We start from the raw sequence: 144,179 nt of genomic DNA, 5'->3' as shown, positions 1-144,179 counted from the left end.
CCCCTCCACAGCCACAGGTGTATAAAATCAAGCACCAGGCATGCCGACTGTTTCTACAAACACTTGTGAAAGAATGGGTCGCTCTCAGGAGCTCAGTGAATTCCAGCGTGGTACTGTGATAGGATGCCATCTGTGCAACAAGTCCAGTCGTGAAACTTCCTCACTCCTAAATATTCCACAGTCAACTGTCAGTGGTTTTATAACAAAGTGGAAGTGATTGGGAACAACAGCAACTCAGCCACTCAGCCAAGTGGTAGGCTACGTAAACTGACAGAGCAGGGTCAGCGGATGCTGAGGCACATAGTGCGCAGAGGTCGCCAACTTTCTGCATCGTCAATCACTACAGACCTCCAGACTTCATGAGGCCTTCAGATTAGCTCAAGAACAGTGCGTAGAGAGCTTCATGGAATGGGTTTCCATGGTAGAGCAGCTGCATCCAAGCCATACATCACCAAGTGCAATGCACAGCGTCGGATGCAGTGGTGTAAAGCACACCGCCACTGGACTCTCTGGACGAATCTCTGGAGAGAGTTCGGTGTGAATGAACTTGACTGGCCTGCACAGAGTCCTGACCTCAACCCGATAGAACACCTTTGGGATGAATTAGAGCGGAGACTGAGGGCCAGGCCTTCTCGTCCAACATCAGTGTGTGACCTCACAAATGCGCTTCTGGAAGAATGGTCACAAATTCCCATTAACACACTCCTGAACCTTGTGGACAGCCTCCCCAGAGGAGCTGAAGCTGTTACAGCTGCAAAGGGTGGACCGACGTCATATTAAACCCTATGAATTAAGAATGGGATGTCACTTAAGTTCATATGCGAGTCAAGGCAGGTGAGTAGTTTTGCCGATATAGTGTATGTTCCATAATACCAACGCCTGTCAACATATGTTGATATTATATAGAGTCGGGTCCAAAAATCCAAGCTCACTTTCCAAGAATAGTAAGATAAACATTAAAATTGATGAAATTAATGAACATATAAGAAAAACATATATAAGCATACATACCTGTGTGACATGTGTAGTATATACAATACATGTTATTGTAACATATACAATAACATATAAATATCAAATATATATATATATATCATATATGGTTGCACTATGTCCTACAATATATAAAATTTCATCAGACATATAAACAGCAGTAATCATGTTTCACTGTGTCTCAGTCTGAAACAATTACTGCCAAGGCAACGTGTGGTGTAATAATGCATTCATCTCTGCAGCACTTACATGTTACAATGGACCACTGACCTAAAGCCTCAGTGTGGCATCAGCATTGTCTTTACAAGAACACTTCCTGTTCCTTTGTCCTCACATTGATTTTCATACCTGCTGCGCAGTACAGCAGACACAGTCACACACATGCTGCACTGAAAATGTCAGTGAGTCCAGTTTATATAATCATACGTAATTCTAATTCTATAATTATAATATATCATTTATAGATTATTGATTTGATTTATTTGTGTAAAAATGTGTGATGTGCTAATATCCAGATATGTTTGTTTTCACGTGTCAGAACCTAATGGAAGGTTTGTGAAATGAATTGAATCCATGTCATGTACATGTGGAATTCATTCTGTGTTAGGGTCTTATAATAGAGTTAATCTGTTGTTATTGGTGAGGAAGTGTAGAAAATCTACAACTACAATATAATATGACTCTACTCCCTGTAAGATCCTTGTGACATGGAGGATCCAGGGAAAACACGGGCAAACGGCATCTCCGTCAAGTCTCGACATCACTGCAACAGCATCTGTACCTGTGTGTAAAATGGCAGCACGCCTGGGTTTACACCTGCAAACTTTGCAATTATTTGTTAGCATCACTGTACAAGCTCAATATCTTTTTGACCCTAGTTTGAGCCCATACTAATAGTCCAGCAGAACTGGAAATATTTTTGATGATGTGAGCATTTTGAGAGGGAAATGTCAAAACCAAAGGTCCTGCGGCCCCTCACCCTCACCTTCATCTGTGTCAAGACTGAACCCTTTAAGGTCCAGCCCAAAGCGAGGGCCAAAATGGTCTCATTCTGCAAATTGTTCTTACTCCCGAGGTCAAAGACTCTAATTGGTCTTCACAAAGATAAATAAGAGCACACACACAAACCCTTTTTTTTTTATAGTGCTCCTTCTATTGGAAAATATTACCTGACTTCCTGACTGGATTAGGTTTAGGTTAAAGTACAACATGCAGAGTTGGCATCAAAACATATTGAATATAAGCATGGAAAAGCTTTTTGGCCTTGGCACAGGTATGCACTCTAGTGAGTGCCATCTAGTTTTATAATGTGATTTTATGATTCAATATCATTAACTATTATCAGAAGATTGCAGCACTAGGTCTATAAAATGTGATTGTATCACATGTTTCAAAGCTCATTGTAAAAAGTGTTTTTCTTATCTTCAAACAGCAGCACGCTTAATCTTAAAGATTTCAGGAGGGAAATTTCCATCCTGGAATACTGGAGCATTACAGCTGCTTCATTAGTCCTGGGTCAGGCGAGTGAGTCCAGGATTGTTGAGGAGGAATAATTTATACCTGCATGCACCCATTGTCCTTCATGCTCCACATTTGAATGGTATGGACATTAAAATTAACCCAAAAGATAAAAGCTGATACAACCATGTGAAAAAGAACTCCACCAGCACACCACAGACTTTTAACTCAGCTTTTTTAGCCACAGTGATTTGGCGAGTCTCCTGGTTTCACAGTCCAAAGGGCTCAGGATAATGATTTGTAATCACAGCATCTTTTGTCAGGGTCATGCCTCTAATAAAAGTCCAAATGTCTTCAACAACATTCTGAATATATGATATTTTGAATATTTCAACAGATACAGCATCTAAGGTAAAGAGTCTGTTGTCACACTTATTCCTGCATATTCATCATTTTGTAAGAAATGTGATATATGACATATATGTCCCTGTATCAAGAGTGATGTTGCCATATATGTTACCTGTAAGAGGATATATTATTATCACATATAAACATCCTCTGGATAAATTAAGATATATTGTAAGTTTCTAACACATATGAAATACCCATAGTAAAACTTGTATGTGTAAATATATTCAAAATATCTATATGATGAATTTTTATATTCTATAAGACGTTGCAACCATATATGTCAATGTTATATATTTAATGTATGTATGCAAGTTTATTAATAGAACATACATATAATAATTACATATGCTTAAACATGTTTTTCTTATTAATTTCTTATTCCTTTTAAACATGTCTATCTTTGCCTCTGGGAAAGTGGTCTCAGACTTTCAGACCCTTCTGTATTTAATATCGACATATAATGAAAGGCTTTGGGATGGATATATATTCCTGTAACATATGTCAACAATATAACATATATACAGAAATGTACATTTTTGTAATGGCTAGACATATAAGTTAATTGAATTGCATTGAAAATGAATTTATGAAAATTGTTCAAATTTCTAATATGTTTCATGTCATTTGTACATATATTTTTATTTTATATGTTCATATAGTTTATATATTGAAATTCAATGTATGTACATATATTACATTTACATAACGAGACTTGTCTACAGACAAGTCTGCAGCCATGCTAGCATCTCTGTGAGGCTGTGCATAGGCACGGTGGTGCTTTGAGGTCGATGCCAATGCTACCATGCTAACATGCTCACAGTGACAATGCTAATATGTTAACGCTGAAGTTTACCATGTTGTTAGGTAGGTTAGCATGTTAGAAAAGATTAGCATTTTTCAGAATGTCTAGATTTCAACTGTATTTAAAGCAATAGTATAAACCACACCAAAGGCTTCTGCAGCGATGAAATAGAATTACTGTCATATTATTAATATTAATCTTTTTTGAGTCAACCCACACCTTCTAGAACAGGGGTCGGCAACCCGCGGCTCCGGAGCCGCATGTGGCTCTTTCATCCCTCTGCTGCGGCTCCCTGTGGCTTTAGAAAATAAATAATGAGTATTTAATTTAAATTTATTTTATTATAGTTTGTTAGTTTTTTAAATGTAATTCTAAATTTGAAGATTATGGTGATCTTGTAACATTAAAATAAAACGTGTTTAATTTTTTGTCGCTCAGAATATGCGTCACAACCGCCGATGTGTGAAACCCGCCGGCACGCGATTTATTGAGATTTTCGACCCCCGGTAATTTCGTTTTCTCTGTAGCAGTTCATTGATTTCATAAATGTAACACACTTTTTTTATACATAGCATAAAGGTAAAAACAATATATATAGTGTTATCTTCATTTTAGATGTCAAAAGGGTTTTGTGGCTCCCGGTGTTTTCTTTTCTGTGGGAAACGGGTCCAAATGGCTCTTTGAGTGTTTAAGGTTGCCGACCCCTGTTCTAGAACAACCCATTGTTTATTTCCTTCAGCAAATGTCCTCCAACACTGGTTTGAGTGTGAGTTGAGGGCTTGGAGAGGAACAAATGAATAAACATCAACTGTTCACCATGTGTCACCTTCTGATGGGCCCCTGGACGTCTGAAAGCACCACTGACCCTGAGCAGAGACAGGCACACACTACTGTTATCTTTTGGTTTGGGTTAAGAGTTATCTTTATCCTTTTTCAGTGACTAATTCTGTAACAACTAGAAGAAAAGGTGTCAGATCAGAAAAAGTGAAGAGCTTGGTCCGCATTGTGAGAAACATGCCGAGGGTTAGGTCTCTGTTAGATATCTGTCCAATCAGGTTGAAGGTGGAGCCAGGAGATGATTAGCTTAGCTTAGCATAAAGACTGGAAACAGTTAGCCTGGCGCTCTCTGAAGGTGACCACATCCATCTGTTAGACAGCATTTTTTGTACCTTTGGTCAGAGTGTTATGAAGAAATAATACAACTGTGGATTCATAAGCAATAAAACACACCCCTGCTCAATCAAATATGCTCAGGAGTTTTGCTGCCACAGTTTTATTTTTGACATTACCACACTAGCTAGCTGACTGTGTGACTTTCTTTCTTTCTTTCTTTCTTTCTTTTTTTTTTTTTTAATCGTACCACTATCACATTACCTTTCAACATTTACAGTGTAATTCCCATTACATGGTTTTGTAGGTCCATAGTTTCTGAGGAAGCTTCCTGCAAACAGCTTATGCTAGTATGAGGTCATTATTTATTAATGTGTAAATTCTTTGTATTTGGTCAAATGTGTTCTTGGCTGTACACAATTTTGTATATTGAGCAGTGTGTTCAACTGACAAAAAGACTCTCCAGCTTGTGCTGGCTAATGAAAGTGTACCAGCTGAACACAATGTCTCTGTTTCCCCCGTAATTACAACCAAATTGCACAGTTCTAACTTTACCAATAGTCTAACTTTAAAGCTCCCCAAGAGAAATTAAATTGGAATACTGGGAACACGGGAGAGGCTCTGCCCTGACTTTATGTTCACTGGTTACTGGATTATGAATCAAACAATATAAAAGGAGGATTATGTCACTCTGATTATATCTGATTACACAATTACTTCACTGTGTTGTGATGCCTGACACAGGAAGCAACTGACAGCACAAAGAGTCGGTATCTGCACCATGATTTGAAACAAAGCCCAGTGGTTACATTCACAGGTTACATTTTGCTCCTGTGGTTGGAACGACACTTAACCGTCGTGTTTGTTCTTTACTTTTATTATTGATTTTCCTCAGCTCATGTGAACCTGTGAACTTTGTAGAAAGCTCTGACGGTTTACTCTGTCCTCAATCATGACAAGGCTGGTAACATTAGTCACAGAAGCAGAAGTGCTCACATACCAGTTTAACTGTACACCGAAGCAGTCTGTGGTCCTTTTGGTATAAACGCTTCTGCAGTTTAAGGTGGATCAGCAAAGATATAAAGCCAAGAGGAGGAGAAATACTAGAGAGACTTTGAAGACACTTGGAGGCCTGACTATGAGTTGAGTGACCTGTCGACTTCAGTAAGTGACATTTTAACTGCTCAATATTTACACTTTCTCTGCATCTGTTGAATTGAGGTGTTTTGGTTTTAAACATTATGAATTATTAACTTAATTATTAGTTATTAGAAATTGCAGTGGGTTCCACAAGAACTTGAGGTCCGGAGAAAAAAATCTGCCACTGATATTTATTATCAGCCCGTTGTCATTAATCTTTGATTGCATCTAATATCGTTGTAAGCAGGATATCAGATCTAATATAAGTAAATAGTTCTGCTGACTGCCAACATTGTCTCCAACCGGTGGTTGTTGCTATTTATTGCCCATGATGGGTTTAAAGTCTATGTCATAAAAACACCTTTCATGTGTCAAGCCTTGGTCATTGAGTGTCCAGTGTACAGAAATATTTGTCTTGTACTTTATTTTGATGGATTGCTTTTTTTTCCCATATTGCTTAGTAAAATCTTGGCTCATCTGTGGTTCCCCTGAACTTCCCCAGCAATTCCCCCTAAACTGTAGGATATCTGTATAGTGTCTCCCAACTTTTCATCTACCAAATCAAAACCATTCTGTATGTTTGAGTGAATCTCTCACCCTCCTTCAGAAGAGATAACAGTACACAATGGAGCATTGATTGTTGTTAAAGGTCCCATATTTTACACTTTTCCTGTGTTTTATTTGAACTGTTGATATCCATGATAAGATATATTTGTGGTTTCTTAAGAACCAAAAACCATCTCAATGTAGTTTTATATCTCCTTTCCCAGGCTTCTCTCTGGAGCTCTAGTAACAACAGGTTGGTGAGCCAATCAGAGGAGAGGATCTGAGCCTCTCTTCTGATTGGCGGACAGTTTGAGCCAAAATCTGAGTCATTAAATAAAAATATAGCAGATTTCAGGTAAACACTCAGAGAAACCAAATCCTCAAAGGTTAGATAGTGGGTTTGGGGCATGGCTGAGAGCAGTGACTGCCTTGTTGTGACATCACAAAGTTCCAGAAGTCCTGACGGCTGGTTTTAAGACTCAGTTTCTGAATACAGGCTGTGTGCATTTCTCTGTGGACTGAGGCTTTGATACTTTCACAGTATTAATATAGAACCCAGACCTGATTTATAATCAAAAAACACATGGACATCTACCTTTAGACTATGATGCTCATCATACGGTAATGTAAATCAAATGTATTTACGTTTTACATTAGCCTTTAATATATTTGCCCATGAACTTTATCTTGAAGGTCATCTGCTCTATAGGCCAGTACAATCAGAAAAGACACATTGCAGATGCATAGTATGAAACTATGTATTCACAATCAACTGTGATGGCTAAATTCCATTTAGCTGCTTCAGTTTCAGGGTCCTGCTATTTTTCAGATTGGCTCACCACCACATTTTACAGTTTTTACAGACTTAGTGGGACACTTGGACAGAACCAAGACATTGCTAGTGTTATTAGCAATTAATTGCCTGTGCTTTTCCTACTATTACAAGTCAAAATGTCTGCTGAAAAAAAAGGTCCAGTTAAACAAGAAAATGCACAGAAATTCAATTTTTTATTCAGACATCACTGCCTCATGAAGCTACAAACATTTAGAAACTGCAGGAAACATTTATACCATACATTTATACATTTATTGAACTGACTTATTTATCTCAACTGATGCTGTGTATCTGCTAGATCTGGAGCAACATGTGACCTGTCCAGTGACAATTCATTGAAGACTTTTGACCAGTGCTTTGCAAATTGCTATGGTATAGCCTCCTTCCACTAGTACCAGTACCAGTGGAATTTAAGAAGGGAGAAAGCTGTTGTTGAACACATTCAGGCCTGGACAAATGTCTTAATTAAAGAGCTTAAGTGTCGTTTTGATGCCACTGAATGGAACTTGTTATTAGTGATTAGACCTTTACTAATGCTGAACTCATAACCTTCACAATCACCATCAATCTGCATTTCTGTGTTAACACTATCTTATCTTAAGCTCAGTTTATACTTATATGTACTTATGACAGCTTCGTGTCCTTAGGCTACACCATAGCTGAAGTGCCTGGATAGCTACATTTCTGATAGTACCACTGCAACACAGAACTGTAAACCAAAACCTACCTGGATGTCTTAGGCAGGACTCCCATTGCATCAGGTGTAAATCTAGCATTAGTCCTTTAAATTCAAATTTGGGTCGGTTACTCTTACAGTTACTTGTTTCCACAGCAGTAAGTGACTAACAATTACCTGTAATGTGGTTTAGTGATTTAACCTGACTGCTCATAGTTTAGAGCTGAGAGAACCAGTGCAGATGAAGGAAAGTGAAAGTAGGCTACACATCAGAGTGCATGTAAGAAGTGGTAAGATAAAAGGTGCACTTCCTGTGTCTTATATCTTAATTAAAAAAATGTTCTGTATCATTTCACTCTCAGTAAAAATCTAATTTAAATAGCCAAAGTTTTTATTTCAACCAGATTTCAACCACATTTTTTACAGATGTGGTCATGGCCAAGCTCCAATAACCCTGAGTTCTAAATTTCCCATAATGCAACTCAAAAGCATGAATTCATTAGACTTCCTCTTCTTTGTCATGACCATGGCCATGACTTTCAACTCCATGTCCCAATTTGTAAAGTAGGTTTTCTGTTAAAAACTTGTAATCACCAAGCCCAAGCTCAGATAACCCCATTGATATTATCAGGGTTGTTTTCTTCCAGAAACTGATAGCAGTGATACAACTGTTTACACACGTGGTGTAGTACTTACCCTCTATGACAAACAGAGGTGGACAAAGTACACAGCTGCATTACTCCATAAGTATAGATCCTCCTGGGCAAATATTACCACAATACAAGTGAAAGTTGTTCAGTCAAATTTTTGCTTGAGTAGAGAAGTAGAGTAGAAGTAGAGTAAGTTCAATGCATTGTTGTTTGATCCACATTACATTTAAAGAACCTAATAACTCTGAAACAGCCAACTTCATGCACTGACTGACTGTAGAACCTGGAGAATAAAAGGCTTGTTTATCTGGAATTGAACAAGTGTGACATACCTCAACACGCTCTCTCAAGTTGGTCAGTGACTTTTTTAGGCAGTGATGAAGTTTGCTTGTTTCAAACATTTGAAATGAAAGGAATCTTTATTTACTTCTTAAACTTCAAACATGGACTTAAGATAAGGCCGTGGTCTTTGGTGAAGAATCCTCTGCCTCATCTTTATCTAACCTAGCCGTCATTAGGACACTGCCAAGTTTAAACCGAGCTGTTCAAAAAATGACAACATGACTGACAGTGGAGGTGTTGGCTGTGATCGGTTTGTCTGAATGAGAAAACTCATTCCACAGACTAAAAACTCAGCTTCATAGTTCTTCATAGAAATGTAGCAGAGTCAATGTTTCTTACATTGTATCAGTTTTTTCCCCTTTAAATCTGTTTCTTGTTGGACTACAATACCCAGATGCCCCAATTTCATGAAGTTGGAAAGATGGTGTATGTTTTCCTCAGTCTTATGGAAACACTGTTTCCTAGAAATGACACTGATGTAGTTTTTCAATGAATGAAACTTCACATTTATAATTATAAATATAATTAATATAATATAATATAAAGTCACCAGGAGGTGGTTGGGTTGGGCTGATAGACTGAGGTTCACATCCATAGTCCCGTTTGTGGTTAAAAGAGACAGTCCTGTAAAAAACGAGCAGGTTATTGTGATCCGTTGTTAGGTTTTATTGTTCAGTGACATCAAATTGTTGTAGTAATGATGACAGGAGCAAAGGGAAAAGTGCGGTGACGTAGTTTATAGAGCGACAAAGTCCACGTCAGGAGGAGGTTGGGGTGGATGGATGAATATGACCCAGGAGAGCATGTGAAAGTAGCAGCTTATGTTGTTTCTATTACCCATGACCATTCGTTGTCATTATTGTAACCATGACAACAAAGATTGTTTAATGTTGAGAAAGTACTTAATTAAAATCACCATCATTTACTAAACCTAACCAAGCCATGATGTTATTATAGTAACCGTGCCATTGAAGGTAGGTATGCCACTCTCAGTACAGTCCATGTCTTTATTATTGTATTATTGTAGCCATGGCAACCAAGGTCCTGCTGCCGTTCAGGAGACACTATGGGTCGCATCAGAGAATTGAAAAAAACAAGCTTTCTGGTTGTTTTGGAGGATTGTTTGGGCCAAAATTAGGGAAACATTGTGGTTTGTGATGTGTTTGACATCAGTGTTACCCTGTTCTGTTTTAAACCAGACCACAATCTTTCTCTAATCTCAACTAAGACCTGTGAGCATGAGTTTAATAACGTTGTAGTCACTGCAAGTGGATATCGTTCTGCAAGACTGCATATTTGGGTCCAAAACAAATATGTTGTCGGAGAACATCTTACTGATATATTCACTATCAACACATTTCCAACTTGCAAGATACTTGCAACATATTCTCATTACATTGATAAAAATGAATCCAGGCATAATTACTTTTTCCATTTGCTGTTGCAGTTTAGTTGTATACAAATGTAATTTTTAGGTGACAGGGTTGAAATAGGACAAATGATTTGTACAGTGTTGCAACATCAGGTAAATCGCTCCAACCTACTTTTCCCTGACTTCACATCCCCTCTATCTGTCCCACCTCATCCTGCTCACACCAGCGGGACAGTCCAGGACACTCTGTGCGCTTCAAGATATGAGTTGTTCTTGTTCTCTGGAATTTGCAGGTTTTTGAAGAAAAAAACAGACCACGCAATAATGATCCCGTCAGTTCTCCTTTCCCTATAAGTTGTAACAAAAGAGTTAGTAAGACTGGCTACCAACCGAAATGTACTTGCTGACCACGCTGTCCTACTTTTTTGCTGTGATTCACTATGACAGTGCAGTCCCTCCTGTCTGATAAGGAAGTGATAGCGCACACATGCACAGGAAGAATCATATTTGATGATCCACAAAAGCATACATTTTATTGCTGTACAGTTAAATACAGAGTATTTGATTTTTGTTTGTGTATGCTTTCATGAGTTACACATGATTTGAAATGTGTCCATCATTTATTTGTGCAAATAGACATATAGAGCTGAGTTGGGTGGTAATGCAGGTACTGGTCAAAATGCACCTAGAGGGAACAGCTGGACATGTCTGCTTGATGTGGAAGGGTAATCATAAGATAACTGTTATAAAACAAGGGATTACTTATTGACTATTCAAGTATGATGTAAGTCATTAATGAGTCATTACAAGATGTCATCATCATTTTCATTTCCAGCCAGAATTGAGCAAGTGTCTAATGTTAGAGATGTTGGAGTCCAGCGTTTCTCTGACATTACATTGATGTGCAGTGGCTGGTGGGCTGTTCCTCAGTAACTGCTCACAAAGTTTGTTACCCGACAACTGTTGGATTAATTACCATGAGATTTAGTACAGATATCAATGATCTCCAGAGAATGAATCCTTTAAACTTGGTGATCACGGTTTGATTTTGCCCAATATTTTAGTGTACATAAAAAATGACATTCCCACTGTCAGAAGCTGTACTCTATGTTTATTGCAAATTAGACAATGTTATGCTAGCATAATGCTAGCATGATAAAAAGTGACTGTAACATGGTAAAAATGCTAAACATGAGCTGCTAGCATGGCTGTAGACTGTTAGTCTTATCTTGATATGAATATCAAACAACACATTTATATTGTTTGTATCTGTAAAACATTTGCTTTTTAAATATTTAATACTTTTACTGGCACTTTATCAAACTACATTACAGTTAAATTACAGGTAAGGAAACTATGAGCCACAGTTTGATCAAGGTAGAACAAATTAATGTCAAACGTCTGATTCCCCAGCGTTGAAGGCTGAACTGGCTTCTACACAGTCAGGAAATACTACCCAGAGAATGCTGTAGTTGAGAACAGGGGCTCTTTAAAATGTAACCTGAAACCCCTCCAACTGATGTCATTGGTTCGTGATATGCTAACTCTTAGCTACTGAAGTAATGCTAATTTACAACTGTAGATAGTCCACTACTGTGCTGAATATGAAAACACACGGTGTAATTAAATAATTTGATAATTAGATTATTTTCTTGAAATACAGTGGATCAAGTATGCTCTGTTTAATTACCTGAATTATTTTGATTACAGATAATTGTGAAATGTATATGATAATATTTGTGGACTGTTGTACGTGCATGATTATGTTTGTATTGCATTGCACTTATTAATATTTTGTCCCTAAACTCTTTCCATCATGCACACACACGTGCCCACGGACACAGTGTTCTTTCTTTCAGGCTCTTTTTATTGGAAATAAATGCACTCAGAGTGGAAAGTCCTTTGGTGTAAATGACAACAGATCATTGTTCCAGGATTAATCAGATATCAATCACTAAACTGTGGTTTATCTCTCAGCACGGTGTGAAAGAACAAAGACTGGTCCGAGCTCCTAATCACAGATCACACCGATTTATTATAGTAATTTATATGAGATAGGAATTTTACTCAGGCATTACGGTGCCAGTGAGTGTGATTACATTGAAACACAGACTTTCAGTTAGAAATTCACAAATAAACACACATATAATAAAGTATATGCACATTCACAATTATGCCCCTTCACTGTCAGGTGAAAGCATCTGTAAATGTCCTTTGACAAGGACGTACAATATATATCATGCTTCTGTGTTTACATACATGCACATACATACACACACTATTCCCATGAACCTGGCCTGAACTGTGCCTGATCTTCGGCAAACAGCACGGTGGGGGGTGGGGGTGGGGGGTGGCAGGCATCACCTCCACTTAATTCTGAGTAGACGCTTCGATAAGGTCGTTCACACACTTTTCCTGTAATGTTTGCATTCCAGCTGAATGCACTCATACCAGTGGGTAACAATCCCACCCACACCCCACCCCTCACACACACCACTAAACACACACGCACACAAACACACACACACCTCAGACAACAGTTTCTGGTTGGTGTTGCTTTAAATTCAAAGGAAGACTTGTTAGCTCTGTCTTCTGGCCCCTTTGTGAGAGGGAGTACATTAAAGGTCAGTTGTGTTTTAAGATGACTCACAAATTTGAACTTGTATGGTGTTTAACTTTCAGGTATCTGATTATCAGAGTGCCAGGGTGTCTTATCACACACTGGATAAATACATTTTGGAAATTCAGCTCTTGCATTCAGCAACTTTTCCCACAAACAATCTCAGTTCCTGCAGCACACAAACTATTTTTAGTCTTGAAGTGCGCTGTAGAGCGCTGTGGCCGACCCTTAACACTGTTTCCCCTCCTGAAAAGTTACTTGATTTCCACTTCATAACACCGACCTGTCCTGTGCTGTCCTGTCCTGTCTGTCCTGTCCACATCCTCCCTTTCCTGCCCACCGGTACAATATCTTTCAAACGCTCTCCGGGGGCGGAAAGCCTCCACTGAAAGTTGCAGGTTACAGATATCAGTGAGAACAATGGTCAAGGATAAGCCAGGCGTCCAGAAGTTGGGTGAAACAGGGACTTCATCATAATTGCTGTTAATAATTACAGTTGTGATAAGCACCAGAGGTGGCATTTATTGATGGCAAAACTGCCTGAGGTCCCAGTTGATCCCCAGAAGCTGGAGGAGCTGGAAGAGAGACTGGACGCTTTGGATTTGGGACAGATTAGAACACAGTCAGGTATGTGGGAGAAGCTGCTGTACATGCGGATCTGAAGGTTACTGGAAACAGATGAATGGGGTTTTTTTTTTAAGCTTTTGAGAGTGAAATCTTTGCACATCGGAGGATCTTCATAGGCAGCAGGACCTCCGGAGGCGCTGACGTATTTTCAGCTCCAGATGAAGGAAGTGAATATTTCCTTGAGTGATTCACATCTTAAAAATGAAGGTTGATCTTTTGAAAGTCAGTGAGCTGAGACATTTCAGTGTTAACATTCAAAACACACCTCTCTGGTGTTAATCTGTGTCTCGAGCTCAAATGAAGCCTGACAATTCTCGCCCCCAGGACAGTGCAGGTCCTGACCTGGCTCCTGTGTCCTGCCTGTATTTTAAGGGTCTGGACCTTTGTTGTTTGCTGTTAATGCTGTTTGATAAGTAATGTTCAAAGGCAGGGCAGGATCCTCTTCCTAACCTAATGTGATTAATGGATCTCAGAGCCACATAGAGAGGAAGCAGCGGTCCTCCAGGCAGCAGAGGCAAAATGATGCGAGCGGGAGCTAAGCAGTATGTGGTGGCCAGGCCGCTGTACTCGGAGGAGTCCTTCGCTGAGAAGCATGAGAAGGTCTACAGGCAACACAAGACCATGCTGAACCACGTCAAGGACTACTTCACGTAAGGAGCATGCATGATTGTGTTTCTGGTGTGGTTTTACATTACCTGAGCCTCTTCTTGTTATTTGAAGACAGTGGTTCCCAAACATTTTCACATCAAAGAACTGACACAAATTAGACCACAGACCCCCATCTGAAAAGATTTTTGTTTTTAGATATTTTTTACAGAAGGTGTTTGAAACCCATGACCAAGATAGTCACCCATCCTCTCATTGTGTTATAGTGAAAATAAATGATTCCCCTTTTTGCTGGGGACCCCCAGGAACACCCTCATGGACCCCTGGAGGTCCCCACACCCCACTTTGAGAACCACTGTCTTAAGGTGCACCTCTAAAACTGTAGTAGTAAAGTACAACACAGACATAAGCTTAAGTTTGTTCACGTACAAACTTGCAAGTTTAAGTATCATAACCTGCCTTTCATTTAACTTTGGGCTCAGTTATAATGGTTAAAGTCAGTTTGTAAAGTAAAGGTCAACTTTGGTTGTTGCTTCATTTTACATCAGAAAATAATAAATAAAGTCACTGCTTTATATGGCACGATAAACATGTCATTTGTATTTGTAGTAATTAAAAAACCAAAAAGTTTAATGCATTGTTGATCATTTGTAACCACTTTATTTTTGACGTTTTGGTCATCAGACTTTACGGAGGTAAATGAGGTGAGTTCAAGTGGTCGTCACTGTTTCCTGGAATTTTCTGGTTCTTCTTTCAGCCTGACTTTTTGATCTGATGCCACTTAGCAACTTTCTAGTGGATTTTCTTAGAAGTTGATTCTTGTGAGAAGTTGTTGATCAAGGTCCTGCAGGTTTAAATATTCCTAAATAATTCTTGTTTAACAGAGATACACAAGAATTATTTTGTCATTTTTCTCTCCCCTGTCAGATGAAGCTTTATTTTAGACCAGTTTTTCTGTTTTGATGGCCTTGGTGGATTCAGTCATCTTAAGTAAACTGCTAATCTGCTTGATATGCTTTAAGTGTGAGTCACTCCCGCTTATCTTTTAACAATCATACAGGAAAAGGCTAATGGAGGACAAAGTATTCAGACCCATTACTTGCGTTAAAGTCTTAATATAGCAATGTAAAAAAAAAAAACTTTAGTAAAAGAACAGAAGTATCAAGCTGAAGTTTCAAAAGTAAAAGCACTTTAAAAATGGACCATATTATTGTTCGATATATTTCTGGGTTACCATTGTCATTACTGATGTATTAATTAGTATTTTAAGGTAGGTCATCAAGGTGGGGTAATTTCACCGACCTCATATACTGCTGACAAGTATGAATTGTAATGTAATGAAATATTCGGAGTACACCTACCTCAAAACTGTACTTAACCTCAGTGCCTTCCTACAAAAACTAACCCAATGAGTCTTAAAACAATTACCATCTTTTTACACTGACAAAGGCTTCAATTGGTTTTGTTTCTAAGTCACCAAATGATGCAGCCTGGAGCTTCAGAGCCACTGACTGATCCATCTGCTGCTTGACTTTATGTGTGTGTCATTGTAGATGTGATGCCAAGCGAGCCAAGAACGCAGCTCTCTCTCTTCTGCCAGTCATCGGCTGGTTGAAGATCTACCAGGTCAAAGAGTGGCTGCTCAGTGACATCGTGTCTGGCGTCAGCACTGGACTGGTCGCTGTTCTGCAAGGTAAATAGCAACAGAGGTATCTGGTTGAAAGGTGAAGATCTGATTCCTGCTTTAAATCACTGTGGCTCGATAGAGTCTGACATGATAATCAGTCTGACACAACCTGGATGGATGACGTGAGGTTAAACAAGGTTCATCTTACTCCAAGGTCAAGAATGAACTTTCAAAAGCTCAACAAACTCAAATGTTTGAAGTTGCAGAGGTTAAATTCTACATCTTCTACATCATTCCTACATCATTCAATTTTCTTTCAAATAAGCTCTTGTTGCTTGGCTTCAAAAATCCACTTGCCTTTCATGGCTTTCATAGAGTCAAGATATTTTAAAGAAATTTTGCTTTTTAATTATACATTTTTTTCTTGTTTTTTCTGTTTCAGGTCTGGCCTACTGTCTGCTGGCCTCACTACCACCCTGGTATGGACTCTTCTCTGCCTTCTTCCCTGTCATCATCTACTTCTTCCTGGGCACTTCCAGGCACATCTCTGTGGGTAAGACAGACATTTGTGTCTGTGTCAATCTCCGTCCAAAACTGCTCACTAAAAGCTACACCTGTAAGCTGCTATTCTCTCTCTCTCTCTCTCTCTCTCTCTCTCTCTCTCTCTCCCTCTGCAGGTCCGTTCCCAGTCTTGTGTCTGATGATCGGCTCTGTGGTCACCAGGCTGGTCCCAGACGAGGGTCCACCTGTCAACATCACAGGGTTCGAAGGCCTGACGAGAGACGAGCAGAGAGTGCTGGTGGCTTCATCTGTGACCTTCCTCGCTGGCATCATGCAGGTTAAACACCTTAACACAACCACGTAACTTGTGATGACACAGTTAAACAGTAAAGCCTCCTACAACAGGGGACCAAGCTTCAAAACCTTGACAGGAAGCACCTACCCTGTCAAGGTTGCACCTGCTTAAAGGTCCCATATTTCATATTTTCCTGTGTTTTATTTGAAGTGTTGATCTCCATCAGAAGATATATTTGTCAGGCTTCTCTCTGGCACTCTAGTAACAACAGGTCAGTCAGCCAATCAGAAGAGAGGGTCTGAGTCTCTCCTCTGATTGGCTGACTGTTTTCTGAATGATCAAATAAAAATATAGCAGATTTCAACACTCAGAGAAACCAAACCCTGCAAGGTTGGATGGTGGGTCCAGGTGGGCGGGGCTTGGGGCATGGCTGTGAGCAGTGACTGTTTTGTTGTGACATCACAAAGTTCCAGAAGTCCTGACGGCTGGTTTTAAGGCTCAGTTTCTGAATACAGGCTGTGTGCATTTCTCTGTGGACTGAGGCTTTGATACTTTCACAGCATTAATATAGAACCTAGACCTGCTTTATAATCACAAACACATGGACATCTGCCTTTATACAATATGGGACCTTTAAGTTTCCTTGAAAAAAGACACAAGAAATTTGGGGTTTTTTTGCCCTTTCATAACCCCTTGATTTGTGTGCTCTAGCTTTAAAAGCGACACAATAAGTTTAACTTCCAAAGACACTGGTGTCATTTGAGTTTGCGGATGTGATGACGTCCATCTCTTCAAAGGTCAAAATGCCTTTAAACTTTATAAAGATGCTTTTCTGACATTTGACAGAGAATCCTTGCTTGATTTCACCTGATTAAAAAGAATAGTTTTATAATTTGGGAAATATTCTTGTTTGCTTTCTTACCACAACTCATGTGGATAGTTAGCTTAGCTTAGCTTAGCTTATCTTAGCATAAAGACTGAAACCTAGCAGCTGATGACATCTGATGTCTGTTTCTCTTCCAGCTGGCGATGGGTGTTCTGCAGGTTGGCTTTGTTGTCATGTACCTGTCAGACACTCTGGTGTCCGGCTTCACCACAGCAGCTGCCATCCACATCCTGGTGTCCCAGCTCAAGTTTGTGTTGGGGCTGCAAGTCCCTGGCATCAGCGGACCCCTCTCCATCATCTATGTAAGTACAGAGCAGCTTTAAGGTTTCTACCCGTTTATCATAATCGAGGAGTGTGTGTCATTTTGTCTGTTGGACCTTTTCATCTTTTCAGACCCTGGAGATCATCTTTAACAAGATCACCTCCACCAACGTCTGCGATGTGGTGATCTCCTTGGTCATCATGGTGGTGGTGTTCATCGTGAAGGAGCTAAATGACAGATTCAAATCCAAGCTGCCAGTGCCCATCCCTATAGAGGTTATCATGGTGAGCAACATCAAGCAACACGATCCTTATGACTGTTTCCATAGCCTGAGGCGCTGAAGGCTCATAAGGGTATCATTAATTTTGGTTGTGACTTTTTTATGACTGTACTGATCAGGAGTGTCGTCCATAACAATCACTAATCCATCAGTGATGACAGTGATTGGTATTTTCAGCTGTCATGAAGTGATTTTGTATCATTTCTTCTGCAGACCGTTATTGCATGTGGAGTTTCATATGCGTTCGACTTCAAGACGAAATATGGCATTGAAGTTGTTGGTCATATTCCAAAAGGGTAAGAGATTTTACACATTAGCTAAAGTCTTGAAAAGAGGAATATCCCGTACGCTGCTTTTGCTCAGCATCACAATTTATTGGTCAACCTAATGTTTTGGTCTCTCTGGACCTAATATCTAGGCATGACAATCATGATCTCAACTAGATAATGCTCAATCTATCACATTAGCTAAAGCCAAGAAATTTTATGCCACGACATAGCAATACTTCACTTGTAACGTTGTCTGTGATTGTCAAAATTTCAAGAGAGAAATTACAGCTGGGAAACTGAGATGAGTGGGATCGAGATGAATGTCAGATTTTCATAGGAAACATCATTAGTGAGTATTTGGTTTAGCTGCAGCCAACATGACTGACAGTTAATTAATTCTGTACTTCAGTATATTGCTTCAGAAAGGATTGGCAGTATTTTCATGAGCAGTTGTTTCTGGTCTTAAAGGGCCTGTTCACTTAAATCGAGAAAAATGAGTCTTTGTCTTTGTCCCAATCATAGCTATTTACCAGTGGAGTGATTGGGAATTTTTTTTTTTTTTTAACACATAGTGTTATATACGCAGCTTGTTTCCACTGCCCCTCAGAGGCCAGAAAAAATTAATAAATGTAGATTTTATTACTGTCATTCTCATCTTCCTAGTTCTGTACTACTTTTATTTGAAATGCCAAATTAATTAATGTCTCACAAACACTCTTAGAAAAACAGCTATATCATTTTTTGGAGTCAATGTTAACTACTGGAGCAGTGAAAATACAGATTTGTTTGTTAGGCCCAGTCACTATCTGTCAGAGCAGAGTAATTCATGAACCAGGCCACTTGCAGTATAAAAATAATGAGGGTGTAAAATAACAATTGATCTGTTTGTCTGTGAGGCTACGTCCATCAGTGTTGATACAACACTTGTAAATCGTTTTGAACAGCTGAGTGTTATCAGCTGAGCAAGTGAATGGACAGAGACATAGTCAACGAAAACCGGCAAATCCAAAAACAAGTGTCAGTGCAAAAATAACGATTTTCTCTTTCTGCCATGTATGATCACCGAGGTAAACAACAGCCACAATGAAGTGCCTTGTTTGTGGTTTTATTGTTCAAAGTAAAGGTCAACTTAAACATTTTATGCTTAATATTAGAGAAATACTGTGTCTTAGCCTAACAGTACTGACTTGTACAATTTCAGGTACGAGCCTCCGATGGCTCCAAACCTGCACGTCTTCCAGGATACAGCAGTGGAAGCGTTCCCTATGGCTATAGTGGGTTTTGCTGTGGCCTTCTCGGTTGCAAAAGTCTATTCTGTGAAACACGATTACACCATAGATGGAAATCAGGTATGTAACGATGCTAAAATTTACAACACTAAGACAGAAGTCTCAGGTGATATTGATAAGAAGACACGCTTTCTCTCTGACTTGGATGTAGGAGCTGATAGCCTTCGGAGTTAGCAACATCTTTGGAGCTTCCTTCAAGTCTTTTGCTGCGAGTACAGCTCTCTCCAGGAGCGCGGTGCAGGAAAGCACCGGGGGCAAGACTCAGGTAAACCAACATGTCTGACCTAAGTGTAACCCTAACCCCCAACAAGTTGTCATCACATCTGAGGCAAGATCTAGTTTCAGTTTGAGCCCAGTTTGAAGAGAGTTAGGGCTAACTCGAGCGCAAGACATAAAGCAATAACAACAGTACTTAGTCAAGTAGGTACTTTGTATTATTTGCTTTCTTGCCGATCAGGTCAAATGAGAAGATTGATACCCCCCCTCATATCTGTAGGGTAAAATATGTAAGTTTAGTTAGAGCCAGTAGCTGCTTAGTTAAGCTTAGCTTAGCATAAAGGCTGGAAACAGCTGGCCTCAGTCGTTCTTGATTTGACACTTTGATTTTTGTATGAACTAAACAAATGAGATATAATGTGTTAATTAGCTTAAGAGGTACTGACAAGTGTAATTTGACACCTTAGGACCGAGCCAAGCTAGCTGTTCAAACTATCCCTTTAAATACAATGCCGAGTATACAGAGTAATCAGTAATAACATTCCAGCAATATAGTATAATATTACAAAATAACTTTCTGCTGCATGGGATGTACTTTTAGTTTGATACTTCAAGTGCTTTTTGCTGATAAAAATTTTATATAAGTAAGGTTTTAAAAGTAGGATTTTTACCTGTAATTAAATATTATTAAATAGAGGTATTACTTTTACTTTACATTACGTTTTCTTAACAAGTGTAAGAAGTTCAATCTAATCCATACATGTGAAGCAACAAATGAGTGCATAAATTGTGAGGACGAAAGAAAATGCGGGTGTTAAAATCCCTTAAACCATTAGTATTAAGCAAACATCAGTATTATAAACTATATGTGGCATCATGGGAATTATCCTCATCTTTGCAGTTTAATATAATATCCTCCTCTGTCCTTTTCAGATAGCAGGTTTACTGTCAGCTTTCATAGTGATGGTCGTCACCTTGGCCATTGGATTCCTACTAGAGCCACTCCCAAAGGTAAAACTCAGAAATACCTCATTCTCTCCCAACGTACAAATGAAATATTCAGAGCCTGGACTGCCTGAAAACTGACCCGTGACCCTTTATTTTAACAGTCTGTGTTGGGTGCTGTGGTCATTGTCAACCTGAAGGGCATGCTGATGCAGTTCAGAGATATTCCATACCTGTGGAGGAGAGACAAACCAGACTGTGTAAGTTAATACACTATCTGAGAACAGTTTTAGGAGCCTGAAATCTCTGCATTGGAAGATGAATCATTTCTTTAAAAATGTCAGTATGCCATTAAAAACACTTCTGTTTCTCCCCTTTGTCCATGTCCAGGTTGTGTGGCTAGGCACGTGCATTGCAGCCATCTTACTGGGGCTGGATCTTGGCTTGGCCGTCGGCCTCGGTGTGGAGCTTCTCAGTGTTGTCCTCAGGGCTCAGTTGTAAGTATCTGGCCAGTGCAGTATTTTCTTTTGTCTTAGCTCGTACATTTCTTCCAAGCCTTGGCAGTGTGCAGCTTTTTTCTGCTGCTTCCTGAACAGTGTAAGTCCCTGGTACTGCATATATTAGCAATGCTAGCAGCATAACTCTAAGCCTGGCAGTGTTGGTCAGTCCACCACTTTGGTCCAAACTGAAATATCTGAACAGCCTCTGGATAGATTGGCATGAAATTTGATATTTGATGAATATTTTCATGACCTCCACAGGATAAACTGCAATAATTATGGTCATCCCTTAGCTTTCCATGTCAAATGTCGAATACTTTGGTTTATGAACAAATACCTTATACCTTCAACTGTACTTCATATTTAGTGCTAATTGGCAAATGCTAGTGCTAATTAGCAGATGTTAGCATCCTACCATACTAATGCATGTTAGCTTTGTTAGCATGCAGATGTTAGCATTTAGCATTTCAGATAAAATACCTCATTAATCCCTTGGGGAGGTACAGCCTGACAGTAGCGAGCATGGCTGTAGGCTCTTCGTCGTGTTATTTGTGCCAGATTTGAAAAACATCGGAGCAGCAGTTGAAGTTTTTGTGTCTTTCAGCCCTCGCTGTAGTGTCCTGGTCAACATCAAGGGAACCGATATTTACAAAGACAGAAAGGACTATCTTGATGTAAGTTGGATTGTGTTTTATCATGTTTTCTGTAAATTCTCTTAAAGTTTTGTGCAGAGTCAACCAACATGATATAACATGTTATATTAGTGAGCATTAGGGCTGCTAAGATTTTTGGAACTAAGCTAAGCTAAGCTAGCCACCTGCTTGCTGCAGCTACATGTTTCCTGAGCAGATCTGAGAGTCACATCTTCTCATCTAACTCTTTGCCTTCAAGCAAACTTTCTCCCAAAAATGTTTAACTATTCCTTTAAAGCCTTTGTTGTATTGTATTGTGTTATTTATCAAAGGCCCTGAGGATTTCCGTTTGCTCCTGACAACATCAGAGTTTGTTTGATTTAACCATTATTTCATAAAATGGGCGGCATAGTGGTGCAGTGGTTAGTACTGTCACCTCACAGCAAGACGGCTGTGGGTTCAAACCCCACCTTTCTGTGTGGAGTTTGCATGTCCTCCCTGTGTCTGAGTGGGGTCCCTCTGGGCACTCTGGCTTCCTCCCACAGTCCAAAGACATGCACATTAGGTTAACTTGAGTCCAAATTGCCCGTAGGTGTGAATGTGAGTGTGAATGGTTGTTCTCTATATATCAGCCCTGTGGTAGACTGGCGACCTGTACCCCGCCCTCGCCCAGTGTCAGCCGGGATTGCCCCCCCCCCCCCCCCCCCCCCCCCCCCGTGACCCTGTACAGATAAGCGGTAAAGATAATGAATGAATGGATTATTTCATTAATTTGCAATGTTGTAAGAATGTCTGAAAAGCCGTGAAAGTTTAATTTCACCTGCTGTACAGAAAACCTGTTCAAATTATCTTTATAGTTCCCATAAAGTAGATCTTGTGTTTTTATAGTTTCTTATGGGAAGCAGAGAGGTGATAGGAATCACCTGTTTTGGTCCACCTTCTCTGTTTCATGTTTCATGTCTTACTTTAAAGAGATTTGTTGTATTTCACTATGATTTTGGAAATAATTTGGGTATAATTGACTCTCCCCAGATATATGAGCCAGAGGGAGTGAAGATCTTCAGGATACCGTCACCAATCTTCTTTGCCAACATTGAGTTCTTTAGGACCAAGCTGGTGGAAGCTGTAAGTCTTGCATGGCTGTAACAGACTGTGTTGCTTTTTTTATTATTATTATTTAAATCACATACTTATAGAAAAATATAAATTCTTATCCAACACAGAATCTCAATCAGTAGATATTATAAAAATAACAGATACACTTTATAAGGTCATGTTGTAAATAGATAGATCAGAAAATATAACTTATCTTATCTTTGACCTAATTCAATGATTTCTAAACTTGTGATTTACTTCACTCAGGTTGGATTTAACCCACTGAGAGTGCTGAGAAAGAGAAACAAAGCACTACGGATGATCCGGAAACTTCTGAAGAAAGGTGACCTGCAGTGGACTTCAGTAAGTGATGACTCTGACCTCCTTCTCTGTCAACAACAGTGGACATTTTCCCTCTGGCAAAACTTTCACACTACCATACAAATCTCAGTTGTTCCATTTTGTACACTGTTATTAACTCTTCCTGTTGTCATCTGTTAACTCTATTCAGGTCAGCATTGTAGAAACATTTGTTCCCAACAATCCATATCCAACATCAATATCATAAGAATACCATGATTGAAAACCAATAAATTCTGTGTAAAAATTACATTTTGGAATACACTGATGTTGAGCCTCACAGTAAAAGTCTGATGGCATGTGCTCAGCAGATGGTACAAGGTGCAAGTAATTGTGTTACATGTCGTGACCCGGCCTGTGATGTGTTGAGAACATGAGGGTTTGTTGTGTTTGGTTTACAATATGTTTACAACTTGTCAATCAAGATTTAGAACAGGCAGGCTATAATTGTGTCTTTTGAAGTATGAAAGGTGAGGCAATACCCTATAAACAAATTATATATGCAGTCAGTCATTCAAAGTACAATTATACACACCAAACACCACAATAAGTACATGTAAACATTTGAAGTGCTACAGATCCACTTGCACTGCAAAACTTGTTGCTCCCACACTTGGCCGAGGGAGGTTGTAGACAAATGAAGACAGTGTAGACACGTCTACCAGTAGTCCTGAGTGTTGAGACAAGGACATGATCCTTCACCAGCTTCATTACAGTCATAAGCCAGATTTTATTCAAATGCAGATCAGATTTTAACCAAATTCACAGACAGAATGCAAAAGAAAAAATTAATGTTCATTCACTGTTGCAAATATCAGGAGTTTGTGGCGCAATTTCTCCACCCAGGTGCCAATGAACCATTTCAGAAGAAGAGGAAAAAACAAGAGGATTTAATTAAAAGAACGCCACTCAAACACAAACAAAAATAGTGTAGGAAACATGATGGAAATTTCTAATTGTTTAATGTATTAATCTGAGAGATGTTACAGTCTCCATATCACTAAATACAGTTGTGACCTTTTTGTCATTGTTTTTGCTGCTATTTGAAGGAGCAGAAACTTCAGTAGACATTTTAAGGAGCTATTTGTTTTGCTAAGCTACATAGCCAGCATTAGCATTAACAACTGTTTAATTACCAGTCTTGAAGAGACATTAGTTCAGCATCAAACTCCATTCCTTCAGTCACCAAGAGCTGTCTCCAGCATTGGAACGCAACCCTTTTATTTTGCTTTTATTTCTGTCATTTTTTTCAACGGAAGTTAGCATGCGAACCAGCCAACTCCGGCCATGTCGGCCCATCTCGTCACTTTCTGACACAGAGTCACTATAGCGTGCTCTTGTATTGTAAACACAATGGTGGCTGAAGCTCTTGGCAAAACTGGTGAGTAAACAGCTGTTAATGCTAACTGGCTATGTAGGAAAAGCAAAACTTACATTCTTCAGTCTGTCTCCAGTGCACCTTGCTGCATTTTTCTTTGTTAAAGAAGAAACTTTTCTCAGACAGGTATTTCTAAAAATTTTACACAAGGTTTAGATTTTTTATTTAATGTTACCTACACTGATTTCTGGCTGAATTGGTAGTTTGTGCCTGAAATATCAGAAATGTTGTTTAAAATTGATGCATACCTGCTCTCTGACTTTGTGGCTATGTAAAGATGTAGTTTTGAGAAACATAATATCTATATAATATATATAATATATAATATCTCCCATTGCAGAAAGGTTTCTTGAATACCTCTTGTGGACCAATCAAGGAATCAGAGGACGAAAGCAACATGGAGGACCTGGACCTGCCAACTGACTTCAAGGACCTTCCTGTCCGCATCGACTGGAACGCCGAGCTTCCAGCCAACATAATTGTCCCGAGAGTGGACGTCCACAGCCTGATCCTGGACTTTGCTGCTGTCTCCTTCCTGGACATCTCTGCTCTGAAGGGACTCAAAACAGTGAGTTGCTAAGTAACAGCATCAAAGATGGCAATTATCCCACTGAGGCTGCTTTTCTTTAATTATCTTGTACTTTTTTTGCAGTCACTGAAAGAGCTGATCCGGGTTGAAGTTGAGGTCTACATTGTGGCTTGTGATCGTAAGTATGAAACTACAGAATTTAAGTCCAGACTAAGACAAATTCATCACTATCTGAAAGGTATCACTGAAAGTCATTTTTTTCACTGTCACTTACTAGACTCCACAAAATTTGTAGCCCCAAATCCTTTCTGACCCATTGTTCCACATGTTCGTGTAATTAAAGGTCCCATATTTTATAGTTTTTCCTGTGTTTCATTTGAAGTTTTGATCCATAAGAAGATAAATTTGTGGTTTTAAGAGCCAAAAACCATCTCAATGTAGTTTTACATCTCCTCTCTCAGGCTTCTCTCTGGAACTCCGGTAACAACAGGTCAGTCAGCCAATCAGAAGAGAGGCTCTGAGTCTCTCTTCTGATTGGCTGACTGTTTTCTGAGTGATCTAATAAAAATACAGCAGATTTCAGGTCAACACCAAATCCTGCAAGGTTGGATGTTGGGTCCAGGTGGGCGGGGCTTGGGGCATGGCTGTGAGCGGTGACTGTTTTGTTGTGACATCACAAAGTTCCAGAAGTCCTGACGGCTGGTTTTAAGGCTCAGTGTCTGAATACAGGCTGTGTGCATTTCTCTGTGGACTGAGGCTTTGATACTTTCACAGTATTAATATAGAACCTAGACCTGCTTTATAATCAATAAACGCATGGACATCTACCTTCACTGTGGCATTTCCTAAATAATATGTATTTTTGGGCAGGATACATGTTTTAAATACCTACAATATGCATCTTTACTTAATTTTGTGGTTATAGTTGGTGTCAAAAATAATGTTTAGCTCCCCTTTAGTTCCGACTTGACAGAAATGCTAAGAATATGGTGGGGCTGACGGGCTTTACAATAGATGCCTACTTAGATGCAATCTGTATATACAAATAAACAACATGCTGACATGCATTGTAGAACCCCAGTCCTTAGTGTCAATAATTGCTCTGTGTCCGAATCCCTTATAGACCTCTCATTTGAGTTCTTTGACTAACTGGTTCTCCTCACTCGCAGCTTACATCCTGGAGAAACTGCATCACTGTTGCTTTTTTGACGATGAAGTTCAGCCATCAATGTTCTTCCTGACGCTGCACGATGCCATGTTGCACATCCTCGAGAAACATCCACAGTGCACAGAAAAGAAGTCAGACTGTGAAAAGGTGAAAGTGACAAGGCTTATAATTTTTATTTAGTGAAATACAATATAACACAACATTTGGAGGACGCTTCTATCTGAATAAATCCAATGTATTAGTCCTGTAAATATGAACAGAATATCTACTCTTTATGTTGTTCTGCAGATTATAACAACGGTCACAATTCACCACAGTGAAGGCAATTTCAGGAGCAGAGATAGAAATGTAGGTATCCATTTTTATTTATTTTATTTCCCATATGTGTCATGTTTTATATGCTTTTTTGGGAAAATGTCAACTTCTTTGTTTTGTTTTATTTGTTGGTTTATTAGCCATCTTTATTTTACTACCTAGAATAATCAGTCTGTAAAAGTGATGCTTTGAGCTATGATGTAAGCTGCATATAATTTTAAATGTTCCTTAATTACTGCTTATTTTGTCAGTTACAGTCCAGTATAGTTCTAACAGCTTGATATGTTCAATGTAAAATGGGCTAAAACAGCTCCTTCTCCTCTGACAGGCTCCAGATCCAGAAACCAGGTTCTGACCTCTGGATGAGAAGATGATGGAGAAAATATCAACAAGACCAAAGACAGAAAGAGTGACTGTTTTATAGATGCTGTATCACGCATAATGAAACACTGTTTTTGACTTTACTAATCTGACAATCTAAGTTTACTAAGACAATATTTACTGTAATGTAACAAAAAAATTGTTTTTATACTGTACATAGTGAATTTGTAGAAATTTTAGGTGCAATATATATTTACATGCTGTGTTGTTATATTTCAATGATAATGAGAATAAATTATCTTTTTGACAGACTCCTCTCAAAATAATGTTTTCTGTTTTGTGTGTTGTGTTTTCTGGGTGTCAAAAAGAAATACTGAAATAAATATTTATGACTCTGAACAATCAGACTTTTACTCTGACATTCAATGTTTAGATTTCTTCATCATGTAATAAATGTAGGAAATACTCAAATGCTGAATATCTATTGATAATATAAAAGAGGTAATGATATTTTCAGCACTGTCAGCAGGAGTTTAAGCTCCTATAGGTCCCATGCACATAAGGACAGCTCTGCATCACCTCCCAGACCACCAAACACCCACCCATCAGGACCCATCAGCAGTGTTAGGGAGTAGTGAACTAACAATATGTAATTAAACTAGAAGTTAAACCACATTTTACTCATTTTTTTCAGCTACATTCATACGTGCATAGTGATTAAAGTAGTAAAATGTATCGTTTATCATTTTTTGTGTACTTTGATGGAGGCATCAAAGGAAAGGAATGATTTTTATTTAACCATATCGTAACTACTGTAATTGAAGAAAGAAGTATTTAATGATTCATTTTTACTTAAATTTTTCTCGGCATGTAACTTTTTAAAATATATTTAGTCTGTCAATTTCATAATTTTTTTTGTAGTTTGTAAGTAAGTAGTTTGAACTATTTTTTTCTAAGGTAGCTTTACTTAACTAAACTAGATTTTAAGCTTTGCAGCAGTTCAACTTCTTCCAATGTAAAGTAATTGGTAGGTTGCAAAGCTATGCTTTCAAAGTAGCTTCCCCAACACTATCCATAAATACCCAACATATACTTACTCATTAATTATCAGACAAATCATTCATTTACACTTTATTTTAGGTGGTATTCTTATACTGATTAAAGGCTGTCATACTCTCCAGGGTTGTAAAGGTTGAATCATCAACAGAAATCACTGAACTACATTTTTTTGATGCATTGTAAAAAAAAAAACAAAAAAAAACAGTTCTGAGAACAGGGATGCAAACAACAGTTTGCAAAAAAGAAAATGTGTTCCTAAAACGTTACATCCTCAAAACTCTTCACACAATCGACATATCACAAAGTGAGGGTAGGCCTACTCAGCTGGTTGAGTGTCTACCACGTGTCAGTAGTCCAGCTTCAAATCCAGGCCAGCCCCTTTGATGCATATCATCCACTCTCTCCTTCTCCCCTGCCTTTCCTGTCTCTACACACTGTCTCTATCAATTGAATAATAGAAAGGCAGAAATTTAAAAAAATATTTTAAAAAAGAAAAAAAAAAAAACATCACATAGGTGCCTAAAAAGAAAAAGCCGTATGAAGAAAACTTCTTATCAACAACACCAATAAGACAACCTCTTAACCAAAGAACATGAAAATCTTTCTGACAACAACACAATGGATCATAATGTGCTCGTGTTAATGATTCAACCAAGTAGAGACAAAACTGACAGGGATGAAACTGATCTTGGATCATAGATTAGATAGACACAGACTCACTGTACAGGGAGTAACGGGCAAAGGTTCTTTTAGGGATCAATCTCCACAAACCTTTTACATTCTACTGGAATTAGATTCACACATGAGGTGTGAGGATGGCGACTTTGAGGAAACAATATGTGGTGAGCAGAAATGTGTACTCTGAGGACAGCTTTGCTGAAGATCACAAGAAGGTCTACAGAGCACACAAATCCATCCTGGACCATGTCAAAGAGTATCTGACGTGAGTGAGTCCTGGTTATGCAGAGATGAGTATTGTGGTCTCTGATCTGGCGTCATCATTTTTTCTGTTTGTGTACAGTTGTGATTCAAAACGTGCCAAGAATGCAGTACTGTCTCTTCTGCCCATCATTGGCTGGTTGAGGATCTACAGAGCGAGAGAGTGGCTGCTGGGCGATGTGCTGTCTGGGATCAGCACCGGATTGGTGGCTATCATGCAAGGTGAGGTGCAGGACAAGTCTGCGACTGGAAACTTATCATCACTGTTGTTCATTCAAGGCAACTAAAGAAATTTGGCTAAGTTTAGGGAAAGATTGGGGTCATGGTCTCATGAGAAAAACAGTGACACTGACTACTGATCTGTCATCCAGGCCTCCATGCTTTTCTTTAACTGTACTGTCTGTTCATCACATTATTTTTAGAAACAATGCATAGGAATACATCGTTTAAAACTGAATTTTGCTCATTTCAGATACAGATACAGATGTGCTGTAGAGAGCCCTAAATCTGACACTCATGTGCCCCTGAGGTGATAATAACTTAATGATGATTACAGTTGTCGATCCTTGATGTTGTGCCAACATGAGGTCAAAAAATTAACTTTGAATACTTTGATTTACATTCAAATTGCTGTAAAAGTAATCACTAAAAACTAAAAACTACCTCTCAGCCTCCTTCTATTTGTGCTACTTGCCAAATGTTAGCATGCTAATATGCTAAACTAAGGTTAACAGCAGCATTTTAGCTTTGTCATGTTAGTATGCTGACGTTAGCATTTGCCGCCATGCCTAATTTAGCCTCAGACATGCTAGCATGGCTTTGTCTTAAATTTGGTAAATGCAAATGTGTCCAGCAAACGTTATCTCCCAGAGGTTTCAGTTTCATTTTAATTTTGCTCTTTAAAAATCACAGAATTTCTACAATTAATTATAAATCTGTGGATAAACTGGTGGAATAGCTTCTTTTAGTAAGTTTAATAGCTAGTTTAGTAACTAAACAGGTCTTTAAAATTTTCTAGTAATTTTTGGAAATCTTTTTTTTTTTTACTATCCCTTCATCTTTTGTTTTCTAGTTTACATGAAAAATATGAATTTCATTTAAAACTTCATTCCGTGTTTGTGGTTTTTCGTGGTCTCACTCAGGACTTGCTTTCTCCCTGCTGGCCTCACTGCCTCCAAGCTATGGCCTGTACACGGCTTTCTTCCCCATGCTCACATACTTCTTCCTCGGTACTTCGAGGCACATATCTGTAGGTATGTCGTTCAGTGCTCAGTCACTGCAAAACATTTCCTTATTTTCCTCATAACAAGTGAAATAGAACAGTAACTTCATTTTTCAAAAGCAGCCGGAATATCTCGGAAAAAGAAAGAAGTATTTAATCATTTATTTTTACTTAAATCTATAACTGATCTTGTGAAGCATTTTGATCTCAAATTGTCCCCTCAAGTAATAAACCCTGTTATAAAGCTTAAACATATCACTCTCTGTTTGGAAAAGTTATTGATCTTATCCTGTTTGATCAGTGGAGATAAGATAAGATGTGATATGGCTCAACAGTGTCTTCCTGACCCATCCACACCCTTGTCCCCTGCAGGCTCCTTCCCAGTCCTGAGTCTGATGGTCGGTGCCGTGGTGACCCGCCTGGTCCCAGAGGACGGACCACCAGCAAATATCACAGGCTTTGAGGGTCTGACCCAGGACCAGCAGAGAGTCCTGGTGGCCTCTTCAGTGACCTTCCTTATGGGGATTTTCCAGGTAGACTTGACTCTGTTTCTGTTAATCTGCATGTCTTTAGAAGAGTTTTCTAGCCAAGCTTCCTTTCTGTCCCGTGCAGCTTGCCATGGGTGTTCTGCAGGTGGGCTTCATTGTTGTGTACCTGTCAGACACTCTGGTGTCCGGCTTCACCACAGCAGCTGCTGTCCACATCCTGGTGTCTCAGCTCAAGTTTGTGTTGGGGTTGACTGTTCCAGGCATCAACGGACCACTCTCTATCATATATGTAAGTAAAGATGTGACAGTTTCATTATTAGATAGACCACACTCAATGTGTTCATCATTCAGGGAGTGCAGGAGAATATACAGCTTAAAATAGGCAACCAGTCCTTACAATGTAGGAAAAACAGCATAAACTAGAATGACCTTACAACTAGTGACAAATCCCATGATCCTGTCTGGGAAATACACTTATTTACTTTCTAGTCGAGCGTTAGATGAGAAGATCGATACCACTCTCATGTGTTGGCAGCAAATATGAAACTACTGCCAGTAGCTGGTTAACTTAGCTTAGCACAAAGACTGGAAACGGGGAAACAGATGTCTGGTTCTGTCCGAAGGCAACACCTTCCAAACTCTTTTATTCAGTGGTTCTCAAACTTTTTTATGTCAAGGACCCTAAAGTGATACAAATTAGACCACAGACCCCCATCTGATTAGATTTTGTGTTTGAAACTCATGACCAAAGTCGTCATACATTCTGTCATTGTGTTATTTGTGGATGGACTTAGTGAAGACAACTTACTCTCCTTTTTGCCAGGGACCCCCAGGGGTCCTTTAGGGGGTTCCCACCGTGAGAACCACAACTCTAATTAACATGTTGTATCTTATTTGTTTAATCCATAGTCTGAGCCAAACTGATGCTGGCTGTTGCACAACTGTACAACAGAGGAAAGTAGACAATGAAACTAATGTGCAAACTGTTGTGGCATTTGTTCCTGTCCTCTGGAAACTCATTTGTTGAGCAGCCAGTAGTTTCTCTATTGGTAGCTAATTATCTCGAACTCTTTATATCTCATATTATGTTTGCAGATCACCTGCAGCCTTGGCTGTGACTGTGACACACACAGTAAACCACTGTAATGGTGCTGATTATAAAAGTTGAATGAAGTCCTAAATATTTTTTAATCGTAGTGCAAAGTGCATGTTGCATAAGTGCACAATTACACAGAGGCAGTTCTCAGTTTGATAGCCTTCTTTATGATTTTTGTAGCATCTTCATTTGGTTTCTCATGGAATTCTGCCCAATTAAACTGTGGAAAATATCTTACTTTAATAAAGTGTTTTTGCTTTTTTATGCACCCAGACCCTGGATAAGATCTTTGTCCAGATCACCTCTACCAACATCTGCGACCTGGTTATGTCCATAGTGATCATGGTGGCGGTGTTCATCGTGAAGGAGCTGAATGACAAATACAAAGCCAAACTGCCGGTGCCTGTCCCCATAGAGGTGATCATGGTGAGGGAAGCCTCTTAAGTAGATACTGGTTTTATGTGGTTTTATTAAAGTAAACTTTGCAATACTATACCCATACGCAAATGTAATACATGTATATATATGTTGAATTTCCATATATGAAATATATGTACATATAAAATAAAAACATTATTTATGAAATCTACTAGAAATTGGAACAATTTAATATATTGACATATACCGTATGCCTAGCCCATATTTGTATGTTTGTATTGTAGACATATAATACCCATGATTATGTAAATATATACCCATCCCAAAGCCTGTCAATATATGTAGATATTATACACACTGGGGTCCAAAAGTCCCAGAATGGGAAAATTGATGTATTTAAAATTCATGAGAAATAAATAATAAAAATATATACAAGCATAGGCTATTCAAATTTTATATTTGTATTGTTTTAATAAACTTGCATATATAATTTAAATATATGTAATTGTGAACATACTTATATGGTTGCAAAATGTTATAGCATATAGAAATTCACATTATAGATATTTTTATTATGTATGTACATATACAGTATAAATGTTACTATGGGTATTTCATATATGTTTTGAATTTATATCTTCATATAGCCAGAAGATGTATATATATGATGATAATATATTCCCAATAGGTGACATATATGAAAACATCACTCTTGATATAGGGACATATATGTCATATATTACATTTCTGTATGGGTAATTTTCCAAAGTATAGCATATATTTTTAGATTAATTTGCTTCCTTCCACACAGGCACTGGTTTGAGATCATGCCAGTACAACCCCAGAAGATAAGTCATACAATATCAAAAAACAGGGATTTTTTGAATTGAAGATATGGTAGTTACTTGTATTAATTTCCTCAACTGGTATTTATCAGCCAATGACAAAATACAGACGACAGGGTTTCCGTCAAGCTTTTAAACAAATCAATTTAGGAGTGTTTCCAAAAAAAAGAAAAAAAATCCATGTATCTGGATTAGCACACAACAAAAAGGCATCTCAGTGTTTGCTACTTTGAAGGATCCTCTATCTAAAGCAAGTTCTAGGTCTCCACAAGTATGTTTTTTTTTACAATAATGAATTGATAGCAACAGTTGCCGATGTTCTGCAGACTCTCAGGTGTCCTCTCTATCCTCACAGACTGTCATAGCTTGTGGGGTGTCCTACGGCTTCAACTTCGAGGAGAGATATAATGTTGATGTTGTTGGCAAGATGGTTAGTGGGTAAGTTTCAAGTTCTCCACATACAGTGAGTCTGTTTGCTGCTGTTTTCATCGGGTAATTCAGAGAATTTTAATGAAACAGCTTTATCTTTCAGGTATGAGCCTCCCATTGCACCCAATATGGAAGTGTTCCAGGAGAGCGCAGTGGAGGCCTTTCCTGTAGCCATAGTGGGGTTTGCTGTTGCCTTCTCTGTGGCCAAAGTCTACTCTATCAAACATGATTATGTCATTGACGGCAACCAGGTGAGTTACAATAACAAGTCCGCCTCTCCTTTCTGGCTCTGATAGAGGAAAAAGAGTTAATTGCTTACAAGAATATGACTCCTATTTTTGGTTATGAGGATATAAAGTCACCTCGAGAGTTGTTTTCATATCAAGGTTGGGTGTGAGCTTCCATGTGTTATATGTAGAACAGCAGTTCAAATCAAGCCAAAACAAAGGCAGCCTTTCATTACCTTTATCCATTATCTCATTGTTCTGTCCCAGGAGCTCATTGCATTTGGGGTTAGCAACATATTTGGTGCAAGCTTCAGATCGTTTGCAGCCAGCACAGCACTCTCCAGGACAGCTGTGCAAGAGAGTTCAGGAGGCAAAACACAGGTCAGAAAACAAGTCCCTCCATTCCCAGAATCTGTTTCCTGGGTTGTGAACTTTAACTGAGTCAATATTTGCAGATGTTTCTGTCTTCAAAAAGATTTAATTGTAATTGTCACTCTACAGTCTGGTTTATGTCATTATTAAATATTAACCTTTCTTTTTAACAAATGTAGATTGCAGGGTTGGTCTCAGCCATGATGGCAATGATTGTGACTGTGGCACTTGGATTCCTGCTAGAGCCACTTCCCAGGGTGAGACCCACTTCTGCAATGTATTATCTCATGCAGACATGGTGGACGATTTTTTTTTTTTTTTTGATTTATGTAGCTTATATGGAAGGAAAATTTGTAATTTTCCTGTCATGTTGATTCATATACATCATAGAATGAAGGAATATTATTTTTCTTACACACACCTTTAATATTGAATTTGACTGCAGTCTGTCCTGGGTGCCTTGGTGATCGTCAACCTGAAGGGCATGCTGATGCAGTTCAGAGAAATCCCGTACCTGTTGAGGAGGGACAAACTAGAATGTGTAGGTGTTCAGTAAATGTCTTAGAGCTTAATGACAAAATGTTCATGTATTTATAGAATCCAGATATTCAGCAATTTGGTTGTTCACTTGCCACAGTCTGGTCTCTGTCAGTGTTTCACCTCTGGTGTGTCTCTACAGGTGGTGTGGGTGGGAACGTGCCTGGGTGCCATCCTGCTGGGCCTGGATCTCGGTCTGGCTGTGGGCTTGGGTGTGGAGCTGCTCACTGTTGTCTTCAGGACTCAGTTGTAATGATACAATTCATAACATTTGATATCAGTAAATATGCAAAATGACTTCAGGAAATAATAAAAAAAAACATGGGTTTACTATTGTAGAAAACCCCTATACAGTACACAGTAACTATGTAGTAAAGCAAAATCTTATTGTCACTTTAAGTTGACATTTTTTACACTTTTCTGTATAAAGTGAGATGTCTCACTGTATTTTAAAAATTATGTAAGAAGATTAGTGCCACATGAAAAAAAAAAAAACAACTACTGATTTCAACCTCAGAATTCTCAGAAAAAAGTCTAAATTCTGGGGGGAAAAAAATCACATGTGGCCTTAATCATCTTCCGTAATGAATGACCATGATTCATAAGCATAAAAAAAATCTCAGTTTAATTCTCAGTTTACTTCTCACTATTGAAAATGCCTGAGTGTAAACACTCAGTAAAATTATCTTTGGTGCTTTAGGTCAAATCACACCTGTTGCCAGCCTTCATCATGCAGTACATGATGAAGGCTGTGCTCGGCATCAGCTTACAGGGTTTCCTGGTACTGAAGTTCAGTTCAGCACCATATAGAGCAGCTTGTGCTCATCCGAAACTCCTCTTGGCACCATAGTCATGCCGTTTGGTGATAATAATAATAATTCATGTATTTTTTAGGGGTTATGCTTTATCTTTATGGTCTCCACCCCCTGAACTACAAAGGCCAATATTTATGTGAAACCCTCTTCATGTCTCTCCAGTCCCCGCTGTTCTGTCTTGGCTAACATCCCTGGGACTGACCTCTACAGGGATCGCAAAGATTACCTGCATGTAAATATCTTAAGTTACTTAGTCTGCTGTTGTAACCATGTGTGAACAATTCTTGAAATAATGTTTTCTCAGGCTTTTCATTGAATGATATTATTGTCAACTGATTTATGTTTGTTTAATCTTGATGCTTTTCTTCTCAGACATCCGAACCATATGGAGTCAAAATCTTCAGGATACCCTCTCCTCTCTTCTTTGCCAATATAGAGTTCTTCAGGGAAAAGCTTGTAGAAGCTGTATGTATATGACTTGTCTCCCTGTGTTTTGGTTAGTATTTCTCTGTGAATATGTAACGTGAATATAATGTCGGCACTGGGTTGTTCCAGGTTGGGTTTAACCCCTTGAGAATTCTGAGGAAGAGGAACAAGGCCCTCAGGAAAATCAAGCAACTATTGCAGGAAAAGGATGATCATGTCACAGAGGTGAGACATAAAACTGCAACAAACTCAAGCGAGCTGAAGGAAAAAAAACCAAAAACGATTGTTCAGATTTGTTCTCTCGAGAAGCTTCAAGCCTACTTTCATACATTTGTCTGACAGAAGGGTTTGGCGGATTTATTTTGCCAAACAACTGATGAGTCTTACATGAAAACGAAGGAGTTGGATCTGCCCACTGACGTCAAGGGCCTTCCTTTCCGGATGGACTGGAGCGCCGAGCTTCCCGCTAGCATTAGTGTTCCCAGAGTGGACCTCCACAGCCTGATCCTGGACTTCTCTGCTGTCTCCTTCCTGGACGTCTCTGCTTTGAAGGGACTTAAAATGGTAAAAAAAAAAAAAGAAAAGCTTTTCACAGTGGCTTCCGGTGCTAATGGCAAATGCATTGTCACAAATAAGTCCTGAAAAATGTATTTATCTGGCTGTGTGGCGGTGTGCAATGAGTGTCTAATCGCAGTGACAAATACTGGCTGCATTTTCTGTTGTTGCTTCAAAGTAAAACCTTCCCTATATGAAGCAGCAGCAGGGAAATATCTGTTTACAATACCAGCAATTTTAGCTCCAGTAGGACAGCGGTGGTGGAAGAGGCTTTTAAAGGTCCCATATTTGTGTTTTATCAGAAGTGTTGATCTCCATCAGAAGATATATTTGTGGTTTTAAGAACCAAAAACCATCTCAGTGTAGTTTCACATCTCCTCTCTCAGGCTTCTCTCTGGAGCTCTAGTAACAACAGGTCATTGAGCCAATCAGAAGAGAGGCTCTGAGTCTCTCTTCTGATTGGCTGACTGTTTTCTGAGTGAGCTAATAAAAATATAGCAGATTTCAGGTAAACACTCAGAGGAACCAAATCCTGCAAGGTTGGATGATCGGTCCAGGTGGGCGGGGCTTGGGGCATGGCTGAGAGCAGTGACTGCTTTGTTGTGACATCACAAAGTTCCAGAAGTCCTGACAGCTGGTTTTAAGGCTCAGTTTCTGAATACAGGCTGTGTGCATTTCTCTGTGGACTGAGGCTTTGATACTTTCACAGTATTAATATAGAACCTAGACCTGCTTTATGATCAAAAAAAGACTTGGAAATCTAACTTTTTACATTATGGGACCTTTAAATCCAAAAAAGTAAAAGTACCAATACATGTACGTGAAAATGCTCCACTGCATATTAAAGTCTTACATTCAAAATCCGGATCAGCAAAATAAAATGAAGAGTGACAGTAGTTGTACTGGTTTTGTAATACCCATGTCATTAAAATCTACTGTTTATTGCTGCTTATCACCACAGGCAATCAAAGAGTTGATCCGAATTGATGTGGATGTTTACATCGTGTCATGTGATGGTGAGTTTCATTAGCATTTCTTAAATGCACGAGACAGAATCAATGATTACACAGACCATGAGAGAATATTACCTGTGTAAACCCATAATCCTCTTCTCAGACAGCCCAACCCCAACGTGAAAGTTTAAATGAGAGAAAAATTGTGCAGCTCATGCTGTAAATGCAGTCCATGTGTGTTGACAGCGTACATCCTGGAGAAACTACACAACTGTATGTTCTTCGACGATGAGATTCTGACGTCCATGTTCTTCCCGACCCTTCACGACGCCATGCTGCACGTGTTGGAAAAACACAAGGGGGACAAAAGTAAAGGCTGGGTGGTAAGAAAAAAAACTCCTCATGGGTTCTGTCATCGTTCTCTATGACCTGGTGTGATTATTGCCATCCTCTGGTCCCACAGTAACAGGAAACTCATTGAACTCATCTCTGCTTACCCACAAGATGTGGGTACACACCCTTTGTCAAGACCTTGATTAATTATGTTTTCTTTTTTTTTTTTTTTTAATAGTTAACAGATACCAAACTCTAGCAGAGCATCTGTCTCCAGGGACATCCATTCATAAGGAAGACTGTTCATCTACAGACTACGATGAAAACCTGTTTACTCTGAACCAGTTTAATCTTCCACTCACTATATTGTCACCATGCAGTGTTCTGTATGTTTAGTGAGGGAGTATGCTGCTTTATTATAGTTCATAATTTCATTTGATTTCTTTGAAGATGGTTCAGTTTGTTTGTTTTTATCACAGGAGTCTGTCATTTCATGTTTTACATGTGTCTGTCCATTGTTGCTACTTTTGCTTCTGTGATTTCATGTAACTGTTAACCGGGTGTTGCTGTAATAGAGCACATATGTTCGGCCAACCAACCCTGAATAAATAATGGTTAAATAAAACACATGGTATACATCTCAAATATCTCAAATCCAAATGTGTTTTGTTGTATAACCAGGGGTATTTAACAGGATGTAAGCTTTTCAAAACACTGCATTAAATTTATAAACCAGGACAAATCCAACTCAAAAAAAGAAGAAAGCTGCTTATATTTCAGCTAATTAATGTCAGGACAGGACATAAACTGACCCTCTGCATCAGACAGAATGAAAACGTGCCTGCATATTTTAGAACCAACCATGCCAAGTCATTTTCTGATGTTCAGAAAAAAAGGCATTACTATTAAAATTCAGAGACAACTAAACTAAACAGCAGTTCCCTACCACACAGGTTTCCAGACACAGTAGGAAAGCATGAACAAAATAAGTTTCTTGTCTGTCCGACTTCATGTAAACTTAAATTTTTTCTTGCAGTTTACTAGATAGTTTGCAAATTACTATCTTATCTTCTATCCACCCTCAATAACAATCTGAGTGGTCAAAAACTGCAGATATATGCATCCAATCTGCAAGTACAAAATGTGTGAAACCACTGCTTTGGACTACCAGCAGGCATAGCCAGGAGACTGACAAAATAACTTGAAGATTGCCTTGAAGACCCACATTTGGCTTTTCCCAAATCTTCATACTAGTTTTCAAAAGATGCAAGTTCCACGTACTGTTTCACCTCCACTTGACACTAAATCATCAACACTTAACGTCTTCTTGGACAGGTCACGATGTTAAATGTAAACTGGTGTTAGAACAAAACAAAGATGAGATAGAAATCTACTGTTAAAAATTTATTGACACATAGTTAACATCTTTCATTGTACAGTATATATGCATGGATTTGCTGACATATATACAGAAATATAAGCTTTTAAAAAAGGGACATTCTTGCTCTTCTCCAGGTCTGTAGTATGTTCAGTGGGATGTTCAGTATAGTTAACTAATGTGTACCACATACACACTTGCTTCTGGGCAGTTTTATCAAAATGAAATTTCTACATCCTTTAACCCTGAGGTTTACTATCACATTATTCAGACAAGTGGTGTGGAACAGAATGACGCAGACTGTTGTCCATTCATTCAGTTGGCAGTTTACTGATAGTAAGGCCGGTAGCGGCCCTGATCTGGGTGATGTGGTCCAGGCATCTGGCCCTGAGGAGGAGGACCCTGCATTCGTGGAGGTGGGGGCCCTCTCGGAGCAGGCCACATCCCAGGACTGAGCCCTCCTGGCTGGTTAAACGGGGGACTGAGGGTGCCCTGGTCTTCAGGGAACTGCTGCATGGAGTTGGGGTTGTAGTGATGAGGTGGGGGGGCATTGACAGGGGGGCCACTGTGTTGTGGTGGAGGTCCTGGGGGCGGGTGGTTCATATAGGGGGGCATTTGGCCCATAATGTGCCCAGGTGGTGGAGTGATTGGTGGAGGGGCTGTGGACATGGGGGGAGGTGGGGCCTGGTTGTACACCATGTGTGGTGTCCCAGAGCCTTGAGGAGGATGCTGCATTGGGTGGCTAATAGGAGGAGGAGGAGGGGGAGGTGGGGGGCCAAAGTGCTGCTGCGGTGGTGCCATCATGTGGTGAGAGTGGGACACGACAGGTGGCTGGCCAGGATAGTCCCCAGGGTGGTGGTGGGGGGGCTGACCGGGGCCTGGCCCACCAGAATGGGGCTCACGAGAGGAAGAGGAGGAGTCATCTTGGATGGGCACGGTGATGAGATTGCTATGTTTACGGGTTGTTACCGTGGCGATGCGGAATGTCTCAGGACCGAGGGCAGATGTTGGAGGCGGAGCTTCGTGGGCACTGGGCGGCGGCGGCTGACTGTAGGGGTCATGACTGCCATGCTGGAGTGGGTTGGGGAGGTGAACATGGTTCTTGGGTAGGTGAGGCGGAGGCACACGGAAACGCTCAGGGACCTCGGATGAAGGGGGCAGGTGCACAGGCTCCTGGCGGCCTGCAGAAGACTTGGCTGCCCTCAGGTGGCGATGGTTGACGTGGGCCTGCAGGTCACGCTGGGACAGGTAGGTACGCTTGCATCCGGGCACAACACTGCACATGTAGAGCGAACCACGCTGGCACTGCTCGATGCGCTGCACCGGGTCTGTGCAGTTGTAGAGGGTGAGGCTGGACACACACGGACAAAGTGTAAGAGACAGAGAGCAGGAGAATAACTAACACACCTGAGGAGCTACAATCTTAAATGATACACATGCCTTTGAGCTAAAGGTTGCAACAGCAGGTTTGGTCTGTTTTTTTTTTTTTTTTTTTTTAATAACAATGAATTTGATTAAGAATCTTAAAACTTCAAGAAATTCCAATGTTCACCACAACAGAAAGACAAATGTCTCACCCTGGGCACATCTTCTCTCCTTTCTTCTCATGAAGCAAAGCACAGTCATAACAGAAAACATGTTTGCAGGGGATCTGAGGAGTTAAGAGGGCAAAGGTTAGACATCAGCAGTTTCCCAAAAAAAAAAAAAAAGACAATGATCAAATTAACATAACACATACCATCCGTCCGTACAGCTGGATCGGCAGACCACACTTGTCACAGAAATGAATTGGGACTTCATCCCTTTCTCCAATCAAATGTAACTGTTGGAAAAGAAGCAATAAGTTAGAATCACAAATAATTTATTATAAGTTTCTGAGCATTCTCTACACCACAGAGTAAAACTGGAAGATTAACTGTTTAAACCAGTCTAACATAAGGACAATTTTCCTCACCCTCTGGAGGTGCATCATCGCTTACAGTCAGGCAATAGTAATGAAAGCGTCTGTAATTATATCTGTCTAAAAATACTGACAAGTATGTCGAGTCTCTTCTTTTGGCCTGTGGAATGTACCTTATAGTCCCAAAACAGTGGCTGGGGAAATCTCCTTTGACTTGCAAACACATCACCAGCTTTGGCACCACAATCAAACCTGTCGTCTTGCTTGAAGCCAAAGTTGTCTGTAAAACACAAGAAAAGTATTATTGACAGAATGCAAAAAAAAGAAAAGAAAAAAGAATGGCCTTAAATGTTAAATTAAACTGGAGTGAAACTTAAATGTCCCTAAAATAGTACCGGGTTCTTTATAGGTCTGAGACCAAATGTCAGTTTGTTGATAATTACGGATATCTCTAAAATATCAACAAATAAAACAGTTGAGCATTTTTGAGCATCTCAAAAATCTCTTCATGCCATCCTGACAATGTAAAGTAAAATAAAGAAAAAAACAGAATTGAACCTGAACATTAAAATACTGACTTGAACTGCATTTTAAAATTACTTAACAATCTTAATGTTTCTGAGGTTTATAAAAACATTCTTTTTATAAGATCACATGTCAAACTGACTTAACAGGCGTTTAGGTGTGTTACAGGAAAACAAGGCCGTCTGGTTTCTCTTTTAAGTAATAACAAACCAATCGAAGTTTAAGTAATAACTTCATCATGCTCAATATTTGCTGAACTAAACATAACAACTGAAGAGTGTATCATACTGTGTAAGATCCCCTGTGCTCTTGATAGCCTGAATTGCTGTCTATGGTCCATTATGGTCACCATGGGTAATTTCGTGGCACCCTCTGGTGGTAAAGATTTAAACTATATGATGTTGCCACATACTGATCAATACCAAAAAATGCTACAGTATGAACAATTATTTGTACTTTTATTTTTTGTAATGAATTACATAACGATCCCTCCTGATCACCAGGTAAATGAATCCCAAGTAAAACAAGGAATGCTAAAATTCTCCTTGTCGTATTCATTTCTGGTACAACAGACATGGACAAAATTCTGTAATTTTGCAAGAGCTGAGTCTGAACATCCTAATGACTTATGGCAGAACAGAGAAACTGCAATGGCAAAGAGGATATGAGGTCAAACTTTTGACCCTCACCAGCACTGACTGAAAAACACCAACAACACTACTTAAGCTACTTAGCTTTTGCCTCCAATATCACTTCCAGGGTTAATCAATGCCTGTCAATATCAGCAAATTTCATCATCTACAACAAACTGTCCCTGCTGTCTGTGATTCCTATGAAGCTATTAGGACTTTTAACATGTGACACCTGTCTTATTCATCATGCTTTGATTTTTCTATTGCCTGCATGAAACAACTGTAAAATTTTAATATATGCACAATGCCCGCCCCCCCCCCCCCCCAAAATGAAGTGCTAGGAGGCATGATGGACTGCAACATGTGCCTACCATCTTCTCCAGCCTCACTTTTAGATGGCCTGCTGCTGGGTCTCTGTACGCGTGGCTGAGGTTTGCTCCTTATGGGCTGTTTGGATATGAGTTTGATGGGGATTCGTCTTCGTACATCTGGGCCACCCAAATTCCCAGAGCCATCGCTTCCTTGAAGATCATTGTCTGAGAAAAAAGGTAGAGTTACACTTATTTTGTATTGTATTTGTTAAGTACAGAACTGAATGACTAGTGAAAAGAAATCACACTCATTTAATTATTTCTTACTACATTTGTATGAAAACGAATCAAATGGAACCTAACCCATATGGAGACAGTATTAGAATTGGCTTTAAGGAAAATTAGCTCAAAGTCAAGATGTGCAAGTGCACTGTGACAGGGCGTATATTAGTGGCCCTGCTTATCCACAAGGGTTAGGATGACATTACAGACCAATAAAGCTCTTTCTTGTAACTTAGAATAACCAGCAAGGTTTATATGAGCAAATCGAAATTCATCCAGTATGACCTTAACGCTCTGGCTTTCGGAATACATGCAAGAAGCCAGGAAGAAGGGCTCATACATTTCAGCAAATATTACGAAGACATACTCCCAGTTATAATAGCCATCGCAACATCTTAGCTAGCTTAGTTAGCATCATGCTAACATCGGTCAGGTAGCATTCGCGCCCCAACTCAATAGCAGCTTGCGGTTACGCCTACTAACATGCGAAAAAACGCATCGTTCCGCTTTCAATATCGTAACTGCGTTAACTTAGTTGCTACATTATACGTGGCCCTTGAGGTTCGTTAAAGACTCAACGTTAACTTTAGGTGAACAGAAGTGATTTAGCTTTACTCTATCGCTAGCCACTTTTAGCTAGCCTGGACCATGCTAGCTTTAACGCAGCTCTGGTAAATAACGGGGTGCCGCTGCAAAGCCGTACACTGCGAGGATGATGTGCCGTTATCTGACGAGCTGTTATAACAGCAATTATAACTGCATTTAAACATTTATCACGTAAAAGAAGTTTGCTAAGGTCGGCCTTACTAGGCATTTTCCTTACCGCTTTGGTCCATGATCCAACGAGTGAGCACAATGCATTGTGGGACAAAACGGCGAGGAGAGGAGGTGAAAGGAGAGGGAAGGAAAGGAGTGAGGAAGGAAAGAATATTAGAGGGCTAAAAGGCAAGAAAGGTGTGAGCTACAGACTGAGGGGAAATATTACGTTAAGGTAATGAAAACGAAATGTTGAAGGATAAAATGTCCAACACGGAGGCAAGCTCGCAAATTTGTACAGACTCAAGCATAATGTCTATGATTCACTGCTGACACTACAGTTGCCAGTTTAGCTAAATTGAAGCCAGTTAAATGTATCACCCCTGCAATAAATGCTATCTATTTGAAGGTTATGCTATTCAGATTTGGTTGAAACTGTTTTTAAAGAGGTTTTTATTCAATTGTACTTTTGTTTTGGAGCCTGTAGTTTGTGGTGCAGTTGAACTGTATTGCCTTACGCCTAGAAGAGTTTCTAATATTTTGTCCACCATGTTCACTTTAATTAATGAGTGTACACTAATATTAGAAACATCAACACAACACAATGCGACTGCATCATCCTCCAAAATGACCATAAAGTTGAATCAACCTCTCTAAAACACTTTCAACAAAAAACATGATACTGAACACTTCTAATAGACTGTTAAACTAAACTGGCGACTGAGTGTAAATATTTAATAGCTTAGTTCCTAATCAGTTAGGTGAATTGACTGATTCCAGTGTTGCTAATTAATTCTTTTTGTCTTACCTTATCTCACGTAACACATCACTTTTTTGCAGTTTTATGATTGAGAGGAGTTTCTGTCCAATGTAATCGCTGCTGAAATGTATCAGTGGCAGCGGTATTTTATATTGAAAGCCATCTATCTGAATTTAGCAAGTCTGAACTTCACTCTTCACAATTTACAAAAGCTCATTTCAAGTTGTGCATTATTAAAAACTTCAAATTGAGTGTTATTTATATATTTATTTATTTGTTTTTTGGGATTCACAAAGTAAAATATCTAAAAAAGAAATAAATCAAAATTTAAACTTAAACCTCTTGCATTTACACAAAATACACACATTACATACACACACAATTTATCTGGTATTTTTGCTATAAATTTGTTTACACTTGAAAATAGAAAGTAGGACAGCAAGAGTACTAGATGTACAGACTTTCAAAGTATTTTTGGAGGAAATTATCATTATGAGTTTGAGTAACTATATCTAACGTCAACTTTGACATAGTTGAAATTGATCGGCTCATATCACAGCAGTGATCAATGGGATGTGGATGAGGGGCACAAAGGTCAGGGTACTAAAGTAAAATCCCTGTGGCTGACTGTTTTCATCAACATAAATGGGTGTTTAATGTCCCCATAACACACTTTAGAACTCCATCACATGTGTAAGTGTTATGTTGTATAATTAAAATACAACACTTATAGTTAAAATACCATAAAGTTTGGACTTACAACTTGAAGTTTGGTTTACATGGATGTAACAGCGTCGACTGTCGCGTCATTCAGTACACTGTCTGAAGTCGGTGCACGTCCCCGTTGTAGGTCTACTGCGCGCTCTCGTAACCATGTCGCCATTTTGATTCGAAAAATATGACTGAGTTTTTCCTGCCTTGCATGCTAAAGTTAGCACCGCGTTTGAATTACTTTGTGCGTGAGTACGAATCATACACTCTTTATCTGAAATAACAGGCATTGCTATTAATGTCAGGTAGCCATTAACGGTGGAGAACTCTTTATTTGATAGACTTCAAAGCAACATTTGGCTAACGTTAGCTAAGTTGAGCTAGCTAACAGTAGCCAGTGTTGTCGCAGACTGACCCCTTCTTCAAAACAAATCACTATTCGCTCACAGGCTAATGTATGTTAGCTAACACATACAGCTAATAGTTAGCTGGATAGCTAGTGACTTCATAGCTGATTGCTTGACGCAAAACTCCACCAACAATCTAATACAGACGGGAGGAATAGCAGCGGACTTTCAATCAAAGGTAAGTTTTGGACGAAAAGATCGTCTTGAGTTTGAGCAACTCGCGAACGTTTACTCTGCTGCTGCATCGACAAAGTTGAACCTAAGTTGGAGAGCTATTTAAGTTGGCTATCTCAGCTCAGTACACGTTAACTGTTAGTGGCTAATTAGCTTACGTGCTAATCAGAGCAAAGGAGGAACTAACGTGAACGTTGTCTAAACTGAATCTAATTCTGTAAGTTAGTGCCTAACAATCGCCTAATAACGTTGGTTAAGAATCCGATGTTGGCTAATCAGCTAAAGGTGCCAAAGGAAACTGTTTATTTGTTTGATTAGTTAACTCTAGTTAGCGTAACATAGTTACTAAGTTAGGTATACCAGTAGTGGTTGAGTGCCATCAATATTAACGTAAATCCTTTTCCTACTAATAAAACTACATATCTGCATACGTTCCCGTTATTATTTAGTAGTTAACTATCGAGCTGTATTAGTTGTCTTGTTGAGTGCAGCCATTCGGATTTGGCTGAGGCCAGCAACAACGAAGCCCTGCTGAGTTACCTAAACCAAGCACACACCGTCTAGGTTAATTTGGACGCTAGTTACCGATGGATAAAAAAAGAAGGAGACTTCGTGTTTATACGACAGCTGTGGAATGTAATTAACCGAGAGGACTGCAATTACTGTAACGTTAATCTCAGTAGTTTTTTAAATCTTAAATCTTAAATCTCTGGTAGTGGTGCCTCCACTGGAGTTGAAGTAAACAGAAATCTGAGCTCGTACCACAAGTCAGTTGATGTGCACTTCATGCCAAGGCTAAGGCATCTCAGTTTACATTTCTTTAGCTACAGACCAGTCTGTCTCTCATTGTTAGACAGTCTCGGCAAGCAAATGAATATTTTTTTTAAATTATTGATTGATCTGTCTTTGTAGATTAAGTTGTATCATTTGCTGGGATTTATAAGGAAATTATGGCAATGTCCCACTCAAGTCATCAAAGAAGCCTGAAGCCCTGGCTTATTTTGTTTGACAGCTAACAAACCCAAAGATAATCAGTGATGTGATTTGATGAAGCATTGGGAACCCCTTACATTTGTGAAGCAGTATTACAAAGCACAAGTAAAATAACTGGCCTCTATTCTCATAAAGAGCTCTTTCAGTATTTTGGGATCATAGTCTCTGTGTGAAGCATTAGCTACAGGTCTGTTCATCTAATTTTACAACTTCAGCGCACATAAGTGCAAGTAAGCAGCAACAGGCTGACTAAAACTGTAGCTTTTGTTTGTCCTCTGAAGTGCACTATTGCAGATTGGTTGATCATTTGCTAGCACATGCCACTAAGTATCTAGAACAAGATGATAAACATCCAGTTGCCACCAGTTGCATCTTTATTTACAGTCAGCATGTAAAGGGGACTTCATGCAAAATGAAGGTGGAAATCCCTTTTACTTTGATTTAGCTGGGGTTTACCTTGCCTAATTACAGACTATTGTTGACTAACAACATCTACATGTATGCCCTTTATGTGTGCCATTGTTCCTCTTTTCATCGTTTGTTATATGTGCCAGTAGACTGTTTTTGTTGAGATTGCCTCTGGCGGGTTCTATTTTAGATGTAAAGTCAAGCATTTGCTTCCCTGCTCAGTGTCCACAGGGAGCGTTCACCAGGGTTATTACTGCACTTGTGTACTCTGTAAATGTATGCCAGATGGACGCTGCTGCTGCTGCATGTGCAAGGAAGGGTCCTCCTCGGGAAAAAGGGAAAAGAAAAAGGAGGAAGCACTTTGATTTCCTCTCAGAGCTTTACTTCCATGATCAACAGTTGATAGCATGTTGCTCAGAGAAGTTTGTTAGGTTATACAAAGCCAGCAGACGTAAATGTTTTTTTGTCACTACTGGTGTATTCAGTTGTCCAGAGTAGCTGCCACAGTAACCACATGAGATGAAACAAACGAAATGTACTTGCTTAGTCACCAAAGCATCAAATACTTGTTCTCCATCATTCAAGGTACATCCTCCATTTACTATAATCTGATAGTCTGCATTTAAAAACCTTAATTATGGTGCAATGAAACATGAGAGGGAGATGTTGACCAAATCTCGTTCTGCAGTTGCAGCAGTTGTCCAGGTATAGGGGTAGTGGTAGGTTTTTTTTTTGTTTTTTTTTGCTTGTCATTCTGTCATTAACCGCCCATAATCTTTCATTTCCATGCCTACAAATTGATACAGTACAGTCAAATTTACATCTCAGGTAAACTTCATAATATGTGCCTGTAGCTTAATGCATTTTCACAGGCTATTGTCTTCACTTGTACGACCTTCTGACATCCTAGTCAGTATTCCCATTGTATTAAGTTAATACATGCATGCACATTGTAATGTGAGCTCTTTAGGTTGTTGTTGTCACCTGAAAGACAACACAGCATTTTAAAATGTGTGTGTCCTCAATCAGTCTTATGTTCTCAACAATAGCCTGTAGAACTGTAAGCTCCTCAAATGTTGTTTTAAATAACCTAGGCTAGATTGTAGATAGAAGTGTTTGCATTTTATTTAAACTGACACCACACTGATATTGAATTAAATATTTAAATCTATGACATGATTTGCATGTTTAACCATTGCATATTATAACATGAAAAGTCTTAGATGTGTGAACTGTTGTTTTTCCTTTGATATCTTTTTTTTTACACTACATTTAGACATAGCTTGCATAACAACTTTACTTACTTTCAACACTTAGTACACTATCTGTGTGGAGAGGAGTATCAGTTTGGATTTGCTGAGGCACCAAACTTGAGACAGGATTTGACAACCTCTTTAACCCTGGCGTGAACAAATTACTATAGTTCAAATACAGGATCATAGCAACAGCACAGATGTGTGGGGCACTTGCAAAATGTTGCGGAAGAGCAGAACAATAGATTGGACTTTATATAGTTGATACTAGTGCATTAAAAATGAGGACATTCTTCATCTTTATAAAACCAACAGCGTGTTAACACATGGAAGCAGTAGATTCCATGTGTTATTTATTAAACTGAAACCTACAGTCTGTAAATTTGACTATACTATAATTTACATTCTTCTGTAACATCAGTGTCATTACCAACAGATTTATTTTTAATATGTTTGCAGTGGGTTGCATGTGTTGAGAGTCTAATTGGAATGAATGCATAGATTTTAACATGCTTTGCATTGAGTTATACATCAAATACAACATGCAAATAAATAGATAAACTTATACCAATAGTTAAATCCACATTTTACCCTTCATGATATTACTTTACATCACTGCCAGTGGACATTAGCTTTAAGCTATTACATTGAAAAAGTAGAAGAGAAGACTCCAAACAAGAAACCTCAAAGAGGAACAAACAGGTATACAATGTATATCCATGATGCCCGTGGGGTACAGTATTATATAAAATTTGAAAGCACTTCAGATAAAGTGAAGACAGCTTCACAGGGCTCTACACTTTATTTTATTTATTTTTAGGGATATTGGTGCCCAGGAATTAAAAAAAAAAAAACAGGCTCAGTTCTTTTTTCTTTTCTTTTTTTATCTCTTTTTTTGAAATATTAAACATACAGTATACATCGACACAGGGATAAACTAGGAGATTACTAAAGAATTTTAAACATAACATGTACTTGGGACCTAACAAAGCACCACGATGCATTGTGCTTCACAGATGCATCCTCTTTCAAACAGCATGCAGTCTTATTCATTTTAGGCTTTTGAAACTAGGGTTGGGGTTTGATAGCACTTCATTTTCACCGGTGAAAGCAATGATCAGCAGCGGTTAATAAATGAGAATTCCCTTCCTGAACGTTGAGAGCTTTGCTAATAAGAATATCAGAACTAGGGATTGGTGTTGTTAGGATTTTTAACAAATTTAATGATGCAACTATCTAGGGCTGGACAGTGGGTTGTTTCAGCATCGTGATCTGTGTGTGCACAGTTGTCACATCTCAGGACATGTAATGTCAGGTAAGGTAAATTAACTCAAACAGGTCATGTTGCAACTCGTCGTGCTGCAGAATGAATTTGGGAGCGATTAGATGCCTCCCTGGTGATATTGTGTGATGGATAAGAATCTAAACATTTGAAGTGCATAAAGCGTTTGCACAGTACTGCATGTCACCAACTTTGAGCGGACATCATGAGGACAACCAAACTTCACCTTTCCATGTATACATTCACATAAAGTAATTGTTCATATCTGAAATCTTGTCTGAATGGTTTGATAACATTTCTTCTTCTGTGCTGTGCAGGTTATGGTGAGTGTCTCAGTGTCTCATCTCCTAAAGAGGCCTGCGTTTTAAGAGGAGACCCATGCTGATAAATGCCAGGCCTCGCCACACTCTCTGTTGTCTGCACAAACACAAATGCCTGCCTGCCCGTGGGGAAGGTCTGATTAAAGATATCCACATTTCATCCACTGGTATGTGTGAGCACTTTTGTCTTTTTGTTATGTATAGACTATGACCACATTTACTTGGACCACAATAATCCAACAATTGTTTTCATTGTAAACAACATAATATTTTGTTTAAGCTGTGTTTAAGTTGCCTATAGATACGTTTAATGCCAAATTTACAACTTCATTCCGTTGAGGAAGAACCTCTAACCAAATGTATAATGACACCCAAATATACTATGCATATATGCATTAGGTTTTTGACAATTGGGGACTTATTTGATTGTGCTTCACTCTACACTAAAACAGTGTATTATTTTAAATTATATAGAGCGTTGAGGGAGGACGTATTTTTGTAGGTTCCCTTGACAAAAAAGTGCTGCAGAAAACAAGTTCTGACGAATGAAAGTTTATGATACTTACATGTTTTTTTTCAATGAGATGATCTTCACAAAGGAATATCACTTTGATTTTTGAAGCCCAAATACAATCACCAGAAGTAAAAAGCTAATGATAGTCTGTAAACCAACAACACCACGGCCACATGACTAAAACATCAATACCACAAAACTTCTAACTTGTAGTTTGATTTAGCTCTGAGCTCTTCTACAAAAGCCTTTCCTCTTACAGTGTTAGTAAGAGTGACACAATGAGGCTGGACTGGTGAGTAGATCATTTTTGTGTTTGGTGTGATGATGTTTATCTCTGTAGTCTCATTTAGCTACTTGTTAGCAAATGCTTTTTTTAGGACACTTAAAAGCCTAAAAAAGTGGGTATTTACTGATGTATTTAATGTCAAAGAATAAAATTGTTAACTAGAAACCTTATTTCAGTTATCTAACCAAAAACCAGTAAAAAAAAACAACAACATTGATTTCGGGACAAGGTAACCGGAACTGCAAAAATGCTAAATTGTTTGGTTGGTTTCAGAACTCATTCCAGCAGCATATGTCAGTGTCTCTAGTGGTACTTCAGTAACCAGCTAGCTCTGACCTCATAGTATTCTAGTTACTGTCATCTCATGAAGAGCTCACATCCTCTTTCAAGTCCTCTTTCAGTGACTTTGATAGCACTCTCACACACTCACACTCACAGGTTACATGAGACAAAACCTTTTGCCTGTATTAATCTAAATAATTGGGAGCCAGATAAATTAATCTTAACTGTAAAATGATTAAAGGTCAGTACAGTATTCTTTATTCAAAGCTAGATTCATCCCATTATCTGCCTAAAGAGAGAAGGATTTGGTTTCAAGATCAGGTGGTAAATCAGGGTTCTGAAAAAAGAGGTGAGAGGAGAGATCATACCACATACACACATACAGCAATATATCATCTGCATATATTGAAATGTTGTGATTTCTTGATCCTAGATCTATGTTTGCCACTGTAGCGTTTCTCATGATGGCTTGTACCAGGGGCTTTTATTGCAGGTGCAAATAATTTTGGGGAGATTGGGGAAGCAGGGCAGCATCTACATAGCTTCTCATAAAATGTCTTAAAAGTAAAGTTAATGTCTTCAATGCTTTACGCTTTTCTAAAGTTGTAGAGACTTTGTTTAGGATACATAAGTGATTTTTCTTAAGAACTGCTTCAAGGCCCTAACAGAAGTTATTCTAGCCGGCAAATCATCAGAAGGATGAAGACTGTGTTCTTTCTGAAAGCCATTCAACTGCGCTTACTCTGTGTGCCACCTTCTTCCTACTATTGGCAACATAAGTAATAACCACACCCTGAAATAGTTCTTAGCTGTTTTCAAATGAATATTGGGGGAAATGTCAGGTCAGTTAGTTACATTATTGATCTTTGAAAAGATTATTATGAATTGGTTGCCAATCTGCATTGCAGGCCAACTCAAGAAAGACAGGACCATGTTCAGAAAGAATTATGTTATCAGTGGAACAAAAAAATGACACTTTCCACTGATCTGGTGAAGAAGTAATCAGTTTATAACGGTTAATAAGTACTAAGGTGCTTAAGAGCTGTTTTATTACCAGTGCAGCTGTTTCATAGTTTGTCCACCAGAGAGCACTGTGACGGAATGGACTAATCCCTGTGATCTGACTGAAGTCACAGCTCAGCTGACCACTTCACAGCCACAGCAGCTGTGAGCAGAGTCCTTGAGTGTTGGAGGTATATGCTGTTGACAAACCCGAGACAGTTCTAATGCATAAATATAACATAATTTTCTCCTTTGTCATTTTTTAGTTTAAAACACACGATGCTTATGTAAGGATTTTTTTTTTTGTTTTCTGAGATAGCCACAAAGCTAGCTAATGCCATGGTGTATCAGTGGAAGGCAGCTAATGAGCTGTTAATGTTAATCACGTTATATTCATCCTGCCTGATGAAACTGGTAAATCCAGTGGGCTCTAAAAGTCTGAGACCATCAAAGACGGGAATGGTTTGCTACAGCATTGCGGATTCCTCAGTCTTAATTTCATCTGTCGATGGCTAAAATGCTCTGTATTATTTCAGCATAAGTTTGGATGCTTCACATCTTAATTTGACCATGCATTATCAGAATCAGAATGGTAATGTGGGTGTAATCGACAAGTTTACATCTGTGTTTACATCAGTTTCTCTCTGCTTCCTTCCCCAACTACCTGTTCGTTCTTCACTTCCTCATCCCTTTCTTTTCATTACCATCCTTCCCTCCTCACGCTGTGCTGTCCTATGACCCAGGGCTGTGTCCCCCGTCCCAGCGGCAACCATGTTTTGGAAGTTTGACCTGCACACCACCTCCCACATTGACCAGCTGCTGGACAGGGAGGACGTGACGCTGAGAGAACTGATGGAGGAGGATGACGTCCTCCAGGAGTGCAAGGCCCAAAACCGTCGATTGCTGCTCTTCCTCTCCCAGGACCACTGCATGCAGGAGCTGGTCAGCCTCATCACCACAGAGCCGCCTGCTGACCTGGAGGAGCGCAGCCGCTTTAAGTCAGTCCCTGCATTGATTACTGACGCAAAAGTGATGAATTTCAGGGTGCTGATGTGCATGGTGAAAAATACAGTTTATCACATATTAGGGATGCCCCGATTGATTGGCCATGATTGGCTCATTATTGGCTGATTTTCATTAAACATACTTGATCAGTAGATTGGTATTACTCTTTCAAATCACAGATCACCTTAAAACTGATGTTGTTTAATACTCAGGTGTCTGCAGCTGAGTGAAGCACTGTGTGTGTAGTGTACTGGGCCGTGGGCCAAGGGAGGCCTCTTGTTGCACTTCTGTCTCTGTACAGTATCAGTGTTAACCATGTAATTGCTGGGCACATTTCATGTGATGATGTAATTGATGACTTTGCATGAAAGAAAGTAAGAGAGGTCAGACTTTAGATGACAGTTGTGCAATTTAAAATGTGTGTGTCTTGTTAAAGTGTGCAATAGCGTAATAATCAGGTTATCATGTCAGATGAAAGAATTGTGCAATTTAGTAGTTTGGTTCTCTTTTATTACACATGTATTTATGTGTTTTTGTACTGCTCTGTTGAACAAAGTCAAAACATGTTGTTGACTGAATAAGGATGAGTTTTTGAGGTCCTTTTATCAGGCTACGCTGCTGCCTGTTGGAGGTCCCAGTACACGACAAAGATAAGCAGACTGACCAGCTGCTGAACCAGCTGCTATAACAAAACACAAAAAATTACCGGTGTCAGCTGTAGATCGGCTGGTCTCACTCATAGATTATCGGTATCAATATCAGCAGCAAAAAAAATTTGATTTCACCTCTTTCAGACAGATCAAAGCGCAGATAATCAGAAAACATTTCAGAACTGCCACTTCAACATCATCAGTTGCACCACGACTCCTTCTCATTGCCATTCTGTGTTTTCTTTAAAGATTTCCCAACATTGCTTGTGAGCTCCTGACATCAGATGTGTCCATTATAAATGATAAGCTGGGTGGGGACGAGTCTCTCCTCGAGATGCTCTACCACTTCTTGGAGCAGGACCCTCCTCTCAACCCGTTACTGGCCAGCTTTTTCAGCAAAACCATCGGCAATCTCATTGCCAGGAAGACCGAACAGGTACAGTGAAAAAGATCATGACCTGCACCGTTAATCCAGGGTCCACTCATAAAACTGACTGAAACTAAAGCACTTTTTATTTTTCCAGGTGATTACCTTTCTAAAGAAAAAGGAGGGCTTCATTGGTCTGGTGCTGAAACATATTGATGCCTCTGCCATGATGGACCTGCTGCTTCGCCTCATCAGTTGTGTGGAGCCTGCCCCCTTGAGGCAGGAGGTCCTCCATGTAAGAGATCTGAACACCTTTGTGCACCTCCACTGAGTGAACGTTTAAGAATTAAAAGTATGTAATGCAGTTTCTGGTTTTTCTCATCCCAGTGGCTGAATGAGGAGAAGTTGGTACAGAGACTCACAGAGCTCATCCATACTGGTAAAGATGAGGAGGTGAGTGTTAAGCCTGCTGGGAGTTGACTAGTCACTGAGTTTTTATGATATTCTTTTTATAAGAGGAACAAAACTTAAAGGAGCCATCTGTTAATTTAGATGAAAATAATTAAACTGTTTGCCTTTCAGAGACAATCAAATGCGTCCCAGACGCTTTGTGACATCATCCGCCTTAGTCGAGACCAGGCCAATCAGATGCAGGAGAATGTGGAGGCTGACCCACTATTGGCCGTACTAGAGTCGTAAGTTTACAGTGCCTTACTGTTAATGTTTGTAGAGAAAAAAAATGAATCTGACCTGTCCAATGTTTTTTAGCTACAAATAATCAAAGTGTGTTTGGAATGAGTGCGTACTGAAACATCTGTCATATACCTGGACATGGTACATTAGAAACAACATTTCAAAATGGCACCAGATTGGTTTTGTTTGTTGGGCAAACCAGCTAAATCATCTGATGTTGATAAATTGTGTCGCATGACTGGTAGGTTCTGTTAATGCTCATTTCTCCTTTGGACCAGTTTGAGGTCTTGGACTTTGAAGACTTGGTGAAGAAGCTGATTGCTTTGAGACAGGTTGGGTTTAGATTGTAAACAAGCTGATTCCTGACGTGCAAATTACCCCAGCTGGAGTGGAGAAAAACAGACAAAGCCTGTTTGACAACAGTTTTGTTGTTGTCTGACATGGCTAGACTTGACCTGCAACATCTCAACCATGAATTTCTATCAGTGTCAAACAGTGAGGTCCAAAAGTCTGAGGTCTCTTCAAGTGTTTGGGAAAGTGGTCTCTGACATTTGGACCTCACTGTAAATAGCAGACTAATGGGAGACTTGGTTTGTTTGTTTCAACAGACCATGTCACCATCATCAAACTTTTAGTTGTTACAGCATAAACCTGTGAACCTTTCAGGCAGGAGAGTGTGGCGGGGCTCCTCAAGAACCTGTTTGAGGGGGAGAGGAGCGAGGCCTCCATCGTTAATGGAACTCAAGTGCTACTTACCTTACTGGAGACCAGGAGGTCTGGGTGAGTCCAAGTATTTCCTGTTGAGTTCTTAATTGTAAATGTTGTTGGAGCTCAGGTGATTTTGGTTTCTCTGGGTTCTGGTCCTCCCAGGTCTTCTGAGCAGATGTAATTAAAATCAGATTTTATTTACTGCTGTGAGGTATCATGAATATAGAGGAAATGTTTCCCTCTGCTTATATACAGCAGGTGTATAGTGTATATATATATGTATACAGACACAGACACTCTGTGGGTAGTATAATGTAATGGAATGTGATGTTTCTGTCTGCTTGTGTCTCCCAGGCTGGAAGGGCTGATGGATCTGTATTCTCAGGGTTATGAAAGGTCTTACACTGTCAACAGCAGTATTTTAAATGCCATTGAGCCCCATTTAAAGGACTTCCAGCAGCTTCTTCTGGACCCCCCCAAGGTAAAGCCAAAGCACAATTAATTCTTAAAGCTGGAGACCATCTGGCTATGGGATCACACCCACACACACTAGGACATCTCAGAAGTCATCACTACATCATTATATGAGTACTCAGTACAGTAAATAGTGCAGTAGCTGATGGTGAACTGACAGTACACACTGTCACACAGCCTTGTCTTCCTCTATGTGGTACAGTTGTAAGATTGGTCTGTTTTGTGTATCAGTATCAAAACAACATTTTGTGATAAAACTAGCTGATGAACTTTTCTTTTCCCATCAGAAAAGTGCAATATTGACGACCGTTGGCGTTCTAGAGCAGCCACTGGGGAACGCCCGCCTTCATGTGGCCCGGCTGGTGGCCGCCCTGCTGCAGACCAATGCCCCCAGTATCTGTCAGGAGCTCTGTAATCTTGCCACCATGGACCTACTACTGGTAGGCTAAGCCTGGCTTGACTCTGGACATTGAAATTCTGTAGCTCACGTAGCGACGTGTTCGAGCTCTCATACATTTTCAGTAGCTGTTTTAGAGGAGGGTTGTTTGTAAGTCTGCAAACGTTGCATCAGATTTGCACAAGGTTGGTCATGAGGCAGGGAGCCACTGATTACCTTATCACAGCCCCTGAGCAAAGGGCAGTGGGTGTGACCTCTTTGGAGCAGGGTCATTTATATGTTGCTCAGCAGACAGTGGATTCAAATGCTCCACTGTTGCCTCATTGGGGCAGTGGAGAGTTTCTGGTTCAGAGACTACCACCATGATTCCTTTAATAACTGTGACAGAGGGGCACAGAACCATGTAGTGTTGCAGTAATTTTCAAAAATGTTTAGAAAAGGAGATGTAGTACTGGTGCATGTTAACTGCATGTTGTTAAGGCATGTACTGTTTGAAGATGTTCTGTCAGTGACTTTGCTTTACATCTTCCTCTCTCCGAACAGGATCTATTCTTCAAATACTCCTGGAATAATTTTTTGCACTTCCAAGTGGAGCTATGTGTGGCGGCTATCCTGAACCACCCTTCCTCAGAGGAGCGGCCCAGCCCAGGCCTCCAGAACCACGATGGGAAGCCTGCAGCATCAAACCCTGAGGTGCAGGCAGTGGAGACAGGCAGGACCATTGACCCACAGACCTCCATCCACAATGCCCTCGTGGCACATGTAGGTGGCTTAAAAAGCTCTGTTCCCTGAGAAAATCACATTACAACCAGGGCTGCGACGTATCAGTCAGATAAGAGAAGACCCAGAGTGTGGCAGCTGTAAACTTTACAAACTGAGCTCACTGTGATGGAAGTAGAGACACCCGTCTCTACTTCCACCCGGTGGAGAGAGAGGGTAGCCATATGCCGGGCAGCACCACTTGTGTGTTTGCTGCTCTGACACTCTCAGCTCTGGTGCTCTCCCCAGAAATCCTGACTGAGGACAGCCCGACTGTTTTCTTTATCTGTGGCTAGATTTTCATGGCTTTTCTCAATAATTTCCACACTCATATTCATTCTAAGTTTCTGTTGTTGAACCTTCAGCTTTTCCAGAAGTGTCGACTGGTACAGAGAATCCTTGACGCCTGGGAGGAAAATGATAGAATACAGTAAGTCTTAAAATAGCACTTTTCCTACCACTATATTATTGCTGTGCAAATGCATTTTGTTGTTATATTGAATATGTATTGGTATGTATGTGATAGTTATGTGTATTATTGATCAGCTCTACACTCAGATTTTTTTGCTCCTAGGTTGAGACATTTAATTGTGCATAAAGAACATAAGGGGTGCAATGAAAAGATATCAGATGTTTTTCTCCAATAAAGAGCTACAAGGAGACATTAACATGCAAAATTAATGATACTGAAGGTCATGGTTAAAAAAATATTGTCTATAAGCTTAAGTTACTGATATGATATGAAAGAAATTTCAGTTTGCCTAACAGTGATATGATGGGAAAGACGATGTCTCACTCTGTATGAATGAAAGAAACACTGGTTGTACAGTGGTGTTACAGAGTGGAGCTTTCTCCCTCACAAACTGTCTTTGACAAGTGCTAACAGCAGCGTGTTGAGAGTCGCAGACCCACAACAGCCAAATTTATTTTAGGCCTAACTTCAAGTTACTGACAGGATTAACCTTAATTAGTCACGTCTGATATGACGAACCACTGACAGTGACGCTAAGATGAGAAGCAGCAATTGATGTTTTCTGCTAATGATTATTAGCGTCAGAGCTCAGTGAACCTCAGTGAATCTTTCCAACCTCAAGCTACGTCCTCACAAATTCGTCTTCATTTTAAAACTAAAACAATCTCTGTCTAGACGATCGTTTTAGCTCCATATCAGAAAAGATCTCCGTCCATACTAACACTCACATGACTATAGATGTACACTGAGCATGTGCGAGCCGGTGTTAACAGGAAGCAGATTGTCTATTCTGAAGTTGATAAGTTGCATAAAATACTACAAATGAGGAAACAGCAAAGACAGTTGTAGAGTTAAAATGCAGAATTGAACTGAACAACAGCTGCTGCAAAGACAACAAGGTCAGTTACACTGGTAGTTTATTATCCATGTTGTTTTCACCACCGGTAGTTGAGGCTGATAAGAGACAATCAGGGAGTGACTGTGGGTGTCTACATCATCGTTTCCAAAGGTCTCACTTTCTGCTCGTCCAGACTACAACACAACCCTGATGTTTTCAAACTAAAACGGGTCCAGCAGCGTTTCCAAAGGTCAAAGTTATTTTTTTTTGGCCTTTTTAATGCCTTTATTGGATAGGTCAGTGAGAGAGTGACAGGAAAGTCAGGGAGAGAGAGTGGATGACATGTAGCAAAGGGCTGCGGGTCGGATTTGAACCCAGGGCCGCTGCCTTAATGGTATGCGCTCTACCAGGTGAGCCACCGAGGTGCCCCCAAAAGTCTCGGTTTTAGAGGCTCGAAAACTCCTAGAGCAGTGTGGACGCTATGTGAAAACATAGCAAAAGAAAAAGTAGTAGTTTGGATGTAGCCTCAGTGTCAGTCACAGCTGCAGCCAACGAACATTTCACTGTCATCTGCCAAAAGTCTTATGCAGCAGGACAGGTCATCTCTCCTGCTTTCAGCTCAGCCAGTGGTCCACAGTGGGACCGCACCTGATTTTATTTTTCCAACAGACATTAATCAACAAATTGACTGTGCTATTATCAGTGTTTTTTTAATCAACCTAAGAAGCTGCTTGTACTGAACTTTGTACTTTTAATTGCACATGGTGCTCCTAAATATATTTTAGTTTGCACACATCTATTTTTAGTTGCAAACACAAGGGAAATGTTTGCACTGTGGAGCCCTGTTGATATGTGTTGTAGTTACCTACCGATTATGCACGTCAAAGGTAAAAATGTTAACTTGCTGCCTTTCTGTGCTTTGCAGTGTTAGTGCAGCACAGATGTGTGGTGACAGTGTGAGATTGTGTTGTTGCAGTAGAGTTACTGTGTTGAAGGTAATCCTAAGTGTATCTGTGAATCTCAGGGCTGAGGGTGGCACCAGGAGAGGCAACATGGGTCATCTGACCAGAATTGCCAACATGGTGGTCCAGAACCTGGAGAAAGGACCAGTACAGTCCCAGATCACTGACCTCATCAAAGGTAACCAAGCACTGCAGGAGGCCTGATGCCGGAGAAGTTATCTGCTTAGCTGAAGATTCACTAACAGTTAATATCCCGCTGTGGTTCACTCACAGAGCTGCCAGAGGACTGCAGAGGTCGCTGGGAGAGCTTTGTGGACGAGACCCTGAGAGAGACTAACAGGAGGAACACGGTAGAGCTGGTGAGTTATCATTCAGTCGTACTCTTTTTTAATTCTGAATAAATAGCTTTCTTTTAACTTCCTCTCATTTCTTCTTCTTCTCTCCCAGTTTAAGCCAGCCTTGTTCAGAGCAGCAGTCACTCAGAGCAGGACCTGCAAACTGTCAGAGCAGCCGTTACCAGCTCCTCCATAAATTAGACCTGTCCTTTAATAAATCCAAAAATATATGCAACAAAAGTCAGAAGTGTTTTTGATTAATTAACATTAGTGGCCCTGATTTAAAGGTGGAGTTTTCTTGTAAACAAACAAAAATAACATTTACACTCAGTGTGTGTCATCTTGAACTTGCTGAATCTATTTTCTATCTCATAAAACATTTGCGAAGCTGATTTCTTTTAAAGTATTTTTAACCCTGCACTGTTTACGTCCATGTTGACTTGCCAGCAGTCTACTTCCTCCTTGTCTTTGATGGTGCATTGCAGCACTTCCTGCTGTGTAACTGCCACCTTTAGATCAGTGGAGGAGTGTGACCCCATTGACAGGAACTTGTATTGCACTTTAATACGGCCGTGGTATTGCGTCACCAGTGTGTGCGCATGCCTGTGCTTCCTCGTACGTGTGCATGACACAGACCCGCTGGTAGAAACAGCTCCACAGCGACACTAGAGGTTGACAGGTCCACAGGGAAGCTTTAAAGAATGGCAGCATTAATCTAATCCAATCTAATCTAATGTTGTCTGATGTTCTCTAATATCTAATAATATATTACTTTTGCAGCGTTTGTCTGTCATATTATCAATACAATGTAATGTACAAATATGTCTTGTAAGACCGGTGAGCACTGGTTATGTACTGTTAAACACCAAACCTCCACACTGTGTCCTGCAGGTAAGCACCCACAACATGCACTCGTCCAGTGAGGACGATGACATGGAGAGCCCCTTCCCCAATGACCTGTCTCTCCAGCAGGTAGGTTGGACCCACCACTATGGAGACACAAGGACATTTCACACCACTATTGACTAAGAGAGTAATGCCTCTATCCATCTGTAGCAACCTCCTCAGTCCATAATGACTTCATGTTAAACAGTGTCCCTTTGACCTTCCCAGGCCTTCTCCGACTATCAGATCCAACAGATGACAGCCAATTTTGTGGATCAGTTTGGGTTCAATGATGAGGAGTTCAATGAGCACGATGAAAATATCAAGTGAGTCTCACACAGCTTGTTGACTCAGTTCAGCTCAGCTTGTTTTTCTTCATTCTCAGGAAATGCTGTTTGAGTTTACGTCTGTCGTGTTTGTTGTAATGCTCGAGTGTAGGTGTGGTACTCTTTATCCCACAGCAGTCACACAAACAACACTTTAACATTCTCCTTGTTCTCTTTCCTCAGTGCCACATTTGACAGAATTGCCGAAATAAACTTCAATCTAGATGCTGATGATAATAGTGTAAGTGTTTGCAGGTGCTTTGTTACCTCAGCATTGTGTAATATTATTACTGGGACTATTACTGCTAATGTTGCCAGTACAGCTGATAACACCGTCGACACTGTGCAGGGTAACACTGTTGAATTTGCACATTTATATTATGTTTTCTTCAACTCTACAGAGGCTTTTCCAGTGTGACCATGTTACAATATGCAAGTGAATTAACATAAATATTACTTTTTTGTGTCTCATTCTATAATAATTCGACAACATAATTGTTTTACTTTGTGGGAGAATAGTATGGTGGCCCTGAAGCTCAACTCACTGCAGCTTCAGAAAACACCCAAACAGATAAAACACAAACAAATTCAGGAAACATGCAGCACATGCAGCAAATACTCACAACAAGTGTTTCCAGGGATGACACATCCATGTGCACTTGTACTTCAATGATTTTAACTTCAAAAGTCACAAAGCATTGAACTACAAGTCACTTTGTAGTGTCTGCTAGAAACACTGTTGTTATGTTTAGTGCTTGCGACACACGCGTTGACAAATTGATGAAGATGTGTATTGAATTTGCTTGTGTTTGATCTGTTTGCATGTGTTTTCATTAGTTGCAGTGCATTGATCTCTCAGGGCCACCGTAGAATAAGGATTTTCTCATAACACTGCACTACTTAGTAATTTAACGAACCACCACATCATTTTTCCAAAATCCAAACGTTCAGGTGTCTCGTTTGTGAACAGGCCAACGCGGCTGCTTTTGAAGCCTGCTGTAAAGAGAGGATACGCCAGTTTGATGATGCTGAAGAGGAAGAGGACATTTGGGAGGAGAAGGAGATCAACTATGCAACACAAGCTAAATCCAGAACAAGGTGAAATATTATATGAGAACCTTTCTCTAGCTTTCGGTTCCCTCAGTGCAGTTTGTCAACTTTCTCATCGTTCCTCTACTTGTCTCCATTGTTCCTCTCTTCCAGGTTTGGGGTCTCCCAAACCTCAGAGGGCAGCTCCAGGAGCAGCTTGGAGAACGGAGGCAGGGAGCAGGACCGTGGATCTGAATCTGATGAGGACGAAGACTCCGAGCAGAACACTTCAGACACAAGTAGATGGGAGCACAGCAGCCACTCACAGAACAGAGCCTGGAAACAACACTCGAAGCTCCTTTGTCTTATTTTGTGCTCATTATTTGTCTTTTTTGCAGGTCCAGGCTGGACAGCGAATTTCAGGGACTCTGGAGGGACTGCAGCATCCCAGCCCCCAGCAGGGTGGGACAGCTCAGCAAGGAGTGGAGCAGGGACACAGGAAACAGGCTGGGCCAACTTCACAGAGTTCCAGCCTTTCTCCGGGTGAGGGGCAAACCTGTTGATGCAAATTAGCAGGTCTCCAAGGTTTCCTTAAAAAAACACAAACGCACGTTTGACGTTTTATAGTTTTAACTGATGAACCAATCATCACTGTTTTACCAGTCAGATGATCTCCTATAAAAGAAGGAGGTCATGTTTTAGCTCCTAGATTTAAGTGATTGTTCCAACACTTTCTCAGAGACTTTCTCAGAGGTCAGTGTAAGAAAAAGTTTCAGAATTGAAGAAAAAAGGAGAAACCAGTGATGGCAACAATGACGACAACAGTGTTTACTGTATACCGAGCCCCTCACCACAACTAAGGGGTGACAAATGTGCAGGGAGGAAAACAAATAAATAGAAAAATCAGAATCAACAATGATCTATATGACAGAGCAGTTAGATCTGTGGTGTGTAGTGATGCTGATTGTTGGACAAAATTACAATTTTATGCATGTACATCTTTACATCATACAGTTAAAAGTGAAAAAGGTACAGGGGTCTGAAGACTTCCTGAGGCTGCTTACAGAGAAATGGAGACTCTGTTGGAACAGTTGCCAGTTTTTACAGCTTGTTAACACAGATTTCTCTTTTCCTACAGCACAGAAACTAATCCCAGGTGCAGCTCTCCCGTGGACTCGGGCAGTGGGGACGCAGATAAACAAGCCAAACAGAACCACGAGAAGAGTGGTGAGTGTTGGCCTGCACTCGCACCCCCTGCCTCCACAGACACTTAAATCCTGATCCGTCTCAATTAGAGTCGGTGAAAGATTTAAAAATAAACGTAACAAAACAAGCTCCTGGTGCTCAGTCCGTTTTTTTGTGTGTGTGTACATCAGCAGATGCTGGTGCCTCTCCTGGTGCTTGGCCAGCGGGAGAAGGGAGGAAGGCTCCTCTCGTGGCCTCAGACAGCAGCTCCTCCGGGGGGTCGGACAGTGAGGAGGATGACAAAAATGCTGGTGCTCCTCCTACCACAGCCGTCACCTCGGACACAGCTGGCGCCCCTGGCAACAAGACAGCTGACCTCAAAAGGTTTGCATCATCAAGCTGAAAGCCTGGCTGTCAGATGCTGAGTAGTGAGATCCTGTTCTGTTGACAGCCCACTCTGCTGTGTGTGTGTGTGTGTGTGTGTGTGTGTGTGTGTGTGTGTGTGTGTGTGTGTGTGTGTGTGTGTGTGTGTGTGTGTGTGTGTGTGTGTGTGTGTGTGTGTGTGTGTGTGTGTGTGTGTGTGTGTGTGTGTGTGTGTTTTGCAGTGAGGAGAGTATGGTGTCTCTGGAGAAACTCTCTCTCTCAGATCCACCTAAAACATCAGAGCAGCCGCCTGCAGAGGACTCGCCTGTTAACACACAGACTGACAGGAAGTAAGTCGCTGCCACTCAAATCCTTCGACTGAACTCATTGGTCACTAATTGTAGAGAAATCGATGCAGTTTCCTGCATTATCACAACAAAGTAAAAATAAAAATCAACTCTAGTTAAGGTTTAATAAAATAATAAATTTAAAAAATCCTGGAAGGTGATCAGTGATGATTTTAAAACACTGTTTTGAGTTGACTGTTATTGTTGATGATCACTCCAACAATTGAGAAGATAATCAGGAAATAAACAAAATGATCAAATTAAAATTAGTCTCCATGGAGACAGGGTGGAGAGTGCGGAGCCTCTGGTACAGATGTGGACAGTGGACGCACATATGGTTGTGTTTACACTACATTAGCTGTGGACGTGTGCACACAGCAGTAGAGACCACGCACCCGTGGATTCTGGGTCACAAGCAGACGCCTGCACGGACCTGAGTGGACAGAGGTTATGTCACATGGAACAATTACATGCAACAAGTATAGATTGGACTTGAGTCACTCCACAACACCACCACCTTTCTCATAGTTAACGTGTTTCTTCATCCACCCTTTGTCTTCATGTGCAGAGCTTGCACGGCTGTGAGTTGATCGTCAGCTTCTGTGACAGTAAATGTAACATGAAGCAGCTCAACGACCTCACATTGAGCTTTAGCTACTTGTGATGGCAGAGGTGGACAGAGTGCACAGCTCCATCGCTTCAGTGTTTCTCTACTCCACTATATCTTTACATAGAAAGTAGTTGTTTGCTGCTGCATGATTGTTTAAAGTCACTGTCCCTGTGAGGACCCAGCAGAGGTCAAACACTTGGTAGAGTTTGTCCTGAATATTGTGCATTTTCCTCCAGCTACACCCACATACATCATCCTCTCAGATTCTCTGTGTATGTGATTGTTTCCTCTGTCGCCCTAACAGAGTGGAAACGCCACCCCCCCAAGAAGTGTCAGTCAACGGACCGGTCTGAGCGAGACCCCGGCGCAGAGATCCACCAGTGACGGAGCCGCGGACCGTCAGCCTCCTCCAGAGTGACTCCCCTAAATAACCTCACTGCAACTACGGTGTTTTTACTGAATCACTCTGCCATGTTATTGGACCTGGACACTGCCAATCAACACCAATAATGAGGCGGCGGAACATGTAAAAAAAAACAAAAAAAAATCTATATATGAAAAATGAGAAAAAAACCAACAGACAGAACGGAGTGTAGAGGAATCATCTTCAAAGCCTTTTTTTCCCGATGTTGCACATAATGACGTGCGGTTTTAATGTAGCAGCGACCTTTGAACGACAGAGTCCGAGGGGTAACATCATCATCGTTATTTTTTTATGTCCTGAAAGATTTCTCTCCTACCTGTTCAAAGCTGTTGGAGGGCCTCCCCACCCACCCACCCCCCCGTTAGGGATTTTACACGTCACCCCTGAATGGATAGCACAGGCTAACTTTTAACAATGCCTCAACAATAAACACCGTTTTCTGAAAACTTTTTTTTTTTCTTCGAGCTTAAGAAAAAGCACTTATGCAGCCATTTACTGTACATGATAGCACAATGTAAGTGTTCTACCCTCATCTCTGCTGGCTGTCGTATCTGCCCCCCCCCGATCATTTTTTTTTCTCTTTGGTTGCTGTTGATGAAACATCTCTTTGCGTACATCACCAGGTTTCTGAATGTTTTGAAGTGCTTCAGGAGGGTCCGAGGAGGAGGGGCGGGTCAATGAACAGAGTTCTAATAGTATTACTGTCTTTTGCTCATGTGCAATAATGTCAATTAGCCATTTTATTTAAAATTGAAATTCAGCATCTTGTTTTTTTTTTTTTTTTTTTTAAAAGAATCGATCTAGTATTGGAAACTCATTTGATAGTTTTGAGCAAACAAATCTGGATATAATCTCAACTCGAGGTTTCTGATTTTAAAATTTTCTTGTTTCGTTTTTTTTCTTTGTAGTGCATGTATAACTGGTTCTCTGTCGACCTAGCTAGTGAGCTAAGACCTTCTGATTGTATTGACCTTTAAGTTCTTATTGCTATCCCCCTTAAATCAACCAAACATTATCTACCTATATACAAATATTATCTACATTTAAAAGTAATTTTACAAGCAATCTTGAGATTACTATTGTTGTCTGTTCCTTTTTTTCTCTCTCTCTCTCTCCACCAAGCACTTACTCACAGGGCGAGAGTGGCATCTGGTAGAGTGATGCTGTATGTTTTTTGTTTTTTTGTTTTTGTTTTTTTTCCCTCTTTTTTAAAAGTTTAATTTTATTTCTCTCTGAGCAGCAGGATTGGAACGAGGACAGGTCTGGGTTCTGCAGAGCTCCAGGCCTCTTTGGTGTACTTACTTAAATCATTTGACAGCGATCAGGTTCTACGATCATTGTTAAAAAAAAAAAAAAAATTGAAATTAAAAGCGTCTGGTTGACCACATTAATACCAAAAAGCTTCCTTTGACCCGTCTGGTTGTTGTCTTTCCATCTTTGCAGACATCCAGCTGCTTACAGGTGTTTTCAGTACTGTTCATTCACTGGACCTCAGGCATTAATGAGACTGATGACGGTGTCGTCTGTCCCGCCCCAGCAGGAGCAACACAGCTGTCAGGGGAGTGAGGGAGGTGTCAGTCTCAGTCTGTACACGCCCACATGATCCAGAGGAGAGCTGGTCAGAGGTCAGAGGCCAGGGTCAGCTACAGAGCAGCAGGAGCTGGCAGGCAGGCACTGAACAGCACACCTGTCTGTGCGGGAGTTTATCTGACCGACTACCTGATGATCACAGAGCTGCTGCGTGTTTCACCCTTTCAGCTACAGCTTGTGAAAAGTTAGTTCCTGTTGATCGTTTTCCAAAACTTTTACTCAGGTTTTATTTTAATCTCTAAACTTCCAGGCAACTTCCCAAGACTTCAAATCCACTATATACACTGCATCAGTTGCAGTGCACAAATGATGCTTACTCTTTTTTTTTTTTTTTTTTTTTAGCACTTTCACTGTTCTTGCAACTGCAGATCCTCAAAGCAAATGCTTTCACCCAGCTCTTCATTAGGAACACTGCACTGACACGTTTGTTGTTGGCTCCATTCTGACTAAAAACCAGAGACTGCTGTGTGTTCATATCCAGGAGATCAGCAGTTTCTCCTGTCAGGGTCACTGAGATCACATTATTTTCCTCATTCTGATTTTTGGATGTGAACATGAACTGAAGCTTTTGACCTGTATCTGCATCATTTTATGCTGTGCATAACTGCCACGTGATTGGCTGATGAATAATTGCATGAATAAGCAGGTTTTTTCTTCTAACAAAGGGGTCAAAGTGTTCACTACAACGGATGAGCTTTTATTGCCGGGCTCAGTCTCACTGCTCAACATACTCTACACACCCAGCACCAAACAACAGACGAGCACCTAGCTGATTAGCTTAGTGGGTAGTTTAGCATCTAAAGAGTCAGAGTTAGGAGGAGACTGAACGTTCAGGATTAAGGCTATTTAGGTAACAGCTTCACCATATCAGCTTCAATGTTAATGTTGCATTGTGACTAAAAATCTGTTAGTACAGGTCTAAGTTTCAAGCTCTGTCAGTTTTTCTGTAGCACAGTAAAATCATTAAGAAACAAAGAATGACTGTTTTTAACAATGGTCAGCTATAACGTGGAATATACACGATGTATGTTTTGACATAACTTATATTAAAATACACAAAGAAGTATGTACACAAACAGTGGTATGGTCCAATGTATACCACTCTACTACAGCTGATACTTTAATGTGGTGTCGTCTGAGGTGAAACCTGATGAAACTCAACATAAACAGACGTCACAGATGAACATTTAAACCCACGGTTTTTATTTGGAGTCTAAAAACTATATTGACATGATTGACAACATAACCCGGCTCAGAATGTCATTTCTAATTAAAAAAAACAAAACAAAACAAAATAAATAAAAAGGATTATGTCATATTGCTGTGGTTAATTTAGCTGTTGACTGTTGTAGAGTTACCACGGAGAGATGAGTAAACTAGAGTGAAAAGATGAGCAGGGTCTGACTGGATGTGGACTACAGTCAAAACGTGCGTTGACGCCATCTTCACATAGGCCGGTTCATGCAGCGGCTCCTGCTGTCACTTTGGTCCATCTGCTCCTCAGGATTATTTTAAGGTGCACAAGGTCCAACTGATGAAGGATCATAATGTTTAGCAGCGAGTGTGTCTGTGTGAATGCCTCACAGACACTTCTGCTGCATTCCTGTCATGTTCATCAATACAGTAGATCAGGCCTGTTCTGTTAGGAAATCTGGACTAGAAGAGATCCAAGGTGCTCTGAGACTTTGAGCTCTATATTTTCTTTTACATTAGAACAAGCAGATAAAATTTGGATCAGTTATTTACAGGAACAGCTTTAGCAGCATGTTGTGACTTTACACTGAAATCATTTTCAAACAAACAAAATGATCCAGTTCTAGTTTCTTAATTGAATATTTGCTGAACCTTTGAAGACATCACCTCGGACTGTGGTATTTCACAGACCAAACTAATTGATTGATTAGGGTAAATCGTTCGTTGCAGCTCTGTTTTCTGCAGTGATGTAACGTGTACTCCTGGGTGTGTCAGTACACTGTGACATCACTGTTGGGCGGGGTTAGAGGTGCAGACTTTAAACTTTACACCAGAGGGTTTTTAGACACTGCTTTTAAACCTGGTTTTAAATGACTTTTTTTTTTTTAAACGGAGTTAACATTTCTGCACTTGTGCGATCTTTGATTAACATCTGGAACTATTCATGACCTCACCTGACCTACAGTTGATTTAAGTAGCCTGACTTGTCCCATCTGTCAGCGACTAATCAGCCCGGAAGGAGTCTGTTAAGCCAACAGCAGGCCAGTCAGCAGAACCCAGCACCACTAAGACTTTTGACCGTTCACATTTATTTGACTGTAATCTACATCCACAAATCTGACCAACACAGTAAAATCCAACCAGCCTTTAAAAAACCACCCCAGAGGCTTTTACTCTTCCACTAACACACCATTTCCACTCTTGCATTATAACGGTTGGTGTTGAGTAAGGACAACCGCGTTTACAAAAAAAAAAATACACTGAGGGTTTACTTGTACATTTTCTTCAAAAACAAAACAAAACCCATTAGTCACATTAATACAGAAATAAACAAATGGCACATTGAACATTCCTAATTTAAAAATAAAGTGGTGGAACTTTCTTACGGAGGAGACAAGTTAAATAAATTACTACCATAAACGTTACATACAAATCTGGAGTAGTATATACAAAGGAGTTATTAGACAAAAAAAATCTACAATTTCAAATTTTATGTTCAACAAGACAGCAGTAGAACCGTATCTTACATAGCAGGGTTTGTGTTAACAAGTGTGGGTCATGAGTGGTTTCTGTTTCTGGAGGAGAAGGGTGGAGAGAGGTGGTGACGGTGGGTGGGGGGCAGTCTGACAAACCATTAAAAAAAGGTGACGATGTTTGAAAGCTTCCAGCTGAACGTTGTGTCTCTACAACTCTAACAGATATGAACTGGTCTATGTACAGGGAGTGGAACAGCTCCAGGTTCAGGCCAGACACACTGAACCTGTCTTCACCGGCTCCAGCAGCGTCAACAGGAAATCATGGCATTTTCCAGTTGAGCTGTTTCACGTAGCGGTTCGTTTGTGGGTTGGTAACTTTGGCCTGGCATTCACCGTGTTTTTCCTGGGACAGTGATATATGACATATGCAGGCCAAGTGTCCTGAAGCAAATGTAAACACGGAGATTAGCCTCCTGGATTAGCTGGTGTAGCTAACTGCATAGGGATTACTTGCAGGGCCACCACCTGGCTGGCCACACCAGTTAGTTTACTCTGTGGGTCTGACTCAGTGGATGTACGTGCTGGAGACTCAGCACTAAACGAGGGGGTTTGTTTTCTAAGCCAATAAAATAATCAGATCAATTTAGTCGAATCTATTTACCTCTGCTGATGAAGAATCTTGCTAAAGGATGTTTATTTCTGCAGATGAAAGGTAATATGCTAGTCAGCTAACCAAACAGCTGGTTTATTAAGCCAGCTGTTCTCCCCAGTTCACCAAGCTTGCAGTTAGCTAGAAAAGCTAATCCAGGAGGCTAATCTCTGTGCTGACTTTAACACTTGGAGACGAACGTTTGAAATTGTTTCTGCATTTAAATTTAAATGCTGGTTTCCCCGATATGTTTTACTTTGTTGTTTCCTGTTCACCTTCTCAACAACAGAGGTGGAGAGTCAGGTTCACTCCAGAGTCACATGGACGCGAGTATGAGGACGAGCCTGAGGCTGAAAAACGCTGCAGTGTTTCCTTTAACAAAGATGGCGTCAGAAAGCAACACTTGGATCCTTCTGTGTCCATCTCTGAAGCATCCCATAATATCATCCCTTCCTTCAAGATCTCTGTCTCCACAAAATAAATCTGTTTCTTTCTCCTTCAGCATCCCTTAAAAATCTGAATGTTAACAGTGGTTGATTAAAAACACGTGGGGTTGGGTTGGGTTGGGTTGGGGGGGGGCAGAGTTGAGTTTAGCTTAGTGAGGGAAGTTTTTTTCTACTTTGTAAACACTCTCAGTGAAAGTTCACCGACACACTCAAGACCTGACAGATCCTAATCTCCGACCGGCTCCCCTGGTTTGATCTCTACGACTGATTCATGGCTTTCACAGTATATCATCATCATCATCATCATCATCATCATCATCATCGTCTGCTGAGGACCGGTGATGAGCATTGATCGCTTTCTGGTAAAAATCTGAGATTTTAGAAAAGAAAAAAAGAAAAGGAAATCCTTCATGAGCCGCTGAGGACCCCCCCATCCCCCCCATCCCCCCCATCCCTCCTCATGCAGCTGCAGAGACACAGTCCACTTCTCTGGAACTTCTTCTGAATATACTGCGAACAGGCTACATCAGGCAGTGAGAGGCAAAGAGAGCAGAGGCCTCTGAGGAGCGTCCATTCCTCAGGGTCATTTTGGTCCATCAACCCATCAGTCAGTCTTTTAGATTCTCCTCCAGAGCAGTCTCACGAGTTCTGTAACAAGGCTGGGTAACGGGCTGCTCCTCTCAGTCCTCCCCAGAGTGTTTTCAAGGGCGACCGTGGTTAGTAGGAGGGAGAACGGGTCGTGGTTTAAAGGTGGAGGGTTCTGGAAAAAGATCTTCATGCTGGTCAAAGCTGCAAGACGCCTCACAAAAATGCAACAACGTGCTTTAATATGCATTGTTTCTGTGCATACAAGACATCCAGCGCACATAGTGGTCAGACTGTCAGGGGGGTGGGAGGCTGTAGCTACTTGGTGAGTCGACAGCGAGTGGTTCTTCAGGGACATTTGTTTTTTGTTTTTTTTTTTCCTTTTTCTTTTTTTTTATAACAAAAACACTGAAACGTGACGCAGGGTTATTAGTTCAACACTAGCCAACAGGACAGAGCTTAAGTGGTGAAAAGGCCCCTTCCCGTTCCGCTGGGATTGGCTGGCAGAGATGTCCGTCAGATGCCGCGGCGCCGCTCAGTCCTTCCTGGTTGCATTGCTCCTTTAAGAGTCCAGCCTCCACTCTAGGCGTCTGACAAGCAGCTCTGAACACTGTCCATCCACAGCTGTGCATTCAGGCTGTCCTGGGCACAGAAGTTATACACTCGTTTGGTCGTCTTGAGCTGAACAAACGAGAAGAGAGAGATTCATGTCAGCCGTGTGCACGCACACGCACACACACAGACACACACACACACACACACAGAAACTGCCAACAGGTATCATCACATTAAATGTCATGATTATCTTCTCATGCAACTTCAGTCTAAACAGCAACTTTCAGTCAAGTGTGAGTCTCGTGTGAAGTCAAGTATAGAAACAACAAACATGAACATCTGATCAGGGTGCTCCCTGGGCACCTTCTACTGGGGTTTTCTGGGTGCTGGTAAACGAGACCCAGAACATGCTGGAGAGATTCTCTATCTGGCCGACTCCTCAGGGTCCTCGAGCAGCAGCAGGAAAGGGAGACATTACTGAGCTGTTGCCTCAGGTAAACAGCAGAACATGGATGGACGGACTGTTTGTCAAATACACACTGTTACTATCTGCTTCCACTTGTTAATGAGTCACCACAAACCCAATAAAAGAGTTAATCTGGGCTGCACTCTCGTTCATCTGTTGTGACTGGTAGTGCAGCAGTGGAGGTCACTTCCTGTTCCCGTCTCTGATGACTCAATGTGAACACATTCACACACCACAGCTCAAAGTGACTCACATCAAAGAAGGCTTTCTCCTCAATGTTTTTCGGCGCTCCCATGGCAGGTGTTCCCGGGGTGACAGACTCCACCTCAGCCAGCTCGATCACCCCCTTACACTCCTTATCCTGCCTGCTCTCGTAGTATCTCAGCTGGGGACAGGGACACATCGTTAGAGATGAACCACTCTCATTCATTAAAACTTATTTTTCTTTGAGCTTTGAGATCACTAAAGTTCCCTTGTTCGTTTTCACCTCCTCTCACCTGATGTTTGGTCTTGTCCAGCACAAACCACCGAGGTTTCCATGGTTTCAACAATGCCCCTTTCTTGAACAGGATGCCTTCAAAACTCCTGATGGGAAAAGGTGAAATGAACACATTTATCTGACACTGGTCCAACCGGTGACATGTGAGGCAGCTGCACGTAGCGGCGGTGGCAGTGGGTACTGACCTGTTCTCGCTCTCGGTGCTCTGGAACTGGCTGTAGAGGGTGCTGGTGCTTGGCCGACCAGCCACAGGCGTGGAGGTGGCGCTAGCTTCACAGTCCAGCGCCAGGTTGATGGAGGATCCCACAGCGCTCTCCTGCAGGTAGACGCCCTGAGAACGCCGCTGGTGGCTCAGGTTGGACGACATCAGCAGGGAGCTGGAGAACGACGGCTGTGGAGGAAGAGGAGACAGGCCAAAGACCAAAGGGGATGATGGGTGAGTTTTGGAAATGTCACCACAGAGAATCCTCTCAAAAATCTGCTGCAGCACAGAAGCATCTGCAACTGCTAAAATCATCTTCAAAACACACTGCAGCTGCATCAAAGCTGCCAAGTCTGCACAACCTTACTTACTTACTATAATTAAGATTAAAGATAAATTAAAGGTTTTCTGCAAAAAAAAGTCACTAGTGCTGAAAAGCTGCATGATTTGTATCTAAAAACACAGAATGGTGTTGAGCTGCATTCTGCTGTGTCACCATTAGATGTCAGTGCAAAGCAACAGTCCCCATCCACCTTCATCTTTTCACTTTACATCCTGTCTCACAGTGGCCGACAGTTCAAGGTCTTAAACCTGTGTTTTCATGGTGTCTGTGAACAGGTCGATCTCATCTGTGTTTGTATCAGTGTGGACAAGTGTCGACAGTCATCCGTCGTCACTGCCCTGAGGTCACAGACATTTGATGTGGACATCTGTAAATCTTTTAATGTACCTTCTAAATATTTCGCTGTTAACCAGCCACAAGTGGCACATAAGGTCGTTCACTTTGGATTCGTCCATGTTTCACAGTCACTGGATACAAATGTCTGATTGGTCCAGAGCTGCTCTGACCTCACACAGTGTTTGTCAGCGATCGAACAAAACTGCTTCAGTGCTGCCTTCACAATCTACCCTCTGATCGGGATGTTTTAGAGAAGATTAAGGGAAACATCCTGACAGATTGCACATGAATGCAACACTTGAACTGTGTTACCTGTAGTTCTGTACAGAACGATCTTTTCAGGTGACGAACCTTAAACCACCGTCTCACCTTGCTCTCTAGTTTGGTCTCAGTCCTCTGCGTGGTCTTCATTTTATCCCACGTGTCCTTCCACTTCTCTGACGTCTGACCGAGCTCGGCCTCCAGACTCTGCAGGTCCTGCAGCAGCTTGGTGATGGCGTCAGGCACCACCTTGCTCAGGTTGTCGTAACATGGCCACACGATGCGCCGCTGCGACTTAGGCCCGCTGGTGTCGGGTTTCTCTGCTGTGTCCTCCGCCACGCGCTCCTGCCGGCCCCTGGCCTCCCAGTCATAAGACGGCCCCTCTGACAGAGTCTCCTCCATGTAGAAGTCCCACACCTTCAGGTTGGAGATGAAGGTGTACGGCCGCAGCATCTACAACGCACAATTACTCACTTTAAACTCAACAGCTGATGAGTCTGCTTTGTTTCAATGGCGCTTTACTTATTTCTCAGTTCGCTGTCCTGACAGATCACATGATGTATCAAATATCCAATCAGGCGCCTGTGCAGGCGGCTCACCTCCTCATCCTCAGGAGAGTACATGTAGTTGTAGAAGACGGGTGTTTTCTTGTTGAGTCTGTCGATGTAGTCCCACACAGACTTACACACCTGGGGGCTTTTCCTCTCACCTTTCTCCTCATAAAGCACTCCTGTGTACACACACACACACACACACACACACACACACACACACACACACACCTTGTCAGAGCAACAGAAACTGTATCTATGACTCTGACTCGGTGTGACTGTCTCTCTGAACAACAGCCTTTAGCCTCAGAGATGTTCTCACCCAGCTCGATGCGTTCGTAGTCCGAGTCGAGCAGGAAGGTGCGGAAGCGGTTGGACACGTAGTGGTAGGCCAAGAACTTCAGGTAGTACTGACTGAACTCAAACTCCATGGGGAACTGGAGGTGGATCTGACGGTGGGGGGACAAACACAGGTCAGGATTACAGCTGTGATCACACCCACACTCCTGGTGGGAGGAGTTGACACCGTCTGACTGAGTGACCTGGGTTTGTTTTAGAGATGTCACATGTAGTGTATTCAGCCTGATGCCTGCTGACAGAGACATTTAGATGGCATCTCATGTCACTCTGACTTCAGCTACACATCACAGGCTGACAGTTTTTGGGATTCCTGTGGGATGGGAGTCAATTCACTATTCTTCATCATAATAACACAGATCAGCTTTTAAACATGCAGTTCTAATGTGAGTGAACACCATTTTTATTTGGAACATAATGCTGGTTTTTCTGTAGTTTTTTAATTCTTTTTTATCCTAACGAACACAACAGAGGCAGAGTGAAAATCCACTCTTCACATGACTGACTTTTATCTTTATCTCTGTTCGGTTCCTCTAGTGCACATTTACTTGTGTTCTACTGGAACAGGCTGAGGAAACAACCGCAGCACTGTCGTCTGTAATAAAAGCTCTGAAGGGTCAGACAGAATATTCAGAGGCCTCACAGACAGCGGGGTCAGTAAAGGGAAATGAAACCACACATCCTGAGTGATAAGGACGACAGAGTCCACGTCACAGATCAACAAAACAGGAAACACAGTCAGACTAACAGGTTAACACACAGACAGAGCATCATGAATATACATGGTAAGAGGAAGAGGAACTACACTCCTGTTAGATTCTGTTTGAAGTGTGAAAACAATTCCTGCATTTAAATAAACCTGCTGTTATTTGTTCTTAGATGTTCCAAATGTGTAATTTTCAGTGCAGCACTGAAAGCACTACAGATATTTCAGATGTTGACCTTTGATCTTCCTGTAAGAGTCATCACTGCAGGTTAAAATAACATGAAAAAACCCACCTGGTGCACACAGTCCAGGAACTGCAGAAAGACGGGGGTGAAGCCGCTGCTCTGGCTGCCCAGCGTCTGAGCGCCGCGGTGACTGAACCTGTGGCCGAACGACAGCCACTCCTTCTCCACCAGCAGCCGGAAGCCGTCAAAGGTTCTGTAGTAGGGGTCAGACAGCAGCTGCACCAGCGACACCACCTGCAGACAGAAAGCACGTCACGCTGAGCCTCACTCACACAGCAGCTCTCAGCAGTCCAGTGTCTGGGTGTCAGTCAAACCTGTGTGGTGACGTCCCAGCCGTCCTCCAGGCTGACCATGACCGACGAGCCCTGGTCCAGAAGCTCCACCACCAGGACTGATACCTGCAGCACCCGGTGCAGCTGGACACACACACACACACACACACACAGTCAGAACAAACAGCCCACCAGGATCACTTAATGTGCTGGGACAGTGAACCAGGGAACACTGACCAGAGTCATCCAGTCCGACTCCTCCAGGCAGCGCAGGAAGCTCGTGTTAGGATCTAAGATCAGGGAGCTCGGCACACAAGCCTTCATCAGCTTTTTAAAGCTGTTCTTCACCTGCCGCACGTCACACACCTCGATGGGAACCACCTCCCACTGCTGGAACGAGTCCTGCTTCCCTCCCTGAACACAAAAAGTTCTTAGTCATTTCACCAGTCAGTTAAAAATCAATTAATCCTGAGGGAAGTTCAGTTTTATATCCTTTAGATGTGAGGTTTCACATCCATATGAAGCTCCTTTTCCACTGGTCAAAACACCCGCTAACACTGGGCTTTTGTCACTGATGGAAAGGTTACCATCTGCATTCACACCTGGGTTCAATGACGCAGTAGATTGGCACTAATGTAAACACACTGGTCACCTGTCCAGCATGATGCTGTTAAACCAGAAACACCGCAGCTACACGGCGCTCGGGGAGTGAGCTGCAGCCCTGAAATAACTTTTAAAAACGCAGCAATCGAAGCGTCTTACACGGAGGCTCCAACACAACAACAACCCAGGGACGAGATGCAATGGATCTGTTTTACCAGTTTGCACCGCGGCTAGCAGCTCACTCTCACTCCCCTGCGTCTGTTTGTGTGTGTGTGCTCTGTAACTGTGTGGTGATATTGTGTGTGTTCTCTCCGCCAACTCTGTTGGCAGTGTATTATGTATCTGTGATCACCTTGAGCTGGGCCTTGTCTCCGATGATGTAGAGGTAGGCCTTCTGCTGGCGCAGGAACATCGCCTCGCTCGGCCCTCCATTGGGCTGCGGAGACTCTTTTCCAGCCAGACGCGTCCCCACGTCTGGGTTGTAGGCACTTAGACGCCCGCTACCTCGGATACTGCCCCATTTACCTGCAATACACACACAAAGTTTTTTTTTTTCCAAAGGAGTCATGACGTGATGATTGAATCATTGAACCTCATGTGGAAATCTCCAGGTTAATCAGCCATTAAAGAATCATTCCAACTTAAACTAGAATTATCCTTTAAAACACACGGATGTGTATGAGGTCCACAGCTAGTAACAGCCATGCTGGTAAACACAGGCAGAAATGATTGAGAACTACTCAGTCCAGGCTGCTACATGGAGCTGAATGACAGCTACATGATGATGAAACTCTGATTGTTGTTGACATTCAACAGAGAAAAGAATCAAACAGGAAACAGCAGCCGTCAGAGCTGCAGCAGCAGACGACGTCAGAGCTGCAGTCGACGTCAGAGCTGCAGCAGCAGCATGCACACACAAGCAGTAACAACAGACCATTAGTCTGCAGAGACAGCACACTACCAGGATGACGCCAAACACACTGATACTACTGTTAAAGAGATCTGATTGGTTAGACAGGAGAGGAGGGAAAGGTGTGGGGAGGGGGCGTGGCCTACTGTACCTCTAGGAGGGTTCCTGGCCTTGCCAGACACTTTGGGTTGAGAGAGGGAGATGACTTTCGCCCTTTGACCCAGAGCTGAGGTCAAATGACAGAGATGGCCCGTTAACCAACAACGCCACACAATGGAGGATGGTTACACGCACACACGCACACACACTCAGACCCTAAACATGAGCTATAGGGATGGATCGACTCGTTCATCATCCTCCTGGTCCAGTCTCAGTTTCACAAGCAGATTTCAGACACAACTCTCACATTTTGTGATGGACTACGTGATGCTGACAGAACGCAGCAGCATGCCGCCACACACAATCTCACCTCCTCTGCTGAAGGTTCCTGGAACGTCCTCCTTGGCGCCCATCACCTGTTTCATCAGAGCGCCGATCTTGGGCTGCCTCAGCTTATCTGACGAGTCTGTGAACACGAGAAACCAACAGCTCTGTCACTTCAGACCTCTTTATTGTGTTTTATGATGTCGGGGCAGTGATTCTGGCACGTGAACAGTGTTAATCCACCCACCGGAGGTGCTCATATGTGTGGAGGTGAAGCCGCTGAGCGTGTTCCTGCCGCTGCTCTCGCTGTACGAAGGCATGGAGCTGATGATGGCCTGCAGGTACTTCTCCTGCTCCAGACTGGTGGAGTCTGCCTGGGAGGGAACTGCACAGAGGAAACATGAACACATGTTAATGTTTCAGGCTTTTTGTTGCAGGTACATTTTAGTGGCACATGAGCTGCAAGAGATTGTGTTTCTTCCACTTTATTTTTTGATAAGGGCAACATGTTCAGTGCCCGAGCTCTTATCTGTTGATTCCATGTATCTTTTTTTTTTTTTTTTTTTTTTACCATTTTGTGCCTTTATTTGATAAAGACAGGAAATGCAGGAGGAGGGTGGGGGAGGGACATGCAGCACCATGCATGGACATGAATCAGGACATTGCCAGAAAAGAGAACACAGCAACATCCGCTGTTCATCTAAAAGTTCAGTTATATGAATCATCAGCTTGATGCCTGAAACAGATTTTTGTTGTTTACCTGAGGTGGGGGCGTTGGGTGACTTGAAGAAGCCCACGACACCCTTAGCGTGGAGGCCTGCGGAGCGCAGCAGGACGGCCTTGGTTCTTGAATTCCTCCAGCAAACCACAGGGAAGCGGTTCTGTCGGTAGCAGCGGCAGATTCTCTGGATGGTCGTGTCCGGGATGCTCTGAGGCACTATCAGCAGGCCGGGGTAGCTGTGAGACACACACACACACACAGTGTATGAAGCAGTGAAGAGCTACATCCTCTCGCCCCTCGAGTGTCTGTGACTCCACTCTCTTACCTCCTGCAGACGGTGTACATCCGGTTAACAGTTGAAATCCTGAAGGGCTCATTCTTAGAACGTGTCAGACTGTTACTGAGCGTGCCCAGACCCAGCCTCTGGTAGTCGCGACAACAGGCTCGCTCCACCACGTTGCTCATGGTCTGTCTATCAGATGAGCGGATGGTAGAGGAGAGGGTGAGGGAGCTCTGGTCCACCTCCTCTGAGACTGTGGAGAGACAGCGAAGGTCACTGCACAGTCCTTGTTTAAAGCTCCCATTATTTACAACATGATTTATCTGAAGTGTTGATCTCCATCAGAAGATATATTTGTGGTTTTAAGAACCAAAAACCATCTCAGTGTAGTTTTACATCTCCTCTCTCAGGCTTCTCTCTGGAGCTCTAGTAACAACAGGTCAGTCAGCCAATCAGAAGAGAGGATCTGAGTCTCTCTTCTGATCGACTGACTGTTTTTTGAATGATCAAATAAAAATACAGCAGATTTCAGATAAACACTCAGAAAAAAAACAAATCCAGCAAGGTTAGATAGTGGGTCCAGGTGGGCGGGGCTTGGTGCATGGCTGAGGGCGGTGACTGCTTTGTTGTGACATCACAAAGTTCCAGAAGTCCTGACGGCTCATTTTAAGGCTCAGTTTCTGTATACAGGCTGTGTGCATTTCTCTGTGGATTGAGGCTTTGATACTTTCACAGTATTAATATAGAACCTAGACCTGCTTTATAAGCAGACCTGGACATCTACCTTTATACAAGTGTCAGCTGAAGAGTAAAATCTGAAAACAGTTGAACTGTCATTTGATGAACAGTGTCAAAGTGTCAGGGTGAAACGATAACGATGTGAAAAATAAGTGAAGATCACCTGAGATCTCATCCTCATCCAGCTCTGACTGGAAGCTGCTCCTGTTCTCCCAGGTGGGTGGAGAATACTTCTTCCTGGTCACGTACTGCCGACCTATGGTCCGTTTGGCACTCTTCACCAGGTTCTTGGAAAGAGTCCTGAAAAAGACGAGGAGGAGGAGGAGGAGGATGAGTTGAACATTTTTAAATACATCACAGCTCTGATTCAACTGCATGTCCCATTCATAGTCGCTTGACGTGCACTTCCTGTTGGGACACAAACGTGCTTTTAGATTTGCAGCAGTCTCCAACTCCAGCTCACAAAGAGCTGATTCGACTCAGTGTTCGTCTCAGTGTTCAATCAAATTCAATAGTGTGTTGCTGGTTCAGACTGCCACAGGGCCAGAGTCAGAATTAATGTCCAAAAGGGTTTTTTTTTTAGCACGCACACACACACACACACACACTGAAACACAGAAACACACACAGACACACACAGCGAGATGGAAACAACAGGGCTGATAAACCAGCTGCCACATTTTTCCACTGATGAATTATTCAAAGGCTTCTCTCATGCTCCTTTCATTCTCCAGAAAAGAAAGAGAGGAAAAGTGTGTGTGTGTGTGTGTGTGTGTGTGGTCAGGAGGTTGGGAGAGGACTAAGAGTTGGTTGCTCAGACTTTGAATAAAGAGGAGACGAATTAAAGGAAACTGAAATGTCTGAGACTCTAACCAACGACACAAACATCACAGGCAGGACAAGAAATAAAAAGATTCCTCTGAAGGTCACTTCGGCTCAAATGATGATTAAAAAACAGACGGGGAAGAGTAGAGGATGTTTACAGCATTGTTTCCTACTGCATCATATTGAATTTTGAAGAAATTGTAGAAGTTGATAGTGAAAAGATAAAAGTTGACAGAGCCTTGTCTCAAAGGGAAACATGACAAGATGCAGCCAGTGGAATCAAAAGCTGCTTTTCACTCAGACCTGAGAGCACGTTTTCACACTCAGTGTGACGCACTGAGCCGTGACAGAGGCGACAACATGGCCCACGGATCACATAAAATCAGGTGCTTTAGAACAACAGCTGCTCCTGACACAGACCTGCTTCTCAGGGTGAACTCACTCCCGCAGGAAAACTTTCCACAAACTACAAGTAAAGTAGCAGATAAAAGGTGGAGGTGGGGCTGTAGATGTGATTTGTTTCCTCTTGTGGGGATTTAATATAAATATCTTATGTACTTTAATTAGCCTCAACGGAGTCCTGGTTCAAGGATCAGTACAAACATTCTGGGAAATAAACTTCTTTCATTTCTCTTGAGAGTTCAGTGAGAAGACTTAACAAATCTCTATCATATCTGTAGATTAAATATGATGCTACAGGTTAGCTTAGCACAATGACTGGAAACAGCTAGCTGCTCTCTCAAGCTAGCTTTTAACACCTTATATGTCCTTTGTTTAATTAAAGTGTAAAACGACGTAAACAAAGTATTTATCGTATATCAACACTTGTTACTTTAAACATTAAGATTTGCATTTTTCAAAGTCATTGTGTTGCTGTTTGTTCACCTTATTCTCACCTTCCTACTGAACTGAAACTTTTCACTTGAACAAAAACTCAACCTCACATTGTTTTCAGACACAATCACTGATATCTGCCACCATCACATCCAAAGAACTTTTCCACCTGGGGCGTTCAGTGCAGTGTAACTCCATACGACCTTCAGCCTGGTGAAGATTCTTGAGAATGAGGTGTAAATAAGTATGCAAGTAGGGCAGTCAGGCTGGAGCCAGCTGTAAATGTAGCTGATAATACAGATGTGAAGTATCATGTGCTCTGTGTGTGAGTGAGGACTCTGTGCTCGACCTACAGGATGTGATGGAGTCAAAGGTTGTGAGTGATTTAACAGCCTGTCATTTCCTTGATAGGAACAGTGCTCATGTTGCTGATGGATGGTTTCTCAGAGCTGAACTTTAGTTTCTCCCGTATTAAAACATTTTGTGCCCTGACAAATTGATTCGTTTTACACAGAGTCCTTACTTGAGGGACTGGTTCTTGTCCTTGGTCTTGTGCTCCACCACCATCTTCCCACACTGACCCACAGTGAAGGCAAAGGTGCCCTGGACGTGCTGAGGGTAACGCAGCTTGTGCATGTGCTTCCTGAAAACCTCGGCCAGGTCTGACGCGACCTCCTCATCAAACGCAATCTTCATCAGCTGCAGTGGGACAAAGACACAGTGAAATCAGAGAGGGGAACAGTGAAGAGGGACCTGGTATGAATGATGGAGTGGAGAATGTGAAAGAGGACCTGGAAGGTGCAGGATCGTAGCTGCAGCCCCTCCTGGACAAACTGGTCCATGGGTAAAGAGACTGAGATCCTCTTCTCCTTCGTCAGAGAGGCTATAGGGAACGAGCGAGTGACCACCTGCTCCCCCACTGCAGGAGGAGGACACAGACAAGGAGCTGGTTTAGAGGACTCAGATATCTACCAACATAACACGCGCGTGTGTGTGTGTGTGTGTGTCGTGTCTCACCCAGTGGGTCCGTAGGCGTGCCCTTGAAGATGAGTCGGTAGGTGGTGAGGAAGATGGCGCCCTCGGCAGGGAGCAGAGGCGGACCTCCCATCGCCCCCGTGGCCTCCTCGCGGCCGTCTGGAATCAGGTGGACCCGCATGCCGTCCATCACCAGCTCCTCACCTGGCAACAGGGTCGGCGTCAGCAGCTTGGGCTGCAGGGAGACAAGACAAGAGGACAACAAAGAGGAACATTAATGATGCAGCAGTGGAGGGAAGATGAAACTAATTAGGGAGTGAAACTGGAGGATTCCCACTGTGGCACTGATGGAAAATGTCTCCACTGTCTGTGACAGAACTGGAGAGTTCCTGTGTGTTAAGATTTAAAAGCTTCGTCCTGTCTTTTAATTTCATGCAGAAAAGTTTGTTGGAGAAGGTGAATCTCATCCTGTTGTCACCTTCCTCAGCTTTTTTCTACATGTATGAGATTCTTTGTCCAAATATTTCCATACTGAGATTTTGGTTTGCACAACAACTAGTGACAAATAAGTTTATTTTACATTTATGAGCAGAAAAACCAACTTAGTCAGGATCTTCCTCCTCCCTGACTTTAAGGTTATCAACCTGGGGTCTTGAATTTTCTTCTAGTGTAGGAAACCTGTAGTGTGTGGCAATGGTTCTCAAAGTGGGGTCTGGGGACCCCCACGGGTCCTCGAGGGGGTTCCTGGTGATCCCCAACCAAAAAGAAGAATAATTTATTTTCACTCTAATTCCATCCATACGTAACACAATGTATGATTATTTTGTTCATGGGTTTCAAAGTGAAACCACTGGTGTGGGGAAAATCTGAATTCTGCTCCAGACAACAAAATTATTCAGATGAAACTGAAAAAAGAAAATGACCCTCAACTGCTCACAGCTCCTGCAACTGTGATGACGAGTCACAAGGAGACATGGCTTTGTGCTGTGAGGTAAAAAGGCCTTCTCTTAACTGCATGATATTCCAGTGGAGACCCTCTTATGTAAATTAAACACGAAATGAATCCTGATAATCTTGCAGACAATCTAATGACCATTATTCACCTGCATGATGTAAGGAAGAGGTTGTGTTGCTGCACCTGTGCGATCAACATCTGTGACTCTCAGGTGAAACTGAGGTGAGTAACAGGATGTGATGAGATCTAACAATCAAAACTCCACTCATCATTAAAATCAAACATGCTGAGTTACTGGGTAAATGACCTGCACTGAGGAGTCACACAAAAAAGGATGAAATTATTGTGTTATTGTTGCATAACAAGCACGTCAGCCACGTCAGCACAGGTGATGTTACAAACAAGATCAATAGAAAACTACATATTAATGTTGTTTCTGTAATAATAATCATCATGTGGGTGTTTTAATTTCATGTCTTAAAAATACAAGGAATGTCTATCAATGTGCTGCAGAGCTTTTCTAAATCTGAACACACTGAAATATGAAGCTCTGTTTTTGTCTGCTGGCCCCTTACATCACTTCCTGTCCCCCAGTGAGGCCCCAGCAGCTTCCTAAGGAACTCCACCTCTGATAGGAAATGAATTATAACTTTGGTGACCTGTTTCATAATCTGTTGCATAATGCCACACTGGCCCACAGTCCAACTCTGGAGCTCTAAATCACACAGTCTCATCTCCACCACTGGAGCTGATCTGTAAATACTCAGGATGTGTATTTGTGTGTTACAGAGGAGAATGCTGAGACACATGGACACATTGTGTTACTGGAGGCTGAGCAGTTACATGTTTGAGTCCCAAGTCTTTAGTGAAATGACAAAAGAACAGCCACCACCCACCCCCTCCAACACACTGCACGCAGGACTGACAGCACCCTTCAGACTGAAGGCACGCAGGTCTGCAGCTCCACTGAGCCTCAGAAACCAGACAGCACAACAAGGGACAGGAATCACCCAGCATGCACTGCTCAGGCGTGCTGTGAGTCACACGGTTCCGTCTCTGCCGGACAGACGTACCTGCCGTGATACTGTGAGCCTGAGCTGTAGGGATTGGTGGAGAGGGGAGTGGGCGGGGCAGGCTGGGGCTCTGCATGGCCTTTGTCCAGTGGGATGTAAAAATAGGAATTGGTTACCTTTTGGATTGGAGGCAGTCTCTTACTCTCCCTGTGGACTGCGTCTAACGTCTCGATGTGCATCTGAACAATATCTGCAGGAAGAAGACGATGAAGATCAGAGGTGACAGATTTTACAGTGAGGTCTGGTGTGATGCTCTCTGTGGCGTCTTGGTGCCTCCGTACCTGGTATCATGGTGTGGAGAGCCTTCAGGTGTTCATTGGTCACGCCGCTCTCGTTACACACTTTGTCTACGAAGCGGTTAATGAAGCGAACCACAGAGTTGGCCACGTCTGAGCTCTCAGCGTCTTCGAAGCCGCTCTCTGTGTCGTAGCTCTCCGCCATGCTGCCTGCAATACTATGAGACAAAAAGAAAACAGCTGTCAACGTCTTTCAATTCTCACCAACCTGCTGTAGAAACTCACAACAGTACAAACAAAATCTGCTGATGAAGTGTAAATGAAACCATCAACCACTGCAGCTACAAGTGGAGGTCAAGTAGATTTTTAACCTGGGTCAGGTTTCTCCTTGAATGAGCTGACGTTGTCATGTTCGATCTAAGTGACACATTTATGGGCCACATGCATGTGTGTATATTTGTACATGGTTCTGCACATGTGTCCTGTCTGCAATATACTGACCTGGTTAGAACAGACTTTAGGGGAAGAAGACAAATCAGAAAACTGTTTTCATGATTTCACATTCAGCAGCTGCTACATCTACATCATCATCATCATCATCATCATTGTCATCATCATAATCATTATAGTTATTTTAATGATTTCCCCATCCTGACTTCCTTTCTCCTTTTATATTTGTCAAAGCTGTATCTAATGTATGAATAGTGCTATTCAAATAAAGTTTTTATTATTATTATTATTTCTTTTTCTTTTTGAAATCACTGAACTATATGTTTGATATGTTTGGCCGTGATGTAATAACATTACTTCTTCCTTTTCTTATCTCTAGAGAAATGTCAGCACCACATACTGTCCACCTCTGAATAAAGACACCATTAACCTTTTAGTCCGTTGTCATGTTCATATCTGTGTATTTACTCCTTGCTGTTATTATTATTGTTGTTGTTGTTGTTGTTATATTTATATAAACTCTATACATTACATTATTATTATTACTTAATGTTTAATTATATGTATTTTAATGTCCTTTGTACATCACTTAGATCAGCTCAGCTGTGTTTAAATGTGCTCCACAGACAAAGTTGACTTGATTTAACAGATGATTGGTTGTTGTTTGGTTGCCAAAGTGTTTGTTTTACAGACTGATCCTGGGATTTCTAAATGGGCAGACGGACAGACAGACCCCTATAAGAGGGTCGACAGCTGTTGGTACCTGTTTGTGACGTAGCTGTTGCTCACACTCTCCACGTCTCCGAGGCCCGTGCTCCTCAGCAGCCGGTTCTTGCTGGTGTCCAGCGGCAGCAGCAGGTAGCTCATCCTGTTGGCGTAGTGAATGGCCTGGCTGAACACCGTGCTCTCCTCCTTCTGAACGCGCTCCGTCTGCATTTCCTTGCTGAGCGTCGGCCACAGTCTGTTCTGCTCTGACGCCAGCTCCAGGGCGCTGACCCCCCTCCCGCCACCTGACCCGTCCTGCTGCTCCTGAGAACAAAAACAAGAGGGTAATTAACAAACTTTTACCACAATAATGAAGAAGTTTAACACTCATCACTTCCTTGTTCACTGCTGTATCATTTTGGACAGAGGTGAGAACAGTGTGAGTGCTCACCTGGTTCTTCTCCCCTTCCTCTGTTTCCAGGTACAGAGCCCTGATGTGGTTCTGGACGTCGCTGTAGAACATGGCCTCCCAGAACTGCATGTTGGTCCACACCATGTGCTCCTGCACGCAGCTGTAGGCAAACTGAGTGATGCCTGCGCCTAATTTCTGCCAAAGACAAGGAAGGTTTTTACTGAAGAGACAAACTGAAGAGCCCAGTGACAGACGAAATGAAGGACGTCCACCAGCCTCAGATGGTTCTCACTTAAAGCTGAGTCACTGACACCATGTGGGTAGGTACTGGTTATGTGAGGCTCTGAGCTGTTAAAGCTGAATGTGTGAAATGACTGTGGTGATGCTGGTTATGAACTTACTCTGCAGAAAGCCGTGACCAGTGGAAGCAGAGCAGCTGCAATGCCGTGTTCATCCATATGTGAACAGTCCTGAAGAGAAACAGAAACACGTCACATCAGATGACATCTTGCAAACCATAAAACAGAGATGCATCCTAAATACGATATCTGAGGCTTATTACTGAACCATTCATTGCTTTGTATGTGCTTAAACTTCTGTCCTGCATATTTACTAGTTGCAGAGGCAGTGTCTTCCACCAGCAGCCCAGGGTGCACATCGGTTCACTCTGCACAAAGCATCTTTAAATCTTTTAACAATATGAATCTTTAAATAAGATCTAAAAACACTGATACTGACTCAGGAAATGTAGTTGGGAGAGGACATTAGTACGAGGAAGCAGAAAAAAACTTTTAATTCTTTTATATAATTTCATCTTTATTTGGACTTTCATTTTAGTTTTAGTAGTTTAACTGGAATTAACAGTTTGATTGATGTGTGAACATGATTAAGTTTATTTCTTGTGCATTGTATAATATTGTAATATTAGTATGTAGTATAGTATTTACAGTTTGTATGAAATGTGGAATCAGGACACATCATATGCCTCGCTGCTATGATTCAGTGAATGAGGTGTAGCTCAGTGTGTGTGCTTTGTGCTCTAGCAGCTGAGGTGTTGCAATGTTGTCAGGTTTACCTGTAAGGTGCAGTTCATCATGCGGACGATGTAGTCGAACTGCTGATCATCCAGCACGGCTCGGTTCTGCAGCACGTGCTGATTGAGCTCCTGGGTCAAACAAACCCGGGCTGCCCGACCCTTCAGCGCCCGCAGTACAGCTGGCATCAGCTGGACAGAGGAGACAACAAAAACAAATCATGCACATAGCCACTTCAAAAAGCAAAGAGTTAAACCATCATCAAATCATGAGAACAAGGTGATATGTTTTTAAGTATTTGGGGAACAAGACATTTAAAAGGCCAGAAACCACCAGAGAGTAGATCCTGTTTCTGCAGCATTTTGTAACATCATTTAACAAACTGTCTGAAACTCCTCTCTTGCTGCAGAAATGCATCACACTCACCTTCTTTGCCTCTAGCATCTTGTTCTCAAAGATGTATGTGATGCAGTTCCTGACCACCTCCAGCCTGCGGGCGCTGTTCGCCATCACGTTGCTGTTTCTGTCCACGAAGTCTCCTGCAGGGATGAGCAGAGGGAGGTAATCAGACACTCATTCATCACTGCAGCGCCGGACTCAACCCCATTAGACACACGCCGTGAGACAGATTGTCGAAGTCAAAAGTTCACACAGGAAGTTTGAGGTGCAATGAAGAAAATGAACTTGGTGTAACAGTTTTACCAATGAAGCTATTGTCACCCAACACCCACAGCCGTACAACGAGATTACACAAAGTGTTTCCCACTTTATGTCGACGAACACATCATTACAACCGCACGCCTTTTCCAGGCTTCACAGTTTTAGTGAATCTACCAGTGACAAAGAAGAATTTCTCTAGAAACAGTTTCAGCTCCTCAGTCTCCTCCCCAGCTCACCCAGTGGGGGTCCGGATGGGACCATGCCCTTGAGCTCCGCCTTGACCACAGGAGGCGCAGTTTTGAGCTTGGCGGCAGCGTGGTCGATGAAGAGCTGCACCGCGACCTCGTCCAGCACGGGGAAGGGCGTCTGATTCTGTGCAGAGTTCTGGCTGCTCTCTGACGGTCGCTGGACTTTGTGCATCGCCACCGCGGGGTAAGGGTTCTCCTGTAGTACGGGAAACAGAGAGAATCACCGTGAAATGAAGAGGAGAGGAGGGAAAAACTGAGAAAAAGAAAGTCCAGGAAGAAATTGGACAAAGTTATGAGAGACAGGGATAAGTTCAGTAAGAAGGGGGAGGGGACAGAGGGGGTGAGACAGAAAGAGGAAAGAGCGTAATAGAAACGTACGTTTTTGAAGAGCTGCTCAGCCAGCTCCTTCACGTGGGTCATGACTTTGTGTGGACAGGCCTCCTCTTGTCGTATTCGCTCCACCTCATTGGCTACCAGCTGTGAAAAGAAGACACAGATGTGAGGTCGCCTCAGACTTCACCATCTTTCCTTCATATCTGAGTCCGTTACGTTCAGCTGCCATCAGATCAACTGAGACAATCTTTCTCAAAGCTTTTTCAAACTGAAATAAGTAAATAGACGTGTTCAGACACCTGGAGCAGATTGCACCAGCTGAGTTTGAAAAAGCAGGTCTCAACCCTTGTGCTGTTCTACGCCTGACTTTGTGATTTGAATTTGCACCAAACCTGACTGACCATGGTCGTAGAGGCGCCTGGTCATTCTAGCAACACACTTCACTCTAACTTCTACCTTCAAACAAGTTGGAAGATATGGACAAAAAAACCAAAAGAAAGATGATTTTCACTGATGCAGAGCATAGCCTGACCGCAGTTGTCCAATGTACATCGATCATATCGTCGACAGTATTTTGAAAGGCTCTGTTTGCATTAAATCTGAGCGTGATCAGCAGCTGCAGGGCGGGGGGCAACACCACGTTTCTGTTGAAATGCTGAAGCTGAGGAGAGAGCTCCTCGTTTAGCTCAAACAGGGTTCATCTGCCAAAGTGAAACCTCTCATCAGCTTACTCTCCGGTGGGTTTGTCCGATCATCTGTCACCCTTTCTCATCTTAACACCCCTTCGTCCAGTGGTGCCAATGTGCAAACGTGCACAATGCACCACAAAGGTAAGGCAAGCTGCAAGCTAACATGGATGTAACAATCGAAGTATTAAGATGTACAAAAAATGGCTTTACAAATATTTAATAATGGATTTATTTCATTATTATGATTTAAAAAATATATATTTTCAGATAAACTGTCACCAGCTTTTGTAGGCACATAAGGACACTAGTCCTCACTAAAAACTCAACATGCACAATCAAGAGCCAAGTGGTGCACATTGTGCTGACAGACTCACGTCATCAAACAGGTCAGTGGCTCTGTAAGGAGGCCCCCTCTCTGACACGAAACCCGCAAACGCCATGCCGTCCAACACCTTCATAAGGAAGTCGTCCTCCGACAGCGTCCTCTGACCCAGGAAGGCGGCCTGTGGAAACACACGTTAGCACTAATCTGATCTGACCACACACAACTCTTGTGTGTGTGATCTCATCTGAATATTGGTTTATGTAAAATACACATGATTGGTTTGCTATGTTACATGCGGTATCATTACAGCTGGGTTATCTTCCTGTACCTTGTGGAATCGGATCACTGGTTCGGGGTGAATGCGAATAATGTGTAAACACCAGCGATAGCCCTGGAAGAGCCGGGCGAACAGCCACAGGAAGACGGCCCGGATCTCCTTATCCTGAAACACACACAGCAGTCGAATTAAAGGTCGAGTGAGATGTCCGTGTGTTTCTGATTATAAAGCAGGTCTAGGTTCGATATTAATACTGAGAAAGTATCAAAGCCTCAGTCCAAAGCAGTCCAATGCCCCTAGCCCCGCCCACCTGGACCCACCATCCAACCTTGCAGGATTTGGTTTCTCTGAGTGTTTACCTGAAATCTACTGTATTTTAATTCAGTCGCTCAGTCAGCCAATCAGAATACAGGCTCAGATCCTCTCTTCTGATTGGCTGACTGACCTGTTGTTACTAGAGCTCCAGAGAGAAGCCTGAGAGAGGAGATGTAAAACTACACTGAGATGGTTTTTGGTTCTTAAAACCACAAATATATCTTATATATAACACACACACCACTGTTGACTGTTTGGATATAAAATATCAGCACTTCATCATCTTATCTGTTAGACATTTGTGTTGAATTGTGTTAATTTGTGTATGAATTCTTAACTTATGGCCTAAAGGGTCTCAGTGACCTTTGACCTTTAAGCACCAAAATCTTATGAGTTCCTTCTGGAGTCCAAAGTAATGTTTGCACCAAGTTTGAAGAGACGTGTTTCTCTTACCTGGATCTTGAGTGCAGAGGGTTGTGTGGACACTGGGGGGAAGGCGTGATCAGCAAATTCCAGCTCTGGATCCAAAACCTACAACAACAGGAAAACACCATCAAACACCTCTGACTACGTCTCCCTATACTTCTACTGCTGCTTGTCTCTGTTCCATAATGAGCCAAGACCTGAGGTAATCACACTGGATAATAATGATCCAGGAGAAGCTCTGTTGCTGATTGTTGAGGATATTGTCACTGTTGATGTTTACAACAGCTTGAAACAGCTGAGATGGTTCTTCTCACTGACAGATTTTATCTTGTCCAGCTTTAAGGAAGACAAAATATTTCAGACTCCATGTTTCATGAGACAGAAACTGTTGGAGTTGTAACATATCCAGGTCTAACAAATACTTATCAGCCTGTGGACTCAGGGCCATTACATGAATATCCATTCAGCTGAGTGTAAGGAGAGCAGAGCAGCTAAGCCCTGGTTCATGGTTGCTGCCCTACAATCTACAGCATCATGGTTCCCACAGCACTCACTCAAACCTGCCTCTGCCTTTCTCTACACAAACACTTTGATCAGTTTTCCTGCTCTGCAATGATCTATTCTTGTGTCTCGTTACAGTGATTGAGGTCAGTCCCTCCTGTGTGTGCAGATCAGACCAGCTGATACCTTTGAGTCTGTTTAGGCCATTAGTCATCCACTGAGGTAAATTCACCACAAACTGATCAAAACCAGCTACAGTCCTACAGTTTATAAATGTGTGTTGGTGTTGACAGACAGACTTCCGCTGGCTGACGACACAGGCCCATAACCCAGTGAACTTCTGTGACTCATTTCCAGCTTTAAGTCCATCAACACACAGGAGTCTCCAGGTTATAAGTCACAGAGCACACAGAGCAGCCTGCGACAGAAACACAAAAACACAAGGGATGATCCGTAGATTTCCCAATAACATCTTTTATTAGACCTGTTGTTTGTTATGTTTTTTGGGTTTTTTTTTGCCTTGTCCTCTTAGGGATTTAACAGTAAGTAAGTCACAGTTCAGTGTCTTTCTTGAGGACACTGTTACACACATCTGTGTGGACAAACACAAAAGCTGCTGTCAGGATGCATGTATTTGAATGTTATACTAAAAAATAAAAGTGTGTTTAGAAGATCATTCAGAGGATTCCTTCAGTGTTGGTAGCAAAATGAGCTAAGACAGTATTGGAACTGGATAACAGAACAATGCCCATTGTAAGCTGATTAATCTTAATTACTGTCATCTCTATCTGACAACATCATAAAATAAAACAACTAAATTCTTACGAGATCCAGGGAATATAACCAACTCACATAGTGCTCTATGGTCTGTATCCTTGCTCTAAGTCACCTTGTCAAACATGTTTAATTGTCTATAACAAGAAACACAGGACATCAGCAAAAATAAAAACATTAAGATAATAAAACAATTAAAAGGACATAATTAAATAAAGTGCTGATCCAACACAACAGATGAGAGAAGTAATTTTAATATGAGGCTTGGGGTCAGACATGGTGTCTCACACAGCAATGTTCACAATAAAGCAGATGAATCAGATACTGTTGTTAACAAGTTCATGATCCCTATAATATGAGAATTTCAAGAAGCTCACATTTACCGCACAAACTCTTCCCAACCACAACACCAAGCAAAGCTGACGTTGTGTTTTTCACTGGTACAGAAAGTCGGTTTATAGATGGAGAGAAGAGCTGAGAAGAACAACTTTAAGCTTTTTCAAACTCATTCACAGAGGTCACTAAAGGTCAACCGCGGTTCAGATCTGTAACAAAGTAAGGTCTTGACCTTACCCTGTAAAGTGCCTTGAGATAATGTATATTATGATTTGGCGCTATACAAATAAAATTGAATTGAATTGAATTGAATCCAGACTCAGACCCACAACCTGTAAATTATTGAGAATTATTACATTTTGACAGTGTTTTATTTCAACCAGAGCAGCTAGTTATTCTTTTCTACTGGTCATGTGACGCTACTCAGCCAATCACTGCGACTTCAGTCAGTCAGTAACTTTATTTCTTTATTTTATTGGACCTTGAGTAAATGTTGTCTAACTGGACCTCTTTGAATCTGAATTGAATAGCCCTGCCAGTGATGCTCTGCCCCTCGCTGTCCCAAATGTAACATACTGTAGAATCAACTGAAAACACAGGTATAAACAAATAATTAAATACATAAAAAAAGCAAAATAAAGACATGTTGTTAATGAAAAATGCTATTTCTGTATTTTTAGATTTATCATTATTTTTTTCTATACTTCTGCATTAATTTCACTTTATTTATTCATACATTTATTTATTTATGCATTTCAAGATTTATTTATGTATTCCTACATTATTTATTTCTGTGTCCAAACAGCTTTGCCTTTCCATTAATGAGAGTCAACAGTACAGCCCTCTAAGAGGCACCTCTCTCTGGATTTACTGTGCTGAGTGAGAGGCAGACAGGTGGAGCAGCACAGTCAGTCCACACAACATCTGACAGAGATCTGAATGAGCTTCTAATTTCAGGACAAATCAGGACAACGCATGATTAGGAAATATCTCTGAATCAAATATTATAAATACTGCAAGAGTTCATGGGAAGAACATGTCCAGTTTCAAAATCCAGGCAGCAGCCAAACACACTTGGCATATCTGAGTTGAGACAGAGACATGAACGCCAACTCCAGCCTCTCCCAAATAAACACATCCTAACCTCTGCCTCAGTGACATCACAGCTCCAGAGGATCCAACCCTGTGTCGCCAGCAGAGGGACAACTGTCCTCAGGTTTGTGCCAAGCTTCACCAGACACTCAGTCATTTAACACACAAACAATAATCAAATAAAATGAATCACTGTGTTTTACATGTGACTGCAATCACAACAGCAAACAGAGCAGACCATCCAGGGAGGCATGACCTGGCACTGGAACATGCATTAAAAGGATTTTCCCACAACTGACCCCGAGCAGTCAACCAGAAACAACCAATTTCATACAGAGAGGGACTGATGATGTTTATGAGTTTATACTGAATTCATTTTATCTTAATTTGACATCAGAAGCTTTAATTTTGTTACTGATCTGTGGAGCTCTGGCTTTCTGCTTCTTCTTGTCTCACTGGAAAATGACTGTTCTCCTGAGTTTTAGTTTTTCCTCAAGAATTTACAGTTAATCAAATTCAAAATATCCTTATTTTATCCGCTGGGCTTTATTTTCAGAGTCCTAAGTGCACAGTCTACAGTGTGTGGCACAAACGCATTTATTTTTCACAGAATTAAATTTCAATTGTGGTGACGTGATTACATATTGTGTCTGACCAGCGAGTCCTGACACACGCAGCAGCTCTACAAAGAAGCAACAGCACAAATCACCACGTTAGACATCTTTTATTATGAGACTGTGGCGGGACAAATTTAGTCTAGGTGATGAATGGGAAACACTGTGGCACACTCTGCTTGTGCGTAACAGGCAGAGTGTCTGTGCGTTGTGTCGCCGCCTGTGTAGGAGCTTATTACTCTCTTGACAATGCATCCTTAAAATAACAGTGAAACACTGCGCCGCTAACTGAAGCCCAGGTTTTTGTTGGTCAATCGCTTTTCCATGGTCTCAAGATGGCAACGTACCAATGGATGTGGCTGACCACACCTCATTTTACGTGTATTTGTCTTCAAAAGCAGTAAAAGAATTAAAATTAATGAGGGTGAATTATTTTTATAGATGCTGTATATTGCTGTAAAAACAGCGTCACCACGACTAGTTTGTCTTGCAGACAGTTAACTCTGCAGCATGTGAGCTGGCAGAGCAGCAAAATAGTAAGTAAACAAGAGAATCAGCCTCCACCATTGAGCAGATGTTAGGGTGTATCCGAGACAGTCAACAAACTATGACCAGAATGCCAACAAGCCCAGTATTGTGTGATTAAATACAATCACACAATACTGTGATTGTATATACAATCATTTTGTTTTAAATGTGACTGTAATCATAATATTTTATATCCAGTGACTGAGCATCTTATCATAAACTGGGAACAATTTCCTGCAACAGTTCTGTTGTTATCTACACACCCAAGACTTTCAATAAAATGAGTGACAAAAAAATCCCACTGTTTAATCGTATCCCATCCCATAATTGTAATAAAACATACACACAGTAAACAGTGTGACCAAAGGGAAGCAGGAGAGAAAATTCCTGCACAGATCAATGGGATAATAAGGAAGCTGGGAAATCATTTGTTTACACACATAAACAGATAAAAAGTGTTTCTCAGAACGGGCTGGTGCTAGAGTACTGGAAGAGGCTGAAGCTGCAGGGCGCAGTAAAGTGCTCGATACGAGGTGGTGTTGTTTGAAGTGTTTGATAGGAACACAACAGTGCAGCGCAGGAATAGCATTTGATAAGATATTCTTTACTATTAGGCAACTAAGGCTGAGTTGGCAGCATAAATAACAGGGCCTGAGTCGGCTTTACTTCCTGAAGAGGCTCAGGTCCTTCAGCATCTGCAACGAGATGCTCTACAGGTTCCATCAGTGTGTTGTTGTGAGCACTGTCCTCTCTGCCGTGTTGTGCTGCAGCTCAGGCATCAGAGCAAAGGACGTAACACACTGAACAAACTCATCAAGAAGGCCGAGTCTGTTGTTGGTCTGAGGCTGCTCACACTGGAGGGGGTGGCTGAGGACAGAACTCAGCATCACCCACCCAATCTGGACAAACTTCAGAGCACATTCAGCCACAGACTCATACAACCCCACTGCATCAGGGAACCTCACAGAGAGTCATTCCTGCCCAGTGCAATCAGACTCTGTAATGCATCTCTATAATTCACCTGAACACTCTGCTCTCTCACTCTCTCACATTGGTCCATATACATATTTATTCATATTTATGTACTTCTCATTTCTAATGTATACTTGTGGAATTTCTGTGTATTTTGTCTTTTATTGTCTTTTATTTTATTTAAATTCAGCTAATGTGACATTTTGGTAGGTAGGCATTGCATCCCTTCCTCTCAGGTAGAGAGGGTTGTCCACCTACTGGAAGGTCGGTGGTTCGACTCCCGCATCATTAACCCAAAACTGCCCCTGATGTGTCATTGGTGTGTGAATGCGTGTGTGTGGTAGAAAATACTACATGTGTAGGAAAAAGTTCTGTATGAATGTGTGTGTGAATGAGTCAATGTGGCTTCTGTTGTAAAGCGCTTTGAGTGGTAGGAAAATGCTGTCTCATTTAATTTAGTCCAAACTAAACCCTAAAATTAAAAAAATAAAAGAACCCAAAAACTTTCTGTTCCACTTAGAAAATAAATGAAATACTTACAGGAATGATAGAAAGAAACTTTTGTGAATAGCCAAAATAAAAATCTTTCTAGCATCTCAGCCCATTGACCAGCTCTGAGGAATTTACTGGTCCCACTGGATGTTCATGAGATTTCCCAGCGCTCAGCAGCAGAGTGTGCGGGGTGTGTTCAGTGTTCATGTAGCAGCTCTTACCATGGAGAGTGCAGTCTGGGTCTGCTGAAGGAGCGGTTCGGGCAGCAGGGAGATGTGCACACACTCGGGGATGGTCACCGTGCCGCCGTCCAGGTCGGCGATGATCACATCCAACTAAAGCACAAAACACACACAAACACACACACACACGTTTCATCTCTGCTTCTGAGACTGTTGATAAAAGCACATCAGCATAACACACAAGCTGATAACAGCAAGAGGAGGAAAACACAGAGACAGACAGAGGACAGTCATCCCTGTCAACAGCTGCTCATTACATTAAGCTCAAACAACAAAACACACATTCATGTTTCACTGCAAACAGCAGGAAAGGCTGCCCACACGATAACCTCCGACCCTCGACCCCGACCGCTGCTCATAAATTGATAATGGGTGTGTGACTACTGTACAAAACACAGAATCTCCTTGTTATAAGAAACAATGGCTCCATCAGAGCGGCACAGTGAGCGGCATGCAGCAGCAGACGGTCACAGTGTTCATTACACAACTCATCGGATTTTAATAAGATAGCAGAAAATTATTTTCTTTCATCAAGGTATCTAGACACTAATTATTGTCATTTATATTGGTTTAATTTATCTTGACAGGGTTTATATAGAGAGGCAAACAGGTATCAGATAACCAGATGGCAGCAGGGGCAGGTTTAATAAAAGACATGAATCATCTCTTAATGGGTCAGTAAAGGTTTACATGAAACATACTCCCCACTGTGATCAAAACCCAGATCCATTTCAGAATAGCTGAGGGTTTAATGTATGTAGGTATATAAGAGAGAAAAAATTACCCTCCTCTGTCTGATTTTAAAGGTCCCATATTGTACAAAGTGGAAGTGGAAAGGGGATTGATCAGGGTGACTCTAAATGGTGGATTCATTTAGGACCATGAAACACATCCTGGGATAAATTTAAAGGTCTCATATTGTATGTTTTTGACTATTGGGTTACAACAGTTTGATTAAAAGAGTGTTTTTAAGGTCCCATGTTGTATAAAGGTAGATGTCCATGTGTTTTGATTATAAAGCAGGTCTAGGTTCTATATTAATACTGTGAAAGTATCAAAGCCTCAGTCCACAGAGAAATGCACACAGCCTGTATTCAGAAACTGAACCTTAAAACCAGCCGTCAGGACTTCTGGACCTACTATCCAACCTTGCAGGATTTGGTTTCTCTGAGTGTTTACCTGAAATCTGCTACATTCAGAAAACAGTCAGCCAATCAGAAGAGATACTCAGATCCTCTCTTCTGATTGGCTGGCTGACCTGTTGTTACTAGAGCTCCAGAGAGAAGCCTGAGAGAGGAGATGTAAAACTACACTGAGATGGTTTTTGGTTCTTTTTTTTTTTTTTTTAATATAATTTTTTTGGCTTTTCATGCCTTTATTAGATAGGACAGTCGAGAGAGACAGGAAATGGGGAGGCAGAGAGAGGGGGAATGACACGCAGGAGAGGGCCGCCCGGCGCGGGATTCAAACCAGGGCCGCCTGCAGTGAGGACTATAGCCTCAACACATGGGGCGGGTGCTCTACCAACTGAGCTAAACACCGCCCCTGGTTTTTGGTTCTTAAAACCACAAATATATCTTCTGATGGAGATCAACACTTCAGATAAAACACAGGAGAAGTGTAAAATATGGGACCTTTAAGAGTAACTTTATTCAACTATGTAAAAATGCTCTCAACTAAAACTAAAATTAATTTTCCCACAGATGTAAACTGGAAGCAGATGTTCCAACTAGTCCATCTTCCACACAGTGCATGCTGGGTTCTTTAATGATACTGCTTGTTTGTTGTTGATACAAAGTGATGTAATGTGGAGGTGGAATTTAGTCATCCAGCTGGCTGCCAATGGTTTCTGCTGCATCCTGGTTATTTTCTGTTCAAAGTGGTTTCATTTTCTCTTTCCCTGGTGTTTCTAATAAAGTGCTTGATGAGCATAACAGCCCAATACATGACCTGTTGCAGATGAGTATATGTGTGTGTGTGTGTGTGTGTGTGTGTGTGTGTGTGTGTGTGTGTGTGTGTGTGTGTGTGTGTGTGTATATATGCATGTTTGTTTATATAGGTATATTACCTTGTATGTAAATTTTATTTATTTTTTATTGTTTACATATTTTTACTTGTGCATATTACTGCACTTCTTTTGATTCTTGTCTATAAGCACTACAACCTCTATGTAACTTGGTCTATTCTATTTTAGTGATGAGAACCCACCAGTTCTTGTGTCTCGGAGCGGAAGAATGAATTCACACCAATGATGAAGGGAGTGGGGGTGCTCAGGACCTCTAGAAGTTTTCCCGGCAGGATGGGAACGTAGGTGAAGCTGAGAAAGAAAAAAAAGAGAGAGACTTCAAACATCAACTGTTGTCCATGATGTTTAATCCTTTATTACAAGTTATTAGACCAAATATGTTGTGCCAATTAACAATAACATGCAGAGAACGATATGAGGACACGGCACTGAGCGACTGCAGAGTGGACACTTACCTGTATTTGAGGGGGAACATGATGGCCAGCAGTCCGCGGCAGGCGTCCGTCAGTCTCTGGTAGCTGCTGGACAGGAACAGGATCTTGTGTTCTGTCAGTGCCGCACAGAACAGATACAACACGTTGATGATACCTGAGGGAGACGAGAGCACAGACAGGACATCACCGGGAGTCAGGGAGGTAGAACTCATATCTACACATCAGACACATACTCATACAAAGCCCAAGTTAGTTTTCCAACTGGCTATTGTATTCATTACACCTGTATAATCTAATGCAGGTCTGCTCTGCCATAAATTCAACCTCTATGAAACTTATAGAAATAATTCAACATGTTTATCACTGAGATTTTAGTTAAAGTTTCTAATATTCTGTTCATGCCACAGAATCACAGTCAGTTAAATTAACATTTTTCTAACAGTGTCAACAAAAACTGAGCATTATAATGTTCCTCAAGGCAAATCTGTTGTGGATAGTATTAGATTGTACAGAAGTACCAGCTGCCTGTAAAGTGGCCAGTAGAGGGTTTTTTTTAGAGTTTTATTATTATTATTATTATTATTATTATTATTATTATTATTATTATTATTATTATTTATTTATTGGGACAATGAAATTTGACATAGTTCTGACAGAGAACATGAAACTGATGTGTTGCACAGAGAGTTTATAGATATCACTAATTTTCAACTCTTGTCCCTAATAAAAATCAGTTTTCATTATCAAAAAACCACAACATGCATATGCTGATATGAAAGTAGAGTAAAAAAAAACTACATTGAAATGCACTGATAGTGATGTACAGCCTAAGAAGAAACAACAATAAAACAAAACAAACACACAAAACAATTGGTAGTATCATACAATGTACAGATGCACAGTCTTAAAGGAGACAACAAAAACAATTAACAATACAATACAATCAGCTAGAAATGAATACAGCTCTGGTTTGCTTTTAGCAGAACTTAACGTGACTTAATGTGTAAAGGACTTTATATCTGGAGTTAATTTGAGTTCAGTTGGTAACATGTTCCAAAGTTGACAGCTCTTTATGGAGAAAGCTGATTGTATTAATTTAGATCCATAATGTGGTATTTTGCAGTTGCCATTCACCACGTTTGTAGTTAGTCCTGATAAATCTGCACAGAAACAATTAAGGAAATATCTGCTTGACAGGGCAAACGATTTCTACATGGGTCCGAAAAATCTGGAACATATGACCCCTGTCTTGTTTCAAAATGATATTTGTTGCTGTTAAAAACCCTTAGCCATAGAATGAATCTGGCTGACAGTCATTACATTTGTCACTATTAACTTTACATCTGGACACATGAAAACACTATTGAGAAATGAGAGAGGTGTAGTAGTCCCACTGTATAACTGTTCGTACCAAGCTGTCTGAAGAGCTGGGCCACACTGCTGCCGCTGACAGGAAGCGAGTCATTGATGGGAGTCTGGATAACTTGCCGGTCGCCAGCACCTAATGTTATAGTTCTCTATAGATTAAGAGAGAGGGAGAGAAAAGAAAGATTGAAAACAGACGGGTGAGAAAATGGGAGAACGGACGGTGTTTCTCAGAAAACCAGGGGCTTTGACAGCTTGGTTTAATCACAGTTGTGCGTCAGAGCAGCGTTACTCAGCGACAGAGAGATGGAGAATCCCAGAAGCTTAGCAGGTACATGACAATTAAGGCACAAGCCATTCCACTCCATGCCAACAACCTTACTGCAAAACAACAACAGCACCGCCATATCAATGAGCCTTTATGGGAAAGTGGAATCCCAGTGATATGGCAGGTGTCATGCGCAGGTGATTTTCCACTGCAGTCTAATGTAAGCATGAGTGGAAAGGGGATTGGTCAGGGTGACTCTGTATGGAGGATTCATTTAGGACAATGAAACAGGTCCTGGGATAAATTTAAAATCTTCAACATTTAACACTAGACAATCTTAACTGAGCTGATGTGTGATGTAAAAAGGCTGAAATAGTGTTGTTTTTTTTTGTTTTTTTTTTAAATGTATGACTGGAAATCTACTGTGCTCCAGACAAAAGACAGAGCCAATAGATATTGATCTGTGTGTGGTCTGGATTAACAACCGTACCCGGAGTGCAAACACAGATGATTTAGACCGTAAAAAAAACTAATCTATACAGTACAGTTATAATCGTTCAGTACAACTGAGCTACTGTGGCAGGATAACATGACTACTGAACACAGCACAGCTCGGGGCACAATTTTTGATGCTGTGATAATCACTCACTGATAATGTGATCCTAATTTTATGTCCTGGTAAATAGAGAAAATCTAAATAAAAACACTCATGGAAGCTTCATTTTCATCCTGTCAAAGGTTTTTCAAGGGTCACAAAACCAGTTTGATTGGATAAGAAATTTGTTCCTGAAAAACGAGCTTGATGTGAAAGTGACTCACAGTTGCCCCGTCTGTTTGAGAGGGAGAGGTGCAGCATTATGTCATGCTCTCTGCAGCAGCGATAGCGTCAGCAACCACAGGCGAGCTGTTAGCAGTTCAATACTGTGATTCAACATCTGATCATCGGGTGTGTTCACCTCAGTATTTGGCTTTTTCAGATTTGATAATAAGGGGCAGTCATGAGGGTAAGTGTCATTTATGTGGCTGGAGAGGACACGCAGTTCTGACAGGCCGGAGGTCTCCGTCATTTTAATTAATAACCACATGGCTCTGATGCAGGAGCGTCAACACTCTACAGGCTACAGGCTTCGTTCTGATTGACCAGTGTGACGAGCTGACTAACACTGGCTTAGGTAATAAACTAACTGAAGGCTGGTTTTAAGACAGGAGTGTTCCTCATGTATTTGTCAGCCCCTGTGGGTGCCCAGTGTGAATGGAGACTGCTCTATAAACAGATATAAAAAAATGTCCTCTTATAAAAGACAAATATTTTACATTAATAAACACTTCCCACTGACCTTATAGCTGCACATACACGTTATAAACCATTTATTGAATGTTGATATGCGGCATATAAATTCTAAATAGCAGGATTGAAGGAATTGTTATCAGTTATGGCAGGTAGCACAGTGCAGTATAAGTGAGGTAGTGACTGTGGTTGTGAGTGGCAGCCACGTGCTTAGCTATACTTGCCTTGGCAGATACTATCTGTTGCTGCCATTGTGTTGTATTTACCTCCTCTGCTGTGGTGGTACATGAGTGACAGCATTACTGTATGAGAGGTGTTGCCAATTCTTATCCTGTGTATAGATATATTTTTTTCATTTACTTATAATTTCTCTTTTTTTTCTTTGTCTTTGGTGTTCTTGGTTTTATTGATTTTATTATTGTCGTTGCCTCTTCTGTTTTTGTTTTTGTTCTGCGTGATGTCACTGTTTTTTCTTTTTTTTCTCCCAGTGACCCTCAGTACTGTTTTTTTTATGAACATTTCTTACAATCCCGCTGTAAAACTTATTGTGAAGCCGCTTCACCTGAAGAGAAGCCAATCTAGGCTTCAAACATAAGACAGCATCTACAGTGTTGAGAGTTGGACATGTGTGTTCTGCTCCCTGACCGACATTTGTGTTGGCATTACCTTAGCCAACTTTTTAGCTTGTTTACTATTCCAACAAACAGGAGAGGTTGTAGCCTACTAAAAACACACTGAGAACAGTTATGAGGAAGTGACATTAGAGCCATGGAGTTATTAGAATAATATACCCTGGGCCAGGACACAAAGGGAATGTTATAGTGTTGTTGTTGGCAGGCAGAAATTATAAATAAATCACACTGTGTTGTGCAGGTTGATGGGATTCACCTTTACCTTAACATTTATTTAAATCTATCTAAAAGACTTTTTCTTGCTCCTCCTGATTACTTTTCTTCAGTCCAGGGAGTGAATCTCGACTGATGCCATTCATGATACATTGAACTGAAAGTGAACTGTTGAATCTTACTTTCTGTAGTTTCCACTTCAGTTCCACTTCAGAGTTACAACTGTTTACATGACGGAAACAAATGATGAGTCCTGAATTCGAATTGTCGGTATCATGACTCTGTGGAGCTGAGAGCCTCATCCTCGTATCAGAAATGCTGCTTGGTATTGTATGTAAGAAGAATGATCAGGTGTTGGTCACAGATTGCGTTTGTTTCAAAGCGTTATGATTGGTTCTCCTGCCACAGGCAGTGTGCAGGGAGGAGTGGATTGGCTGCGGGGGATGGGTGGAGAAAAAGGAAGTGGAGGAAAAGCTCAGAGCTGATAGTTGGCGAGGGGAGAATGAAGTCAGGCTGGCGTACCAATCTCTCCTCTCTCTCCTCTTGGCCCGGCTACACAAGCGCCCAGCAGAGACATACACGCACACACACACAGACACAGACACACACACCCCGCAGAATAAGACCCAGGTTAGAAACAACAGGAGCGAGGGCTCTGAATGCCCAAATTTGACAACAACATGACAGTAATGTATCAGCATGACAAAACAGGTAAGCTGCACAAACAATGACATCATAAACATGAACTGCAAGATGAGGGCTGTGTAAAACATAGGATGAGTGGAACGTGAGAGACACGCGTGCAAAACAAAGTCAAGCCATCATTTGGCATTCAGCAGCGCAGTAACAGCAACAAATGATTCATTTTATTCCTAACTGAAAAATACAGAGCGCAACAACAGCACAAACAATGGTCCTTTCATGTGTCATATAGCAATAATATAATATTAGTAGTGCAATTCATTGTAGGTCACATTCGACCGACCAAGGTGCAGGGGAGGAGTGTCAATGAGCACAATGTTAATGAGAGGCTGAGTTAAAAAGGGGATCTATCTAAGGGGCCATATGAACTCCTGCATCCTCACATGGTTCTGAAATGACACTAACAGTGGGGGATTTTTTTAAAGCTGAAACATTTCCATTTCAAAACTGAAAACATCTGACCACACCACAGTGTAGTTCATCCAACAACACGTGGTTGTTAAGCCATAACAGGTACTAAAACTGATACTATAACACCTGAGTTCCTGCACTGAAATCACCTCCTAACCTCAGGCTCACTGACACACCGCCATGATAAGAGGTAACGGAAATCATCAAAGCTCCCAGGCTACGTGCAGAGCTAAACGTGGATGAACGTGTCTGACAGAAAGTAGCAACCCCCTCAAGCAGAATAGTCACTTTCAGTTTGAGGTGCATTGTCTCTCTTTCAGTCATAACATGTTCCTCCTAAATCAACCTCTTGGCGCTGTGACAGGCAACGTCCAGGAATAGGGTCTGAAATTCCCTGTCACGCTGATTAATTATTGAGACAGCAGACCAATCACATGGATGGGAAGATGAGCCCTTGGCTGTCTTCCATAATAAATAAAAGTCATCCCCCACTATGGGGAAATCTGACATTACCACACATACATACTCACACAAAGACAGGTCAGAGGTCAGGGTCGTGTGCGGACTGTGGGGATTCACCATGTGGTTTAAGGGGACTTGGTGTCCGTCACTTCTCTGTGTTAAGGATGGTCTTGCTAACCACAAGGCGGCCATACATCAGGCCAACAGCCTGAAGTTCACATTAGAGTTGTGTGAACTACCTCCATAAATAACTGGTGTTGTAACATCCTGCTGGTCAACCTCTCTTAGTCAAACACTTGTAAGCAGTCAGTTATTTCTCAAGATGCACAGCAGTGCTGTCATGAACTGGAATTGTTCAAGGCCCTCAGAGACCTTTTAGTCCCTCAGTGGACTTCCATGTCTCAGGATTTTTGGTTAGAAGTGCAGAATCACAATTTGCATCCTGTTTCACTCTTATTTTACTCTGGAAGTCCTGACTGGAGGTTGTGATTTGTATCTTTCTGCTGCTTTGACACTTCTTTCAGATATTAGTCCGCTCGCTGCTTTTCTTCACCCTCAATTCTGTTCACAAATTTCTTGCTTAGTTCGTATGGAGTATTCATTTGGACAGCACTGTTATTTAGTTATGAGGTGATATATGCAAGTGTTTTGTTTTGGAAGTTCAGTCACTGCTAACCAGCTAGCCCTGGCTTGTGTCTCGACCTGCAGGCAGGTCTCTTGTCCTGTGCACAGACTGTGACGCCACAATCTTGGACTGCAGCAGGTGTGCGCCGCTACGCCAAGCTTGCTGAGGCTGCAGAGCAGAACAAGGCCTGCTGTCTCCAGCTGCAGTTAGCAGGTTAGCTGTTTAACAGTTCAACAATGGGCTGGTTTGCAACGACTGAACTTTGAAAATCAAACATCTCAATGTAGCAGCTTTTAATGAGGCGATCGGTACGATTCACCTGAAAAGTAGATCATATACCAAAGCAACATCACCCACTCCTATGCTCCACTACCAGTGCAGGCAAATACAGTATGGCTGAAAAGACCATTTACTGAGCCCCGACCCCCTTATTCACTGCTGCTACACCTATCAAACTTTCCAATCTCTCACAGTACATATGCATTTACATTTATAAACATATCTTTTAATGACGGAGGGGAGCTTTTGGGATGAAAACTAAGAAATGTCGGTGGAAAATGTAGTACTACCTTAAACTACCTTGGGGTGTAAACTTCCCTAAAATCCAACACAGCAGAGCAGAGCTGCTAACATTAGGCTATATTTTGCATTTTGATATAGTAACATCCTGGATCAGCTCACACAGCAGGACATTACTACACAGTGAATGTGCTCCTCGTGAACAGGATTTTTCTAGCAACATAAAATACAGAATGAGATGTGACTTGGCCTTGTCAGCACCAGTAGCTAATGTGTAACGTGTGTTCAAGTGTTTTGGCTGGCTGATGAAGCAAAGAGTTAAATCTATTATAAAATGTTACAAGTATTCCAACAAGCAGAGCTATGTCATTCTAACTATTCTTTCTTGTACACGTTCACATAGGGTCCCATGTGGGCCTTCTTTGGAAGGCCTGGTGACTGTTGGTGCCAAAAGCTGTTTGGTGTGTGACAGTGTTGCCAAGACAATATGTCTAATGGCCAAGATAATTTCAGTGTCATGTTGCCGGAGACTGTTGTGTGTTTTTGTGCAGAGGTTGACGTGAACAGGCAGATGCTGAGCTAATGACAGACATTTAGTGAAGCTGAGAGAGAAGTTAAACACTGACTGGAATGTGTGTAAGTGTGTGTTACTCTTTGTTAAGAGGCCTGTGCTCCTCTTGAGTCAGAAGAACAGAACTGTTTGTACTTCAGGGCCCTTAAGGAGCTGTGTGCATTTACTGCTGTAAGGTTGTAGACAAAGTGGGAGACTGTATTTCATTACGGGCAACATACAGCTCTACAATGAAACTGCTGATAACATTCAAGTCAGAATCTGTCAGTATGATGGAGAATGATTAAGGAATAAGCTTTAAGGTTGGCCTGTGCACGGATGAGTGTTTGTGTTTTCAGATGTGTGTTAGTGTGTGAGGAGAGCTGTGCATTAGCCTCTGCTGTTTGGGTCTGTATGTGTGTTAATACTGATTAGAATTGATTCTCTCATTCAGACGCTGTTGTCCAGTAGGAAGCCATCTGCTGTCCCATATGGCCACCCAGCATCTGAACTAAGTCCTACACAGCTTTGTGTGTGTGTGTGTGTGTGTGTGTGTGTGTGTTCATCTTCTGATGGATATCAACACTTCAAATAAAACACCAGAGAGGTTTAAAATATGAGACCTTTAAGGTGAAAATGTTTTAAGGTTATTGTACAGATTTGGTTGAAGTTAGGGTTAGGCAAGTGGCAGTTATGATTAAGGTTATCTATGTCAATCCAATCCCCCTGAAGTCACAGAGACACGTGTGTGTGTGTGTGTGTGTGTGTGTGTGTGTGTGTGTGTGTGTGTGTGTGTGTGTGTGTGTGTGTGTGTGTGAAACAACTTTAAAAAAATCAGTGCTCTAAAATGCTCATTAATAGATGCAACAAATCAAGTTTGTGACAAATGCAGGAGAAGAAAAAAAAGGAAATTAAATGATTCAAATGATTAACATGATTCTGTGAGAACTGTTTGACCACAAAACACACAAAACAACGCAGGTCAAAAACAGCCGAAGCATCATCAATCACGCATGATTTGAAATGACTGCAAGAAGGGACACATTCCTCAAAGAAAAGAAAACAACTCTTTTCTGCTTGATTAACAGAATCAGTAACATCAAGCTGGTTGTTGATTGGTGAAGCTTGCAGAACGGTTAAGTTACCTGGAGACAGGCCAGCAGCCAGTCACAGGCCAGGGCCTGAGGAACCTTGTCTAAACTACAAACTGGGGACTCATCTATCTGTAACACAGAGGAACCAGTGTACAGTAGGGTGCACAGAAGTGACACACATGGGATACAACATCTGGAAACCAAAGTGGAAGGGTTCAACTCATGTAGATTCAGAGAAAATAGACACTTCCTCCTGCACCGTTAGCACCTTTCAGTGTAACAGGGATGTTTCATTTACTTGCAAAAAAACAGAAAGAAGTCAATATTTTCTGGAAGCAAAATAACAAAACACAATTCCTACAAAAAAAAAAACATGAAAAATGAGTAAATGATGGAGAGAAAATGGTTAAAAAAGAGAAAGAGAGAGAGATGAGAAATAAAAATAAAATGTCATGAGAATTAAATTGATTAAATTAGCTTAAATGTGCTCTCAAGTAACACACAATGTTGGAACTGCTGGTGCATGTTCACGTGTACATGCTTATGCATATGTTCAACAAAATGGCAAAAACAAGAAGTTATATTAATCTGATGAAGCTTGTTGACTCACATCAGTGAAGATATCTAGTGTTATGATTTATCTAGAGAGTGTACAACTGTGTCAGAGAAAAAGCAGGGGCCTGGGTGCAAGTAATGCTGCCAGAGTCTCAGATATGATGTGCTTTTCTGGTTATGAATGGAAGGGTTGATACTTTCCTCCACAACCAACACCGCATGCAAAATGTGGTGATTTGGTCTCTATCTGTTAAGTGGCACAGATCATCCACAAAGGAGGGTTTGTGTTTTACAGAGCTTTGCACTTAATGTCTCCCTCTAACCCCGTAGCATAGAAAATGAAATAATGCTTAAAAATATCTGTACTTGTGTGAACAGGATGGATGACTGAGATGACTGAGCACTACATGACACTACATGACAGAGATGTGTGGTAAAACCAGCTGTATGGAGAAGATTAGTGACATTTTAAACCTCATTACTTTGTAAAGAGTAATCCATAAAATATTTAGTCATGCATGCACAAAGAAGTGTGCAGGCACTTTACAGACACTTCTGCATGTGCATAAACAAAGTCTCTTACACATGATGTACCAAAAGATGCAATATGCAAGTTTAGCAATGGCAGCAGGAAGCGCTGACAGTCCACAGTAGCTGGCTACGCCAAGCTCTGCTTCTCTACAGTGCAAACAGATTGACTAAGCTGTCTGAACATGGTACAGGAGTGTGTATACCACACTGCAAAGCCAGAGCATAAAAAAATGACAGAGGAATGGTGTCACAGCTTTGGTCCATATGACAGCAAAGGTCAGGTCTTTGTCTTTTGCCTTTATAGGGTTGATAGTGTAGTTCGTACAGGTGTTGTGCGAGAACGAGATGAGCGGTCAGTACCTGGGAGCCTCCAGCGATGGGGATGACACAGGTGAGGAGATTTCCAATCACCGTTTCCAAAGGGGTCGACAGGCTGTCTACATGGATTGTGTAGATCAGACCCAGACAGTTCTGTTCAATCAAGAGGGAGGAACACAGTTGTCAAGAGGTCAAACAGAAGTGAACCACACGTCCACAGAAAGTCTGTCTACTGTAATAACACCACATTTACTGTAGGGTGACATCCCTGAAATCCTATCAAACTAATGAATTCTATAACTCTGTTTGTTCTTCATTATGCCATCACACAAAAAGTAAAGAGATAAACAGTTACACAGTAAGAAGTTTTGGTCCAGAGTTGTGTTTCAACACTCTAGACTAATGCATTCCACTCAGTGTCAGCCAGTTTCATCTGTTTGCTTCTCTTCTAAGCACAACTCCAGATCTGGAGTAGGTTACTGTGTCGGTTGCATGGTCGTAGCTGAGTCAACAAGGTAAAGAAGGAGCCGGCACTCACGCTTGAATAGTCTTAATATTTAATATGGGGCACAAGCCATCATCAGAGTAAGATGATGGCTTATGGCTGAAACGCGTTTGTCGATTGGCACGTTCCAACTCACTAGTTATTTCCTCGTCTACCAGTCTTTCTGTCGGCACCAGCAGACATGGCTCCTTCTATATGTGTTTTCAGGCGTCCCAGTGTGTGGACTTGAAGTGCACCTCGAGAGCTGGTCTGAGTGAACTGAAGAGAGACGCCCTGCTGAGACCAGCTGAGAGTCCAGCTCAGCCATGAGGCATTCGGGTGTTGAGAGGTGGAATTATGATCACTCAATCAGCGACATTCATGATTGTAGGGCTGTGATTGTGTTACTGTTGTATCTCTTTACAACCAGACACGGTGGAGTAATGGAGTATAGAAACAGTTCCATGTCGTACCCTGAACACCTCGGTATAGTCCAGTCGGGAAACCAGCACCAGACTCTTAGGGGCAAAGACCTTGGCTGGTTGGACGACGGCCGGCTCCTCATCCACTTCGTCCACCTCGCTGGCCTCGGCCTTCTGCAGCTAAACACAAAGCACAACACACACAGTTGCAGTCACACCAGGCTGAGCTAAACACATCAAATTATAAACCTGGGTTACCAATGGAAAACACAAAAAGTGCCTCCATGTTCTAACAAAGCCAACTGCCGATGTTCACATATGGGACGCATTAAATAGATGTAGTAAACACAGCTCACCCTGCAGATAGCCCACTTCCTACAGTGGTTGTGCATCATGTGTGCACATTAGTCAGCAAACATGAATCACACAAAATAGCACTTTGATTGGCTATTTTTTTTTTGAAAGTTTCCATTTCTTTTGTAATGGGTGTTTATGGCAGAAAGTCATATGACCACCATGCCAAAACAGCCACACAGCCCAGCACTGCTCCTGTGGCCTAGATGGGAAACCAGCGAGGGATCACGTCATTGTTGCTACGCCAACAACTGCGACTGGTCAGGACATCGCACAGCTGACGTCTGTCTCACCTGCGGGTTGTCCAGTCCCTCCCAGAAGGTGAAGCAGGCACAGTAGTGACGATCCGAGCTGATGTCAGTCAAAACCGCTACGAAGAAGGAGGCAGGCTGCCGCTCGGGAACCAGCTGCCAACCGCTGGGCTGACAGAACTAGAGAGGAGGAGGAGGGAGGAGGAAGGAGAGGATGAGAAGGCGAAGAGGTAGGAGAAAGGTTAAAATTTACATACCAACCTGGTTGACATATTATACAGCAGTGGGTCTTTCAGCACCTCAGGGTGATCATTAACACAACTCAACAGGTTCTGAAAACTTTCCGTCTGCTTTAGTAATATGACAAAGCCACTAAAGCTCTGACTGAGTGATGTGAATAGATGTGGAAGTATATTTCTCTCATTTCTAATCGGATTGTATTGGGATGAAAAAAAAGTGACAGTATATAATTTTCAAATATTTACATTCAAAACAAGAAAAGGTAATGGAGCAATCAATGCTGTCACAGTGTTGACTAGGGTGAACAAACAACAGAAAGTCAATATTAGCAGTATTTTTTTGTTAAGATATGGAATTTATTATGTTAGTAATTATTCACTTGGTTGCCTCACTGACTTGATCTGAAGTTGGCCCGTAACTGGTTTGTGTAAACATGTCACACATGCCATTTGCTGATTCCTTTTCTCTTCAGTCAATCCACACTGAAACTGTTTCTGGGGCAATTTTCAGTTCGAGGTCCGATTCAGTGACAGACAGCTCTGACAGCTGACCTGCAGTATTATTAGGGATGCACCACTCTGACTGGATGACCTGAGAACGATTCACATGCCCAAACTCAGGGTACTGGCCAATACCGAGAACTGATCTGATGCCAGTGCTTGTTCTTTATATATGTGTTGTATGTGTAAGCTAACCAGGGCTGCAACTAACCATTATTTTGATTATCAATTAATTCACTGATTATTTTTTCTCAATTAATCGTTTCATCCTTGTTGGATAAAAAGAAGTAAAGAAGAATCACCCATCACGACCAAAGATATATCCTCAAACTGTTTGTTTTGTTCAACCAACAGTCCACAGCTGAAAAATATCTCATTTACTACCAGCACATCTGTGCATATATGAGAAGCTGGAACCAGTAAATAAAAGGACTGAAACAACAATCTTTGCAGCTCTAAAACTAATAACAGACCACGCTGTCTTTCTTTAAGTTAAGATAGCTCCTCTAACTTTGATAGACATGGAATAAAAATATTTTCAGTCCATGCAAAGTTTAAAACAACCTCCCAACAAAAAAGTGCTGAACATGTCTAAATCTGTTGTTTCCATCAGCTCACCACAAAAGTCAATGTAAACACTTCACAGTAAAAGACTAAGTATGCCTATTGGGCTTGGGTGATCTCCAAAATGTAAAATCTCGATACAGTCCAGGCCAGGGGATTTTTGTATAATACATTAATGCACTTTATGTTTCAGTATGTTTTTCTTATTTATTATACATAATTATATTATTGTATTTTATGTTTCAGTATGTTTTTCTTTTTTATTATACATAATTATATTATTGGGCAGATTGTGCAAAACAGCGAAACTCTTTGTCGAGATAAATATCATATATGGCAGGAAATATTGTGATATTCAATATTATCGAATATTGGCCCAAGTCTAATGCCAATGAATTTATTGTATCAGTATCAGTGCTGATTCCGTGGTAACAGATTGGATGATATGTGACGCCACAGCTCCTCAGTTTCTTAACATAGTCCCTTTTTTGTCCAACTCTGTGACAACCACAGACCACAGGCAGCCATTCAAATGAAACAAACTTTCTTCTACCATAAATCCCCTTAAGCTCCATCCTCCATGAATTAGATATTATATTTTTTTGGTTTCGTCCAGTCAAAGTGTTTATATTACCAAGACTTACATCTAAAGCCCCTACAGATGCTCATTACTGTACATCACCAAAACCAGTCTTCATCTTCATCCTCATGATGAAGACCATGTACTTCCATAACAAACACTGTGCAGTTTGTCTAGCAGTTGTTAGTTGTAGTCATCAAGCTGTGGACCTAAATGTTAGACAGACTGACTGAGTGACACTGCAACAACACCTACCACAACAACGCCTCTCATCCAGGACCAGGTGTGATGGACGTTCTATAAGTCTTGTAACACTGGAGGTCGGGACTTGCACCAACCACTGAGCTGGCCCAGGAATTACACTCCTAGGCCTGACAGGGTTAAGTGTCTTGTTCTGTCCACTGAGCTACAAAGGAACATGTGTGTGCGTGTGTTGCCTTACCAGCTCTACGCCTTGTGGGAATGGGCTGTCCTCCCAGTCTTTCTCAGGAAACCGCTGGAGAATGCGACCTTGACCTTCACCCTCCACTGCAGAGACACAGAGGGACACATTCAGAGTTCATTCGCTTTTCATTAAGATTGTTTGTTGTCTGTTTATTTCTCCCAATAACGTTTTTTAAACCATATCAGCACAATGGCATTCTTTTCGCTGTGTTTTATCATTTGTATGTTTTTCCTCAAATAATCACGTTAAAAGAAAATGTATGTTTCGTCGCGCCATGCCAAACATAATTCTGCTGGTTTGGGAGACTGGTGTGGAGTCACAGAGGGGCACATGTCCTCTGTTAGCTTTGTGACCTGATGCCAATTTAGGCCTCAGTTTTGTTTTCCAGGTAAGAAATGTAGCTGTGAATAGGACGCTACACGCAGCGAGCATCAAATCTGAGTATTACACTACACAAATGTCCCTCCCCTGTCGCCAAGCGCTTGCTCTTTGTGGGAACTGTTGGGTTTTTCTCTATAACAAAGTAAGGTCTGTGACCCTGTAAAGTTCCTCGAGAAAATGTATATTATGATTTGGTTCTATACAAATAAAATTTAATTGAATTGAATTGAAATTTTTCTGACTCAAACCCATCTCAATCTTTATCTGAGGGTGTGTCTTTGGAAAAATACAGAACTGGTACAGTGATCAGTAGCGACGATCACTGGAGAATAACTGCAGCACTGCCACTGCCAAGTTACTTTTGGATTGTTACTTTAATAAAGGAAAAAATCTTTGAGGACAGCAGCTTGATCTCTATTTCTAAACATTCATATTTCAAATAAATTGTCAAAAATGTAGCTAAACTGTTCATTTCAACACATGAACTACTACTTTGGGTACAACTACGAACTTGATCAACGTGCAGCTGCCTCAGTTTCATCTATTTGGTGCAGAGTCTAACAGGTAGATACTGATTTCAATGTATGAGGGGTTAAAACTAATAACAATACATTGGCCAATATTGATTCTTTAACAGATGTACGTAACTTAAACAAAGTTTGTCTTATTGTCAAAAACAGCAAACAGTTAAGTTCAACCAAAACATAAACTCAACAAAGAAAGACTGAAGTTGTGTATCACAAAATAATATAACATATTACAGCCGTTGTTGTTGCTGTTGATTATAATTGGCTGGTAAATAAGGGTTTTCCTTGATAGACAACAATAGTACAAGAGCCCGTCACCAAGACTAATTTTAATATATTCACTTATCCAGTTGATCTGTTTACCAGTGCTGTTTTATTTCTATTTACGCGACGCAAGCTAAAGCAAAACATTTTCCAACCACTATTTGTGTCACCATTCAAAAACACTCTGTCTTTAAAGATCCAGTGAAGTGAGCAAACGCTGCTGCAGAAACAAGACAAACTAGAATTACAGCCTTGCAGTTGTTACGTCTCCACCACCCAGTCAACTTACAGTTTATATCCTTGTCTGTCCAGACTCATGAGCTACAATATATGAAGACTATGAGGGAATTTAGTAAAAGGTGTTCAGTGTATTTGTAGATGTCAGATGGTGTCACAGTGAGGTTGACCTTTGACCTTTTGCATGTAAAATGTCATCACTTCATCGTTTTATCCTATTAGAGATTTGTGTGAAAGGTTGTCATAATTACTTTATAAATTCTTGAGTTATGACCAAAAATGTGTTTTTCGAGGTTGCTGTTCATCCTTGAGTCCAAGAGGAGGTTTGTGCCACATGTAATGAAATGTCCTCCAGATGTTCCTGAATTCACAAGAATCATCTTATCCCTGTACCTGTATGAGGATCCTACAGTTAAATAATAAACACATTTAATTTATTCAGTCTGCAGTGTAAAACACAGCTGTCATGTTTACAATTCTATAATAATGTATACTAGATTACCATTATATACAGTGCAGGTACATATACATGTATAAACAATACTGACAGATGAAGCGTTACATTTCCGTCTCTGTCTTTTTTTTGTCAGAAACATTTCCTTTAGTGTCAGAAAGAGAACGAGTTTCAACCACAGAGAGTTGTGACATGATGGTCATGTTGTGTTAAGATCACGAATGCTACTAGAGATAAAGCCATCTAATGTCATATCATTGTCTTGAGTACAGGCTGGCATGGTAGTGCATTGGGGGCCTTGTTCTCCCTGTGTCTGCGTGGGTTCCCTCCGGGTTCTCCGGCTCCCTCCCACAGTCTAAAGACATGCACATTAGGTTAACTGGTGACTCTAAACTGCCTGTAGGTGTGTGACTGAGTGTGTGTGGTTGTTTGTCTCTATATGTCAGCCCTGTGATAGACTGGCCTCCTGACCCGGTTCGGGTAAGTGGTATAGATAACAGATGGATGGATGGATGTCTTGAGTGCAAACATTGGCACCTACATAACAGAGCGGAAAGACTTGAGGAGAATTAAAGTTATGCTATCATCATTAACTTAGGGCAAGTTACCCAAGTTCAAGTTACCATCATTGTAGAAACTTTTGTTGTTGCTGACATTCACATATTTACACCAAGTTTTTCTTTAATTTCTTGGATGAATTTTGTCAACGTCTTAGTGAGACTGACAGCTACAAACACATGCAGACTGGCAAAAGGATCATGACATGATAGGCACTGGTTGGTCATGTGACTGCCCCAAGTCTTAGGAACTAACATCTATCACTGTCTGTTTCACAAATAAATCTAATATCAGGTTGGTCAGTGGCCCACAGTCTGCTCCACTCAACCGATGCACACAGTGAACTCACAAGGATTAGTGTATTGTCACTGGGGGACATACAGTACTACGCAATAGTGACACTGGTAATAAAACAGCTCAAGCACCTACATTTGGCTCTCGTTATTTACTGGTCATTATAAACACCATGACCAATTTATCTGCAATTAGTGTGAATGGTCGAGCTCGTGTGGTGTTTGTCGTACTGATGTGGTCATTAAAGCAAAAAGATAAAGGTTAGAGGGATAGTGAAAAGCATGCGGGCAACAAATGAGTTGGCAGATTAAACATCTATTAGTTACAGCAGTGATTTAAAATATGTGTATTGTCAGATTTGTCCTTTAAGTGAGTCCATATCTGCCTGTTCAACAGTAGCGATGAGCTCAAATGCTTGTTTGCTGTTTTGCTGGTTAATGAGGCCGTTTTCACTGTTTGCCAGGGCCAGACTCATCACAGCAGCACAATGACATGACAAATGCCGACTTATGTAACCAACACAAGCCCCTTTCATCTTAGTCCCATCTGAAGCCCTGCAGGTTGCTTATTGGTAGCATTCATCTGCACAGAGGGCGCACTTTATTCTCCCAACACAATTGAGGTAAATCTTGCATAAAACAGTACAGTCCTTTATTTAGTGAGTTAAATAAAGGAGAAGTTTTCACAAGCATTTTGACCAAACCTGGATGTTTTGAACTAAATTCTGACTCAGAGAAAAAAACAGAGCCTCTGGCTTTTACCAAGGGAACTAAAACAGAAGCACAGACACACAGAGACGATACACAAACAGAAAGTAGGCCAGCTCCCAAAACACACAGGGAAACGCTAGAGTCATCCCCTCTCCCTAGCGAACCAGGGATATGTGGACACTTGTGAGAGTGGAGCTCTGGGATCAAGTGTCAAAGTCAAGAGGTTAATTTCCTTTTAGTTTAGAAATGATTGCCCCCGAGCCCTGAGCTGCTTTAAAATTAACCACAGGTGAAAAGTTTATTTTGCAGGAGGAGGTTTTATACGTCCCATATTCTACATTTTTACTGTGTTTTATCTGAAGTGTTGATCGCCATCAGAAGATATATTTGTGGTTTTAAGAACCAAAAACCATCTCAGTGTACTTTTACATCTCCTCTCTCAGGCTTCCCTCTGAACAGGTCAGTCAGCCAATCAGAAGAGAAGCTCTGAGCCTCTCCTCTGATTGACTGACTTCTTTCTGGGTGATCAAATAGAAATATAGCAGATTTCAGGTAAACACTCAGAGAAACCAAATCCTGCAAGGTTGGATGGTGGGTTCAGGTGGGCGGGGCTTGGGACATGGCTGAGAGCAGTGACTGCTTTGTTGTGACATCACAAAGATCCAGAAGTCCTGACGGCTGGTTTTAAGGCTCAGTTTCTGAATACAGGCTGTGTGCATTTCTCTGTGGACTGAGGCTTTGATACTTTCACAGTATTAATATAGAACCTAGACCTGCTTTATGATCAAAAACTCATGGATATCTACCTTTATACAATATGGGACCTTGTGATTGCATAGTGTATACAATGAAAGATTTTCATTCATCAGTGGTGTCACGTGTTGCCAGTAGTAAAATGACTGAATAAAAATAAACTACACTGACACAACAGGCTGTAAAGTGCTTCATAGACTGTAAGATAATAATTAGCCTAAGAGGTATAAATACATCACAGTCAGATGGTGAAAGGGACTTTGTTATGACACTAAAGACCATGACTTAGCCAATCCCCTTGATCCACTGATTCATTACACTGCAGCTGATGCATGCTGGGAGAGTGTGTCACCTGATACGGCCTTATGTTATGTAGGTGTGTCAAGCACCCACACACACACACACACACACACACACACACACACACACACACACACACACACACACACACACACACACACACACACACAATGAGAAGTCACACAGACAGAATGTTACAGTGCACATCAAGGCTGGTGTAGATACACTATCAGCCAACAGTTGAGTAGGGTGGGTGGGGATTATTCAGCAAGTAAAAGCAGGACATCCTGCAGCTGAGGGAGGAGTGTATGAATGAGCCAGAAAGGGAGTCTGTTGGGACTGACACGCAGGCCTCCACACCACAGACACTAGAGAGAGGCAGACACACACAATCACTCTCACAAAAATCCTTCTGCCCAGCTTCGACTCACTCCTTGAACTGGGAGAGGCATGCACACTGCAAACAGTGTCTAACAACAGGCTAATTTCTCTCTAATCTAATGATGTCAACAATCTGTGGATGTACACAAATGGAATCTGAGGAATGTAAACAAGACTTAAAGGTTTTCTATTGACTTCACAAAGGCAGCAATTACTCTGACAAATGAGAGGGCGCAGAGCGAGACTGAAGCTGTGCCACGGTAAAAACAAATCACACCCACTGCTGCAGCACAACTTCCAAAATATTTTAGGTACACAAAAGGAAACTACAGAAGAAGAAAACAATGTTCCCATTTGTGCTTGAGCTATTGTGATTTTTTTGTACTGTGATCTGCCAGAGACCGGCTCCTCTCTGCTGCAGTCTGGTGCTTTTGAGGTTCCCTTTGTTAGTCAGCGAGCTGTAAGGAGTGGCTAGGGACCGTCCAACCAGAAAAGACACACAAACTTCCATGGGAAAGAAAGATACAGTGAAGTGAGGCACTGTCACTGTCAGCAAACACAGTGCACACAGTCACCATAGCTATGATTTTATATGCAACATTTTCTCAGCATTTCTATAATAAGTGAGGCTATCAATGTCTTTTGGTATGTTGGTTGTAAGACTTTATCTTTGAATACGTGTGAATATGTGTGAATACTTCCCGCTGCAGTTTACAGCACTGTCGTGACTCAGGATGGTTAACTGACTCTGACTTAGTGATTCTAGAGACCACATCTACAGACCAGGGCTCCAGACTGTGACCACAATGGTCACATATGTGATCATTTTTTGAGAGTGTGCAAGTTAAAATTTAACATAGCCACATTCATGGGAGTGCATGATGATCACTGGGCTGTTTTGGTGCCCCCCTCCAGCATGGGTACTGTGCTAGCTATTGTAGTTCACTGGCTTTGTCAGTCTCTCCCTACCTGCGCTGTCATCATCAGTGTGCATGTACAACTTCACTGATGAAATCAGAAGAAAGAGGAGGAGGCTGGTGGAGAGGGAGAGCCTGGTAAGCCTGAAAAAAAGCCTGCACACTGATCTGGGCTTTGTTTGTGTTGCTGAAGAGATTTTATCTCTGCTTATGAGACGTGAAGCAGTGGAAGTCGAGCGAACAGTGTGTGGATTCTGGCTTGTTCAGCCTGCCCTGGCTGGGTAGCTAACACCAGCTAACAGCTGTCTGCAGATATCAGGTTGATGACTGGTATGAATTAGTGAGCAGACTTTCAGTTTCTGTCCCGTCTGTGCTCAAAGGCCATATTAAAGTGGATGTGCTATACTTAGTTAAAGCTCCTGCTACTGATAGCCCATGTGTTTTTATTACTCTTGCTGAATTGTTGGCTCACGTAGGCCTAAAAGAATATACATGTATCATGTTTTGCTCATTTAGCATTTGCCAAGGAAAATAAATCCTTGGTCCACAGTTTTAGACCTGGGAAATGTTTACGATTTAGCCTAAATATGTATTTTACACAATTTAATATTCAAGGAAACAAAGGTATTGCTCACTTGTTGAATGTAGAAGAAGTTTCAGTTCCCAGAATAAATTCTGAGAAGTGCTTTACACAACATCAACATTTATCAACATCAACAAATGGAACTGAAATGAATCAACTCTGGACTTTGTGAATCGTGATGATTCAAATTGGGGTTGAGTGCTGATTATCCAACCGTAGTGTTGGCCAGCTTAAAAAACAGATATAAAATTAAGAACTGGTAACCACTTATTCATGGCCTCTCTACAGCCGAACCCATAACACCACAAAAAAAAAACAAAACAAAAGAAACAACCCTGTGCAGTTATAACGGTTTCTGCAGAGAGCTGCAGCAGGGACAGAACAAACAGCGAGCCACGAAGCCATCACTAATATCTCAGTGTCACATGGTTGCACCAGAACTGGCACGACTTCTGGCATCCAACTACTGCCAGATCTGGTTTGATCCAAAATTCAAACAGTAACAAAAACACAATGCAGCTATGCTGCAAATGTTTACAATGGCAGTAACAGCAACGCTTTGAACAGGTGAGTATTACTGACTGGGGGGAATTGTAAAGCAGCACAGGAGCTCGATTTGAAAGAGCTTGTTTCAATGAAAACACCGCATTGCACGAATAAAGAAAAATGAAGACATTATCTCAAGAGCAAGCTGTGTGAGATCAAAACACAATTCTAAAAAGTCATTACTTGTCAGATAAGCTCAGTGTTCATGGTGCTGATCCAACAGATTGAAGGTGAAGTGAAACTGCAGGTTACTGAGAGCACAGAGGTCATATCGGAGCTTCTGCCTTAGAGTGTGAGAGATGTTTGTGGTTTTCTAAAACTGAACTACTCTTCAGCTCTTAGTTTAGCACTGACACAGAGTCTTGTATTAGCTTCTCCAAGAATGTTTTCCAGCTCCTGCAGACATACTGTTTGTTGCGTGTCACTGGACTGATCAGAGCACACTGCTGTGTCTGTTGGCACAGCAGTGAGCAGATTTGTCCTGCATTTTAGCAAAGAGAATACTTTACCGCACAAGCACTGAAGTCTTACTCTGGTAAGTATCAGCATTAACCTTGCATGATGGCCCGCAGGCCTCTGGATCCCAGAGCCAGAGCCCAGGCCTTATTTTATACACCCACATTTCATGCAGTCTGTTCTTCTGACAGTTTCTCTGTGTTTGTTTATGCAAAGTGAAAGCTGAACTTAACTTCCATCAATTCAGTCATTTCTTTCTGGTTACATGCTGTGCAAAGTATTAAGTCCAGTAGTTAGATCTACTGATTAGCATATTGTAGATTTATCAGTATATATGTCGGCTCATATGTAATTGACTGCAGCACATAAATGACAGTTTGAGCTCATTTAGAAACAGGGTCACCATTACATAATTTGTCTACTGTAAAATACCTGCTCAGTTTCCTGGTCACAATTTTAAAGGTCCCATGTTGTATAAAGGTAGATGTCAATGTTTTTTTGCTTATAAAGCAGGTCTAGGTTTTATAGTAATACTGTGAAAGTATCAAAGCCTCAGTCCACAGAGACATGCACACAGCCTGTATTCAGAAACTGAGCCTTAAAACCAGCCGTCAGGACTTCTGGAACTTTGTGATGTCACAACAAAGCAGTCAGCCCAGTCCACCTGGACCCACCATCGAACCTTGCAGGATTTGGTTTCTCTGAGTAGTTACCTGAAATCTGCTATATTTTTATTTGATCACTCACAAAAACGTCAGCCAATCAGAAGTGAGGCTTAGATCTTCTTATGGACATCTACACTTCAAATAAAACACACATTCAAAGCAAATCCAAGGGATCTCTATCAAAGATTTATTGTTTATGTCATGTTTAAGAAAAATTACCATTTCCTGATATATTGAGATTAACCTCACAAAGATGAATTTTAGTGGCAAATTTTTTTCTGAAAAATCTCATATTGGTCAGAGCATTAAAGCAACACGGCAAGAATCTCATGTTGTATGAAATCTAATTATTCATGATAAAACCTGCCGGCCTCCTGGAGTATGGACATTAAATTTAAATTTTGTAAATAAAGTGGCGGTTCTGTACCTGGTACAGTGTGTGAATATAAGAAGCACACCCAAGTCAAAATGGGTGGAAAGACAAAGGCAGCACTGAGTGAAACTACAGCAGGTGTAGGACTAATGCATGACCGATGATAATGAAATGAAAGGCTTTGATGATAGTATTTACTTTAAACAAATACCACTTAATTGTTTGTAGATGATTCTGCAACTTCACACTGGAAGAGATAGGCTGAATTTCAATGAGAGGCTGTGCAATAAACTCATAGGCAGAATTACTTAACACTGCTTAAAAATTACGGTCATGGGTCAGCTGTCTGAAGTGGATGATGGGAAATCATCCAGACATCTTTATCAGAAAATGATACTGTATCATACAATGATTATGTGATGAAATTTGATCACATTCTGTTTTGTATCAACTCAGTTATTACCTCTCATGACAGTCTGATGGGATTGATGTAGACTGCATAGACTACATGGTGACATGTTTTATTTTTCTGCTTGTTTTTCTAAAGGTGTTCGAAAGCAAGACATTAAATTTACAGGTGAGTCCAGTTTGATAGTTACCGCACCTGTACCACATTGACAGGAGCTGAATCAGGCTAAAATCTCATTTGATATGGGGTCTCATCCACATCACACACACACACTGCTTTCCACACATCCAGCTGAATAATGCTAGGCTTTGTGCAGGAGGAGGCACCACGCACAGTATTTATGCACAGACATTTCATATCCAGTCATACTGTTTAACCTCTTTTTCACTAGTCAAAAAACCTGCTAAAACCCGCTAACATCGGGCTTTTGTTGACAATGTTAAATGATACAATCGGTATTCACACCCAGGTCAAATAACTCTGCAGTAGATGCAGGTATCTGGCACCGATCGGCAATGACGTAAACAACAGCAACTGGGTAAACACGCAAATTTTTGCCCCTTTTCCATTTTTCAGTGCACAAACACCTGTCACAGTGCTGTTAAACCAGACACACAGCAGCTACACTGAGCTCAGGAATGAAAGAGTGAGCTGCAGCCCCAAAATAAGTTTTAAAAACACACAATTCCCATTCAAAGCAGCTCAAACAGAAGCTCCGACACACAGGAGCACCAACCAGTGCAAATCTGCACGGCAGCTAACAGCTCACTCGTTCTGCCCTGTGTCTGTATATATGCTCTGTGACTGCATGTAATGACATTGCTCCCCACGGTTGTGTGTGTGTCCTCAGTCCGAATAGAAAGGCAAACTCGGCTGGCAGCTTAAAAGGTGTTAATCGCCTTTTTTAGTAGGTGTTGCCACGTTTTAAAAACTCACTTATACCTACTAAGTTTGGTGTAAAAAACGGTATCAGATTGTGATTATACTTTCAACTTTAAAAGGTTTCCTCATTCATGTTTAATTCAACTCCTCCCACTGTAGTGTACCCCACACTGGGTCATTGACATGACGTGCATATATCTGTGTCCAAGTGCATTACTTTCCTTTAAAATAATTTTAATTCATTCATGACATGCATCATTTTATTCTATAAAACTGCTGTAGTTTGACCATGTTTTCAGTACATTATAATAATGTATATATTTTATATTTTGGCGCAACCGTCCGAGTTAATGAACAGCCTGAGAAAAGTATTAAATATGACATTTTAATAATAATAAATTCAAAATAAATACTGTGGCATGATTTCATGTTTGAGACCTTTCAAATAAACTAAATTCACAAATATTTTTTATATATAGTTTTAAAGGTGTTGAGATAATTCAAAAACTTTTGTCCAGGAATTTGTGTATTGTCAAATGTCAAGGTGCAACTGTATACATGCATCTTTTATTCTGAAGTGAATAGTGACAACATCAAACAGGATATTCCATCAGCCAGAGGACCCCAGAGGAAAAGGTTTGTAGAGCTCTCTCAAATATTGATAAAAATAGCTACTTTCAACTCATGGTACACTTTTCATGTCAGGTGGTACAACCAAGGTAAAACTAGGAAAATGCTATTTTATTATAAAACTCTTCATTTTATTAAAAAACTAGTATATAAGTATAGTATAAAGTATATAACTTTCTACAAAAATTTGGTTGCAGCACCTGATATTTTTCAGGTGGTGAAGTTAAAAATACAGTCAGAAAATGAATTTGAAACTTTGAAATGTTGTAACACAAATAAGGCTTGTTGAAACACATTGTTCTAATTTCAAAAATATGCATGATATCCATTTTGAAAATCAGTGTTTCCCACAGACCAGGTAGCAATTTGTGGTGCTCCACTGACACCATTAGGGGAATCGAGTGTCACAGTGTCGTGGCGGTCGGTGGAGTCAGTCATTGTATGCAGAGTGTATGCAGACGAGTGTGTGTGCATGCACCAGTGATGCGCTGGTTGATTTTCCCGCGCACCGCTGGCATATGCGCGCATGTCTGTGTGTGTGTGTGCGTGTACGTCCGTGTGTGTCCGAGAATGACAGAGAAAGAGCGCTATGCAGAGATGAATGAATGGAACGATATTACGTTGAGAGCATAGACTATAGGGAAAACAACAACAACGGGAAAAAAAAACAAAAAAAACAGAATCATTCTGTGGCGGTTGGTCCCCAGTCTATGTATGGGAAACACTGAAAATACTTTAAAATTTGTCAATGACTCCACTACAGTGGGAGGAGTTGAAGTGAGGTCACACAAAAATCATCATTAAACACTTGGTCCACCTGCTGCTGTTGAACACAGTCCTCATTTTGATCTCAGATGGCAAAAGTGCATAAATAATTTGTGTTCCTCTTACCACAGACATTAATAACAATTAAAGTAATTTTCCTTTAACCACAATTATACAGCCTGGGGTAAAACAGGATTTGGCAAACGTCCACATTGGGTGTGTGTGTGAGCAGCGAGAGAAAAAAGTTTGAGCTCAGTTGCTGTAGTCCGTGGGCAAGACTGCATTATAGAGCTGCTGATGATGTAAGACAACAGTTTCCAAAGGCTCACAATGAGTCTGTAGTGTGAGAGGAATGTGAACCAAGTGGAGTGGCCTTTCAGGGACGTGACATCCAGCTGTCAGCCAGACCTGACGTGTAATTACAGCAGGTTAGTGACTGGAAGGCTATCAGCTTCCTCTCCAGGCTTTTCCTTGTGTGCCAGATATTGATGATTATCATGTTTTTGCACAATGTCTTGTTGACAACAGATTGTCTTTGCATCCTCTTCCTGATTTACATGATTTCCTCCTGCAGTATATATCCTTGAATCTCACACTCAGGATATGACCATGGGGGCTAAGTTTAGCTTTCAATCAGTGCATCTTGGAGATCAGCAGTTTCTGTCTGACACCAACAGTCATGTCACAGTCAGAGTCACTGAGATCACATTTGTTTCTTCATTCTGATGTTTGATGTGAGCCTTAATTGAAGCTCCTGAGCTGTATCTGCATTGCACAGCTGCCATATTATTGGCTGATTAAATAGCTCCATGAATAAGCAGGTGTAGAGGTGTTCCTCATGACGTGCTCAGTAAATATGTTTCAGAAAGGCATACACCTGTGTATGGAAGGTCCCGCAGGTCAGACTGAAAAAACAAAACCATCACATGACAGTGCATGTGACCCAAGACTGAGACTGAAGCCAAGACAACAGTGGAGTGGGTTCAGGACAAGTCTGACTGTCCTTGAGTGGCCCAGACCTAAAGCTATGAGCTTTGTAGAGAGAGCTTCACAGGCGCTTCCCATCCAATCTGACGGCGCTTGAGAGGATCTACTTTTTTGTAAATAGGTGATTTCAGTTTTTGATATTTAATAAATTTGCAAAAAAATGAATGCCCTCTGCAGCAACTATTACCTCATGCAAACACCACACACATACCGTCACCCCTTCTTATCCCACAGGAGTAAATGTCTCCAAAGTTATGACAACAAAAAGCACAACTGTGGTCACAAGCCTCTCTATGGTTCCTATTGCAGTTTTGCACAAAATAGAGGTGATTATTTAGAAAAGTTACTAACTAATGTTATGCGAATAAAGCTGGGTGACAACAGATTTCCTGCAGTCTGGCTCCCCAGGGCATTATATAGCAGGTGCCATGACTTGAATGCAAAGTGTTTCCATTTGAATTTTGCAAAATATTGCTTCAAATAGTCTGAAAAAAACACTTCAAACCCCTTTTGCAACACTTAAGAGTTTTTGAGATTGTTTCCATCACTTGTTTTAAACTTTGCAATTTCAAATTGTACATTAAGCAAGTTAATGGAAATACACCTATTGACTGAGAGCACTACAAACACAACAAACTACAGCCTCAAAACTTACCACTGACCTGATTGACACCTCTGACAGGTGTTAAACTAGAGACCATCTTGCGGTGGGAACACACCAGTTGTGACGCCTGTCAACATTTTGATGTTCCGACCCATGATTAGTTCGTACTGCATCATTAAATGACTACTCAGTAGTCATTGGTCAGATCAAACGCAACTTAAAACTGGGCATTCACGGTTGCAACGCTATTACACTAACAACATGTGTCCACAGACAGACAGACATATAAAAACCTGCCAAAGTTCTGCATCTCTGGTCCATCCCACTGCAGCAGGTGAAAACAATACCAACCCCACTGCCATGGCTGGTAATCAAAACACCAAGCTGATAACTGCTGTAAGGTTACTGCGCTATGTCGCACTGGGTTTCTGTTATTTTGACCACCCTGTTGTGAATTGAAGGGTGTGCAACAGCAACAGTGTCTTCACAGTGTAAGCAACACAATCAGGAAGTCACAATCAGTGCATTCAACTCCTACAGTACTGAGCAACCACAGATTCAGTGAATTACAAGACTGAACAGGCTTCTCCTCTGATGAACTCAAAACAGTGGAGAATGTGACAGAACTGAACAAATACTTTTATAAGCTAGTTAGTTTAATTAGCTAACTCATTAACTACATTATTATTACAGTGTTGTAATGAGATGAAAAAAAAACAACAGGGTTGCAAACAGGATTGTGACAGCAGCTAGCATGTGAGCTAATGCCACTAGTTAGCAAACATTAGCACAAGCCCAGCTGTCATTATTAACCTACACCTTTAAAGACGACATAATAAATACTTCCTTCTCATTAAAAAAAATAATCTAATTTGCATTTATACTATTAAACATTTCTAAGACTGTGTATCATTTTAGTGATTTTGATTTAAATTCCAGTTTTTTCGGTATCAAGCCCTAATTCTGACTGTTGAAACAAATACGTTACAAAGAAAAGAGAGCTTTATTTTTAGATTTTTTTCATAAGACTGATAAACGTAAGTTTGCAATTAATGGTGACCATGATGATAGAACATCTACCTTGCTGTAGACCAACACCACAGACACAATCAGAGCCTCACATCAGCCACAATCAACCAGATCAGAGCACCTGATAAACCACGGCTCACAGTCTGAAGTTTGCTTCTCACAAATAAAATACAAGGCAAGGTAAATAAAGGTGAAGAAAAAAAAACTTGAAATAGGAAAGAGAGACAGACAGGGCTGCCGAGTATGAAAGATGGGGGTAAAGGAGCCAATGTGGATCATATGTAGTGGTTGTGTGTCTGTGCATGTGTGGCTGGCCATGACTCCTCACCCAGATGACTACTAGCAGTGATGCTCTCTGACACAGGATGGAAGGAGACCGACTGGTCATGTGATCACTTGAATGATGGCAGTCAGAGTTGAAATGAGTGTGTAGCTCAGTGTGTGTGTGTGTGTGTGTGTGTGTGTGTGTGTGTGTCATGCTCTTGGCGCTGAACCAGGCCACAGCTTCTCGTTTGCAGTCTTCCAAACCACAGTGACACGACATCAGGCAGTTTCCACGGCGACTGCAGCAGTCAGGACAAAAGAGCTCTGAGCCTTGTGAGTTTTCATGCATGTTTGTGTGCATGTACAGTGTGTGTGTGTGTGTTTGTGCAGATTTACAAGACTGTACAAAATAAGGTTTTACATCTGTTCTGAAACAAGCTCACAGCTGAATAACGTGTTGAGATTGGAGATTCACTTACTACTACAAAACAACCTCTTACTGAGGTGCTGCTGTGCTGCCACTTTTCTACTTCAGTTTATTTACAAACTCTGTGACCTTTTTATGATGAGAACCTTCCAGCAGCAAATCAACACTGGAACAAAATGTGCTATATAACACTAAAATTTCATGTTTACATTAATGATATTACTGATGTTACTGCATCATTAGTTTATTTGTATAGGGTTGTGTCTCTGTGCTCGACAATCATCAGAGCGATCATTGATAGCTTCTGCCTCTGCCAATGTCAGGACGATATTTGGCTTGTTTCCCATGAATGTAAGGACTTATTATCACTGTTTGTGGTATAGAATGAATATTAAATTTAATTTGCCCTGCCATAGATGAACATATATAACAGATGCTTGCAACACAGACAACCCGCATTTCGTTGCAACATCACAGTGAAGCAACATTAACTGCATTGCATGGTGTTAAGATAACATCAGACAGTCACAGAGCTGACGCCTTTGGCTGAAAACACACCAGACTATGACATCATTATGTTGAGGCTCTACACCACACCCCCTGACAGCGCTCTCTCTGCTGTCCACCCAGCTTTCTCTTACACACACATTCATTTACACATGAATACACAGGCACTCACTTGTGCACCATCTGATACACACACACACACACACGGGACAGTCTTGTTGAGAAATATGAAGGAGTGTGAGTCACTCTGATTAAAAGCAGCACTGCAGCCACAGCCCGAGGCCCCTCATTGGGTCAGAGACAACACAGTATGGTTTTATGTCACAGAGCTCCTCGGATCAGCTCATCAGCAGGTAACACTTCACATGTGGTGCTGTTTGAAGTTGGTGTCAGATGATGAAAGGTGGTAATCCTGCATAAATAAATGAGCAAACCCATGTTCAAAACTGACTGGCTAGGTAAAGTTGCCATTTAGGAACCAAAATAAAGCCTGGAGACAATGTGGGGCATTTTCTTTGCGCAAAAGCTCTTCAGTAAACTCACATCCTTCCTGGAAAACTAATCCCCACCCCCCGCAACCCCCAAAACAAAAAGGAAATGCTTTTCAGGAGAGGGAATGTCCTCAGAGAAGAGCACGGCAGCCAGAGTGACTCACTTTATCTCAGTTTTGAGGAGTAGTTTGCTTCAGACCTGACTTGCATGATGATTAATAACATGAGCTTTATTTCTTTTTACTTCTCATTTTGCCTGGGCAGCTACAGGTGGCTGTCTGCACAGTGTCCTCTGCTTTAGTCTGAGCCACCAAACAGACTCAAACAGAGTGGGGAAATCTGCCAGTGCTCACTGAATACAGGTCATCTGCTTTCCAGTCACTGAGCAGTGTGTCTGAATTGAGTACAGCCAGGATTCAACTTCCACTGAACGCAGACCCCAGCTTGTTTAGACATTCATATCATGCTCATAAATGTTAGTACATCAGTAATTTTGAATTACAATTGTGTCATGTATCTGAGAAAATAATAATAGTATGAAGTTAAACACAATCAATGAGTCAGTGTCTGCAATAACATTTCTTAATGCATAGGTTTAGCCAACCAACATTTTATGGTAAGATTCATTCATTTCATTAGAATCACATTCAGTGGATTTGCATGTGGAGGCAAAGTACGATTTCTGCATTGAGTTCAACTTTGACACACAAATTCACACCAGTGACTAAGAGACAGCTGTTTTGACAGTGCTGACATTTAGAGGGAACGAAGAACCGCAGAGTCCAAAATACAGGAAGCAATCATAACTTATTGGCTGTGTCCTACTGTCCACTTTTATTTAACTTCCTCAGTCGGAGTATGCAGTGTGCCTCAGCAGAGGCATAACCGGCAGACAGTTATGAGACAGAAGTCGATGGTATAAGTACATCCATTGAACAAACAGAGCTAACAGCTTGCAACCTGTCAGTCAGCAAGCTTGTTGAGAGCTTTTCCCCCTCTTCAATGAATCTTTATTCAAAGAAATAGCGTACAGGTCATCACTTGCTGGTATGAACCAGTCTAAGAGATGCTGTAGTTTTACACTATGATTTTAGGTAAAGCTTTGTACCCTTCCTACACTAAAATTAGTGGGGATAAATGGGTTTTTTAAATGCAGGTAAAAAAGGTGATTGACTCCTTTTACACTGCCAGCCGAGTTTCCCCTTCTGTGCAGAGGGGAGACACACAACAGCAGGGAGCAATGTCATCACATGCAGTTACACACACATGCGTGCACACACACACAGGGGAGAAAGACTGAGCTGCTAGCTGCCAGTCAGGAGAAGCTCTGCATTGATTTGATCAGCAATCAGAGAGTTTAGCAAGAACACTGCAGACTATTCAAATGTTATCGCCTCATGAAGATAACTGTCAATGTGAGGGAGAAGTAACACCACGCTGCTATGTTCACATAATACTGGTGTTAACAGTGTGGTAAATTCATCTCTTCACATTTACACTGTGGTTAAGGAGCAGCATCTAGCAATGTAGCATCTAGCAACAGCGACAAGACTTCAGACTCAGGTAGTGATCACCCTCTGCCAGCTGATGGTCACTGCCCAGCCCCCAGCAGCCTCAACAGACAGCACAGTGAATTAATACAGAGGCTGACAGTCCTAACTAAGCACCAGCTCAGCACAGTCTCAGCCTGTAACAGACCCAACACAGTTCACTCCTCACTTCTGTCTCTTTTTGCAGGAAACAGTGTCTCATTAAAAACCACAGCTAAGTCCTGTATAAGATGCAACCCATAGCTTTGACATAGTTTATGAATTATTAGGATCCATTAGTACAATGAGCACATTCTAAATTCACTAGTAGGCATCATTATCTCAGTGCTGTTTAAATGATGTAAAGCAATGAAAGAGTAGCATCCATAAAAAAAATTATTCAAGTCAGACTTTTACTGACATAAATATTGCACATCTAAAATGTCAAGAAGAGGTCAGGAAACATTTGTCAACAAGTCATCCTCTACGAGGTGTGCATGACTGCCGATGTGTGAGGAGCTGCCAAAACTTGCCACTGAGGTAGATGTGACATCCAAGAGTGACGGGATCAGAGTGACATAAATCGAGGGCAGTATCTCGGACTCATCAGTGCATGACAATCACATGATGTCAAGGGCACATGGCCTGCATGCTGACATGATGCTGTCACAGATGATGTCCTGTCTTGTGTCTCTAAAAGAGCTTCAAGTGGACAAGTGAAAAACTCTTTTTGGCAAATGAAATAATTAATTGATTAATTGTTAACCAATAGGATAAGGATGTCAGAAAGAGCGGTAATATTCAATAATCGTGGCCTCACTGTACTTGCAAAACACAAATAGTTTCTAACTAAAAGTGAAGAGCTGGTTAAGAGGGGGACAGTAAACAGTAAACAAAAGGATACGGCTAAATTAATAACTCTGGTAATCCACTGCAGACACAATGAAAGGCAGGAAATAATGTCTGATTGCAAGCAGTTTCTCAAGAACAAGTGCAAACAAGACTTCCGTGTGCTACCCCAGAATACTGCAACAGGAAACATGATAGCTGTGGGCTAAAGAACTCAATCACAATTTATCTACTGTCACGCAAGCCTTTGTCTTTACAAAGCACTAACTTCTCTCTAATCATTTCAACCAAACATTCTTCTACCAGTTCTGCTATAGGCTTGTGTCAGTCCAACTCCTGGTGCAAAAAGACCCTCAAAACTCTTTATTCTACCGCAGCAGTAACCCACATATAGCCCGGAAATGACGTCTTGTTACTTGGGAAACCAACAGCCAACATACGTGTGTCTCTCATAACCAAACAGGAACCAGTCCATGTGGCAGTAATACAATGTAGGTTGAATCTCTGGTCTAGTCTAGTCTAGTCTAGTCTAGTCTAGTCTAGTCTTGTTGTATTTGAAATCCCAAAGCACACACTTTTAAATAAATACCACACTAACACTGGGTAGTTCCTCCCTTTGCTCTCAAAAAGCCTCAGCTCTTCATGTCATTGATTCCACAAGATGATCCTCTGAGACTCTGCTCCATGTTGACGTGACTGCATCACATCATTTCTGCAGATTTGTCAGCTGCACATTCATGCTGCCAGTCTCCTGTTCTACCACATCCCAAAGGTGGTCTACTGGATTCAGGTCTGGAGACTGGGGAGACCACTGAAATTTACAGTCTGTTTCTGGCACAGTGTCAATCTGCAGTGGCTCTGGTGATTTTATCAACAACAGCAAACTAATACTTAAAGCAAATTTGAAACATTTTGCACCATTTTAAATAATCACTCCCAGTCACTGGAGACATTTAATAACACAGAAAACTAACATCTTGTGTTTAAAACAAAGTGAATAAGTCTGCATTTATCTATAGATTAGTATGAGTGATGCTTACAGTATGTTGTCCACAGCTGCTTTTGTTATGGCTGCACAATTCATTGAAATAGTATCAAATTTGCATACAGACCGTAACAACAACAGACCCTAAATGAAATGTTGTGGTGCTACAGAGACACCCCGGCCTACCAGTCATATTCTCCAGATGTAAAGTAACATGCTTGTTTGGTACAAGCACCAACAAAAATCATCATCACCTTACACCTGTTGTTGTCTTTGTCCCCACATGGGCAGGAGAAAAAAAAAAAAATTTCATTTCACTCATTTTAGAATAATCTTCTCAAAACTGCCTCATCACAGTGTTGTAGTTTTAGTTTTATTAGATATTACTTTGTGTTTTACATTTATCACAATGCTCCTCACATACCAGAGCAATATGCACATTTAATTTCTCTCTGTTATATTCACCCTTGTGCTGCTGCCACCCTTATTTTAACCCAACAACATCCAATTCAGACTTGTTGCCATGTTGACTGTCCAGTACACTGCGCACTCAACAAAGTCTCCATTTTCAAGTTCTGTTTGTTATTTTTATTGACAGCTGAGTATGTTTGTCACATGACAAAAGCTAAGTCTACAGGTTTAAATGTGTGCAATCAGGCAAAAACTACAGCATGATGTCATATTTTGGTTTGATCTCCCAGTCTTAGATGTTGACAACCAGGAGCGTACCACCAATCTGAAGACCGGGGCTTCAACAATAATCTAAATAACCTTTAACACAGACCTATTTATGATGTGCCATAAATACAGTACCATACCCAAAACTAACCCTGTAGTATGACACTGCTTTAATCTGCATATTCAACCCAATCACAGGCTACACATCGGATTAGAGGCAGCATAGCAGGTGTCTTGGAGGCAGATTTCCTTTATTTTTCTGAAAGACAGAGTTGACCCGCAGGCCATCTTAATAAAGATGAGACTTAATCTTCTACCATCAGTCACCCACCCACTGATACTCTATTTCTGATGCAGTTATTTAGACACCACAGAGAGAATTAGAGGAAACTGACAGCCAAAGCTAAGAGAACTGTTAATATTAGAATTAGACTGAAATAAATGCCAAGCTGACTTTGAGTCTTTTAAGGAGTGTGTATCAGTCAGAGTTTCCTTGTGCTGATATGATGGAGGTAAAACAATTTTTAGATTTTTTAGATTTTTAAGATGAAGTAAAAAATAGGATAACGTGTAAATAACAGAACACTAATAATTATTATAAGAAATAAATAAGAAAAGAGAAAAATAATATTTACATGGGCAAGTTCTTCACATCCTAGCCCCATCTGAAAAGTTAGCATGGCACCACAGCAGCCAACCGACTCCTCTAATCCTAACAACCCCCTATCTTCAGATCTAAACGGTCCCGGACACGCTGGAATCACCCCTCGGGGATTTGAACGAATGCTCCCTTGACCACCTCCAGGCTGACTGAGAGCGGCACTGACTCAGCCTTTGTCCTGAGAGGGGACAGAGAAATTCTCTGAATTCCAGGGAGACCATCAAAGCACCAAGGAGGAGGGCATCCCTAACACCCCCCTCACACATACACAAACATGCACTTATAAACTATGTTTACATGAATATTTGTGGTGTCTTCAGTCCTAAATAATGCCTATACCCAATAGGTTAAAAATGTGTCTCTATATTTAGTGTAAAATGTACTATGATGTAGTGAATAGCCAAAACAGTATATAAATAGACCCCTTTGATGAAGACTGTGTTTTTCTCAATCTAAATCTAGGGCATAAGACCAAACCATTTGTTGCACACCCCCCCTGGGGTGCAGATCACATTTACTTAGCAACAAGCACACAGACAAATGAGAAATTGACCTACACAGCCTCACATCATGATTTGCCTACATAGTATCTGACAGAGAGAGAAGTGTCTGCTGACAGAAGTGGTCTACATGCTCTGTTTGTGTAAAGAAACGTGTGTAGAAGCATGTATGTGCATCCCTACACCCAGCGTGCACGCGCGCGCACACACGCACACACACACACACACACACACACACACACACACACACACACACACACACACACACACACACTCCTCTATATCAGTGTAGTAGGAATGAGGGAATGAGGGCAGCTTTGGGGCCCCAGGGCCATCGACTCCCTCATGAATAAAAGCATTCAGCGCAGCAGACGGACTCCTGTAATACAGACACATGCACACGCACACACACACACACACTAGGACTAGTGTAACATCACAACAGAGATATGTGATCGTTTCTCCTTGACCAGCTGTCTGTAAAAGCTACAAATCTTTCCTGTATTTATAAGCAAACAATTATGATTCAACAAGCTGTTACATTTTTAAGTTATTTTTTGGGAACGTGCAAAAAAAATTTACATGCAGCCAGGAATCGAAGCAGGCTCATTATGCTCACATGGTGCAACCTAACCACTCAGCCATAGGGCCGCCCAGTTTATGAAATTATTTTTTAATTTCACAGCCATAATAGAGCTGATGTGGGTTCATCTGTCATCATGAGCTAAACGCTACAATTACTTGCTCAATATAGTATCAGTGGAGGGCATGGGTATCCTGTGAAGGTCTAAAGGCTGCCATAAAAAAATTCTATGGAACTTTTGCGAAGTTTTCGTATAAAAATGCTAAAAAGGCATTTTAGCAAAGGGCCACAGGTCAGACTGGAACCTGGGCTGCTGTGGTTAGGACTAAGCCTTAATGGTGAGCACTCTACCGTTTAGCCCCTAATGCTAAAAATTTAAAGCTACTGCATATTTAGACAAAATATATCAACAGTTAAGTTCAGCTCAAAAAAATAAAAGTGTGTCTCTACTGGTCAGTATGCTCATCACAACCCACTGCCCACAGGAGGTGGGAGGTGGGGGGGGGGGGGGGGGGGGGGGGGGGCGTGCTAAACATTGCCGTGGTAACGCAGCAAACACACAGAGACAGCCACAAACATTCAGGCAGCCATCTGAGTGGCAGGCGGTAGAGCGGGTCACGCCAACACACAAGCCTCAGTGCACTGCCACGACCCAGCGTCACTCTGTCCCTCTATGAAAGGCAGATTGTGAGGGCTATTTCTGGAGGGCCTGAAAGCCTGCAGCCCTGCTCTGGAGCGATGGAGGAAGTGGCTGCCCGCAAGCAGGCACTGCTGGCAGCATCACACACTTCTCTCTCTCCTCAGACTCACTCGCTCGCTTCATCGTGCTTTCAGTATGAGAGGAGTCTAATGACCCTCTGAGCCTGATGTGGCTTCATGTAGATCTCCTCTTGCGTTCACACTCTCAGTATGAAACACACCTGTGAGTAACACATAGTTTAGTCATAGCTTTGTCATGATAATGGAAATCCCTACTTCAATGCTTCAGAAGCAGTCTGAATCAAATATTCTATTTCTGTTAATACTTTTGGAGAAATGTGTCCTGTTTCATGACACCTTGGTGACTTAGAGATTTAAGGTGCAAACCATGAATCACAATGTGATTTGTTGTTGCATGGAGCATATCACTCCACATTTCCTCCCTCATTTCCTGTCATCACTCTGCTGTCGACTCTCTGATGAAGACATAAAGTACCTCAAAAAAATACTACAAAGTAAAGTATCCTGCCTCATTTCCACGTTGAGTATGTATGCATCTTAGGAGAGGGTAAAATCCTCTAACACATAATACTGAATTGTGACAGTAGGTCTGGGCGATAGGCACTTCATCAATAGCAATATGAAAATTGTTCAATACAAAGTGCTATAGATTCATGGTTGCATGAACTAACCCCAGGTGAACTCCCTCCCCGGCTCATCAACACAGCCAGTCATATCCTTTGATAATGGAGTGTGCTATAACGGCCAGTCGTTTAACAGGTGTGTTGTTCGGTGGCACCAACAACAACACAAGCTCATGGAGTGAGAGTTTCAGTGCGGCTGGTGAAGACGGTGAGGATATAGTTAACAAAAAAGACAGTTCAGCTCAACAGAGTTGGCAGTTTGGTTTCTTCAAGCCTGACTGATATCAGAACACCACTGTGTGTAAACTGTGCAGGAAAACCCAGATCAGGAATACAACAAATTTATCATCTTAGTCGCTTCCACCCTTTGGATTATGCAACCAACATCTGCTCCCTCTCAAGAAACAACCCACAGGCTCCATGATGAAGATGTACTCAGCAACAACCCTATATGACAAAACATCCAAACAGTACCAGGACACAACCCATGCAATATGCACCACTTCTCTCCTGGTCTTTACTGAAAATAGGTGATTAAAAATTATTATAATTATTTATAGATTGATAGATAACATTATTGGCCATATCTCCCAGCCCTACCTGATTTCCAACATTGCCAACAGTGGCCTCACACACCCCGAGACATAAAGGACGAACTTCTAAAATAAACATCATGTTTTACCAACTGATTAATTAATAATTATTAATTGATAGTGTTTCATGGTGATTATCGTCATATTGCCCAACACTGAAACATCTCATACTGAATGTGATAAATGAACAATATTTAGTAGATGGTGAGTGGACGGAACAGAGACAAGCTGCAGCCTGGCTCTGTCATGGTAAGGCCGACTTTTCAGTACTAGAGCCAATGTAATGTAATACAGAGTTTCACCAAGGATGTCAAAACAACGCTGTTCTCAATAACTAACTTTAAGGAGTTTTTGACAAGCCTCAGTTTCAAATGTTAGTGTTGTCTAATGTTGTCAAGCTGGCAGTAAAACTTGTGCCAGGAGTGAAATATGACACCACTTTGCCTACAGAGTTGACAACCAAACAACACCACAAACACTACTACAGAACTGTCCCAGTCAATTACAGCAAACTGCTTTTGTTTTGTTTTTTTATGGTATCATAGCACCGTTAAGTCTTAGCGACTCACAACGCCATGCCTCTACAATCATGACAACAGCGACAACCTGAGTGTTGTAAACACAACAGCCCACATGTGCTCCGTATGCCCTGCGAGCACCTCTTTGTGTCCTCGCTGGCCTCTAATGTTGTGAATGGTCCCAGCTTGACCGCGAGCTGTAGAGGTGTGTGTGTTTGTATATGTGCGTGTAGAAGAGGCCAGGCGTCAGTGGAGGATGTGTATGAGCTGTCACTCCAGCCTGAAAACAACTAGCCTGCATTCTGTTTAGGGCCGCCGCAGCAATGACCAACACCCTCAAAATGCAGCGCCGGAGGCACACAGATGGAGCTACAATAGAGCCTGTATGCTTGCTAGCGTCTGTGTGTGTCTCTGCACTGTCTTGAATGAGACCACCTCACACAGACTCGGACAAACCAAACAAGCCCCCTTCCTGGTTTTCAGACCACGCACAAGGGGGCAAACTGGATTCTCGCACTAAACATACCTCTCCCTCGGGTTCCCTCCTCTGTTTCCTGTTTGGGCCTCACACTTTGTATCTAATTGGCCGCCAGGTTTTCAGCCAAGTGGAGGAACTGCTGTCAAAACACAGCAACATGCTGTGCTTCTCAGGAGACCCCTGCAAGGGGGACCACACCCGGCAACTATGGACTCTTCCCAGCCCACAGGCAGCCATCTTGGCTCTAAGTAAGATCCACTGATAATATAACTTGCATCTAGGTTGAGCACAATGTGAGCAACCTGACACCTTAGAGACAATGAGACAGAGTGATTGGAAGATTCAAAGCTCTGCCCTCGGGTTAGTGTCTTTTAGACAAGTCAAACTGTTGCTGGTTGTTTTAAAGCTCCATCTAAAATCATAAAGCAGAGAAGACAGTTCTGCCTGCGGGACGTTCTGTTTGTAAACACCCACGAGGTTTCTGTCGGTGACAGCGCTCTGAGAGACAGATGTGCAGCGATTATGTTAGTCCTGAAAACCTGTCAGTGCCCACGCTTGCAAAAACATTCCACTGACTGTGTGGCAACCAGCACACACTCACACAGATACAGACAAACACACACACACAAACACACATGCAGACAGGATGCATGAGATATTTAGACACAAGAGGAAACTCCACTGTGCTGCAGAATTCCTGGTATTCTTATGATTGAGGACCGTTCATTCTTGATCCATTGCCAAGTGTTTTCTTTACAGTTATTCAGTGCCGGCAGCACCACAGCTGGAGAAATGAAAATACAATCAAAAGTGATCGCACACATGCACAATATTTGGAAATCTCCCGTGTCAGAGTCTACATTCAGTCTCACCCCCTGACCATCTCCTGCTGACACTGTAGCAGACATTGATTATTGATTGGTGAGCAAGCGTTCAAGAGAAACACATAAGCAATACTAAATTCTCTCGCCATCTTGTTTTGGATCTTGGCTATGATGTGTGAGGAACCAGACAAACCTATAGGAGCAAAAGACAGCGTCAAAAGCAAAGGCTGAGCAATGCTGTATTGATCTGACTGCAGAGGCTGTACTAGGAAGTTAATAATGGCTTGTCAATGATGGCAATGATGATAATGATGAGAGTAATCTAATAACTTGTAGAGCATTTCAACAAAACTAAATGCTTTCACCTAGAAGTATGGAATAAAGTTACAGTAAGTCAGCAGTAATGGGACAACTCCAGCAATTATCATCACCCTTAATGTTTGGCTTTACAAGGCACGGGCGCCTTGATCCATTAAAGCCACTGTGGCTTTATTGTCTGGTTCCCAGATGCTTTTTACAGGCCTGTTCTGCCCTGTGTTGCATTCAGGCAGAGTAGAACAGGAAGGGGAGTTTCTGCAGAGTTTGCAGTGTCCACGTTATAACATCCTGTATTCAGCCCCTTCTGAAAAACATACAAGATGCAATAAGTGCATTCATGCAATCAGAAATGTGATGTAGGTTTCCCCATCATCATCAAGATAAAAGCCCGTTCTCTCCCTGCTTTTAGCCACAGAGGGTTTGTCATGTTACAATTTGCCTCTTCTGAATAAATCATACGCAAAACTCCACTCTGAATAAAAGGCTCTACCACGTTACAAGCTGCATGCTTCTATCGGATAGGCTGGATGAATATTTCATGATTAAACGGGCCATTATACTGCACAGATCTAGGCCAAGGCTCAGGGTGAAAGGGAGGGGGGGCTCAGATAACGGTCCAAACCCCGTCCCAACAACACAAGGGAACAGAGCTCCGGTCCAAGGGGGTTCAGGGAGGGGCAAAGCCATCTGGGTTAATCCACACAAAACACAAACAAAGAAAACAATCTGCAACTCCGCCGAGAAGCATCGATTTCCAGTTTTAAAAATCTTTCCATCAAGTCCAAGCGGAAATCTGCAGGGTTTTCGTGGAGTGACTGTCCCAAGTGACTGCTCAGGACCCCGCAGCCACAACACTGACAGGTCGCTATCTAGCATCTTAAAAACTCCCATTTTAAAACGCCGACAGCTGAAGCGGCAACACTGGTAAATGACAGACAACTCAAACTGAAACGGGTGAATAAATCCTTCTTAAGGCCATAGTCGACCAAACAGACCCCCCCCCAGAGCTTGACCGGCCACCGTTAGCTCTTAGCAAGCTTGCTGTCAACAGAGTGAAACGGTTTGCTTTGCTAAAGCTAAAACACGTCTGCAAGTTGAGCAGTGCAGTTGGGCTGTGCATTCACTGCGTTCCCCCGTCAGAAATGCGGGACTCCAGCTGACAGACGGGCATTTAAGTACACTAATCCCGTGAGGCCTGCGCGTCCCCGGCCTACAATTCATGGCTAACTTCGAGCTGACAGCGCCAGGCGTCGGTCAGCTGTGAGTGGCGACCGGCCCGTCCCCGCCTCCCTCCTAGCCTCCAGTTTACCCACAGCTAGCGATACGCCGTTAATGCTAGCAACGTAGGCTAACGCAAGCACCCACCTCGCTTGTCGAGGTCGTAGCCGACAACTACAAAGTAGTCGGCGAGCCTGGCCATCTTTGGAGCTCACGGCGACAGGCCTTTCTCGCTGAATCCTCTGCTCTTTCTGCCGTCAATTGTCCATTTACGTCCTGCCGGCGATAGACACATCACGGGCGACAGTAGCATCCTTCCAGCTGCACCCCGCCGCCATACTGTCAGACTGCCGTGCCCTGACAGCGGAGCCACGAGTCTGCGCACAGAGGGACCTGCAGGGAGGGGCTGCCCGACAGGAATGTCCCATGTGAGGAGCGACTGCAACTCGGGGGCCAAAAATCTGACCAAAAACTTTATTAAAAAAAAAACCCCACTTAGCACAGTTTCAACTGTGCCACCGTTTAAGGGTTGAACGGTGGTGATGATTGAAGTGGACCCACATAAATACAGTGGAAATGCCCCTTGGTAAAGCAGAGCTGTTCCTTCAGGGGCCCAGAATTGCTTTTATACCTCAAATTTTCATTAGAGAATATAGGCATATTGTAGATCAAACGAATATTTATTTATTATATTTATTATTTATTGTTATAGTATTCCACAGAGAAACCTTTCTGCAATAGTCCATGTCTTAGTTCACAGCCCCATGAGTGAAGTTGGTGCCTTTTAAATCCCACCTTTTTGACCACTTACTTACTGGACAAATTAAGTTGAAGACATTTGACATTTGTTAACCAGACAAGCAGAGCTGAAAGGATTAGTCCATGGACAGAAAATTAATCTGTAACGATTCTGATAATTGATTAATTGTTATTTTCAAGCAGAAATGGCGACCTTCTGGTACCAGTTTCTCCATTGTGAAAACTTCCTGCTTTTCTCATCATATGTGATAGTAAACTGAATATGTTGGGTTTGGAGTTTTTGCTTTTTGCATTTTTGCCTTTATTTGACAGCAGAAGTGGAGATACAGACAGGAAACATGAGGGAGAGAGAGGGGTGTGATGTGCAACAAGGGCCTCCAAGCTGAGAGTCTCTCATGAGGTATTAGAAAATATGTGCACCTCAGGTTTTATAAGGTCAACACAACAAGGGATTTGAACAGGTCTCTCTGGGTTTTAGGACGTCGTGATGGTAAAAATTGCGATTTTTCACTAGGGATTTTTAAAGCAAGCATTTAATTTATTAATTGAGAAAACGATTGGCAGGTTATTCAGTAATAAAAGTAATCATTGGGTACTTTATGAGCCTTTAAAATGAGGCAATGTCTTCCCAATGTCACAGAATGTGTACAAGCAGTTCAACCAAGGAGTGATGTTGCCTTATCAGACTGTTTTATTTTAATATTTTTTAAATGTTTAAAGAGGTAAAACTCCTCCATATCTCACACTAAATAAGCAACAATTAGATAAAATTTTTCTTATTTTCTATCCTTTTAATCATCTCTTGACTCCCACAGATTTATCTTCAACCCCTTGGATTCCATCCCACATGTTGGGAAACACGTTGTCAGACTACTCGCCCTTCCTCAACCACAGAAACCACTGAATTTGACTCTTTGTTGAGGTGCAGTTTGAACCTCTTCTTTCTTTGGTAACCACAGGGGCAAATTGCAAGTCTGACCATAAACAATAAAGAAAGAACTATATTGTCCCATGCAGGGGCGGAGCCAGGCATTGTAAACAATCAGGGCTAAGAACAAAACCTAAGGAGGTCCGGGGCATGGTCCATCTGAGAGATTTGTTCCTCCATTTACAGCCGGTATATACACTATTTTTCAAGCCATTTGTATGGTGAAAATGAAGCCATCTATCACCAACTATCTATCTATCATCTCTTCTTTTCAACCTCTGCTTCCGAAAATGTTGAAAATTGTGAAAGCCCCTAACACAGAGGATGTAACCCAGTTATAAATTGATTTGTGTGAATTGTTTGAGTGCCTTTGTTTTTCATGTGTTTTGTTGTGCGGCAGAAAAGAATGTGTTCGGGTTTATTTGAATCTGTAAAAGTTCAAGTGTAATATATTGTGTTTGTGTTGTATCCAGGAATTTAATGAAAGCATTTTTGGTTGGGAGTTTTGGTTGGGAATTAGTCGACTGAGTGATGTGTTGCAAACATGTAGTCATTTAAAAGGATAGTTCAGGCCAAAATTAAAATTCAGTCATTAATTGAATAGTCAGTTGTGGGGATTTTATGGACGTCCAACATTCAGCCACGGTTCGGCCTCCTTGCCAGTCCACTTTAGTTAGCAGAAACATCCTTTTATAGTTTCAAGAAACACAAAATGTCAGTGAGATATATTTCACCAATCTGCCTGTGCAGCATTAATCCGAGTTTCTGCAGCCAAACCGTTTCCCAAACTCCATCATCCATCTCATCCATCTAATATATTTTCCCTGCAGACAGTCCTCATTCTGGTTACAGCCTTTAGTTTAGGGACTCAGTGAGGAAAATATAAATATAGATATGAAAAATGTTGAAATTTTGTCTGTGGAACAACTTGAATTGTGCTAAGGTTACAGAAAACATTGGCATGCTGCGATAGAGCCAATTTGAACGTGCAGATAACGTGTGAGCGGGATGTGAGAGAGGCCTGAGGGCCTTGGCTGTCACCACTGTAACAGCCTTGAGAGAATTCCAACACTTCCTGTGCTGCAACCTTTGACCTAAAGTGCTTATCACTCCCTGGTTGAAAACAACCCCTGAGCATGAGATGTCACATTTTTCTCCAAGAGCTTTGTTTTGCCAACACTCAGCAACAACTCCTCTCCTGTGTTTCGCACACAGATATCAGAGACAGGGGGCTGGGTGATTGGAGGGCAGCGCTGGCACTCGGTCAACACGGCTTCTGAAAACCAAAGCTTTGTCAACAGGAGATAACATGCTTCTCAAGCTGGTTTGCGAATATTACTTTCAGGGAGTCACGCCGAGGTCACCGGTGGTTTTGATTCCAACAGTTGCATCCTAACCTTGAACCTCACTTGACAAGTAGCCAGACAGATAGGCAGCTGGTTAGAGAGACGAAGACCAGAGGAGCTCAGTGTCTCTCAGACTCTCCCCTCAGGACAAGGATACACACAGTCTGAATGTGAGGCGTTTAGGGGACATCTGTGAATTGTAGTCTCCACCAACAGGCTGCATACGAGCCATTTAGGGGACATGTATAAATTGTAGCATCTTCCAAAAAACTTCATGTGGTTTCTTCCAAGGGCTTCTTTGCCTGGGCCTCCCAGAGTCTTGGAACGCCAACTGTGACGCCACTGCACTCTTGTCTTCTGGCCCTTCCAATGCTCTCAGCTGCCATGCAGACTTTCAGTGAAGTCACTAAATTATTTTCAACCAGACAACCTCGTCTACTGCTATCCAGGATGACTAAAGGTTTGGCCGACACTTACACTGTCTCTGAGTGTGGAAACCTTTCCACATCACAGACGATGAACAAAGGCTTCGAAATGTCTCACAGGTGAAAACATGAGACTAATGCAGGATGCTGTGGGAGCTTATTGTGGGGCAGTAGTTCTGCAGGTGAGCTGAACTGAGTCGAGGACAGTTCTGGTGAAAACATTTATTGTTCGTTTGATGTCTGCATACACGCATGTTCACACATTCGTCCACATGTACAGTCTGCACTTTGCAAAGCACATGGCTGGAAAACACACAGATGCAGAAAGTAGAAATTAAACCCACTAATTAACAGATTATATCACTGGTGGTTGCATGGCAACCTCATCTGGCTTTTAACCTAAAAATAATCACTTGTGTTTTGGCCCATGGGAAACACATTTTTTTCTTTTCCTTCTTCTTTTTCTTTTCTCACTGGTACACTTATATATGTAATATATATGTATGTATGGTGTGAATGTGTGTTGCAGCTGTGCTATTTTAGTATTCTGTCATCATCTTGTGTTTTTTCTTTTTCGTCACCTTTTCTTTCCAAGAATAAAGAAGAAGAAGAAGAAGAAGAAGAGAGCAGGCTTTGCACCCATCCTCTCACTGATTCTCTATGATTCAAACACACTGCCCAATCAGAGCTCAAAGCCAGTCTCTCTGCAGGATGCAACAGCCATGTGACTTCCTGTAGACTAACCAACAGACAGGAAGTGGTTTGAAGGCCTCTTGCACATCATTGCTTTTCATTGGGCTATTCCAGGGGCTCATTTCCCTTCGGCGCAGGTGAAGCATAGCACATGAAAATGCTTCATTAAGCAGGCATTGCACTCATTAGCTTAAATTCCCCTGAGTTTAGACAAGCAGATGGCTTTAGACTGACAGAAATGTTTTTACATAATACTGTCACTACACTGGGTTTCTCTCATGCAGGTGGTTGGACTGTTTTTTTTTGTGGTGGATGATAAATCATATACAAATACACAAACGTTTCTGTCTCATCCCTGCTGTAATTGGAAACCCTGTGTGTACAAGACTGTGTGTACAGTAAACTGCTGTAAATCTGGATCTGTAGCTAATATGTTTTTACCCATAACAGCCAGGGAAGATGATCACAGATAGAAAAACGTGTCAGTCACATAGCTGTTACGTTTCCTGTGCCGGGAAATGATAAAAAGTACTGAAACTTTAACAAAATAAAATGCTTTAGCCTACCTATAACTCATCCAGATAAACAACATTTAAAGAGGTGCACTGGAAATTTAATGTTTCACTGTCATTAAAGGAGGAGGATTTGAGAGACAGGATAAAAAAGAATGGCCATAACTGAAGTAGCAGAGGCTGAGATATGCCGTCCCTTGCATATGTAAAGCTCTGAAGACTTTGAATCTCACACTTCCCATAATGCAACTGAATAGTGACTTATCTCTGAAGCCTCCTGCAAGCTCCACATCCCCAATTTGTAACGCAGGTCTTCTGTTCTCCAACCACAAGCCCAGATAATGCTGATGACATCATCATGACATCATTAGGGATTTTTTTTAGAGCTTCTCTATAGTCACAGAAGACATTATACGTTTACACAGGCTCAGTAGTGTTACTGTCACTAGTTCATTTCTCTTAAGGCATTTACAACTGGACTCCACTAATTTCAAATGTCAATTAAAAATTGTTGGTCCCTTCAAAGTCCCCTCCTCAAATATTCTCTATACAATTAAATATTCGAAACTAAGAACCAACAGTTTAAGTTTGAAAAAAAAAACATCCTCATGTATTAACTGCTGACTTGCCTCAGTGGGTGTGGTTTAATCATATTTGGTTGACAGTGCTTGTTTCAAGGAAATATCCTCTTAGTTTAAATCACATTTTGAGTTTAACTCTGATCGGTGCACGACGCTGAGCCCCGCCCACCTCAAACCAGTGACGCTCACAGGAAGTTTTGAGACTATGTTCGACAGCATCACTCATAATGAGAAAATACTGTGAGGTTTCAGGAACTTTAAGTCACATTAAGTCGTCGCATTTGGAAAAAAAAAGAGTGGCATAACAGTCAAGGTGGGGTCTGATTCAACACTGAGAAAAACACACCCACCAAACTGCAAGAACACATGAATTTTTAGTATATATATCTATTTATATCAGATGTATAACTGAGCAAAGAGAGCAGGCTTTTGGGGACTTTAACCTAGAAACATCGGGCGGTGAGGTGGGTGAGAGGTTGTAACCACAGTATTAAAGAAGCCTCGATTTTGCATTAGCTCTCTGCGGACCACAGGGCGCACAGAGGCAGGAAAGACGGTAGTGGTGGAGAGCAGCCACATAGTTATTCTGGTATACATGCATGCATGCAACAAAGGCCACGAGCAAGGTTACCATGCACACTCCGATGAACACACGACACATTAACCCAACTCATTTTTAATTGATATGGTAATTACTTGTATCTTTATTCTTGCAGCTCGGTGGGGTTACAGTATTGTATTAACCTTGTATTGAAAGGCATCCAGCCTGCTGCAGTGTCCTTAAGCAAGAAATGGCCCAAAGTGTATGGACATCTAAAACTACACCGGTAGGTGATTGTTGAACATCTTATTCCAAACCCATGGGCATTAATGTGCAGTCATAACACCATATGTTGGAACCTGGCTGCAGGGATTTGATCCCATTCAGCCACATTAAAGCCTGGCGTGATATTCCACTTCATGCCAAGGTGTTGCATGAGGTTGAGGTCAGGGTCTGTGCAGCCCAGTCATGTTCTTACACAACAAACTGGGAAAACCATTTCTTTAGGGACCTGGCTTTGTGCACCTGGGCATCATGAATTTGAAAAATAAAAGTTTTTCCTCATTAGATGCTGTGATTTCTGGGAGCTCTGCTGTTCTCAGCCACTTCTTGTCCTTCACCTTCA

At 41.5% G+C, this 144,179-nt stretch overlaps 5 protein-coding genes across 15 annotated transcripts; 3 read left to right on the top strand and 2 right to left on the bottom strand.

The window, feature by feature from the left end:
• The first annotated feature begins 5,800 nt into the window (after positions 1-5,800).
• LOC139635012 (chloride anion exchanger-like) lies at positions 5,801-27,368 on the top strand. 2 transcript variants are annotated; one of them, XM_071501899.1, is made up of 21 exons: positions 5,801-5,938; positions 14,056-14,232; positions 15,742-15,881; positions 16,258-16,368; positions 16,493-16,653; positions 17,635-17,799; positions 17,891-18,043; positions 18,253-18,335; positions 19,510-19,657; positions 19,749-19,862; positions 20,747-20,824; positions 20,923-21,018; positions 21,149-21,255; positions 21,863-21,932; positions 22,923-23,015; positions 23,253-23,348; positions 25,064-25,291; positions 25,376-25,430; positions 26,422-26,567; positions 26,709-26,768; positions 27,064-27,368. In XM_071501899.1, the coding sequence occupies exons 2-21, from the start codon at positions 14,102-14,104 to the stop codon at positions 27,088-27,090; spliced, it is 2,262 nt and encodes a 753-aa protein (XP_071358000.1). In that variant the 5' UTR covers positions 5,801-5,938; positions 14,056-14,101; the 3' UTR covers positions 27,091-27,368. The 2 variants fall into 2 exon arrangements, with proteins under 2 accessions (XP_071358000.1, XP_071357999.1); XM_071501898.1 differs by lacking the exon at positions 5,801-5,938 and adding an exon at positions 13,331-13,582.
• A 1,423-nt stretch (positions 27,369-28,791) lies between these two features.
• On the top strand, positions 28,792-38,384 carry LOC139635013 (chloride anion exchanger-like). The gene is made up of 19 exons (XM_071501900.1): positions 28,792-29,058; positions 29,137-29,276; positions 30,197-30,307; positions 30,649-30,809; positions 30,889-31,053; positions 32,134-32,286; positions 33,439-33,521; positions 33,616-33,763; positions 34,007-34,120; positions 34,291-34,368; positions 34,557-34,652; positions 34,791-34,897; positions 35,626-35,695; positions 35,836-35,928; positions 36,019-36,114; positions 36,232-36,453; positions 37,406-37,460; positions 37,644-37,780; positions 37,969-38,384. Exons 1-19 carry the CDS (start codon positions 28,931-28,933, stop codon positions 37,987-37,989), a joined length of 2,178 nt encoding a protein of 725 aa, XP_071358001.1. The 5' UTR covers positions 28,792-28,930; the 3' UTR covers positions 37,990-38,384.
• Positions 38,385-39,121: 737 nt separating this feature from the next.
• Positions 39,122-43,733, bottom strand: cbll1 (Cbl proto-oncogene-like 1, E3 ubiquitin protein ligase). 3 transcript variants are annotated; one of them, XM_071501904.1, is made up of 6 exons: positions 43,582-43,733; positions 42,555-42,701; positions 41,182-41,288; positions 40,847-40,930; positions 40,686-40,759; positions 39,122-40,459 (listed from the first exon to the last, which is right to left on the bottom strand). In XM_071501904.1, the coding sequence occupies exons 1-6, from the start codon at positions 43,592-43,594 to the stop codon at positions 39,436-39,438; spliced, it is 1,449 nt and encodes a 482-aa protein (XP_071358005.1). In that variant the 5' UTR covers positions 43,595-43,733; the 3' UTR covers positions 39,122-39,435. The 3 variants fall into 3 exon arrangements, with proteins under 3 accessions (XP_071358005.1, XP_071358002.1, XP_071358004.1); XM_071501901.1 differs by having other exon boundaries at positions 42,537-42,701; positions 43,582-43,732; XM_071501903.1 differs by having other exon boundaries at positions 42,537-42,701; positions 43,566-43,606.
• A 1,398-nt stretch (positions 43,734-45,131) lies between these two features.
• Positions 45,132-66,135, top strand: ppp6r2a (protein phosphatase 6, regulatory subunit 2a). Of its 3 annotated transcripts, none has more exons than XM_071501897.1 (24): positions 45,132-45,233; positions 49,820-49,989; positions 52,650-52,904; positions 53,811-53,997; positions 54,086-54,223; positions 54,316-54,381; positions 54,511-54,623; positions 55,288-55,401; positions 55,684-55,810; positions 56,091-56,243; positions 56,744-56,962; positions 57,325-57,389; positions 59,294-59,409; positions 59,505-59,590; positions 60,458-60,538; positions 60,680-60,777; positions 60,961-61,018; positions 61,748-61,875; positions 61,981-62,105; positions 62,205-62,349; positions 62,945-63,033; positions 63,186-63,375; positions 63,597-63,704; positions 64,616-64,954. In XM_071501897.1, the coding sequence occupies exons 3-24, from the start codon at positions 52,678-52,680 to the stop codon at positions 64,662-64,664; spliced, it is 2,682 nt and encodes an 893-aa protein (XP_071357998.1). In that variant the 5' UTR covers positions 45,132-45,233; positions 49,820-49,989; positions 52,650-52,677; the 3' UTR covers positions 64,665-64,954. The 3 variants fall into 3 exon arrangements, with proteins under 3 accessions (XP_071357998.1, XP_071357996.1, XP_071357997.1); XM_071501895.1 differs by having other exon boundaries at positions 45,134-45,570; positions 63,183-63,375; positions 64,616-66,135; XM_071501896.1 differs by having other exon boundaries at positions 45,145-45,570.
• A 4,896-nt stretch (positions 66,136-71,031) lies between these two features.
• Positions 71,032-138,128, bottom strand: sbf1 (SET binding factor 1). Of its 6 annotated transcripts, XM_071501888.1 has the most exons (43): positions 137,917-138,122; positions 111,296-111,381; positions 109,012-109,149; positions 108,416-108,544; positions 107,501-107,611; positions 106,106-106,183; positions 102,214-102,243; positions 99,337-99,442; positions 97,947-98,079; positions 97,674-97,782; positions 95,445-95,558; positions 89,942-90,019; positions 89,225-89,338; positions 88,946-89,074; positions 87,928-88,026; positions 87,538-87,745; positions 87,068-87,180; positions 86,683-86,832; positions 86,009-86,077; positions 85,647-85,802; positions 85,254-85,519; positions 84,086-84,258; positions 83,921-83,994; positions 81,819-82,011; positions 81,593-81,720; positions 81,325-81,500; positions 79,306-79,442; positions 78,450-78,657; positions 78,164-78,360; positions 77,651-77,788; positions 77,450-77,545; positions 77,132-77,206; positions 76,423-76,595; positions 75,705-75,881; positions 75,510-75,611; positions 75,244-75,429; positions 74,210-74,336; positions 73,936-74,066; positions 73,445-73,789; positions 72,380-72,585; positions 72,193-72,280; positions 71,949-72,080; positions 71,032-71,355 (listed from the first exon to the last, which is right to left on the bottom strand). In XM_071501888.1, exons 1-43 carry the CDS (start codon positions 137,969-137,971, stop codon positions 71,257-71,259), a joined length of 5,832 nt encoding a protein of 1,943 aa, XP_071357989.1. In that variant the 5' UTR covers positions 137,972-138,122; the 3' UTR covers positions 71,032-71,256. The 6 variants fall into 6 exon arrangements, with proteins under 6 accessions (XP_071357989.1, XP_071357991.1, XP_071357990.1 ...); XM_071501890.1 differs by lacking the exon at positions 77,132-77,206; XM_071501889.1 differs by lacking the exon at positions 102,214-102,243.
• Positions 138,129-144,179: the final 6,051 nt, after the last annotated feature.

This window comes from Trachinotus anak, unplaced genomic scaffold (assembly GCF_046630095.1).
Source record: "Trachinotus anak isolate AG129_WGS33_773 ecotype Australia unplaced genomic scaffold, CSIRO_AGI_Tana_v1 ptg000018l, whole genome shotgun sequence".
In the NCBI taxonomy this organism is placed as follows: domain Eukaryota; kingdom Metazoa; phylum Chordata; class Actinopteri; order Carangiformes; family Carangidae; genus Trachinotus; species Trachinotus anak.
The sequence above is the reverse complement of the archived record's forward strand: the minus strand, read 5'-3'. Positions and strand labels throughout refer to the sequence as shown.

Bases quoted from the DNA above. Each gene is read 5' to 3' on its own strand.
- LOC139635012 (XM_071501899.1), top strand. From the start codon at position 14,102: ATGATGCGAGCGGGAGCTAAGCAGTATGTGGTGGCCAGGCCGCTGTAC. The intron at 17,800-17,890 runs GTAAGTACAGAG...TCATCTTTTCAG, and splicing joins GACCCCTCTCCATCATCTAT to ACCCTGGAGATCATCTTTAA. The intron at 18,044-18,252 runs GTGAGCAACATC...TTTCTTCTGCAG, and splicing joins TCCCTATAGAGGTTATCATG to ACCGTTATTGCATGTGGAGT.
- LOC139635013 (XM_071501900.1), top strand. From the start codon at position 28,931: ATGGCGACTTTGAGGAAACAATATGTGGTGAGCAGAAATGTGTACTCT. The intron at 30,308-30,648 runs GTATGTCGTTCA...TGTCCCCTGCAG, and splicing joins TTCGAGGCACATATCTGTAG to GCTCCTTCCCAGTCCTGAGT. The intron at 35,929-36,018 runs GTATGTATATGA...GGGTTGTTCCAG, and splicing joins GGGAAAAGCTTGTAGAAGCT to GTTGGGTTTAACCCCTTGAG.
- cbll1 (XM_071501901.1), bottom strand. The intron at 40,931-41,181 runs GTACATTCCACA...CTTTTCCAACAG, and splicing joins CACTGTTTTGGGACTATAAG to TTACATTTGATTGGAGAAAG. The intron at 40,760-40,846 runs GTATGTGTTATG...TTAACTCCTCAG, and splicing joins TCCAGCTGTACGGACGGATG to ATCCCCTGCAAACATGTTTT.
- ppp6r2a (XM_071501895.1), top strand. From the start codon at position 52,678: ATGTTTTGGAAGTTTGACCTGCACACCACCTCCCACATTGACCAGCTG. The intron at 54,224-54,315 runs GTAAGAGATCTG...TTCTCATCCCAG, and splicing joins TGAGGCAGGAGGTCCTCCAT to TGGCTGAATGAGGAGAAGTT. The intron at 54,624-55,287 runs GTAAGTTTACAG...TGAACCTTTCAG, and splicing joins CTATTGGCCGTACTAGAGTC to GCAGGAGAGTGTGGCGGGGC.
- sbf1 (XM_071501888.1), bottom strand. From the start codon at position 137,971: ATGGCCAGGCTCGCCGACTACTTTGTAGTTGTCGGCTACGACCTCGAC. The intron at 95,559-97,673 runs GTGGGTTCTCAT...TTTGTGCTTTAG, and splicing joins GCTCCGAGACACAAGAACTG to TTGGATGTGATCATCGCCGA. The intron at 85,520-85,646 runs GTGAGCACTCAC...TTTTGTTCTCAG, and splicing joins AGGAAGGGGAGAAGAACCAG to GAGCAGCAGGACGGGTCAGG.